The sequence below is a fragment of the Callospermophilus lateralis genome, unplaced genomic scaffold (genome assembly GCF_048772815.1).
Source record: "Callospermophilus lateralis isolate mCalLat2 unplaced genomic scaffold, mCalLat2.hap1 Scaffold_148, whole genome shotgun sequence".
NCBI classification, from domain to species: Eukaryota; Metazoa; Chordata; class Mammalia; order Rodentia; family Sciuridae; genus Callospermophilus; species Callospermophilus lateralis.
This window is the reverse complement of record NW_027512614.1, coordinates 635,073-779,251: the sequence shown is the minus strand read 5'-3', so window position 1 is coordinate 779,251 and position 144,179 is coordinate 635,073. Positions and strand designations below refer to the sequence as shown.

The window sequence follows — 144,179 nt, the reverse complement described above, 5'->3', positions numbered from 1 at the left end:
CAGTTTCTCAGTATTAAAAAAAAGGAGAAGAAGAAGGTATATAATACTGACTGCTTTCTGCTGAATTTGTGGAAGGACTGAGATAAAGTATATGAATGTGCTGTAAATTTTAGAATGATATTCATAAGAAAAGGTTTGTTATATTTTTATGCTTCTCAAAAGTTCCCAGGTTTCCTAGGCTATCTGGAAAATCCCAGCCAAAACAGCAATGATGCTTACATGCTAGAGCTTTCTCTGGCAGACAGAGCTTACTTGGTCACATGACTGTCATGAGTTTAGGAAAAGCTTGGCCTCTAAAAAAAAGTCTATAAAGCACATCTTGTTTTTGCTTAAATTTTATCACCTGAAAGTAAATTTTCATACTGCTATAGGTATTATGCAATCTGCTACATTACCCCTGTGGAGTGTCTCCTTGCTCGATTCAGTTTAAATAGAATGAGAGTCAAAGGTTTTTTCCTTTTTCATTCATAGACTGCTCACCTGGAAATTAAATTAAAGTAAGCATCAATGAACCAGCTGATTTCAATGCCAAAGGGATATTTTAAAGACAGTGGATTCAAAGCAATAGTGCACAATAGGCATTTGAACTGTACTTAGGATCAAATCAAGAAAACTGGCTGGTAGGTAGTTATCAGTGAATTAAAAAAATTGTCACCAATGAAAGCACCACTTCTGGTGATATCCTTGATTTATTTATTGCCTCTTTGTTCCCGGTAAAAGGAAAAAATACTCTTCAGTTTGCTATCATTTCCTTTAGCTACCACCACTTATAATGTACCTTCTTCATACAGGGCACTCTTTTTAGTGTTGGGGTTTAAAAATGACAAGAATCATTCCCTGTCCTGGAAGGACTTCAGTATAGTTGCAGAGACAGGATATGTGCATAAACATATATCAATAATAATTAAGGTAGTGCAAACTAAATAATTGATAAAGAGTGTGTTTGGCTGGAATTTAAGGACATTCTGAGCTAGAGAAAGCTGGGAAAGAGTCATGGAAGAGATATGATTTGAGTTGGACTCAAAAGATGTTGGAAATTATTTAAGTGGAAATGATTGAGGGGGATAGGATTCTAAGCAGCTAGAAGAGTATGAGCATAGTCTCGCAATGGGAGTCCATGTGATGCAAAAACAAAAAACAAAAACAAACACCTCGACAAAACCAAAGCACAAGAACATAAGCTCCAAGGCAGTTAAGGCCTTTATCTATTTTGTTAATTGCTAGATCAGATCCTGACATGTAGCATATGTTTTTAAGTATTGGTGGATTGAACATGTGTGACTCAGCTTTTTCAAGGATCAGCTCTCTCCTTTATAACAACTTGCTGCTGCAAGAACTAACTAGGGTCCCACAAGAATTATCTTAATTTCTTCTGAGGACAGTGGTTTCCAATGACCTAACCAATTCCCTGAAGACCTTTCTCTAAAGGTTCCACCACCTCCCAACATGGCCACATAGGGAACCAAATTTCCAACACGGGAAACTGGGGATGGGGAACACATTCCAACCATAGAAGGGCACCTGTAGGAGACAAGACCAAGACACCCCAAAGGAGACTGTTATGGGGAACTTTAATATGAAAACTGATGATCCACAGAGAATGGCAGTGCATGCTAAGAGATGCAGAAAAAGGTGAGTCCAAGCCATGGAACAGGAGGAAATTGGGTCAGCAGAGAGGAGACTAGAGAGAAGAGGAGTCCAGAGAAGTAAAGAGAATAAAAAGAAAAGAACCCTTGGGGGAGAGGTGAGATACAGATTGGGTTTGCTGTTGGACATGAAAGGTGCCCTTGTGTCCTGAACAACCTTCCTGTTCCTATCCGGGCTGTGTCTTTTATGTGCTATTTCCCCCTGTTCCTTAAGTAAGACATGCTTTATCTGACATAATCCAAATATTCCTTGAAAATCTGAAAAAATAAAAACAAACAAACAAAAAACCAACTGAAACTTCAAATCTGATGTGGGTTTGTCCAGTGACCATTCTGGGTTTTAGAGACAGTTTCTCTTAGTTTCTATGAAGTGTGTATCAAAACCCTAAGCAAAGGAATCTGGACGAGATTTGTCCTTTTGGTGAAATAACATATCTAATATCTTTTCAGGAAAGATGCCCATCTATTTCAAAAAGCATTTACATTTCTCTCTGTATTTTATCCAAGTTTTCCATTTATTTCGATAGATTTAGCACTCACACGCTATTGACATATCTAAAGTTGACTTTGAATTCAGGTTACCACTTAAGAACCCTTAGTGATCACAAAAAGTTTTTAGACCCAGAATCTATGTTGTGATTTTTATGGGTTTTAGAGAAACTTCAGGGGGAGAGTTATATGTTCCTGTGATGATGGCAGTTTGCAGCACTGTTAGGGATGAGGCATCTCATCTTTTTAGGGCACTGCTGGCTTTGCATCTATTCCCTTAAGCTTCACAAAAGATAATGGCATCATGACGGGAACCAGGAGTTTAAAGGAAGAGCCTCTTTTCTTTAGTCATTCTTTTCATTAAGGCTAAAGGTTATCTATACCTCCCTTCTCTTGACTGCATAAAAAGAAAAGAATGAGGTTCAATCCTCTTTTTCTTATTTGTTCCTTCTAATTTTTCCTTTCTTCCTTCATGGGCTCTCACATGTTGAGCAATGGGAGAGAGGAAATATGAAGCAAAAGGAAGGATGTTGGATTAGAAATATCAGCAGTTACCATTGGTATGCCATCAGGGCCTAGAACCACAGGAGGAGAGCTAGTCAAGGAAATCAGCCTAGTAGTGGGAAGAACTCAATATGATCACTCAGGAAGGCATGAAGGTCTTGGGATATATCCAGATACTCAATGCCTAAACAAAGTCCTGGGTCAAATCCAGGCATGATGTTCAGAATCAAAAGGCATCATCATAGAGACAGACAGGTGAGACATTCACCTGTTTTAAGACACACATCAAGGTTGCTTTTCCAAGGTCATCAGTTATTACAGGCTGGTGCAATAAGGAACAAAGATGCACAATGAAGTTAGCATGAGATTTTTGATTACTGACATTAAACAGAACCATTTGTCCTGGAGCACACTAATCTGACAAGGGTTTAAAAAACTAAGCTTCTATTGTCAAGTATGTTTCCTTGTTAATGATTATTTCTTGTTGATTTCATGGTGCTGGTTATTGCTACAGGGGAACTCTTTGATAGCATCACTTCCCATGAATGTTCATGAGTCTTTAGAGCTTTCCTCTAAGTAGACAGTCGGCTGCTGAAGGATATCCTGGTCCCTGCTGAGGAGATGGAGTCCAAAATCCCCTTGCTGGTTAATAACAATGTTTTATAAAAGATGGCATCTTTACAGCAAATTGTCCACCTGTATCTGTCTCTGTCTCTAGGAAATTGTAGCCCAAAGTGTATAAGTTGCTTACTGGATTTCAATTTTAGGTAGTGACCAAATAAATCTAGCAATGAGGGACTGAAAGATACATTATGGTTGGGGAAATTTGCTAAGAAGGTAGCTCATGTCAGGTAAGTAGCCTAAGGTCTCAGGAGATTGAATTCTGGAGAGTGAGAAAAGAGGGTAACTCAGAGTATGGACAAAGAAGTAGGAAATAAGCAAGTTTAAGGAAGGACAAGGTATTTCATTCCCTGCCTAGAGACAGTACAGAGCAGGTCCAGGGATCCAGGTAGGCTGCACACTCACTATTAGCTCATTCACTCATTTAATATTTGTTATGTGACTTTTATTTTAGGTCCCATGATAGGCAGATAATGATGGCAATATATAATAATGCACATAACAGAGATGGCCTCTTATATTATGACACTGATGGTCAAGTGCAAGAGAGAACATGGACATTGCTCCCAGGGGAATAATTTCTTACCCAACAGGGAAGTCTGATGTGCCCTCTGCAGGGGGAGGAGCAGAGAGCACAGGCCAGGAGTGGGAGGAGCTTGATGAGATCATAGCCTCTGGGCTCCAGTGAAACCCTAGCCTCTGTTTTTCAATGTTGTTTAAAGTTGCCCAAGGCTTTTGTGTATTTGTGTTAGGTAGTTTGTAGTTAGGTAGTTTTAAAATGAATTCTTAGGTAGTCAGTGGATACAAAATTTTAGTTAGGAAGAATAAGTTCAAGAGGTTCATATTTTTAATTAGGAGTCTTTAATTTTGTCTTAGATTGAAAGAAGAAACCATCCTTCATATCTACTGTAACTTTCACTTAGGTGTTATTTCCACAGTTGCTTTTTTTTTTGTTTGTGAAAATATCTAAATTTAGGTCATAATGTTCTGTGTTGAAATAATAACTATTTCAGTAAATTTTTGAACACATCAGACTTATAATTAAATAATTAATTGCTTAATCAGCTGTATACTATTTCAACCTTCAGAATATAAGCCCCATGTGGGGAAGGTATGACTGTTCACAGAGGTGTCTCCCACAATAACTACAATGCCTGCGTTTGAAAAACTCAATAAACTGTGAACATGTAACCTCCAAAATAAAATTAGTGGTTAGTTTGTTCAAGTTGCATATTCAAAAATCTATTTTTCTTCAGGCATAAGTTCAACTTATAATACTTGTTATTGTACATATAAATTTATTAAATATTTATATAAGAATAATTGCTTTTCCATGTACATTAGTAAAGACAATAACTTAATACCTTTAACAGATTGATTTCTCCTAAGCAATTAACCTCATTTACAAACCTAATTAACTTATACTTCTTAAACATCTTTGTGTACATTAAAATGCAATTTGCCTGGTATTCTTAAATACATCAAATGCTTGAGAGGGCAAACTCCCATATCCAGCAAACAAGCTCTATAGTTTTGGTGCAGTTTTTGCAAATTAAATAGTGGATGTTTATAAATGTCATAAATCAAATTTCATGAGCTGTTCAAATTGTTTATTAACAATTAAGCTTTTTTACATTTTTTACATGAAAAGCACAAATAACTTCAATTTGAAATTATACATTGTCTTAATAAGAAAAATGATTATTCCTATAATTTTAAAATATTTCCAAATTTGCAACAGTAATTATATACACACACATATATTTTAAATAAGATCTTACTATATTGCTCAGGTTAGTTGTACATTCATGATCCTTCTTTTTTTAATTACTGCATTATATTTATAATAGTGGGTTCATTTTTAGAATCACATATGCATGGAATATAATTTGCTCTATTTCAGTTCCCAGTAAGTCTTTCCTTCCTTCCCCACCCCCATCCCTATTTCTCCTCCTCTATTCCATGGGTCTTTCTCACATCTATTTATTATTTTTATGAATTGGTGCTTTACAGGTATACATAAAAGTGAAATTTACCATGGCACCTTCTTCACACATACACACAGGATAATTTGGTCAGCCCCATTCCCCAGTTTCTCCCCTTTCCTGTCCCTCCTACACTCCACAGATCTCCCTTTTCATGGTGTCCCTACCCACTTTTCCTTGCTTTAGCTTCCCCATATAAGAGAAAACATCTGACCCTTGACTTTTCTGTGTCTGGCTTATTTCACTTATCATGATGTTCTACAGACCTATCCATTTACCAGAAAATGCCATAATGACTGGTTTTTGGGTATTGATCTTGTGTCCTGCTACTCTGCTGAATTTGGTTATCAGCTCTAGAAATCTTCTGGTGGAGTGTTTTTGGGTGTTCTAGATATAGGATCAAGCCATCAGCAATCATAATTTGAATTCTCCTTTTCTTCTTTCTATCCCTTTGATTTCCTTTTGCCTGATTGCTTGAGCTAGATTTTCAAAGCCTACATTGGATGAGAGTGGTGAGAGTGGACACCTTATCTTATTCTTGCTTTTAGAGGAAATGTTTCAGTTTTTCTCAATTCAGGGTAATGTTGGCTTTGGGGTTGTTAAATATGGCCTTTATAATGTTAAGGTGAGTTCCTTATATCCTTGATTTCTCCAGTAATTTTAACATGAATAGTTGCTGATGTGGTCAAAGGCCTTTTTTGCAGCTATTGAAATGATCATGTGATTCTCATTCTTAATTTTATTTATGTAGTGAATTATATTTATTTATTTATATTCATTCCAACTTTGCATCTTTGGAATGAAATTTACTTGAATATGTTGTACTATCTTTTTAATGTGTTTTTGAATGTTATTTGATAATATTTAATTAAGGATTTTTGTTCATTGGGGATATTAGTCTGTAGTTTTTCTTTATGTATTTATTTTGATATCAGACAGATATTGGCTCCCTAGAATGAATTTGCTTTTGCTCTCTATTTGCATGGTATTCCCTTGCATCCTTTTAGATTGAACTTGTCCATGTCTTTGCCTGTAAGATGAGTATGACTGGGTCTTGTTTTTTTAATTCATTCTGCCAATCAATGTCTTTTGATTGTAGATTTTGAAGAACATTTATATTTAGTGATATTTTAGAGAGGTGATTTTTATTTCCTGTCATTTTTATTTCTTTCTGATGCTTAATTGAGACCTGATTTTCTTTTAATTGGCTATTCTTCTGGTAAGATTCATCCATATGATGGCTTTAGTATTTATTTTTCACTTCTTCTGCAAGAAATACATTTTATAGTCCTGGCTTAGTGGTTACAAATTCATTAAATTTCTGATTACCATGAAAAGTTTTTCTTTCATCTTCAATTCTGAAGGATAGTTTTGCTGGCTATAGAAGTCTTGTTGGCATCCTTTATCTTTCAGGGTCTGGCCTGAGAAACAAGTAAAAATTCTAATTGGCTTTACTCTCAATATGATCTGTTTTTCTCTTGTGGCTTTTAGAATTGTATCTTTGTTCTGTATAGCATGCATTTTAATTTTAATATTTCTTGAAGATGATGCTTTTTGATCTGTCTATTTGAGGTTCTATATGCTTTTTGTATTTGGATTTCCATCTCATTGGGAATTTTTTGAAATTATTTTATTTAAAAGGTTGTTCATTTTTTTAGTTTGTATTCCAGTGTCTTCACATATGCCAATGATTCTTAGATTTGGTTTCTTTATGTTATGCTAGGTTTCTTGAATACTCTGGTCTTGGTCTTTTTTTTTTTTTTTTTTTTTGCATTTTTGCCAGACTATTTCTCTGAAGCTGGTTTTGCTGGGGATGGAGCCAAAACCCTCTCTTATCCCTTTCCAGGAAATGAAAGTCTTTTATTACCACCTGGGAGGAAAAAGGGGTTCAACGGCCCAGCAGAAACAAACTCATATCACAAATGTGGTACTATACTCAGTCCTTTTTTTCCTATTTTTTTTTTGCATTACAATTCTTAATATACCTTTATACCACAATTTATTAAATCTCTGTATATATGGTATTTCGACACCAAATTCACATCTTCATACATGAATTTTGTATAATGATGACCATCTCCTTTCACTATCCTTGCTATTCCCCTTCTCCCTTCCTTTCCCTCCCACCCCTGTTCCCTATCTAGAGGTAATTTTCATCCATGCTCTCCCTCCCTACCCCATTTTGAGTCACCTTGCTTATGTCAGAGAAAACATTCGGCATTTATACACAATGGAATATTACTCTGCATTAATATCTTTTCTAAAGAAATTGTTGATTTTATCTTCAAGATTACATGTTTTGTCTTTGAAGCCTAAGAAACTGTCGTCAAAGTGACCTCACCTGTTGGTGATGCTTTTGAATGAATTTTTGATTTGATTTGTTGAGCCTTTCAATTCCAGAATTTCGGTTTGTTTCTTTTTAAGAATCTCTATATTTTGCTGAAATATTCTTTCACTTCCTGTATATTCCGTCTTACTTTATTCCTTTGATCGTCTTTCTATTCACTGAAAATTTTAATGATCAACCTCCTACATTCTTTTGCTGGCATTGTCTCTGCTGTGGTACAAATGGGCTCAGTTGTGTTGTGTGCTATTTGAGATGGCTTGATCACTTGATTTTTCATATCATTATTATCGATGCCCATCTTCTAGGATAATTTTCTCTTATAATTTTATATGAGGGACTTTTTGATGAGCTGCCCTTTCTTTAATGTGTGTCCTGAGTTAGGCAAATATGTTGGTGTCAATATTTTCTCTCAATTTGAATTTGCTACTATGTCCAGCCTCTGATACCTCCTTGAGAGGAGATACTAATTTCCAGTAGACACAGCAACTTCTATACTAAAACCTTAAAAAATCTTATTAACAACGTTCTTTAGCAGTCCACTACAAATCTCTTGTTCTTGGTCAGGGTTTTTAAATAGGATGTTTTCTTTCTGGGTTTCAGTTGTTTCGCAGTTTGTTTATTCTCAGCTCTAAACTAAAGTGATCAAATTCATTAGGGGAGTCTGTTTGCATAGTTTCAGTACACGGTTTTAGACCCCTTCTTAGTTGGATAGCTTTGCTGATTCCCTCATTCTTGGAGTCTCAAACCTTGTGCTGGGGGTGCATCTATCCTTCAGCCTCTTTCTAGCTTTGGTCTCAGTTCCTCCTCTACCCCCCCCCCAGAGTAAGCCAGGCTCCTTGTCCCAGAGGTCAGATCACCTTTTCCACATGAAAGAGTTCTTCATTCTTCTCAGCTTTGTAGACTCAACTTGTTGGTGCTGAATTGCTGTTTTGATTTACTCTTGGGGAGCTGCTATGATAGTATGGCTTCCTCTGAAGACCTTATTTCACTTCTCAAAGTAACAGACTACATGAATTAAAGGATGTTAAAAAAAACATCATTTTATTATGAGCAAAGAAGCTGGGATATGAAGGCAAATGAAGTTTAGAATATTCAAACCTTGAGAGGAGACAAAGTGGAATAAAGGGCATACCTGAAGATTCTAAGGAGAGAGGAAGTAAAAAAGTAGAGGAGGGAGAACAAGAAAATTTGGTATTAGAGAGGTAAAGAGAATAAGAGTAATAAAACAAGCAAACAAATAAAGCAGAATAATATAACTGCCCTAATACCACCAAAACTAAAAGCCAAAAAATAAGAAAATAAAAAACAACAAAATGCAAATAAACAAAAAATTCCCAAATAAAAATAACAACAAAAAGGAATAAAAGTCATTACCTCTTAGAAAATGAGAACAAAATAGTTAAAGGTTAATAAAAGAAAGAGAAATGATAAAATTAGGAAAAAACCCTCAGATTCATACATATATATACTTATGTGCTGGGGGTGCATCTATTCTCGAGCCCCTTTCTAGGTAGAAAATTTTTAAAAGTTTTATAATTTTATTAAAATTATATGACAATTTCTATTTTATATATATTTATATTCATATATATTCATAAATACATGAATCAGCCAGAAAATATAGCCAGAATTACTAATAAAATTATTAATAAAAAGAAAAAGTAAAAATGAGACATTCTTAATTTAAAAATGCTATAATTCTTCCACTGAGGTAGTTGAAGTTGAGTATTTACATCTATCCCAGGGTGTCCTGTACCCTACTTCTTGAGCTATGTATCTCTTAGAGGGAGACAGGACTGTGTGACATTAAACCCAACCTCCATTTGTGAATTTCTTCTCTTCATCTTCTGGAAAGGATTGAAAGTGTAACTGGTTAAAATGGCTCTCAGCTTCTGTACCAATACAGGGGAGATGGAACTGGAAGTACCTTCTATTAGGATTTTGCCCAAACATCTTCCATGTCTCTATTTCCTTGTTAGAAGTCATGCAGAAATCTGTTTGGGAAGTTCTGGTTGCTGGAGATGAGTTCTAATTAGAATTTAAACCTTCTTCTGAGGTATGTACTCAAAGCATTTAAATCCTTACACCTTTAAACCTGTGTATACATCAGTCTCAGTTGGGCATCTGAGATTCTAACATCTCCAGAGAGTTCTACTAACTCTACAGGTTGATGATGTACTGCAAGTTTCTGGTAGTCCACCCACCACCCTGTATGAGTTTTCAAGACTGTGTCCCTGAATGTAAGCATGCCCATCTGGTTGATTTCCTCTGATTCTTTTTATCTGATTTTGTGCAATAGAGTTCAAAAGGAAATTAGTTTGCACTCTCTTGTCCCCAGTGTAATCACCCCTGCCTGGTTAACTTCCCTGATTCTTTTTTACTGGTTGTTTAGACCACAGGGCTCAAAGGGAGAGCAGGTTGCACTTTCCTGTGTACCTCTGTCTTGAATCCACTTGGTCCCACTATTCTCCAAAACTACTTTGGGATCATGATTTGCCAGGTGCACTTTTGGTCACACAGTAATTAGCACGGGCTGAGACTAAATGGAAGCATTTTCCAAAGACTCCTGGGTTCCCCTAGGAATAAAATTCAGTGTAAACTCCTCTAGCTCAGTGTCCTCCTCAGTTCTTCACTTGAAAGTTCAGAAACATGGAGTAGGGCCCTCTGGAGGTATAAGGTCATGAGTGTGGCGCTCTCATGAATGGGATTAATGCCCTACAGGGAGGCTCAAGACAATACTCTCTTTCCCAATAAATGATGACACAGTGAAAAGGTGTCATCAATGAATCAGAAAGTGATCCCTCAGCAGACACTAAACCATTTAGAACCTTGATTTTGGGCTTCTCAGACCCAGAACTATGAGAAATAAATATCCTTTACCCATAAGTCACTCAACCAATGATATTTTGTTATAGCAGCCCCAATAGTCTAAGACAGGTGTCTTTTAAGTTTCACTTTTATCAAATTTTTATCCTTTCCTTCAATATTTTATTGCCAGTTTTGGACAGGAGAAAATTTTGAAAAATTTAAAAAAGTTTTTAGTTTTGTTAAAATCATATGACAATTTTTGTTAATATTTTAAATTTAAAAGTCAAACAACTAGCTATGTTTCAAAGTCATTTCTTCAACAGTTATTGATGATTGAACTGCTCTTTACCTTTCCTCTATGAAGTTTGGATAGGAGAAATTCTTGAACTCTTCATATTGATATTTGGGTGGCTTGTAATCTTTTTGCAGATGATTTGAAGAACTTATTGAACTATATACTTCCTTATTCAAGTTGTCACATTGTTTTAGTCTGATTAGATTTTATATTCTGGAAAAAATGCTCTTTTCTGGCATTTGGTCACAATTTTGTAGTCATTTGTTTAGATCTAATCTGGCCAAAATGTGGGGTGGCATAGAGAAGAGCAAAAGTCAGGGCTCCTTCTGAAGGAGAAGGAAGCACAGAGAATTCTGGAGAATAATTTTCAACTATTCTGAAATAAAAATTCAGCCCTCAGGAGGAAAGTTGTAATGCTGCTCCAATCTGGTCCTTGGCCTGACCAAATTGCATGGGCCATAAAGAAGAGCGTCCCGGTGAGACACAGCACAAAGTGACTCTGGGTAATCCTCACAGGGAATACTTAAAGCCCTTTAAGATTCTGGGTAACAAGTACATGCTGCATCGTGGAATTGCAGAGTGAGGAAGAAAGATAAATAAGGCAGACTCATTTAGCAACAGCACTTTAATGACTGCATTGTCAAAAGTTATGAATAATCCATTTGCTCCTTTGATGGACTGGCTTCCTCCTGCCAGAAGACCTGGAAGAAAGGAAAAAAACAGTTTTCCATTGAGTGGAATGATTCTCTAGAGGATAGAAACCTGCTGAGGATAGTTCAATACCCAATCAGGGCAACTGAAAAGCAGTGATTTAATTAATTATCCTAAAGTTCCTTTGAAGAGGTCTGAGCAGTCTCATCTGATTGAGAGCTCCGGAATACACCCACCATCCTAAGAGGACGTTCATTTCTGCTGCCGTACAGCAGGCCCTAAAATGGGCATCAGTACCCACTGGATTTTCGTTCAAGTCCCATTCAGAAATGCCACATGCTACCGAACAGCTGAAGAGGATGACAGTGGGAGCAGCTGACTCTGTGAGTGTAGATAGGGGCTAAGATACTGGCTGCATGGAGATTTTCTTTACCAAGATGTCTGAAGAGTTTTTTTCTTGAACAAATTATATAATCCTAGAGCCTAAAATGGTCAAACAGCTCATCTGCAAATGCAGACCCATGAAATCGTTGTGTCCATTACCAATCCTAAGAGGTACTCTACAACATCATAGAGATTTTAAATACCAGTTTGAGATTACCCTGGCCATGATTCTTAAGGTCATCTTTTCTTTTTCATTCCAAGCACCTTAATCCATACCCACAACATTTCATTCTTGAATTACTACAAAGCTTCATTGTGTCTCATTGTTCCCTGCTATAGTTCATCTTGGGTCCACTGACAAAGTTAGTTTTTGGGAAATACTACTTTTTATTACCTCACTACCAGGCTCTGGAACCTATAATGATTTGCTGTTATTTAGGATATAAAAATGAAACTATCCCATAATACAAGGAGTTCCAGGATCCTGGACCTACCCTCCTGCCCAGCATAACCCTCCATTGCTCCTTTGGAGGACTTGTTCTCTTCAGGGGATGGCTTCCTCACTCGACCTCTTTCACACTGGGCTCCTTTCCAGAGTTTGTCTTAAACATCCTTGACCTCTTTATTTTCCCATGAAACCTCCCCAACTACCGCAGGGCATGCCAATTCATTCATTCATCTGCTCATTCAATTTACTTAGCACTTTTCATATGCCATGCACAGCTAGACTCTGATATAGCTTTAAAGTCTCCTTATCATTCAAGTTGCTGATAGTTACCCCTTTGCTCTTACAAAGGGGTCAGGTGAGGGGGTCAATAAAAGCTGAAGTGTAGCCTGATTATTATTCTTCATTCCCTGAAATCCCTAAAAGAAAAAAAAAATCAATGATACATTTGCAATCAACCTCTGCATTATAGTATTGCTAGGGTTTGGACTTGGAATGTCCCATGATGACCCAAGTGTTAAAGACTTGATACCCAGTTTGTAGTGCGAAGGTGGTGGAATCTTTAAGAGGCGTGGCCTAAAGGGAGGAAGTTAAGTCTTTGAGAGTGTGTTCTTGTGGGAATATGGGACCCAGATCCCTTCCTTTCTGTTTGCTGATTACCATGAGGAGAGCAGATTTCCTCTGTCACTTATACTCACCATGATGCGCTATTGTACCGCAGGCCAAGAAACTATGGACTTAAAAGCAACAGGGCTAAGAAACTATGAACTTAAACCCCTCAAATTGAGAGTCAAAATAAATCTTTCCTCTTTATAATCTGATTGTCTCAGGTATTTTGTCACAGCGATGGAAAGTTATGGTTTGGATCTGAATTTCCCCATACAGTCTCATGTGTTAGAGGTGGACCTTTTGGAAATTGATTGGAATATGAGGGCTTTATCCTCATCAGTGGATAAAGTCATTAATGGATTACTTGGAGGTGGGGCCTAGTTGGAGGGAATAGGTCACAGGAGGTGTTCCACAAATTGTTCATCTTTTCCCTGGTCCCCTCCTAGTTTCCTGAATGCTATAAGTTGAGCACCTTTCTTCTGCCATGGTCTCTGCCAATTCAGACCCAGAGCAATGGAGCTGGCTGATCATGGAATGAAACCTCTGTAACTATGAGACAAAATAAATCTTTCTTCCTCCAAGTAAATTTTCTCTGGAATTGCAGTGATGAAAAGCTGACTAATGTACATGTTGTCTGACACAAGTATATTCCTGAAGGAAAGAGCTTCCATTTGGATCAGAGAATGGAAGGAACTAATTACATATTCACTGATTGGAAGAACTTTTCCACACACTACCTTCTGTCTTAATGCATCTCCTACACTATTTTTAGACATGTTCGTATTGTCCTAAGAGCTCTGGATCTGTCTCTTCATGTCATAATGCCAGGTGAGTTCTTGATGGGGGTGATGTAAGTACTCCTAAGAGTCTTTCTTACAGTTGGATGGCTAGTAGTAACTTTAGTATACTCCAAACTGACTGTGAACTGTATAAACATATCACACTAAAGCCAATTGTATATATTTACAACTCAGCTTTGTTTTAGCTGGATCCTCTAGTGCCCCCTAACACGAATTCAAATATGATAAAAGAAAAGTTGGAGAGGAATTTTTTTCTTTTTGTACTGAAATTAAAGTCAGGGGTGCTTTACTTCTGAGTTATATTCCATGTCCTTTTAATTTTTAAATTTTGAGATAGGGTCTCACTATGTTGCTGAGGCTGGCCTTGAACTTGTGATCCTCATGCTGTTATCTCTCAAGTCACTGGGATTACCAACATGTACCACCACATGTGGTTAATAAAGGAAAGTTGGCATTGTTAATCAATTGCAGTTAAAATATCTTATTTCTGAAAAAATTCTCAACATATATAATTATGTAGGCCAATCACTAGGGCCCCCCTTACATCCTTAGAAAGTGCTACTGCCGGTAAGGAATACTGCCCATTGGCTTCATTAGCTCTCTGGTAAATCTGCCTCTGTGTATACTCAGGGTTAGGAAGGCACTTCTAACCCATGTAGCCTGCCTTGTCCTCTCCTGTGTTGGGGATGGACGCCCTGAGCCTGCTGGTATCCTCATAATCACTTGGACACCCTCTCTCCTTGAAGGCTTCTCATGAGTTTAAAACCCCTGTCTCCTGCCTCCAGACCTTGCCATTTCTACTCTTCCTTAGCAGTGGTCAGTGAACATTTGCCAGGAAAATCCTTGTACTATTTTTTTTCTTATGACTCATCCTGTGTGTACCAGTTAGAGTCTAGGAAGACATCAAAAAACTCATTTGGCAGAGGTTTCTGGAGATGATTTAATATTGGTGCTAGTTTCAAGGGTGAATTAAAGAAAACTATGTGGGGGAATTGAGGCCCAGAGGGAGGGAATAACAGCAGGAATATGTTGTTCCTTGAGGAGGGCCTTGTGGGGAGGGCTTCCTGTGAAGCTGCTGTTATAGAATGAATTTTCTTAACCTTGGCACTGAAGTTCATTTTGAGTATTCCAAAATGAATATGTATGTCAAGAAAATGAATATTTCTGAAAAATATCTCCTGAAAAGTTCATTATAAATCCACACAGATGCACATGAAAGAATCAAGGTAGTATAAGTATATGACACATATAGTTCATGTTTGCAAATTCATACTGTATATATATATATATATATATATATATATATATATATATTTAATACATTAAAACGTAATAGTATGTATGCCAATCGAAATTCATAAGGGGATATATATCCTTCACATATGTACCCAAAATATTCATTTTCTTCTACATTGTTTCATGTCTAAACTTGTTGAAGTATAAAGCTCACCACAGCTTGAATTTTCAGTTACCTCAGTGTATTGGGGGGCAGTGATCTCTTCATGAAATTCGTATTTACCAAAGTGAGAGTACTCTCATGAATATACCTGTGATGGCAGTAGGATTATATATATATATATATATACATTGTGACCCAGGCGACAGAGAAAGGGAGTCAGGAAGTTACATATTTGTTGATTTTGAAAATTCTTGGAGAAGTAAAATGAGAAAAATGTGTCACAGGTTTTATAATATGTATCTCTGATGAAGCAAAAGGCAAGTCCAAGTATACACCATGCCTCCTATCAAATGCCTCTACTTGTATTGCTTTAGGATTATTTTTATCGATGTTAGGGTAAGTAGTCAGAGCCTGGAAGGTTATGGGTTAGTGTCAGAGATTCAATATTTCAAATGGAAAAACGGAAAATAAGTTTAATACATATAGGAACACGTGGCACATAAAAAGCTTCCACTGTCATCCACCAGAATGCCTGGACATTACTATCACCTTAAAGAAGACACAATGAGAGGAAAAGAGGAAAAAAATCTGTGAATACATATCTGGAATTGGAAATTCTGAGGAGCTCACAAATTGGGTGTGGCAGAAGAGATCCAAAAAGTAGAGGACAGGGTAAACTTTCCACAAACATGGAACTTTGCTGGCCTAATGACTTCTTGACTATCTGCCTCTGACATTCGTCCACTAGAAATATAGCTTTGTGTTTTAGCTTCCTTTGTTGTGAGATCATGAAAGCTTGGTCTGAGTCTATGTGAACAGGAGGACATGGGTTCATATTTTCCAATAGGAACAGGAGGCAGCAGAGCTGAATCCTCTCTTTACAGGTAACTGTGGCCGTTGGGGTATGAATCTCTCCCTGAGTGGAATGTGAAACCTTTGGCTCACTGCCCAGTTTTAATGGCATTTCTTACAGCTTCCCTGGAAAATTGGTGTTTGTTTTTGAAATACAAAAAGGTCAACCAGGACACAGTGCTGGAGGGAGATCTGTCACATGTGGTGAGTCAGGGTCTGAAGGCAAAAACACAAACTGGGCTGCTACCCAATATATCTTTCCCACTTGAGCATAGCAACTTGTTTCTGAGCATTGCACCAAATCCTCTCCTCACAACAACATGCCTTTATATTTTCAGGTCTCCTGGCTGCACCTTGTCAGGCTCATGTCATTTGGAAGCCAGTGACATAACCATAGGAGCCCACCACAGATGTTGGATCACACACCTGCACTCCTTTGCTCCAGGCCCAGTTCCCTGCTGACTGCTACTCACTGGCATGACAGTTCTTCACCATGGTCATGAATTCCTCTCAGTCAAAAATGGCACTCGCTGGTTCAGTCATGATGAGAAACAGGAGATCTAAAGGTTCTCCAGGGATTTCTGGTCATGGGATTCTCAAAAACTTCATGGTATTGGCCTAGCCATATTTCAAGAATGAAGAAGTTGACACTGTGCATTTTGATTCATTCAGGAGCCATTAAGTGTTGAGGAATCTCCTTTCAGTAAAAGCTCTGGAGATCGCATGCAGGCAAGGTTCCCAAGGAGTGGCGAAAGGTCACAGGAATCCAGGCCCTTTGGGGTCTAAAATATGAGGTTCCTGTGAGTTTCGGCTCTCAACTATAGCTGAAAAGGCTTTCACAGCAAAATCATGTGAAATCCTGGCTGAGATTCACAATGCTGTGAAGAAACCCACCCTCATCCTGGATCCCAGGTTCCAAAGGCTCCTCTAATGCCTGGCCTTCTAAAATCCCAACACAATTCATGGCAATAGTTCTCTGCGATCAGTTCCAGAACTCAGCCTCTAATGGCATCACACCAGAGTTCAAGCTGAGGTGGACCCAGTCATCTTTTCCTACCACCACACAAAAGACCACAATTCTAACAAAAACACTCCCACATGGCCCTCATCTTCTTGCATACAGACACTCATCATAACATTCTGGCTGGGGGTTTCTATAGGGTGAGCAGTCTTAGATGGTGTGCAAAGTAAGCTCTCATGCCTGTCATATGCCAAATGTCGTGGTGGCCTGGACACCCTTCCTGAGAAACAGGATAGATAAAATGGGCCTGTAGTTCATACTGCTCTGCTTCTCAAATTAGAGGACTCCTGCCTGCCAGGGGGAGATTCTTTATGTGTACTGGACTCATGAAAAAACCCAAACACCTGTGTGCTAGTTACTGGAGGGCTTGCAACAACTCATTTGACCCAGAGGATCACTGTTCTGACTTCATAGGGGTCAGGAGCCTGACCAGAGGAAGGCAAGAGACTTAATCCAATAGTACACTTCTTTTTCATCCTTTTAGATTGGAAGGGACACATGGGATTTTTCTTGAGTTTCCTGAGAATGTAATTCACAGCCACACACAGGGCCAAGAGTCTGATTCAGACACAGCTTTTACAAAGCACTTTACTTCAAAGGCACAGATTAGGCCTCTTCATTTCCATTTGAAACTGTTTTCTTGAGGAGTCCCAAAGGAGTGCCCTAAGGCAAACACCTCCCTGACATTCAGGAGAACAGAACAATAGGGAAGAAAGAAGCCCGGAGAAAAACTTTTCTTTAATTGAACACTGTGGCACTGACAGCTCCTAATCATGCAACTTGGGTTACTATCTATCCAAGGAGGGATTCTCCAGAGAGATCCTTACCAGTCATGCTAATTTTTGAGTTTTCTGAGATGCTTGGCATGCCCTTCAGCAATCCAGTCCATGTCCATATCACAGAGCTTGAATGTGGTACACATCTTGGACACAAAACCACGAACCACTTCAGAGAGTGGCCACAATTCAGGAAGAATACAGGAACTTAGGATCTTGGTAGGTGTTGCCCATCTGCAAGGCAAGCAGCAGTCCATTTATATTTTGGCCATGATGAGTCCTGCAAAGATTTCCACTAGAAAGGACACATTCATGGCTGCATTCTTCTCTCTACTCTCTTTAACCACAAACCCAGTGGGATCCACTGACATAAAAAGGCTCACTAGTTAACAGTCCATTTCAAACCAATAACAACAACAAAAAAAAACAACATCAAGAAAAAAACGTTTTTCCTTCATATTCTCAGAACATGAGACAAAACGACAAATTGAAACCCACACCCCCTGAGACACACAAACCACCCCTGTATTTGGTCTGCATCTATCCACTCTGTACTCTGACTGGTGGGTGAAAATATGTTCCTCAGCAGTGGCCTGTCCTGTCTCAGCCTTGGTCTCCTTGGCCATCTCTGTGTAGTTGTCAGAAACCAGCAATGAGTCAACACTTCTTTCTCAGGAAAGGCCCCTGTTGAGACCATTCAAGGCATTTGGCTATCCACACATCTCTAGGTACCAACAAAGAATGACTCTGGCCTTGGTACAGACAATCAAGTGAGCCCACTGGGAGTGGAACTGCCTCTGGATGCCTCGCCTCCTGGATCCCAAGTTCAGAGAGTTCCATCACCAAGGAAGTGAGGTGAGGTCACTTCCTTCAGGGAAGTGAATGAGGTCACTGCCTTGGCAACCACTTTGTCCTAATAATAGTTTCCATGGGTCCCATGAGATGGAGGCTGCCCCACCTTCCTGTGACATTTTCACAAGACCTAAAGGTCTATATACCCTAGGAGCCCGGGATCAGCAATCCACACAGACCTGATTGTGTCCATCTTCCCTGCATTGAGAAGAGAGAGGCTGATTCAGCCTCATCCCTTCATCCTGACTGGGTTCTTGGCCATGGAAGATGACTTTAGACCTCACAGTTCCTACCTAGCTGCCTACATTTGCTCCTGGGATCATTTCTGCATCTACCTTTGAGCTTCTCAGCAGCTGTAGGATTCCCTACATACCTGTATGGCAAGATCAACTCAGGACCTGCTGTTATGTGAAAATAGATTGAGGGAAGAGAATATGGTTAAGGGTCATATCATGTATGATTTGGGTTAAAAGTCATTCTGCTGGATGAATACGGGTATTCTGCAAATGGGATATTTATAGGAATGTAAGGTGAAATGTAAGTATGAAAATAGAAAACTAGGTAAGATCTGAAGCACACAAGTTCCTTGGGCCCTTGATTTGGATACATAGTTTTGAATTATGTTCTGCAGAGATGAATCCTCTAAATCCATAGACAATGGCCTAAGATCTTGTACCTAGGACAACTGAATGTAAAAGAGAACTTGCAGTGAAATAGAGAGAGTAGGCAGGATCCCAGTTAACGGTAAGGAAGAATAGTGAGTTTAGAATTTGGACCAAAGGCTCTTTTTGAAATCCAATGAAATTCTATTAAAGTGTAAATGGGAATGTCAGCACACATGAAGAGTCAGTCACCACAAGGCACTTGTGGAAATAGATATCAATGAGGATGTTAGGAGATCAGACAAAGTACAAAATGAGTGATAAGATCAGGGATGATTACAATAAGGGGGTAGTTGAACACACTATCCTTGAAAGAATCAAGTGTATACTCACCATAGGATTGAAATTTGAAAACAATAGGCAATGCAGACTTAGATGATTTTTGCAATCCATGCTCTCTTTAAAATGAGGCTTTGGGAGAAGAATAAGATAAGTGTGAGTTTTGCATTTTGTGTCCAGAGCATGATGTGATGAAAAGAATATATGGAGCAGGTGACATGCGTATTTCTTCCACCATTTCTGGGAGCATGTTTTGAAACCCTATAATTTAGAGTTTGGGGATAAAAATAGGTGTACCCTGGGTTTATGTATATAGAGATGATGCATGAATAGACCATATGGTGAATAAAAAATGTAACAGGTTACTATATTTAATAATGAATTGAATTGATATTTTATAAATACATGAAATATTTGTATTCACATACAAATATTCAATCCAAGTAGTTATACATGTAGTGGTAATATTAGGGTTACTAATTATAACAAACTGTGTTTGAGTTTTGCTTCTAAAATGATGATGGAATTCAAAAATTATGTGATATAACAGAAATCTCATTAAAAAGCAAGTAAAGCAACATGGAGAAATACATGGGATCTGATACAGGGAGTGAATGAAAGTGAATCATATGCATATCAATTTGTGAATTGTGGATGAAATGATACATCCTATGATGTATATATACTGAAGAAATGGGATTATAACAATTTTGAATAAAAATTTAATTCAAAGTACACATCATGTCCCATATGAATATAATTTCATTGATGTTAAACTGTGTCACTTACCGTAGAAATATTAGGGTTAGTACTCAATATTCACTGAAGTTCATTTTGAGTATTCTGAAATGAATATGTATGTCAAGACAATAAAATTTTTCGAAAAATATCTCCTGAGAAGTTGATTATAAATCCACACAGATGGACATGAAAGAATCAAGGTTGTATAAGTATATGACATATATAGTTCATGTTTGCAAATTCATTCTATATATATATATGTATATATATATTTAATATATTAAATTGTAATAGTATGTAAGCCAATCGAAATTCATAAGGGGATATGTATCCTTCACATATGTACCCAAAATATTCATTTTCCTCTACATTTTTTTATGTCTAAAATTGTTGAAGTATAAAGCTCACCACAGCTTGAATTTTCAGTTACCTCGGTGTATTGGGGGGCAGTGATCTCTTCATGAAATTTGTATTTACCAAAGTGAGAGTACTCTCAAAAATATACCTGTGATGGCAGTAGGATTATATACATGTATATAAAAATATACATTGTGACCCAGGCGACAGAGACAGAAAGTCAGGAAGTTACAAATTTGTTACTTTTGAAAATTCTTGGAGAAGTAAAATGAGAAAAATGTGTCACAGATTTTATAATATGTATCTCTGATGAAGCAAAAGGCAAGTCCAAGTATACACCATGCCTCCTATCAAATGCCTCTACTTCTATTCCTTTAGGATTATTTTTATCGATGTTAGGATAAGTAGTCAGAGCCTAGAAGGTTATGGGTTAGTGTCAGAGATTCAATATTTCAAATGGCAAAACGGAAAATGAGTCTAATACATATGGGAACACGTGACACAAAAAATCTTCCACTGTCATCCACCACAATGCCTGGACATTACTATCACCCTAAAGAAGACACAATGAGAGGAGAAGAGGAAAAAATCTGTGAATACATATCTGGAATTGTAAATTCGGAGGAGCTCACAATCTTGGGTGTGGCAGAAATGATCTCAAAAGTAGAGGACAGGGTAAACATTCCACAAACATGGAACTTTGCTGGCCTAATGACTTCTTGACTATCTGCCTCTGACATTCATACACTCAAAATATACCTTTGTGTTTTAGCTTCCTTTGTTGTGAGATCATGAAAGCTTGGTCTGAGTCTTTGGGAACGGGAGGACATGTGTTCATATTTTCCAATAGGAACAGGAGGCAGCAGAGCTGAATCCTCTCTTTACAGGTAACTGTGGCCTTTGGGGTATGAATCTCTCGCTGAGTGGAATGTGAAACCTTTGGCTCACTGCCCAGTTTTAATGGCATTTCTTACAGCTTCCCTGGAAAATTGGTGTTTGTTTTTGAAATACAAAAAGGTCAACCAGTACACAGTGCTGGAGAAAGCTCTGTCAAGTGGGGTGAGTCAGGGTCTGAAGGCAAAAACACAAACTGGGCTGCTACCCCATATATCTTTCCCACTTGAGCATAACAACTTTTTCTGAGCATGGCACCAAATCCTCTCCCCACAACAACATGCCTTTATATTTTCGGGTCTCCTGGCTTCACCTTGTCAGTCACAGGTCATTTGGAAGCCAGTGACAGAACCACAGGGGCCCACCACAGATGTTGGATCAACACCTGCACTCCATTGCTCCAGGCCCAGTTCCCTGGTGGCTCCTACTCACTGGCATCTCTGTTCTTCACCATGGTCATGAATTCCACTCAGTCAAAAATGGCACTCGGTGGTTCAGTCATGATGAGAAACAGGAGATTTAAAGGTTCTCCAGGGATATCGGGTCATGGGATTCTCAAAAAGTTCATGGTATTGGCCTAGCCATATTTCAAGAATGAAGAAGTTGACACTGTGGGTTTTGATTCATTCAGGGGCCATTAAGTGTTGAGGAATCTCCTTTCAGTAAAAGCTCTGGAGATTGTATGCAGGCAAACTTCCCAAGGAATGGCAAAAGGTCACGGGAATCCAGGCCCATTGGGGTCTAAAATATGAGGTTACTGTGAGTTTGGCTCTCAACTATAGCTGAAAATGCTTTCACAGCAAAATCATGTAAAATCCTGGTGAGATTCACAGAGCTGTGGAGAAAGCCACCCTCGGCCTAGATCTGAGTTTACAAAGGCCCCTCTAATGCCTGGCCTTCTAAAATCCCAACACAATTCATGGCAATAGTTCTCTGAGATCAGTTCCAGAACTCAGTCTCTAATGGCATCACACCAGAGTTCAAGCTGAGGTGGACCTAGTCACCTTTTCCTACCACCACACAAAAGACCACTATTCTAACAAAAACACTCCCACATGGCCCTCATCTTCTTCCATACAGACACTCATCATAACATTCTGGCTGTGGATTTCTATACGGTGAGCAGTCTTAGATGGTGTGCAAAGTAAGCTCTCATGCCCGTCATATGCCAAATGTCTTGGTGGCCTGGACACCCTTCCTGAGAAACAGGATAGATAAAATGGGCCTGTAGTTCATACTGCTCTGCTTCTCAAATTAGAGGACTCCTGCCTGCCCGGGGGAGATTCTTTATGTGTACTGGACTCATGAAAAAACCCAAACACCTGTGTGCTAGTTACTGGAGGGCTTGCAACAACTCATTTGACCCTGAGGATCCCTGTTCTGACTTCATAGGGGTCAGGAGCCTGACCAGAGGACGGCCAGAGACTTCATGCAATAGTACACTTCTTTTTCATCCTTTTAGATTGGAAGGGACACATGGGATTTTTCTTGAGTTTCATAGGGTGCTGAGAATGTAATTCACAGCCACACACAGGGCCAAGAGTCTGATTCAGACACAGCTTTTACAAAGCACTTTACTTCAAAGGCACAGATTAGGCCTCTTCATTTCCATTTGAAACTGTTTTCTTGAGGAGTCCCAAAGGAATGCCCTAAGGCAAACACCTCCCTGACATTCAGGAGAACAGAACAATAGGGAAGAAGGAAGCCTGGAGAAAAACTTTTCTTTAATTGAACACTGTGGCACTGACAGCTCCTAATCATGCAACTTGGGTTACTATCTATCCAAGCAGGGATTCTCCAGAGAGATCCTTACCAGTCATGCTAATTTTTGAGTTTTCTGAGATGCTTGGCATGCCCTTCAGCAATCCAGTCCATGGCCATATCACAGAGCTTGAATGTGGTACTCATCTTGGACACAAAACCACGAACCCCTTCAGAGAGTGGCCACAATTCAGGAAGAATACAGAAACTTAGGATCTTGGTAGGTGTTGCCCATCTGCAAGGCAAGCAGCAGTTTATTCAAAAATTGGCCATGAGGAGTCCTGCAAAGATTTCCACTAGACAGGACACATTCACGGCTGCATTCTTCTCTCTACTCTCTTTAACCACAAACTCAGTGGGAGCCACTGACATAAAAAGACTCACTAGTTAACAGTCCATTTCAAACCAACAACAACAACAACAAAAAAACCTTTTTTCCTTCATGTTCTCCAAACATGAGACAAAACGACAAATTGAAACACACACCCACTGAGACACACAAACCACCCCTGTATTTGGTCTGCATCTATCCACTCTGTCTGCTGACTGGTGGGTGAAAATATGTTCCTAAGCAGTGGCCTGTCCTGTCTCAGCTCTGGTCTCCTTGGCCATCTTTGTGTAGTTGTGAGGAGCCAGTCATGAGTCAACACTTCTTTCTCAGGAAAGACCCCTGTTGAGACCATTCAAGGCATTTGGCTATCCAGACATCACTAGATACCAACAAAAAATGACTCTGGCCTTGGTACAGACAATCAAGTGAGCCCACTAAAAGTGGAACTGCCCCTGGATGCCTCGCCTCCTGGATCCCAAGTTCAGAGAGTTCCATCACCAAGGAAGTGAGGTGAGGTCACTTCCTTCAGGGAAGTGAATGAGGTCACTGCCTTGGCAACCACTTTGTCCTAACAGTTGTGCCAAAGGGTCCCATGAGATAGAGGATGCCCCACCTTCCTGTGACATTTTCACAAGACATAGAGGTCTGTATACCCTAGGAGCCCTAAATCAGCAATCCACACACACCTGATTGTGTCCATCTTCCCTGCATTGAGAAGAGAGAGGCTGATTCAGCCTCATCCCTTCATCCTGACTGGGTTCTTGGCATTGAAGATGACTTTTGACCTCACAGTTCCTACAGAGCTGCCTACATTTGCTCCAGGGATCATTGGTGCATCTACCTTTGAGCTTCTCAGCAGCTGTAGGATTCCCTACATACCTGTATGGCAAGATCAACTCAGGACCTGCTGTTATGTGAAAATAGATTGAAGGAACAGAGTATGGTTAAGGGTCATATCATGTTCGATTTGGGTTAGGAGTCATTCTGCTGGATGAATACGGGTATTGGGCAACTGGGATATTTATACGAATGTAAGGTGAAATGTAAGTATGAAAATAGAAAACTAGGTAAGATCTGAAGCACACAAGTTTCTTGGACCCTTGATTTGGATACATAGTTTTGAATTATGTTCTGCAGAGATGAATCCTCTAAATCCATAGACAATGGCCTAAGATCTTGTACCTGGGACATCTGAAAGTAAAAGAGAACTTGCAGTGAAATACAGAGAGTAGGCAGCATTCCAGTGTAGGGTAAGAAAGAATAGTGAGTTTAGGATTTGGACCAAAGGCCCTGTTTGAAATCCAATGAAATTCTATTGAAGTGTAAATAGGAATGTCAGGACACATGAAGAGTCAGTCACAACAAGGCACTTGGGGAAATAGATATCAATAAGGATGTTAGGAGATCAGGCAAAGTACAAAATGAGTGACAAGATCAACAGGGCGGTAGTTGAACACAATATCCTTGAAAGAAACAAGTGTATACTCACCATAGGATTGAAATTGGAAAAGAATAGGCAATACAGACATAGATGATTTTAGAAATCCATGCTCTCTTTAAAATGAGGATTTGGGAGAAGAATAAGATAAGTGTGAGTTTTGCATTTTGTGTCCAGAACATGATGTGATGAAAGGAATACATGGAGCAGGTGACATGTGTATTTCTTCCACCATTTCTGGGAGCATGTTTTGAAACCCTATCATTTAGAGTTTGGGGATAAAAATAGGTGTACCTGGGTTTATGTATATATAGATGATGCATGAATAGACCATATGGTGAATAAAAAATATAACAGGTTACTATTTTAAATAATGGATGGAATTGATATTTTAAAAAATACATGACATCTGGTATTCACATACAAACATTCAATCCAAGTAGTTATACCTGTAGTGGTAATATTAGGGTTAATAATTATAACAAACTGTGTTTGAGTTTTGCTTCTAAAATGATGATGGAATTCAAAAGTTATGTGATATAAGAGAAATCTCATGAAAAAGCAACTAAAGCAACATGGAGAAATACATGAAGTGAATGAAAGTGAATCATATGCATATCAATTCGTGAATTGTGCATGAAATGATACATCCTATGATGTATATATACTGAAGAAATAGGAATATAACAATTTTGAATAAAAATTTAACTCAAAATACACATCATGTCCCATATGAATATACTTTCATTGATGTTAAACTGGGTCACTTACTTTAGAAATAGTAGGGTTAGTACTCAATATTCACTGAAGTTAATTTTGAGTATTCTGAAATGAATATGTATGTCAAGACAATGAAATTTTTCGAAAAATATCTCCTGAGAAGTTGATTATAAATCCACACAGATGGACATGAAAGAATCAAAGTAGTATAAGTATATGACACATATAGTTAATGTTTGCAAATTCATACTATATATATATATATGCATATATTTAATACATTAAAATATAATAGTATATATGGCAATCGAAATTCATAAGGGGATATATATCCTTCACATATGTACCCAAAATATTCATTTTCCTCTACATTGTTTCATGTCTAAACTTGTTGAAGTATAAAGCTCACCACTGCTTGAATTTTCAGTTACCTCAGTGTATTGGGAGGCAGTGATCTCTTCATGAAATTCGTGTTTACCAAAGTGAGAGTACTCTCAAGAATATACCTGTGATGGCAGTAGGATTATATATATGTATATAAAAATATACATTGTGACCCAGGCGACAGAGACAGGGAGTCAGAAAATTACATATTTGTTGATTATGTAAATTCTTGGAGAAGTAAAATGAGAAAAAAATGTGTCAAAGGTTTTATAATATGTATCTCTGATGAAGCAAAAGGCAAGTCCAAGTATACACCATGCCTCCTATCAAATGCCTCTACTTCTATTCCTTTAGGATTATTTTTATTGATGTTAGGATAAGTAGTCAGAGCCTAGAAGGTTATGGGTTAGTATCAGAGATTCAATATTTCAAATGGCAAAACGGAAAATGAGTCTAATACATATGGGAACACGTGACATATAAAAATCTTCCACTGTCATCCACAACAATGCCTGGACATTACTATCACCCCAAAGAAGACACAATGAGAGGAGAAGAGAAAAAAATCTGTGAATACATATCTGGAATTGGAAATTCTGAGGAGCTCACAAATTTGGGTGTGGCAGAAGAGATCCCAAAAGTAGAGGACAGGGTAAACATTCCACAAACATGGAACATTGCTGGCCTAATGACTTCTTGACTATCTGCCTCTGACATTCGTCCACTAGAAATATAGCTTTGTGTTTTAGCTTCCTTTGTAGTTAGATCATGAAAGCTTGGTCTGAGTCTATGTGAATAGGAGGACATGGGTTCATATTTTCCAATAGGAACAGGAGGCAGCAGAGCTGAATCCTCTCTATGCAGGAACTGTGGCCATTGGGGTATGAATATCTTCCTGGGTGGATTGTGAATCCTTTGGCTCACTGCCTAGTTTTAATGGCATTTCTTTCAGCTTCCCTGAAAATTGGTGTTTGTTTTTGAAATACAAAAAGGTCAACTAGGACACAGTGCTGGAGGGAGATCTGCCACGTGGGGTGAGTCAGAGTCTGAAGGCAAAAACACAAACTGGGCTGCTACCCCATATATCTTTCCCACTTGAGCATAGCAACTTTTTTCTGAGCATTGCACCATATCCTCTCCCCACAACAACATGCCTTTATATTTTGGGGTCTCCTGGCTTCACCTTGTCAGTCTCATGTCATTTGGAAGCAATGACAGAACCACAGGGGCCCACCACAGATGTTGGATCACACACCTGCACTCCATTGCTCCCAGTTCCCTGGTGGCTCCTACTCACTGGCATCTCTGTTCTTCACAGAGATGGTCATGAATTCCACTCAGTCAAAAATGGCACTCGGTGGTTCAGTCATGATGAGCAACAGGAGATCTAAAGGTTCTCCAGGGATTTTGGGTCATGGTATTCTCAAAAACTTCATGGTATTGGCCTAGCCATATTTCAAGAATGAAGAAGTTGACACTGTGGGTTTTGATTCATTCAGGAGCCATTAAGTGTTGAGGAATCTCCTTTTAGTAAAAGCTCTGGAGATCGCATGCAGGCAACGTTCCCAAGGAGTGGGGAAAGGTCACAGGAATCCAAGCCCTGTGGATTTAAAATTCAAACCATTTTAAAATGATAATGACTATGTTAATATGTTAAAAGATAAGCAATATAGAAAACATGACATCAGAATATTTAAGTGTGGGGAAGAATATAACACAAGTGCACAGTATTTGTTCAGTATATTTCCCCTCTCTCTTTTTCATTGCCTTAAAAATCATGCTAAGTTACTATCATTTCAAAATAGTTATTATAACAAAAAGATTTTTTTGAAACTCTCATAGTAGTCACAAAACGAATACGTTATAGGCAAACCAAAAATCATTAGCAATGAATCAAAATATACTACAAGAGTAAATCAAAAGAAGGACTAAAGTGGCTGGGAGAAGAACCCCCCCCCCAATTTTTTTCCAATAATACAAAACAAGTTACAAAATGTCTATAATAAGACCTCACCCATTATTAAATACCTTAAATATAAACTGATGAAATTATCCAGATAAAAGATATAACATGACAGAGTGGATAACAAGACACAACAGTATGTTGCTTATGAGAAACTCACTTCACCTCTTAGGATACACATAGACTAAGGTGAAGGGATAGAAATGAGGCAGTTACCTCATTCACAAACAAACAGAATCCAAAGGAAAGCCCAAGTAACCATATTTACATCAGATAAAATGGACTGTAAGTCAAATGAAATAAGGTGACAATGAAGGTCATTATATAATGATAACGGGATCCAATAAGCAAGAAGAAATAAAAATTCTAAATATATATTCACCTAGTACTAGGGTACCCAAATATATATAGAAAATAATAATTAACCAAAAGGAAAAGAAAAATTCCATTATAATAATATTAGGGGATTCTTAACACCCTGCATTTAGCAATAGATAGACCATCCAGATAGAAATTGAACAAGGGAATGGCAGTGAAATTGTACCCTAGATCAAACAGACCTAACACATCTACAGAATAATCCATCCAACAACTGCAGAATACTTATTCTCACATGAAACATTCTCCAGGATGAATCATGAGATAAACTATTAACTTGTCCTCACACTTTTTTTTAAAATCAAGATCTTTTCATGCATCTTTTCTGAACATGATGAAATACAACTAGAAATTAAAAACAAGATATACTGTAGAACTATACAATACATTAAAATTAGACCACTTACTCATGAATAATCAATGGATAAAGGAAGAAATAAGGAAAATCAAGGATTTCTTGAAATAAATGAAAATGAAAAATAATAACTGAAAGTTATGAGATACAGCAAAAGCAGTACAGAGAGGAATAGTTGTAATCAACATCCACCTTGAAGAAAACCAAAAGAATTCCAATAAAAAATCTACTGGTGCATCTTATTAAGATTAAAAAAAAAATAAGAATGAACCAAATCCCCAAAAGAGTAGAATGAAAGAAATAATAAAGATTACAGCATAAATAAGAGTTAAAAAAATATAAAAGATCAACAAAACAAAAGACCTGGCTTTTCCAAGAAAATAAAATTGATATATCTTTATCTAGATTAACTAAGAAAACAAATGAGAAGATACAAATTAATAAATTCAGAAATGAAAAGGAAAACATTTCAAATGACAACAGAGAAATACAAAGGTTCATTAGAGATTATTTTGAACAACTTTGCACAAGGCAATTAAAAACCTAGTAGAAACTAGCTAATTCCTGGACACATTCATCTTACCAATATTGAATTGGGTAGAAGTAGCATATTTGAACCTAAAAGTAACAAGCAATGAGATTGAATCAGTAATAAAATGTAGCCCATGAAAATAAAGCTCAGGACCAGAAGGCATCACTACTGCAATCTATCAAACAATAAAGAAGAACTTATGCCAATTCCTCTTATATTATTCCAAAAATTGAGAAAAAAGGAAATTCTTCCAAAATTCATTCTATGAGGACATCATTACCCTGATACCAAAACCAGACAATAACACAACAAAAAAGAAAATGACAGGATACTATCCCTGATGGGATAGAACAATACTCACCAAAGTACTAGCAAACTGAATCAAAGAACATATTAAAAATATTATTCACTATGATCAAGTGGGATGCACTCCATGTGGATAAGGATCCTTCAATACATGCCAATAAATAACCATGATATTTATTCAACAGATGAAGGACACACACTATGTGATCATATCAACAGATGCAAAGTTTTCCCTTCACAATAAAAATGACAAACAATGAGTCATTGCAGGAATGTACTCCAACATAATAAAGGGTATATTTAATAAGCCAACAGCTAGTATAATACTTATTATGGAACAGCTCTAAGCTTTCTCTTAAAATTTGGAAAAAAATAAGGATGCCCACTGTCATCATTTTATTCAACATCGTCTCAGAAGTGCTAGAAAAAGCAATAAGACAGCTGGGTAAAATGGTACACACCTGTAATCCCAGAGGCTCTGGAGGCTGAGACAGGAGGATCCTAAGTATAAAGACAGTCTCAGCAAAAGTGAGATGCTAAGCAACTCAGTGAGACCCTGTCTCTAAATAAAATGCAAAATAGGGCTGGGGATGTAGTTCAGTGGTCAAGTGCCTGGAGTTCAATTCGCAGTACCCCTCCAAAAAAGCAAGCAGGAAAGAAAAAGAGCAATAAGACAAGAAAAAGGAAGTAAAGGCATCCAAATTGGAAAAAAGGAAGTCAAATTGTCACTGTTTATAAATAACCTGATCTTATATGTAGAAAACCACAGATTCCACAGAAACTATTAGTATGCATCAATAAATTCAGAAAAGTTGCAGGATACAAAATCAACATACAAAAACCAGTAGCATTGCTACATTTGAACAGCAAATTATCTGCAATAGAAACCTAAAAAGCAGTACCATTTACAATAGTTACAAAAAGTAAAATAAAACATGAAGAGTAAATTTAACAAACTGGTGAAAATTCTCTAAAATAAAAACTACAAATCACTGATTTAAAAGACTGAAAAGAACACAAAAGTATGGAAAAACATTTTATATTCATGAATTAGAATAATCAAATCTGTTACAGTGTGCTTATCACCCCAAAAAAACTATGTATTCATATTCAATGCAATTCTTATCAAAATATTAATTATATTTTTCATAAAAGCAGAAAAACACAATGTTAACTTTATATGGAACCACAAACCATTCAACCATCTTGAATGAAAATAAATAAATAACAGAATAAGAGATATTGTATTTCCTGACTTCAGAGTATACTACAAAACTGTGGTAATCAAACAACAAAGTATGAATATAAAAACAAACACATACATCAACAGAACAAAATAGAGAGCCTGGAAGTCAACCCACACACCTAAGTCAACTGATATTTACAAAGGTGCTACAAACATGTATTAGAGAAAAGACAATCTTTTCAGAAAATGATGGTAGTAAAATTGCATGTTCATATGCAGAAAAATGATATTAGACCCCATCTTTAACCAATTATGGAAATCTCCTCAAAATGTTATTAAAGACTTAAACATAAGACCTGATGCTATGAAACTACTAGAAGAAAATGGGAAATGTTTCAGGACATTGCAATCAGCAAACATTTCTTTGAACAAGACCACAAAAAACATAGGAAATAAAAGCCAAAATAGACAAATGGGAGTATATCAAACTAAGAGATTACTGCACAGTAAAGAAAAGAGTCCACTAGGTAAAGTTACAACATACACAACAGGAGGAAATATTTGCAAACTATAAATCTGATGAGAACTTAATATCCAGAATATATAAAGAACTCCAAAAACTCATTTAAAAAGTCATAATAATATCCCACTTAAAAACTGGAAAATAGAACTAAGCAGATATTGCTCAAAAGAAGGCATTCAAATGTCAATAGGAATATGAAAAAATGCTCCACATCACCAGTCATATGGGAAAGTTGAGTCAAATCCACAATGAGACACCATCTCACTTCAGTAAGAGTGGCTCTATACAAAAAACCAAAAGATAACAAGTGCTACACAGTATGAGAGAAAAGGAAACCCCTGCACAGTGATAGAAATGTAAATTAGTACAACTATTCTGGAAAACAGCTTGGAGGTTCCTCACAAAATTAAAAATAGAAGCAGCTTGTGAACTAGCAACCCCACAATTAGGTATGTACCAAAGGCAATAAAATCAGTATGTCAGAGTCATCTGCACTGTGTTTATTGTAGCTTTATTCACAATCACCCAGAAATGGAATCAACCTAAGTGTCTGTCAACTGATGAGTGATTAAAGAAAATATGGCATATAAACCAAGAAGTCCCTATCATGTGACAACATGGATAGAACTAGAGATTATTATATTAAGAGAGATAAGACAAGTACAAAAAGACATGTAAGTACTGCATGATCTCACTCATGTGGAATGTAAAATATTTGGTCTCATAAAAATTGGAGTTCAATGGTGGTCACCAGAGGTTGGGGACAGTAGGGGGAAAGGGCAGATGTGGAAAATTTATCAATGAGAGCCACGTTACAGTTAAATAGGAGTAAGAAGTTCTGGTTGCTGATGTACAGTAGGGTGACCACAGACTAGAAAAAAGCATTTTATAAGTTTTCACCATAAAGAAATGATGAAGGGGCTGGGAATGTGGCTCAAGCGGTAGCGCGCTCACCTGGCATGCGTGTGTCCTGGGGTTCGATCCTCAGCACCACATACAAACAAAGATGTTGTATCAGCCAAATACTTAAAAAAATATTAAAATTCTCTCTCTCTCTCTCTCTCTCTCTCTCTCTCTCCTCTCTCTCCCACTCTCTCTCTCTCTCACTCTCTCTTTAGAAAAATAAAGAAATGATGAAATTTTGAGGAGACATATACATTTAACATGGTTTAATCACTACCCAGTGTATTCATGTATGGAAACATCACATGGTACCGATAAATGCAATTTTTACATTTTTATGTATCCATGAAAGTAAATTTAGTTTTAAAAGACAGAAGAGTCTCAAAAAGAGCATCTTAAGTACTATAGATTGCTTTATTTCAAACAGAGATTTTTTAATCCCTAATTTTTGCAATAATGTTGTAGGCATCATGTGTGTTCACATTCATGTGCAGGTTTTGCCAGAAGAAAATGATGGAGGAAGGAGTTAACATCCCATTGTCTCCACTTCAATTATTTTGCATTTATCTGGTGGCTTGATATAAATTTTATTTAAATAAATGCATTCTGGCTCTTAAACTATGAAAACTAGATTTTTGCTACTATTAGTCGGGACCTGTATCTTTCATATTTACCATTCTATCCCCAGTACACACTTTCACGATGCTTGGTCAATGTCTGTCATGTAAATGAAATAACTAACTCCTCTGGTTCTTAAATCCCCTCTACAATATTCACGTGGTAAAGTGGTAAAACTTCTTTTTACCCATTTCTAATGACAGCAAATATATTATTTCTTAAATGAATCAATTCTACCTTGGGTATTTGATTTGAAATTTCCACATAACAAATGACTATCTTTTTATTCTGATTTTTCTGTTTCCCCTGACCCTACCACTTCATGTCATGAGTCAAACCCTTTTCTAAAAAACAGAATTTTCCAAACAAAATGTTTGAAGGAAATATCTAAACAGAATGTTTCCTGCTTTAGCTGAATTTAAAATTTCTTCCACGGGGAGAAAGCATTGATCAAAGCGCCAGCACCCAGAGCTCAGTGAAAGATGCCATAAGCATTGGAGGATCTGACCATCACATCAGGTACCTGGAACCCTTTTTTTAACACCTTTAATACTCACTTCACACCTTTGGTTTATTTCAGTTTTAAATATTAAAAAAGTAATAATTTGCATATACTTTCATTATCCTCTTCTTTAAAAGAACAACAATATGGTATAAATTTAAAATTTAAGCTTATATATTAAAAAAACAAATGAAATGCACTTTCTGATAATCAATCTCTCCCTTCACTCAGTTAAATGCAGTAGTGACTTTCTGCAAATTACTCCCTTACCTTTACAGTTTTTCCACAAATGCAAATCTATGGGTGATGGATGTGTATACATTCATACATAGGTGGTGACTTGCTTTCTTACCTTTTATCAAACTTCTAAAGCATTGTTTATAGTTTATAATTTTCAGCTTATATCTTTTAGTTTGTAGTAGATATTATGGATCACTACCTAGTCTCCTCTTCAGAAATGATGTACCAACTCTTGCAGCTACCAGATGCTACCTAGCTCAGACCCTCAAATATGGTTCCAAGACCATAGTGTCTCAAATCTCAGATTCTCCTGAATGGTATGAGCCTGATAAGCAGCTCACTCATCCTTGTTGGAGGCAAGTACTCCATTGTTTCTCAATGTCTTACTGATTCTCCTACTTCCCAAGCATATATACTCCCTACAAAATACTCTTCTCCCTCCTGATTACCAGACCATTATTTAGGGTTAAATCATGACATGATCCATCCATATAATGGCTCAGTCTGCTATGAAAGGAAAAGGACCTTACACTCAAAGGGCTTCTAAGACCTGGTTGACATGTCCCAGTATGAGTTGGGAGAGTAGGAAGGGATCCTTTAGGTCCTGAAATAAGAGAGATGGGACAAAGGGCTGGAATTCATTGAAATGGAAGCACTCTCCCATTATGTGGGATTAAATGCTCTAGTAAAGGAACATCACAGAACAGAGCGTTACTATGTTTTCAGATGGGAACAAAAAGTTTAAACATTGATTAAAATTAAGAGCAGGCATCCAGAACTTCCATGGCCAACAGTAGAGAAAGAGATTAAAAAAGAAAAAAGAAAGAAAGAAACCTCAGGAATTTGGAAATTCTAACACAAGAAAACTCATCATAAAACCTAGAGGACTTTCTATTCACCCTGTAGGTCAGGGCTAATGGTAAAATATGCTATTACAGAATTTACAGAACTTGGTTATGCTAGCAAAAGGGATAAAGAGATTCTTAAACAAAGGAGGTCAGGTGGGATTCTGGAAGCAACTTGATTATATAATGACCATATTGAGTGACAGGGTCAGGGTTTGACCAAGGCTATCTGACTGTTAAACAGCCACAGTGGATTGGCTGAGGCCCCTGGTACAAATCCACCATGGTCAACTTCTTTATTTCTAAATCTCCTTCCCTTGTTGCTCACAGATATTGTTTCCAAGCACACTGTCAAATAAATCTAAGCACAGATCTCAGAAATGCATTCTATTTTCTGAGGATTCTAAACTAGGATATATTTAACACTTCATTTTCAAAATTATTTTGTGTTGATATATATGCCTATTGTACATATGTATCAATATGGATTTACTTTGATGAATCAGTGTATTCTAAAGGTTTTCAAGAAAATTTTAATGTCATTGTCAAAGAAATATAAGCTACAATATTATAAATCTTAACTCATATGTATATACATGTTTAATGTAATACAAAAATAACAACTTGTGTGCCAAAGTAGTTGTGCCATTGAGCTATATATTCACACTTGATATTTTCAGACTTTTAAACTTGAATGTTCTTCTACGGTTAATAATATGGCTCTTGTTAGTGTGATTTTTAGTTGGTGATCACTATGAAGTTGAGTTTCTTGTTTCCATTTTTAAATTTCATTTTTTTGCTTTGGTACATCAATCTAGCAACTTGTATTCATAAGTTATTGATTTGTTTCAAATGTATTCTTTACCTTTTACTACTCATGTGTATTGCTAATGCCCTCACTAAATGTGTGGCCTATATTTATAATTTTCTTTATGATGATTTGAGTGTAAATAAAATATTCAGTTTGTTCTATTTACAGATTCTATTTGCTAGAATTTTTAATCTATTCTATTTACTTGAATACCACCTTAACAAATGTTTACTTAATCAAAAGTCATAAGGAGATTCATATTTTCTTCTGAAAGCTTTATGGCTTTTTGTCTGTACTTGAGTTACCTATCTGGAATTGACTTTGATGTATAGTTGGATACAGGGAAGCTTTCTATTTTCTCTTCTGTAGACAGACACCCACCTCAGGAGCCCACTTACTGACCTGTCCTAACACTACTGATCTGCCTTGGTTCAACATTTCATAGATGTAGAGATCTGTTTGGGTTCTGAGTAATACATGACCTGGATAGTGTCTTTATGTATCTATGTACCAAATGTCACATTCAATTACCATGCTCTAAGACACACTTTGATATCTGGTACAGAAAGTACCTAGTTTTTATTCATGAATAACTTGATCTCTACTCTTCATCCTGAATTGTAGAACCCACTTATCAAATACTCATAACATGCTGGAGTTTACTTGCAAGTTCCTGATTTGGATAGTTGGACTTTTTTCCTATCTAGAAATATGGTACACAACATCATTTATGGATATCTTCAATGTATTTCAATGAAGATACATTGTTTTCTGTTAGATTCTCCCTCTGTCCTGTTTTTTCTGCCTTGTTCTCACTTTCTGTAATTTTGAGACAGGGTCTCACTTAGTTGCTAAGGCTTTAAATTCACAATCCTCCTGCCTCAGCCTCCCAGGTCACTGGGATTACAGATGTGTACAACCACACTCAGCAGAAACTTATTTTTAAAAAGACTGATATTTTGAATATCCAACAACTATATCTTAAATTTTATTGTAGGTGTAAGAATCCATTTTGGCAGTCTTAAAAGAGAAATTTTTCCAGTAAGATACCATAAACTCATAATTCTTTGAAATATACTTTCCAAGCACTCATGTACTCTGAAGCCCACATATAGATCTTGAATTTCAAGTCCTAAGTGCAAGCTGTAATAAATGTGAATATCTATATTTCTGTATTAGTGTTTCAGTGAACTACAAAATACAAATGATTCTGGGAAGGAAAGTAAAGGTTTTCTCCCTAACAATGCACAGTAATTGTGCAATATTGGTATAATCATAACAAACCAAATGAAATATAAATTCTTCTCCTAAACTGAACATAATAAATTCCCTTTCAAATGATGAAGTGGAACATTCCAATAACTATTTGTTTTCTGATTTACAGCTCCTTATATGCCAAACTGTAGGGTCAGGAATGCTCAGCCAGTTGAGCAATTGGGTTGGCTGAACATCTTCAAGTACTGCATAATTTAGGCCAAGGAGGTTAATTAGCATATTATTGTTTGACAAAATGAACAGCATGGAGTTGCCAAACTTAAATTCCTTAAATAGTAACACATAAATCTTAGTACAGTGGCACTTCCACAGATGGCAGCATGCTATCTGATAGATGAAAAGGGCTGCTTGAGCATAACATTAAGATTCTAAACAGCAAAAGAACTCTACACTGAACAAATTTCACAGGGCAGCAGAAATTTATCATGTTTGTTTTGTCACTGTAACTCACATCTTGCCAACTCAACCCCATAAAGAGATAAGGGACACATCCAGAGGTAGCAAAAGTGGGAATTAACAAAAAACAATTTATGCAAATGTAGTGTGCAATAAACTGCTTTCTGAGAAACTGTATAAACTATCGATTGTCTCTTTGTGTTTTATGAACAATGTCAAATTCCAAGTCACTTTGCTCTCTTGTGTGTCTTGGTTCTCATATTATTACACAATGTTCTGGAAGCATTTGGTCAAGTACTAGTTCTACATTCCATTATTTGTCTTATAGCCAGCGAACACTATATGAAAATAGAACATAATAGCACATAACATATTAAAATAGCAATTCTTGAGAGAAACATTGATAACTAGAAAGAAGAGCTTAGCTCTTTAACTCAGGATTTTACAAAAATCTCATTAAGTCTTGTTTTCCAATGTGAGGGTCCCCAAGTCCACCCTCTGTTTTGATGATTCACAGGAAAGGTTTATAGGACTCTGAAAGCTGTTGTACGCATGATGACAGGTTATTATAGCAAGAGTATATTAATCAAAGTCAGCAAAGGAAACAGGTTTCTAGGGAGGAATGCAGAAGAAACCAGCCATGAGGTCCCAGTTGTGTTGTCAGGGAAGACACAAGTTAGAACTGAGCTCTCCACTGACAGTCTGTGATAACAGAGGAAGCTCATCCCAGCCCTGAGTCGCAGGCTTTATCTCAGGGCAGGTACCCTACGTATGCAATCCCTGTGTGACTCACCTCAACTGCTCAACTTGCCTCCCTAAGGAGGCAAACTGATAGAGAATGGCTCATGGTACATGGCCTCCATTGTACCCATGCTTGAGACACCCCAAAACTCCAGGCATATGTACAAAAATGGACAATTACAATAAACCACATAGTTAGCATGACCTATCTATCATGGCCCAAGATCTGGTACACAAAGACATTCTTATGAGCCATGATATTCCAAAGATTCACAAGTGATCGCCCAGAAGCCAGTTCTTAGGCCAGTCCTGAGAATATTTGGATTTTGCAGCTTTTAAGAATCTGCTATATAATCTAGTACCTACATGTTATGGTTTGGATGTGAGGTGTCACCCAAAAGCTCACATGTGAGACAATGGAAGAAGGTTCAGAAGACAAATGATTGGATTGTGAGAATCCTAACCCAGTCAGTGATTAATCCCTTGACAGGGATTAACTGAGTGGTAACTAAACTGGTAGGTGTGGCTGGAAGAGGTGGGAATCCAAAGTGTGTATTTGGGCTATATATTTGATTCTGGCAAGTGGAGAATTCTCTTTGTGTTTTCTGATTATCATGTGAGACAATTTCCTCTGCCACACTCTTCCTCCATGATGTTCTGCCTCACCTCGAGCCCTGAGGAGTGGAACCAGTCTTCTATGGATTAAGACCTCTAAAACTATGAGCTCTCAAATGAACTTTTCCTCCCCTAAAATTGTTCTGGTCAGATCTTTCAGTCCCAGCAGTAAAACAGCTGACTAAAACACTATTCTTAACGATACTGTGTTATGCTATTAAAACTCTTCTTAAGAGCTTAGATTGCATGTTAAGTAATCTAATCACACAGGAAAAAAATTAAAAATGAGGCACAAAAAAATTTATGGATGTGATGAAAATGCTTATAACCTTGATTATGATGTTTCTATGGATTTATGTGTATGTACAAACTCATAATTGTGTACATTATGTGTGTGCAGATTTGTGTATCAATTATAGCTCAATAAAGCTGTTTAAAAAGAGTTTTTAAAAATGGAAAAATAAAACATTAAAAAACCAAATTGAATGTTATTTTTCCTTTCTCAGTTAAAAAAAGAGACATCATTAGTACAAATTCACCTTCTCCCTTCAGGTGACAATGATAATCTGAATTTGAAAAAGTAAAAAAAAAAAAATAAAATGGAAAGAAATCATTATACCTACTCTGAAGCACTGACTTGGTTTACATGCAAAATATAAATTCTTAATAAACTCTAATACTGGACCAGACTTAGGCTGAGGAAGAGTCTTAGTTCCTGCCTTGATCTGTGAATTTGAGGCATCTTGGCTCTAACTTGAATCCTCTCCTGGCAATTTCCCTTAAAGCAGGGTAAGGTATTTGTGAGTCAATGTGATTACACTTACCTGGTCTTTTCTAGACCATATGGGAACTTCCCAGACTTCCCAGACACCCCAGATCTGCAACGGGACTTGCATATCCTGCACCCAAGGTCTCTAAAGGAGAATCACAGATGTATTCACATCTGGATGCAACATGCTATGGCACAGGATAGGAGAGAACATGGACCCATGAGTTTTGTGTCCACACAGGGTATAAAGAAGGTCTTCTACAATGTATCACAGAACAATATTCAGAGAAAAAACAGGTAGGCCAGGGTAAAGAGTCAGGATGAGGTCCACATGTTCCTGCATGTTAGTACAAGAAATAAAACAATAAATTTGAGTTGGCCCTTCCACATAATTGTGGGAGAATAGATTGCTAGTTTTATTTCAATCTTTAGATATTTGTGTATATGATGCATGGCCTCCATTGTACCCATGCTTGAGGCAAGTTGGCCGATTCTAGTAAATGATCAATTTCCTCTTGGGTCAGGTCTTCAAATCAATACAATTTTTGTGGAATATGTATTATTTTAGAAACTGATATATATTCTACAGAGATTATACAGATATATCTTCACCTGAGGGAATGATTTCATACCAGTTCAAAACTGTTATCTAGTTAATCACAGAGAAAATTTCCTAAACCTAATTCTAACACTCAAAGATTAGCATCATGCAGAATTTATCTTTTGTTTCACCATTCCCCCCCAACTTTCATAGGTTTCATCTATATGGACTTGTTGACTTTTTACATACAATATCAGATAAGACAGACTGCTGTGTCATTGGTGTGAACACTTAACTTTTTCAAGCAGGAGACTTGGGGTTCTAATCCAGGACTCTGATGTGGCTAGCATTTGGAGAGAACAAATTGGGTACCAAGGAACAAACACAGTTAATCTAAGATTTGGGAGTAAAAAGTTAAAGAAAGCTCTAAAATACAGTCAAATGGAAAGGGAGATAGAGATCAAATCTGACCACCAAACATAGAAGCAATCATAGAAGCCAGCCCACATCGGGGAATTATGTCTAGAACAGGGAATAAAAAATAAATCTTGCATAATTTCCCTAAGTCTTCAGTGCACAGAAGATAATAGGACACTCTTACCTGCGTTTGTTAGAGGAAAGGTGGTCCTTAGGGAGAAAAGGCAATTTAGATTTTGTGGGCATGAGTTTATACACATTCCAATTAACAGGAAATACTTCCAAGTTGTGTAATTATGAAAGAGTTGCCCAGTTTATTAAGCAAGAAATGAAGCTGGGTGGGTACAGCAGGGATGGTGATGCACAAAGTCTCCAAATTAAACACAAGAAAAAGAATAAACAAAGAAACAAAACAAAAAAGAAAAAGACCAAGGAATAGAGGTGAGGAGAAAAGATGGAAGGAAGAAAGGAGGGAGGAAAGAAGCAAGTATGCTCAATAGGCAAATCTGAGCAGAATTCATTTTACAAATATCAGAAAATGAGTGACAGGGCAAAAACACAAATTGCTGAGAGATTTGAATAATATATACATCTAAGTCCAGAATCATAAAGCAAACCTGAGAAACTCACAGAGAAAGTGTACACATGGCAGAACACAGATGAGAATAAATACAGTGTAGGGATGTGGCTCAGTGGTCAAGTGCTCCTGAGTTCAATCCCCTTACCAAAAAAAATAAAAAAAAGTATCTGGCCCCCAAGTAAAGAAGCTGTCACAGAAGCCAGCCCTCATAGGGAATTTTGTCTAAAACAGGTAAAAAAAATATTCAGTACCCCAAATTGGAGTCCAAGAAGCCCTGAAGATTTGAGGAAAGGAAGAAAGGGAGAAAAGGAATTGGATGAAGATTCATTAAACAAATTAAAATGCTCTAGGCATTCCAAAAAATCCAAAACATTTTACCTTCCATAATAACAGAATTAGTTGATGAGCAAAATTCATTCAGTCTCTCAGAGATTTCTTATAGTGTCTCCTAAGTGCTGAACCTGATCCTGTGCTCAGTGCCACCCTGACATGATGAACCAAAGGAATGTGATCCTGGTCCCATGGGGCTCCCTGTCCAGGGGAGCTAAGGAGGAGAAGAAGATTACATGAATGCATAAGTTAGTTAATTTGAGACACTAAAGTGACTGCTAAATATTAATTGTGGTGTTATAAAGAGATATTTCAATATTTAAATCCACAATTTAATGGAAATGATCTCTAGACAATAATGCTTAAAATTTGATCAAAATGTCAAGGGGAAATTAGTCAAGGAAGGTGAATAGTTGTTCATCACATGAAAGAAGATCTTATTTGGGTTGCTAAGGAAAAGCCAATATAGAGAAAGCACAGAAACCTACATTAAGTTTGGTAAGAGAAGATAGTATAGTTGAATAATGTCTACTACTTGACATAAGGATTGGGATTTCATTGTACAGAATAAATACCTATTTTCAATATAAGGCAATATGATATGAATATTTTGATGTAGATGAATCAAGGAAAGAAATCAAAATAGATTGCATTTTAAAAAATTGAGTTGGGTTGTGTTAAATTAAGGGAATAAAAAAAATACACCAAGGTTATAGTGGCCCAAGATTCATGTACATCTTAAGGAATGTGAATCTTAAGGGCTAGAAATAACAAAGAATATTAATAAGTAAAGAGCATATGTACCAAACACAAATCCAAGCTGTCCTACTCAGGCTGAAGAAAAGGAACATCAGAGCAACAGGAGCCCTGACAAAAATGGTTGAAAGTATGTTGCTGACATGGAATATTGAAACACAATGCACACTGCAGGAGAACCTCATAGATGCTGTAGCTCTGGACAGCTGTGTGGCAGTGCTACCTCTGACTCTCTGAGGAAAGCAAGAAGAGGTATAGACTCCTTACCATATCAGTGACGTGAGGGCCACTGCTCAGCACAGGGAATCTGGAGCAATTCCAAGAGGAGATCTGCTGTTGACACCTGATAGCATTTATCTAAGTGGAGTGAATTTGATTATTTTTTGTGTGTACATTAAATAGAAACCCAAATATGTGTATTTATGCTTTTGTGTGTCACATCTTTATTTGATACACATATAAACACATGTATGCATCAGCTCTAACAGGAACTTGAAATGTGACTACATCATGGCTACCATAGCAAAAATGGTCTGAACTTACAAATCATTTTCTTTTTGCTAAATTCTTTACCCTAAAGAATTCAAAGAATTTAACATTCTCTTCCCAAATCCTTTGTTTCTTTTTTTCTTATGAAAAATAGCTATTGATACACTTAAGCTTTCCATTTTAATTGCACATGTCAAAAACATCACATGGGTTGGTTTTGAGGGTAGATCCTGTCTTTAAATCCAAGTTCTACTCTTTGGCAACTTAGATAACCTCACTGTGTCTTATTTTCTTATCTATAAGATACACCATCTTACTAAGGTAATTGGAATTAATTTCTTCAGAAGAGCATCCAGAATATAGCATGGGACAGATGGCTACGATTTATTGGTTTTTTAGTGTCTTCTAAATGAGACCACATATGCAAAAGCACTTAGAACCATAAAGCATAATGCAAGTAGAAGGCCTTATTGTTTTTATGAAATGATATTTTCATTTTATCTCAACTTCAAAGTGTATCAAAATGAAATTCAGCATTTAATGACACCCTCATGCTTCTAATTGTGACATTTGACACTAAAATTAAGAGAGAAGTATCTAATTCATCAACGTATGACAGACATGAATTAGGAGCTAAACTTAAAAGGGCCTAAAATTTCCATTATCTACCCTAGACTCGTTCTGTACCCTTTTTCATCCTGTTTTGTGTCTCTGGGGCTCACCTGCATGGGTTGTATCATCAGATCAACGATGTCCTGTCACTTCCATGGGGGCCAGTGGATGAAGACCCCTAAAACAATCAGAGAAGAGAGGTGTGAGGTCTTCAGTTATCCCCATCTCTTGTTTCTCCATTCTGGAATCATCACTTTTTGCCCCACTGGTTCCCTCCCTGAGAGCCTTCCTCATGTTACCTATAACTACCAAAGCCACTGCTCCATTCAAGGCTCTCTGCCCAATGTGGTTCTCTTCATCCTCTTGTCTCTCTGACCCTCAGGGTGGAAAGAGCCTGCTGGTCCTCACTCCTGCACTATTGTCACTCCCGTGAAGCCGGCTCATACCTCTGTCGGAAGTTCCATCATAAGTGAGCCATCATTATGTGATCTTAATTAAATTCCTTACCAATTGGATTTGACTAATATGGAAACCTTACATTGTTCTTCATTTCACTCTATCAGACTTTTCATCTCAGGCAATATATAAATGATAACACCACAAAAACAAGTGACCCATCTATAGTATCATTCTCGCAGTCCATTCTGGAGAAAGGAGCTTGACCCTCAATTGCAGAGGGCAATGCTTGGCAACAGTCCTGATCACAGGCTGAAACATTCTCAGGAAGATGTCCATGGTGCTGACTGTGTTCATAGTTAGGGAGAATCCTAGTGGGGAGAGAAAACAACTGGAATAACAGGGTGGAGACTCTCCAGTAAGGAGTATAAATTCACTCACTTATGTTTGGGCACATGTATTGAGGTGTTTTGATTTCAATTTACAATCTGCTGATATTTATGTTATGTGGAGTTACTCTAATAAAATCTGGCAATTAATACATAAAGATGAACCTAGAGTTACATCTGAGAGTAAGAAAATCCTACATAGGGAAAATGCCCAAACAAAAGCACAGAAATAGGAATGGGTGTTTCACTTGTGAGATGCTACAAAAAAAGGCAGATCAAAAAGCAGGTAGAGTGTTTAAAAAGATAGGAAGTCATATTCAGAAAGCATAGCAGAACTAAGTAATGCATACTCTTGAATGCATGTGGAAAAATCTAGCACTGTTCATAAATGCAATGTGTGTTATTTCATATATAAAATACTCAGGGGAATGTTTAAAAATATCATGCAATATTCTAGTAGCTTTCAGCAAAAAACTATCAAAGTTAGCATATAGTATATATTGGACTATGAGCATTGATATTGCTATGGAAGGAATAAATCCAAGAGATATTTTCAAAAATGATTGATAATTGTATGAACTTGACTTCCAATACCCCTCTAGGAAGGAAAGAAGGAAATGGGGGAAAGAAGAGAAGGGAAGAAGAAAATAAAGAAAAAGAAAAACAATTGAGATTCTTAGAGAAATGTTTCATTCTAGGATTGAGGCAGAAAATATATAAAATAGTCCTGGAGTACTATAGTTCCAGAAATTTTTAAAAAATGGAAGAAAAAAATCTGCAAATTAAATGACATATGTCAAAAGGACCTAAGAACTCTAGCAACAAAATCAAGTAGTATCAGTTTATTACTCAAGGTATTAAAAAATTCATGATCAACATTGATATAAAGATTAAATAATTTAACAAATAGGGAGTAGACACATCCCTTGTGTAGAATGAGTACAAATTATCCATGTAAATACAACCCATTCCTTATGTATAAATACTATTAGAGACATCTTTCCATTGAATACATAAAAGGAAGTAGGAACATAACTTTACAATGTATAAACCTGAAAACTACTACCCCAGTCATGTGATTGAGATCAATTCACAATAGCTAAGCAATGGAACCAGCCTAGGTGCCCTTCAACAGATAAATGGATAAAAAAATGTGGTATATATACACAATGGAATACTACTCAACCCTAAAGAGAAATGAAATTATGGCATTTGCTAGTAAATGAATGGAACTGGAGACTCTCATGCTAAGTGAAATCAGCCAACCCTCCAAAACTGAAGGCCAAATGCTCTTTCAATATATGAATGCTAACTCACAATTAGGGGAACAGTAGGGAAGAATAGAAGTACTTTGAATTAGACAAAGTGGAATTAAGGGAAGGGGGGATGGGAGATAGGAGAGATAGTAGAATAAATCCAACATTACTTTGCTATGTGCATATATGATTGCAGACCATTGTAATTCTACACCATGTACAACCAGATGTCAAAATGCATTCTACTGTCATGTATAACAAATAAGAACAAATTTTTTAAAAAACTAAAAATAATTGAAAGTGGTGCTATAGTGTGTGCATTTGATAGGATGTAGTTAAAATTGCACTTTATTCCTATTGTCTTTATCTCCATTATAATCATGAGATAAAGCATGAAATACCAAAATAAAGGATATTGCACAAAATAACTGTCTGGTACTCTTCAAAACCGCCAAGATCATCCCAAAGAGGGAAAGTCCAAGAAAGTGTCACAACGAAGAGGGGACCAGGAGATGCAGTGACTGACCCTAAGATGGTAACAAGACAGTGATTTGTGAAATAAAAAAGATTCTTAGGTCAAAGCTAAGGTCACATGAATCAAGCACAAAATTCACCAATGTTTCCTTCACTGTAACTAACATAGCATTCTAATGAAAGATGTTCACACCAGAGGAACTAGCTGTGAAGTGCATGGGAACTCTGCACTCCTCACAGTCTCTTCTGTAGCCCTAAAACTGTTCTGAAACAGTGACTTTCATGAGTGAATAAACAGTTACAGTGGAGCACAGAGGAGCAGAGCTGGGCTGCAAGAGTTCAGAAGAAGCATGTTGAGGAAAATGTGATAATAAAGTAAAGGATGCTGAAATTGAGAGACAATAGAGAGTCAACTGAAGGAAGAGAGAAAGCAGAGAGAGAGGTAGAGAAAAGAAAATGAGGAGACATTCAAGAAAATGAATACATGTGGTGTGCTGGATTAAATCCTGGGAAGAAAGAGGATAGTCAAAAACCTAGTGGAAGCAAACAAATTCTGTGGTCTTATTAGTGGCAAAATACCAAAGCTAGGTTCTTTGTTTTGACCAATGGACAGAGTAATACAAGAGGATGGCTGTGTGATGCATGATGAGGACATGTGAGAACACTGCAGTAATGTGCTTTCAACTCTCTGCAAGTATAAAATCATTCCAAAATTGAAAGTTTAAAATATTTTTAAAAGTAGGGAAAAAAGAATAAAAATTCATGATGAGAAATAAGGAGGAGAGAAATAGATACTGTTTTTGAGTTTTTGTCCACTGACTCCTGGTTCCCCATGGTGGCTTGTGCTAGTGAAATGCTTCCTTTGAGTGAGTTAGGCCAGTGAGTACTGACTCAGGGTTCCAACTTGTCATTTAATATGAGAAGAAAAAGGAGGAAGTATTTGGACTCCCAAGCTCCCAATGGACCTCCAGAAAGCACTCCTCTATCTACCCTTGAAAAATTTCAAAAGAAATATAGCATAAATCCTGTTCCATGTCTCCTCAGACCATCCTGCATGTTCTCTCTTTTTCACCTTCTGATGATTATTGAGCTATCTTCAAGTGACGTGGATATTGATGGAGAAGACATCTATTTCTGGCAAATTAGATTTATTGAACAACCTACAATAAAATGTCATACATTTTAGGACTCTTTCAGTAGCTTTAAATAATATTCTATATAGACTGAATTTCATTCCTCTGTAAAAGAGAATCAATAGTCCTTAAAATATTTTTTTATTCTCCAAAACCTATAAATGTGATCCTCCTATGTCCAAGACTGGGTTAGATAGTAGAGTTAAAAACTAGGATTATAACTACCATGTTAAAAAAAAAAACTCCTAAAGAAAAGTACTATAAATAATTCAAATCCTGAATTAAAATTTCCAAGAAATCTCTATGTTGGCAGATTTACAAATTGTATTGGCTCTGAGTCAAAAGCCTGAGGCAGAAGAAAGAGTAAATAGCAAATCTCTAGGTGATAAATGTGGGTAAACTTAGCCAGCCTTTATGATTTAAACTGCTGAGAAAACAATATTGAGGATGTGGTCATAATTTAGCTCCTTCTAATATATCTTTTAGTAGTCTCACCTTGTCTTAAACCGAGACACATACTCCTGCACCCTGACGACATTAAGACAATAGATGGAGTTGTCCTTCATGCCCAGAACAATGAGCTCAGAGATGGGCATACAATCCAGTTAGCATTGGTGAAACTAGAAACACTATTTTATTGCATTTCTGGGAAAGAACAACTCTCTCATCCATTAAAGTTACCTAGGAAAGTGTTCTCTTTTTCCTTGACAATTTGCAGGTGTCACATTTTTAACAAAATGTGGAGTCTTGATCCCAAAAGAGCCAGAGAAGGAGCTACATATCTTCCTAAAGTCTGAGTTAGGCATTCTTACACATCACTCATGCAGAATCTTATTAGTCTAGGAGAGTATAAGGCCATGCCAGACTGAAAATGGAGAAAAAGAGTCCACCTCTGGACAGGAGGAGTTGACTGTCTATTCAGAAATGGAATAATTACTGTGACCATATTTGGAAATAATCAACCACATTGAAGGGCATGGAGATATCATGAGTGAAATTTAACCATCTATTCAAATAGTTGGAGAAAAGGAATTCAAAGCGGAGAAACATTCAAGTTCAAAAAACTTGCAGGATCTAGATTATTTGTGATTACTGAAATGGAGGAAACCAATATGATCTGCCATCACCATAGAGGAAGAGAATTTATAGTGGAGGACGTTGCCATAGACAAGGTCCAAGTTGCATAGAAAGAGAAAGGACTTGGTTTATTATATATCGGAATTACACAGACTTAGTTCTTCCCTCTGCTCCTTGGTATTTTGACAATGTTTATCTTTAATACATCTCAACAATTCTAATAAGGAGAAGAAAATTCTATTTTCCATTGGAGATGTTAATGAAAATAGAATTCATTTTATTTTAGGAAAATGTTATTTTTAGACAATAATTCATTCTATTGAGACCCTGCTCTACTTTTATTTCTCCTATGTAAGTACTTTGATTTATGATCTTTCAGTAATGGCACAGTCCTTTAACATTGATAACCATTAAGTATTAGGAAAGTGTGAATACTTATTTAAAATGATTTTTTTTAAGTTCTGAGTATTTTCTCATTAAGGTTTAAGTCTTTGAATTCTTAGAGCCATATTACTTTAAGCTATGTTGGGAAATATTTTTCAGAGATGCAAAAAAATTGCAAGAGACAAATAGATGAAAATCCTCTTAAGCAATTAATAAGAGAGAACCACATTTACAAACAACAATAGTTCTGTTTTAATAAAATAATATTGTTCGGCTAGGTCTGACAAGACAAGACTCACAATCAAAAGATCATTATAGGGGCTGGGGCTGCAGTCCAGTTGCAGGGCACTTGCCTAGCATGCATGAGGCACTGGGTTTGATCCTCAGCACCACATAAAAATAAACAAATAAAATGAAGTCATTCTGTCTATCTACAACTACAAAAATAATTTTTTTTATAAAAGATCATTGTATTGAGATATATAGAGCAGGATCATGACTATAATACTTATAATGAATTATCAAGTCAGGATTTGTATGTGGGAAAATTGTTGTCAATTATATTCTATGACCCAGAATAGAATAGTCAACAAATTAACTTTCAGATAAGAATTCCATAGTCATTTGTTCAGCAAGAATTATTCTGCGCCTGCCTTCTTTTTTTAGGATTAATGGTCAAGAGATGTTTTAAAATATGCAATAAAAAGTCTTTGTCCTTCTAAACTGCTTCTTGTGTGATAAGACACTTGACATTTTAAGGCTGTTTTAAATTTCTTCACCTTATTAAAGCTAAAATTTACTAGGCTTTACTTGGATACTAAAGCACTCTGTACTTGGGGTCCATGAGTTGAGAAAGCTTAATGTTTTTACTCCCTAATGAAAGCCTGCCATTTCTTCTTTAGTGAAATCTCATCAGAAGAAAAAAGCCAAGAAAGCCCCATTTCACATAGAATGTCTTCCTGTAGTAAACATTGACATAACGAGGTTTCTGTGCTTTAAAAAATTGATTCTACTTCCCAAAGTATTTGACTCAGAATCAGGGCATGATATGAGTACAAAGCATCTGTGACACATTACTCCAAGTCAACTCCCTATTGCAATCCTCAAAAACACTGCCTTCCTTTGGCTTAATGATTTCTCATTAGGAGTCTCTCTAGAATGTTCTACATTTAAGTTATGCTCTTCATAATGTGTTATTTTTTCACTCTTAACATTTGTATTAGTTTTAAGGTATTTGCACTTTATCTAACCTGAATTATATTCATCCTTTTGCTGTTTCTATATCTTACTCTTACTTTATACTCTGAGTGTTTTATGACTGCCTATTTAGGGTTACTTTTATCTGTGTGCTTAAAACAAACCTATAAGTTTGATGAATTGATGTTAGAGTAAGAGAAAATTTATTGTGAAGCACATTGTGAATATCCCATCCTGGAATCCCTTTCCCTGGTGAATAAAGCACATAAGTTGACATGACTTTTCTTAAGAGGTTGGACAAATGCGTCATGAATGACATTTAAGAATAACACTGCCAACAACTTCCAGAAATAAAGGAAGGCAAACAAAGAAGTAAGGACAGCTGAGAACACCTGGGCAAACAGACATGCTGCACATTCAATAAAGCGCTGTTCACATTTGCTAGAATTAAAGGAAAAAACAGACAAAGATAATTTTTTTTCTTTTCTTATACCTGCTAGATAAAAAAGTACATGTGCTTTTAGTTGTTTCAGTGATAGATAATTTGATGTGTTTTGAAATCAAGGAAGCAAGAAAAAGCAACAGGAGGCAATGGTAAGGAAAAAGTACCTGGCCCAGTTTTCTGTCTCACAAAAAACAGGGACAGAAGATCGGAAAGGCAAAGGGTGCATTTGTCACTTTTCTATGGGGTGTACTTTCGTATGCATTAAAGGATACTGGGTATTAAGTTTACTTGTATAAAAGTTTTGACTAAGATTGCTTGAGCAAGATAATTCCTAGTAAAATGTGACGCTGTCCTGAAAGACCCAGACATCTAAATAAAGCTGCAGAGGAGATACTGCATCCAGCAGGAGACAAATTCAGTTTAGTTTGATCTAATGTAGAGTTTCTCAGGAGTAAGCTAACAAGGAAAATTTTGTCAGAAAGCATTTATTCTCATAAAAGCTATTGTCAGGATAGCTGTTAACTGCATTAGCAACACCAATAAAATTAAGATGCTCTCCTCCTTATGTTTAAAAGCTAAAAATCTGCCTACCTGAGCTGGATTCCTAAGTATAAAAAATAAATTCAGCAAGCTACTTTTGTACAATAAGCAAAAATGATATGATACAAATCACTTTCAGAGGCTGTAGTGGTAAGTACCCATTATAGCTGGACATCAGGCATTAAGAAGCAATGGTCCATCTTGCACTGGCCCATTTGTATTCTACACGCACTGTGTGTATACTCACTGTAGGTATAAGGACTAATCCAGTTGAATGCATCCAGCCTGAACTGTCACATAAAAGAATGGATAGTTTGCAGGGATTTTAGAGCATGAATGGAGATAGTCATAGAGCCATAAATGCAGACATGAGACCAGAAATCAAAGTAAAACAGTATCTTCCTCTCTTTCCAAAACCCATTAAAGCAATTCCTACCAAATAGAAAAATACCTCATCAGAGAAGCAGTCCCGTGAGACTTCCCAACTCCACAGCAGCCTCCCTAACTGGCCATCCATCAGCTCTGTCTAATTCTGGCAGAGGCCAGAGGGGTCAGGGTCAACTACGTCACTTTGGTGATTTTAATATCCTTTCTTTTTTATTTCTTGTTCCAATTTGGAAGAACACCAAAGAAAATGAGATGAAGGAAAAGTCTGACAATAGTTCTTAGACAACTTCTCAGTTCTCCTCAGCTTCTCTTCTTTTTAAATATTAAATATTGTTTGGTCAAGCACCAGAGCATGACCTACACTTGGCCATGTCCTCTCAGTTGTAAATTGCCTGCTATAACATTCCCTTCTGGAGTTAAGAATTCTAGATGGACGTCAACTTAGGAAGATGTCATTGGAGGAAGCCTAAAGGAGTCTCCTCTACGAATGTCTTTTCTGCATCTAACTTTGACTCATGGATCTAAAACAAAATTAAATTAAATTAAAAATAAATACTACTAATATAGAGTAGTCCATATCCCAAATGTGCTATCATGTGGTTGCAAGGTAACAGTGAGCATCGCTCTTATCTGTTATAATGTTTATAATGTTGTTAGGAGAACGAAAAGCTAGATTTTTATGTACTCTACCAAGGTGAAATGAGACCCCCAGCTTCTGGCTAGGATAGAATATTGGAATATTACTCCAAGCAAAGGAAGCTGGAATGGATGAGAACTGTCAAGGTCCCAGCCAAGTAGAACTTCATTTCCCAGAACTAGAAATATAATGTGCAGAAAACCATACAGCAGTCCATATGGGAGAAAGACTGGTAATTGCTTGGTTAAAGTCAGGGCACAGAGATAACCAAAGGTTTTCCTCAAGCAAATTTCCTAGGGAAGCAAGACCAATCTTTTACTGCTCATAAAGTGAGTTAGGATCATAACATTTTGCTATCAGGTGTGTGTCAGGCAAACTCAGAGGTGATGCACTATGATGGACATCTATCTTCCACACCTGCCAGTGGGCTAGGGATAGCCATGACATGGAAAATGTTTCCTCCTTCATCAAAAATGCTTATTTACTTAAACTGACCTTTATAGCTTTGCCATGACTCTTATACTGTCCACTTTTTCTATTGTAAAAACTTTTTTATTAACAAAATCTGTCTCAAATAATTCATTTTAATTAAAGAACAAAGTTTTTTTTTAATTGGATAAAACTAAAAGCATTCAAAAATAATTTTAACAATGACAACTAGCACAATTTTTGCCCCTTCTCAAATAATTCAAGAGTTCATATTTGATTTTATTTTTGCACTAAAAATGATATAGCTATATACATCCAAATGCTGCTAAGTGACACTTCCTATGGAGCCACATTAGGAAAACCACTGAGGAATCACCTCAGCACCTCAACATCCCCTGCTCTGGTCTTCACCAAGGGATCCACCCCACATCATTCATGGAATTCAAGAGCAAAATGTTCCCTGTGTGAAAGTTCCCACCTGCAAAATGTTTTACTGCTAATTTGTATATAAACATAGATTTTTAAATTACTCATTAAAAACAAAAGAAATAATACCTTATGAAAATGAGCAATTATATTTCTTACTAGAGCAGCTATTTACTCTTAAAAAATTACATTTAGCAACTATTGGAGTTGATTTTTAAGTAAATGAAGGAAAACACAAAGTTCATTTAATTGAGAGGTTGGTTGAAATATTTTTTATTAAGAAAAGTTGGTTAAAAATTAAATAAGGAGAGCTGGATTCAATTTATTGTAAACCTAGTAAATGGTTTGGGTACTGTCACAGGCAAAATGAGGCTACATCACTTTTACTGGACACATCAGTCCAAATGTCAGTGTTTTGTTAGAATCCATGTCTCTGAGGTCCTCTACAGTTCAATATGTAAACCAGGAAAAAACATTGTAATTGTAGCTAGTCTCTTGGAACGAACAATTGAGGGTCAGATTATAAAAAGATATTTTACTAATACAGCTTAAAACTATATATAATTACTAATACACTACAGTGAATCTCCCTTTGATGTATATATCAACAATGTCCCAATTAAAAAATAAAACTATAAGTCAATAGCAGAAAGATCAGCAGAGTTGAGGGAAGGGAATGGGGGAGAGAGAAGGAGAGGTAAAGGGGCATTCTAGGGACTGAATTAAAGCACATTATATTTCATGCTTTTGTAATTATGTCAAAATGAATTCTGATGTTATGTATAACTGAAAAGAATAAAAACTAAAAATAATTCCTGAAAGTACAATGTTAAAATACTAGTAGATTTCAAAAGATGGCAACTTAGTTTTCCCAAGTGTCTAAAAAGTTTGCAGTTCTCTTATTCTTCTGCAGTTAGAATGTTTAAAATTCACTATGGAATTACTTCTACAAAATATGAGTACATTTGCCAAATATATCCTGTCATAGATGACCAAGCATTTGGAAATGCAAGACAGTGACCCTAGTTTTAAACAAAAGTCATATAGGGGTCTTACTGAGATAAAATATTACTTAACAGAGCTCATTGCAATTTTCACAGTGCTCTCATTTATTGGTGGGAATAAAAATATATTCTATGCAAGAAAAAATACTTAAATGCTATTTAAGGAAACTATGAGATGTACTGTGCATTCTCCACAATCATTACTATTTTTCTTTCTTGCCATGACACTGGTCATTAATCTTTGCAAGCAGCCAAGTAGAAATCTAAGGTGTCACCCATGCATAGCATCATATTCATAGACTACTAGAAGCACATTTTAAAGTTCAGCTTGGTGAATTACTGAGCAACTTACTGTCTCTATAGGAAGTTTACTTTGATCCATATCTGTCAAACTGGCAATGATCAGGGATCTTTACTGAATTACTTTTAATGACATCATCATTTTTCAAAGCAAGTAAACACCCATACATATTTTGATTGTAGTTGATAACCCCTCCAGGAACATCAAATGTGCACAGAAATGGCATTCTAAGTGTGATCAGTTTGGCAAGTCAAGATTCAACTGTGTATGTGTTTGTGTGTATCAGTTTCACTTCCTATTTAGGGTGTTCACTTGACACCTTCAGTCTATGAAGGTCTCAAAGAATCACATCAAATCAATGATGCCCAGGGTAGGCAAACAAAACTCACTCCAGGTTAGAGATGAAAATTGCAGAAGAATTCCCTCAGGAACATATAGCTTTATGGGTCTCAATTACCATGAAAAATAAAAAGAAAAAGATTTGGAAAGCCTAGACATAAACTCGATTTCACTTCTAACTAGCTGCGTGACCTTGGACTAAGAACATGACCTCTTACAATGTAATTTTATTCAACTAGAAAATAATAACACGGCTTGCCCTCCCTAACACACCAAATTCCTATAAAAGTTCAAATGAAATTATGCACATGAATGTGACATTCAGATTTTAAATGCTATGCAAGAGTAGACTTGATTATCAGGCTGCTCTGTTTTGGCCTCTTCACCTCCCCAGTGTCACCTTCCTTTAATCATTCAGGATAAGACAGACTATTTCAAACTCACTTCTAAACTAGTCCACCTCCTCCTCCAGACTCTGGAGATTGACTCTCTGTCATGGATGCACTTCACAGTTGGTCTTGCCCTGGGGATTGCCCTGGGATCTGCAAGGTGATAATCTTTCAAAGGGGGTCCACAGTCTCTGTGGAGGGGGTAACTTTCTCTCCATTCCCAAGCTATAGCTATACATACAACTAACTCAGGCTGTTGCAGAAGCTGATCAAGAAGGATGGGCACAATGGAGATGAAGTACAGCCCGGTGGCAGAGGGAATGAGAGAAATTTTGAAACTACACTGGGTTCCTCAGTACTCCTGGGTAAATCACACAAATACCTACTCAGAAGTTTCTTTCATGTCTGGACATCCACAGACTCATTAGATTCTAACCTCCTCTCCTTCCCCTTCCCTTCCTCTAACCTACAAATCTCAAATCCTCTGTAGCTCCTTATGATGTTTTGATTGTTTGTTATGCTATAATTATTAAGTCTTATGTGCGGATCTCATCTGCAAAAGTAAGTGGCAAACTCATCCTACTCAAAAATATTGATGCAAAAACACTTGAGTAAAATCTTACCAAGCAAAAATTCTCAGTATGTTGGAAACATGACACCTGATTTCAAGATATACTATAGAGATACAGAAACTAAAACCACATGGTCCTATAACAAAAACAGATACAGAAAACAATGGAACAGAAGAGATCCCCAAAATAAACCCACACATCTACAAGCCAACTGTTTCTCAAGGAAGCCACAAAAATAACACATCAGGAAAGCACTGTATCTTCAATAAATGGTGCTGGCACCCTGCATATCTACATGTAGAAGACTGAGATTTACTCCATTTCTCAACCAACAACAACAACAACAAAAATCAACCCAAAATGGATCAAAGACCTAAGTAAGACCTGAAACTGTGAAATACTAGATGAAAACATGGAAAACACTGTAAGACATTGGTATAGGCAATGATATTTGGGGCTATGAAAAGCCCTAAAATGAAAAACTATAAAAAGATAAATTATATTTTATCAAACTCAAAAGCATCTATACAATAAAGGAAAAAATGAACAACAAAAAGAAAACATATAGAATGGGAGAAAATATTTACAAACTATCCACCTAACAGAGGATTAATATTCATAACATAAAATGAGTTAAAAACTTAACAAAAACATGAAATCCAATTTTTTAAAATAAACAAATTCATTAATTAGCTAATTCTCAAAAGAATAAATCTAAATGGTCAACAAATACATAAAAAATGATTAATTTTTATTGATCATAGGGGGAATGAAAATTAAAACCACAATGTGATACAATCTTACTTTCATAAGAATGTTTATTACCAAAATATAAAAAAATGAAAAAAAAGAACAAGAAAATGCTAGTGAGGATGTAGAGAAGAAGGATTTCTCATACACTTATTGAGAATGTAAATTATTATAAATATTGTGGAGAAGAGTGTGGAGGTACCCCCAAAACTCAAACTAGATCTGTCATATAATGCAGCTATCATGCTTCTGGTATATGTGCAAAGGTAATGAAATCAGCGTACCACAGTGATAACTGCATGTCCCTGCTTACTGTGGCATTGTTCACGGTAGCCAAGATACATAACTAACCTAGGTGCCCATCAACAGAAGAATAGACAAAATGTGGTGTGTATACACTATGGCTATTTTTCAGCTATAAGAATAAAATCCTGTCATTTGCAGAAAAATATTTGGAACTACAGAATATTATGTTAATTGAAATAAGCCATATGCAGAAATGCCTCATATTCTCTCCTATGTGGAGGCTAAAAATTGTGAACTTGAATGTAGAAGTTGGGAAGGGGATAAGGGAGAATAGAATTGATCAGTGCACACTGCATTCATGTACTGAAATATCACATAAACTCCATTGATGTTTATAATTAATACAAGTAATCAGAAGTAAACATTTTTAAAAATCAGCATCATGTTAGGAATAAATCTTCTGGTTTATTCCTAAAAATCAAGGATTAGTCAATATTAGGAAATATAAGAGTATCATTCTTGTGCTAATAGAGCTAATGAAAATGTTATGTTATTGTCTTCACAGATGATGGAAAGTAAAAAAATTTGAAAATTTGAAAATTTCAGACTCATTCTTCATTTGAATCTCTTAATGATATAGAAAAAAGACAATTTAAAATTATTCATATATTGTCATATAATTTTATATACAAGTATAATTACATATTAAATATGAATATATTAAAAAAATACCAGATGAGTTTCCATCAAAAATAGAAAAATATATCAAAAGCACCCACTACGCATTTTCACTGTTTAACATTGTACTGCAGGTACAAGCCAAAATCATCAAAAATGGAAAATCAGTTAGAAATATCTAGCTTCAGAAGCCATACCTATAACCTAGCAAAGATAAGAATACATTGAGAATTCATTCTAGAAAACAAAATAACATAGTATGGAAATTATAAAATTAATATCTAAAATCCCATATACTTCATCAAATATTTAGGAGTAAACTTAATAAGAAATATGTAAATCTTAGAATAAGGGAAAAAATTAAACACAGTTAAAACTCAAAAGAGTAATTGAACAAATGTGAACATGAAATTCTCTTGGACAGAAAGCTGAAGCCACATCCTTTATACAAAGAAAATTAATAAATCTCACTTAAATCTAATAAAAATACTAATAGATCTTTATATTGATAGTGATGCTTATTCTAAACCTTATTTGTAAAAAAAAAAGCAAGACTATTTTTTAAATGAAGAATAAAGAATAAGAAAACTAACCTAATCAGATCTTAAAACACATTATACAGACTCAAACAATGAGAAGTAGACACTGGCATGTCACTAAACTTACCAAAAAATAGAAGACAATTTTAAAAAATCAGAAGTAGAAACAAGTATATACGAAATTATCATATAATGATATGGTCATTGCAGATCACTTGGGTTAGATTTAATTTTCCCTCTTCCCCACCAAAAATGAGAATAAATGAGTACAAAGAGGATACAATTATATTCACACTTCTCATTTACATGAAGAAAGAATCCTATAGAACAAAGATTTAAATACAAAACTTATGTTTATAAGAACACATAGTGAGTGGCATGATAGCTTTAGGAGTTCTGCAGACCTGCTTCCCAGTGAACTGGTGAAAATTGCTTTGAAGAAAGTTAAAACTCTCGCAATGATCCTAAGAACATACAGCATATGGCAAATATTTATTCAGCATAACCAACTCTGCAATACCTGGAGAACAACACCAGACACTTTGCACTTCAATAAGGAAATCACTTTTCTAAATATGAAAATAATCCAGCTGACCACCAAATAATCAAACAAAAAATAACAGTAGTCTGGAGAGAGGGAGGGAGAAGACTTATTTCCAACGTAAAAGTTAAGGGACATGCAAAGACTCAGGAAAGTATGCCTCTTTTACTGTAAAATGAACGACAAATTGACAACAGGAACTAAAGTCATCAGAGGTTGGAATTAACAGGCAAAAACTCCAAAGAAGCTATTACAAATCTTGTCCAAAAAACTATAGGAAATCACAATTTGAAAAAGTAAAAGGATGCATCATATTGCGTCAATACCGAAAATCAATACAGACAGATTATGCAAAAAAAAAAAAAAAAAAAAACCAAAGAAAATTCCAGAGTAAAAAAGTGCAACGATCGAAATGATTAAATTCACTAGAAGGGCTCAACAGCAGATGTGAACTGGAATAAGAATAGCAAACGTGAAGATAGATTGATACAGGCTACACATTCCAAACAACAAAAAAATAATGGAAGAAAATAATCAGAATCTCAGGGAACTGAGAGACACAAGGGGACATACCCAAACACGTATAACGGGAGGAAAAGAGCGAGAATAAAGCAAGAAAAAGATGCAAAGGAATAGTGGCTGAACTTCCTGATAAATTGATAAACATGACTCTACATACCTAGAATCTTAGTAAATTGAGGCAAGGTAAATTCAGAGATTCCCAAAGAATATGCTTCAATAAAACCAATAAAGGCCAGAGACAAGGAAAAGAAAATCCCGAAAACATCAAAAAGCAAATGAATCGTTACCTTCCTATAAGGGAACCCCAAGAAGAGCATCAGCTGACTTATCAGAAACAACAGAAACCAGAAGGCAGTGAGAATACATATTTGGAGACTAAAACAATAACAATAGCAACAACAACAATGAAACCTTGGCAATCAAGTATAAATGTCTTCCATTAGTGACAGCAAAATAAAATAAAAGTATTCCCAGATTAATGCACTAAGAAAATTTGTTAGTAGATCCAATTTCCAAGAAACACCAAAGGAGGTTCTTTTTGAAAGAAATTCAAACAATAGCTCAAATCTACTTTAACAAAAATAAATTAAAAATATAAACAGTGCAGAAATGTAGTTGTGTGATTATAAAAACCAGTAAGAAGAAATATTTCTTTTTCATTTTTCTCTTAATATAAAAAATATGTCTAATTTATTCTTAGACCTACACCATATGGAAATGTAATATATTTGCCAGGAGAACTACAAAGGAGATGAGCAGAAAAAAAGGAATTCAAATCCATAAAAACCAATGATGAGATCCAGAAATAATAAATAAAAAGTTAAATGTAACAAAAGCTATAAATATAAACTTACTCTCTTTTCTTCTATGAGCTTCTTTTAAAGGTATAAAATTACATAAGTAATCATGATCTCACAGGAACTTAACTCCAATGAGATATAAAAAGATGAATGGTTATTAAATAGCTCTGTTCTTTTTATCCTGTTATAGTTTTGATGTTACAATTATTACCTCTACAAATGTTACAATCCCAACAATATGCTGCTGTAATCACTAACAAAATTAACATATCATAATAAAAATATTCACTTTATTCAAAAGACAGATGTAAAGAATAATATGAACCAGATAGAAAGTCAACACGAAAATGGAAGACATAAATCCAACTTTGTAATTTATGGCATTAAATATGAATGGATTAAACAATCCAGTAAACAGGGAGAAATGTTCATATTGGATATAAACACAAGATCAAACTATAGATTGCTCACCAGAGATGACCATCAGATTCAAAGATTCCAATAGGTTGGAAGTAAAAGGATAAAATTTTTTTTGTGTGTGTGTGTGTGTGTGTGTATGAACATGTATACAAATGTGTGTATCTCGAAAAACTTGATCACAAGAAAGAGTGGCTACACTAATGTCAAACCAAAAATGTTCCTAGAGATAAAGGGGCATTTAATGATTAAAAAAATGGATCAGTTCATCAAAAATTATAAATTAATGTGCCTAAAATCAGAACACCATAACATCGGAAGCAAAACTGCAAGAAATGGAGAAATACTTCATTACAATAATCTCAGACTTGTTTTCCAAACTTTAACAGTGCTTAGCAACAACTAGGCAGAAGGTCAACAAGGCAGTAAAAGGAGTAAACACTGCAGACCACCTAGATGTAGTAGAGGTGTAGAATGCTTCACCCAACAACAGAATAAAATGTGTTTCACGTATACTAGGAATAGTCACCAAGACACTCAAGCAAATCTTAGTCAAATTAAAGTAATGAATATAACACAAGGCCTTGTTCTGTAATCATTATAGAAATGTTAGAAAACAATAACAGAAAAAAAATTCACAAATATGTGAAAACTAAGCCACACATTTCTTATTTATTTATTTATTATTCTAATTTGTTATATATGAAAGCAGAATGCATTATAGTTCACATTACACATATAGAGCACAATTTTTCATATCTCTGGTTATATACATTATTTGTGTCTTATTCACGTACTTAGGGTAATGATGTCCACTTCAGTCCACTGTGTTTCATATCCCTATACTCCCTCCTTTCCCCTCCCACACCTTTGTTCTATCTAAAGTTTGTCCAATCATCCCTTGATCTCCCTCCCAACCCCACCATGAATCAGCCTCCTATATCAGAGAAAAAATTCGGCATTTGATTTTTGGTGATTGGCTAACTTCACTTAGCATTATATTCACCAACTCCATCCATTTACCTGCAAATGCCATGACTTTATTCTCTTTTATTGCTGAGTAATATTCCAGTGTGTGTGTGTATAAAACACATTTTCTTTATTCATTCATTTACTGAAGGGCATCTAGGTTAGCTCCACAGTTTAGCTATTGTGAATGGTGCTGCTGTAAACATTGATGTGGCTGTGTCCCTGTAGTATGCTAAGTTCTTTGGGTATACACTGAGGAGTAGGATAGCTGGATCAAATGGTGGTTCCATTCCCAGACTTCCAAGGAATCTCCATACTGCTTTCCATATTGGCTACACCAATTTGCAGTCCCACTAGCAACGTATGAGTGTACCTTTTTCTCCACATCCTTGCCAAAACTTTATTATTTGTCTTCATAATAGCTGCCATTCTGACTGGAGTGAGATGAAATCTTAATTAGTTTTGATTTGCATTTCTCTTATTGCTACAGATGTTGAACATTTTTTCATATATTTGTTGATTAATTATATATCCTATTCTGAGAAGTGTCTGTTCAGTTCCTTGACCCATTTATTGATTGGATTATTTGAGTGTTTTGTTTTGTTCCGTTTTGGTGTTTAGTTCTTTGAGTTCTTTATATACATTAGAGATCAGTGCTTTATCTGATGTGCAAGTGGTTAAAATTCATTTCCAAGACGTAGACTTTCTATTCTGCCTCACTGATTGTTTTTTTTTTTTTTTTTTTGCTGAAAAGAAGATTTTATTTTAAATCCATTCCATTTATTAATCCTTAATCTTAATTCTTGCACTACGGGAGTCTTATTAAGGAAGTAAGGGCCTAATCCGATATGATGGAGATTAGGGCCTTCTTTTTATTCTATTAGATGCAGGGTCTCTGGTTGAATTCCTAGGTTCTTAATGCACTTTGAGTTGAGTTTTGTACTAGAGATAGGGGTTTAATCTCATTTTGTTGCATATGGATTTCCAGTTTACCTAGCATCATTTGTTGAAGCAGATATCTTTTCTCCAATGTATGTTTTTGGCACCTTTGTCTAATATAAGATAATTGCAATTATATGGATTAGTCTCTGTGTCTTCTATTCTGTACCACTAGTCTACCACTCTGTTTTGGTGCCAATACCATGCTGTTTTTGTTACTATTGCTCCATAGTATAGTTAGAGGTCTCGTATAGTGATACCATGCACTTTACTCTTCTTCCTAAGGATTGCTCTAGCTATTTGGGGTCTTTTATTTTTTCAGATGAATTTCATGATTGATTTTTCTATTTCTATGAGGAATGTCATTGGGTTTTTGATCAGAATTGCATTAAACTTGTGTAATCATTTAGGTAGTATGGTCATTTTAACAATATTAATTTTGCCTACCCAAGTACAAGGTAGATCTTTCCATCTTCTAAGGTCTTCTTTAATTTCTTTCTTTAGGGTTCTGTGGTGTTTATTGTAGAGTTCTTACAAGTTGATTCCAAAATCATTTATTTATTTATTTATTTATTTATTTTTGATGCTATTGTAAATGGGATAGTTTTCCTCATTTCCCTTTCAGAGGATTTGTCACTGATATACAGAAATGCCTTTGATTTTTAGGTGTTGATTTTATATGTTGCTACTTTGTTGAATTCATTTACTAGTTCTAAAAGATTTATGGTAGAAATTTTTGGGTCTTCTAGGTATAGAATCATATCATCTGCAAGTAGTGCTAATCTGAGTTGTTCTTATCCTATCTGTATCTCATTAATTTATTTCATCTGTGTAATTGCTCTGGCCAGTGTTTAACAAAAACTGTGTTAAATAGAAGTGATGAAAGAGGGCATCCCTGTCTTGTTCCAGTTTCTACAAGGGATGCTTTCAATTTTTTCTCCATTTAGAATAATGTTGGCCTAGGGCTTAGCATAGATAGCTTTTACAATGTTGAGATATGTTCCTGTCTTCCCTGGTTTTTCTAATGCTTTGAACATGAAGCAGTGCTGTATTTTGTCAAGTGCTTTTTCTGCATTTATTGAGATGATCATATGATTCTCATCTTTAAGTCTATTGATGTGATGAATTACATTTATTGATTTCCAATGTTGAACCAAACTTGCATCAGTGGAATGAACCCCATTTGATCATGGTGCACTATCTGTTTGATATGTTTTTCTTTCAATTTGCCAGAATTTTATTGAGAATTTTTGCATCCAAGTTAATTACAGATATTGGTCTGAAATTTTCTTTCTTTGATGTGTCTTTGCCTGGTTTTGGATTCAGGGTGATATTGGCCTCATAGAATGAGTTTGAAAGAGCTCCCTCTTTTTATATTTCCTGAAATAAATTGGAGAGTATTGGTATTAGTTCTTCTTTATAGGCCTTGTAGAACTCAGCTGTGTATCCATCCTATCCTGGGCTTCTCTTGGTTGGTAGGCTTCTGATGGTGTCTTCTAATTCATGGCTTGAAATTGATTTGTTTAAATTGTGTATATCATCCTGATTCAATTTGGGCAAATCATATGACTCTAGAAATTTGTCAGTGCCTTTAATATTTTCTATTTTATTGGAGTACAAGGTTTTAAATAATTTCTAATTATCTTCTGTATATCTGTAGTGTCCTTTGTGATATTTCCTTTTTCATCACATATGTTAGTATTGTGAGTTTTTTCTGACCTTCTATTTGTTAGCATTGCTAAGAGTTTGTTAATTTTATCTATTTTTTCACAGAACCAATTTTTTGCTCTGTCAATTTTTTCAATTGTTTTGTTTCAATTTAATTGATTTCAGCTCTGATTTTAACTATTCTCTGTCTTTACTGCTATTGGTGTTGATTTGTTCTTCTTTTTCTATGGCTTTGAGATGTAATGTTAAGTCATTTATTTGTTGGCTTTTTCTTCTTTTTAGCAATAAACTCCTTGCAGTAGACTTTCCTGTTAGTATTGCCTTAATAGTGTCCCAGAGATTTTGATATATTGTATCTGTGTTCTCATTCACCTCTAAGAATTTTTTAATCTCCTCCTTGATGTATTTGCAACCCATTTTTCATTTAGTAGCATATTATTTAGCCTCCAGATCTTGGAATAGCTTTTATTTTTTATTTTATCATTGATTTCTAATTTCATTCCATTATGATCTGATAGAATGCAGGGTAGTATCTCTACTTTTTTATGTTTGCTAAGAGTTGCTTTGTGGCATAATATATGGTCTATTTTAGAGAAGGATCCATGTGCTGCTGAGAAAAAAGTAATATTCATCCATTGAATGTTGAAATATTCTATATATGTCAGTTAAGTCTAAGTTATTGATTGTATTATTAAGTTCTACAGTTTCTTATTTCAGCTTTTGTTTGGAAGATCTATCCACTGGTGAAAGAGATGTGTTAAAGTCACCCAGAATTATTGTGTTGTGGTCTATTTGACTCTTGAATTTCAGAAGAGTTTGTTTGATGAATGTAGATGCTCTATTGTTTAGATTATATAAATTTATTATTGTTATGTATTATTGATGAATGGTTCCCTTAAACAGTATGAAATGTCCTTATTTATTTTTTTTTTTGATTAACTTTGTCTTGAAGTCTATTTTGATACAAGGATGGAGACCCCTGTTTGTTTCCTCAAGTCCATGTGAATGGTATGATTTCACTTTCAGTCTGTGGATGTCTTTTTCTATGAGATGAGTTTCTTAGAGGCAGCATATTGTTGGATTTTTTTAAAATCCAATCTGCCAGTCAATGTCTTTTGATTGGTGCATTTAGACCATTAACATACAGGGTTATTATTGAGACATGATTTGTATTCACAGCCATTTTTTAATTTTTTTGGTATTTATGGTGTCTTAGTTTCTCCTCTGAATAGGTTTTCCTTTAGTGTAATCCCTCCCTCTGCTGATTTTCATTATTGTTCTTCATTTCCTCTTCATGGAATATTTTGCTGAGATGTTCTATAGTGCAGGCTTTCTAGGTGTAAATTCTTTTAACTTTTGTTTATCATGAAAGATTTTTATTTCATTACCAAATCTAAAGCTTCATTTTTCTGGATATAAGATTCTTGGTTGGCATCCGTTTTCTTTCAGAGCTTGATATGTTGTTCCAGGATCTTCTAGCTTTCAGGGTCTGGGTTGAAAAATCCACACATAATCTAATTGGTTTCTCCCATATGCAATCTGATTCCCTTCTTTTGTGGCTTTTAATATTCTCTCCTTACTCTGTATATTGAGCATTTTCATTATAATGTGACTTAGTGTGGATCTGTTGTGATATTGTACATTTGGTGTCCTGTAAGCCACCTGGATTTGATTTTCTAATTCATTCTTCATGTTGGAAAATTTTCAGGTATTATTTCACTGAATAAATTGCTCATTCCTTTGGTTTCAAACTCAATGCCTTCCTCTATCCCAATATCTCTTAAATTTATTCTTTTCATGGGTATCCCATATTTTTTGAATGTTCTGCTCATGGTTTCTTACCATTTTCCCTGTGCGCTCTACATTCTTTTCAAGATTATATATTTTGTCTTCATTGTCAGAGGTCCTATCTTCCAAGTGGTCTATTCTATTGGTGATGCTTTCAATTGAACTTTTGTTTTAGATTTTCTTTCACTTCAAGGATTTCTGTTTGTTTGTTTAGAACCTCTATCTGCCTATTAAATTATTTTTTTCTTCCGTATTTTTTTATGTTGCTCTTTGTCAAAATGATCTTTTGCTGCCTGTATTTGCCCTCTTTATTTCATCCTTTGATTCACAGAACATTTTAATTATGTACATCCTAAACTCCTTCTTTGTCATTTCTTCTGCTGAGCTGTCCATGGATTCTAATAATGTGGTATCTTGATTTGTTTGTGGCACTTTCTTCACTTGTCTTTTCATATTGCTTGTGTGTCTTCCCTTCAAGCACTGTGGGTCTGAAGTGTTACTGTTTTAGCCTGTAGGCTTATAGTGCCCCTTTAGGGATCCAATACCTCTCATTTGAGGTGAAGGACAATGTTAACAGATCCCAATATAAACAATATGTATACTAAAAACAAATGTTTGCTATTAAGACATTTACAGTTTGATCACAATGTACAGAAATGGTGAATTCAATTATTATCTACAATATACTCAGTAGGTTTGTGAAAGGGTTTGCAGTTTCTGATGGTGGACAAAGAACCAGGGATGGGGAGTAGGATAATATGCTGAGGAGGCAGGAGGTGAAGATATAGAGTTATTAAATCTTAGGAAGTGTGAAAGAGAAATCTAAAGAGGAAGATAAGTATCAAGAGAAGGGAGCAGAAGTAATCTTGGGTAGACAAGTAAGTGGGACGACAGTAGAGTACATAAAACAAACACACATGTATATTAAGGAAAATAAAAATTTTAAAATAGTAGAAATTGGAATAAAAGAAAAAAGGATATACAACATAATGGTAATATACAATTCAGATGTCCCAGTTCTCAAAATCCCAATTCATGCAAAATACTTGGTTTCACATATTTTGGGGATGTGAGGGCAGAAGAATAGAGAGGGAGAGGAAACATATTGAAAAAAGAAACAAGGATTGTTTTGGTTGGAGATCAGTATCCTTCCTGTTTCCCTTCTCATTCCAATAGGTGGGGTCATCTCTTGTTGGCGGTATCTCCACCCTCAGGATGATGAAGTTAACCAGGGTGTCACTATGCCAGGGTAGTGGCTGCCGGGGAATTAGTGGGGAGGTGGAAACTGGATACCTGGCCAGCCGGAATTCAAACTGGAATTTGCCTCCACTGAAGATGGTGATGAAGGTAGCCCAAGATAGAGGTGCCTGCTCTCAGTGGTGGGGTCTCAGGTCAGGTGGGGGGAGCAAGTGTTGGTGTTGGATGATGAGTTCAGAGATGAGTTCTGTGGTGTTCAGTGTGTGGCTGTGGCTGACTTCAGAGCCTGTGTGAGGTTCCCAGGTGCAGGCAGGACACTGCACACAGGGGACTATCTCCCCTGCTGCAGAGTCCCAAGGTGGCGGCAACCAAGGGAGGCCCACATTGGAAGATGGGGGTCCACACGGCAGTGGCAGTCAGAGTTCCTACTTGTGGGAAGCAGCCACGTGTCCTGTGTGGGAGTGGCATCTGTGATTTCTGCTCAGGTGGGCGGCCAAAAGTTCTGTGTGGGTACTGCTGCCACAGATGGTCCCACGTGGGTGAGTAGTTGGGAGACCCACCCTGACCCTGAGGCCTGGAGCCCTGGATGGGCATGGTGCTTCCTAAGTGGGGGCAGAAATATGGCTCTCAGAGAAGCAGTATTCTCACTCCTTGAATCCCAGGTCACAGAGCAGCACAGAATGCTGCTTCCCTCTGGGCTGCCATCTTGGATTAAAGCCACAGATTTCTAAATAAGGAATACATAAAAGAGCATCAAAAGAGAAATACTTTTTAGAGAATACTTTGAGATGAGTCAAAATGAAGGTATAACATAACCAAACTTATAGAATTCAGTCAAAGTGGTGTTTAAAGAAAATTTTATACCTGCAAATGCCTAGATTTAAAGAAAAATAGGCCAGGGATATAACTCCCTGGGAGAGCATGTGCTCAGAGTGCATAAAGCCCTCAGTCTAATGGCAGGCATCAGAGAAATGAGCACAATAAAATACTGAAGGGAGATCTCAGGCCAAGTGTAGTCCTCCCCCTTAAAACATTGCAAAGTAAGAGGAGAATACCTAAAGTAAGCAGGAAGAATGAAATAATACTTGCTAGACCTCAAATTAATGAAACATCATAGAAATCATAGAAATAAAGAAAATCAATAAAACCCAAAGCCGGTTCTTTGAAAAATCAGAAAAAAAGGGCAAATCTTTAGCTAGACTAATTTTTTTAAAAGGAGATAATATTCAAATAAAAGAAAGTACATAACTACCAACTTTATGGGGGAAAAGGATTATAAAGGAATACTATAAATAAATATATGTGAAAAGTTAGAACATCTAGATGAAAGGACCCATTGAAGGACCCATTAAATGGACACTTTTCTAGAAAAATATAAACTACAAAAATTAACTGAAAAGAAATAGAAAATCCAAGTAGACTTATAAAAATAAACTGATTTAGTAATTTAAATAAACTATCCCCAAATAAAAAACCAGACTAGATGACTTCACTATCTACTTAATAATTAAAAAAGATTTAATACAATTCTTTGTGAATGCTTCCACAAAATAGAAGAGGGGAGAATACTTTAACTCATCCTATAAATCCAGTATCACTTGGATGCCAAAACTGGACAAAAACATTACAAGGAAAAAAACATCACAGCTCAATATCGATTATAAATCTGAATGCAGCATTTCCTCAAATCCTAGAAAACGTAATCCAGCTACATATAAGAAAAGATAGATACACACTTTGACAGGGCCTATGCCAGGAATGCAAGTTTCATTTAACATTCCAAAACTCAATGGGTGCAGTACATCAATATTAATAAAATATGAAACCATGTGTGTTTCAATAGATGCAGAAAAGCATTTGATAAAATCCAAAAACTTTTAATAAAAGCACTCAATAAACTAGGTATAGAAAGGATTTCTTCAACCTACTAGCAGGCATTTACAAAAATACTACACAGCTAATATTATACATAACAGTGAAAGACTGGTATGCTCTCTTCTAATGTCAGGAACAAGACCAAGTCTCTGCTTTGCTTATCTGGATTCAACACGGTACTAGAACTTGTAGCCAGGGCATTTAGACAAGATCCAAGGCATTCCACAAGGAAGGAAGTAAAACTGTAATTGCAAATAACATGTTCTTGCGTGCAGAAAAGCTGTGACCCACACTGGAATAAAAGACAATTCTGACTTTGGAGAACCTGCAATGTTTGACCTATTCCTATTCCCCTCCATGGCTCTTTTAGCTCTCTTTTTCTCTCCCTCTATATGAATAACCCTTTCCTGCCTAACCTTTGAGGTATCTGCATAACTTCAGTTGGAGACTTCTCCCTATTATAAGAAACTATGCTCATATTGTAAAAGTCTCTCTCTGCTTACTGCTATAATCCTTTTGAATAAAGTCTCTTCTTACCCAAATCAAAGATTTTTGATACCTTACAATTACTTTTAAGGAAATATCTATTCTATCTTATAGGTGGTTTAATTGAAGAAGTTTATAATAGCAAAATACTGGGAACAGACTACCAATAGGGCAGGAGTTAACAAAATGATAGTATGTTAGCCCAATGAAATGCTATGATCTGCAGAAAAATGATAAATGTGTAACTATGGAAAGTTCTTTAAAATGAATTATGAAGAAAGAAAACAAAGAACAGAACTACATACATAACACACAACATTTTTCATAAAAAAGGAGAGAGTAGCTAGGCGTGGAGGTGCACACTATAATCCCAGAAGCTCCAGAAGCTGAAGGAGAGCAATGGTGAGTTCAAAGTCAGCCTCAGCAACTTTGTGAGGACTAAGCAATTCAGTGATACCCTGTTTAAAATTTTTTAAAAAAGTACAAAAAAGGGGGTGGAGATGTGGCTTCTGATATGTCATTGAAAAGATTGCTCATTGTTTTGGTTTGTATCTCTATGCAGCTCAATTCACAATAACTAAACTCTGGAGCCAACCTAGATGCCCTTCAACAGATGAATGGATAAAGAAACCGTGGTACATATACACAATGGAATATAACTCAGCTTTGAAGAAGAATAAAATTATGGCATTTAAAAGTAAATGGATGGAGTTGGAGAATATCATGCTAAGCAAAGCAAGCCAACCCCAAAAATCCAAAGGCCAAACGTTTTCTCTGATAAGTCGATCCATAATGGTTGGAGGGGTAGCAACGGAAAAATAGAAGAAATTTGCATTGGGCAGAGGGGAGCAAGGGGAGTGGAGGGACATGGGTGTGAGAAAGATGATGAAATGAGACAGACATTATTACTCTGTATGTGTATGATTGCACAAATGGTGTGACTGTATCATGTACAGAGAATTCAGAAGTTGTGCACAATGAGTTGAAATGTATTCTGCTGTCATGTATAACTAATTAGAATAAATTTAAAAAAATTAAAAATGGAGGGGAAGTGATAATAATATGTAATTATATTTTCTTATATTTGAAGAGAAGAAACCATAGTCAGTTTGAGAATATGATGCATGGATGGAAACAGTACATCCCTTTTTCATGCTGTATTGACTTTTGAACTATGTGAATGTATTGTTTATGTAAATAAACTCATACACACTCTAAGACACGTTGGTGGAGGGCTAACATAATAGTGCTCATGAGCTGGAGAGTACGCATTCTGCAGTGCTACTTGCTGGAGGGTTGTCCTTGCTTTCATTTGTCCAGGATTAGCAGAATGGGCTGTTTATTTTTTCTTCGTATCCCTTATTTTCATAGTATGAACTGTGCTCCATGGTTCTTTTATTGTTGTTTTCTTTTGACAAGTGTTAGGGATTGAACCCAGGACCTTGCACATGCTGGGCAAGGGCTCTACCACTGAGCTACAACCCAGCTCTCCCCTTCTTCTCAAAGTAATACTGGAAAGACATCAGTAGGAATACATGGCTCTCCCTTCTAACTGTGCAAAAGCTGACTCCAAAATTTAAACAGTCACATTCAGAATCATAGAGCCTCAGACATTTTTGACCGGGGATGGGTCCTACAATTTTCCACTCTCATTTAAGGCAACATCACTTAACTTAGATATCCATGCCTGTGAAAGCCGAAGTATGTCACTGCTCACAGGACATGACATTAATCAAGTATGTGCCACTCTTTGCTCTTGAAATTGTTTGGAGATTCTGGGAGGTGGAAAGAGGAAGTCATCTGACACTTAAAATGTTGTTTCTTTTTTATATTTTATCTAAAGCAAAACAAATTTTAAACTCACATAACAATTAAATACTTCTTGATAGAAATCCTGTCATGTTTATCTGTATGTCTTCCATTCTTAGCATGATACCTGGAATATCATGTTTATGGAATGATTGATGAATGAATAAGTTGATGAATGACAAATTGTATCATGTTTCATAACTTTGCAAAAATAAATTCTATCTTCTAGGAAAAAAACATACTTTCATTCTTATAAACTTGAGGCTGTGATATTAAAGTATACATATTTAAAAATATTTTATGTTCCAACTGAATAGAAATTTTTAATCTCTAAATTCATAACAAAATCTCATTTTGTCCTATATTAATATAGCTACATCAGCATTTTGTATTAATGTTTTCTTCATATCTCTTTATAACCTTCACTCTGAACTTCTCATTATTTATATAAGGTAAATTGAAGCAAAGCCAGAACTACTTTCATCCCTGTGATGATCTCACAGAGATGGAACATATGTCCATGGAGCTTCCTCCTGAGTTTCCAATTCAGTAGGTCTGACCTGGGGCCAGAAAATTTGCATTTCAAATAAGGTTTTGAGTAGTGCTGCTTCACCTGGTTTGAGACAATTTTAGAAGCATTGTTTTATGCAAGCTTTCTGATGGAGATGGCAGACGTGCAAGAAAGTAAGACCTACTGAGATGTGCATCTAATGTTCCTGCTTTTGTCTATTCACCCAACATCCCATTGACCAAAACAACTCATGTATTTAGGCCTCAAGAGACAGGAATCTGTATTTTAGCAAGCACTCAGGACATGCTGAACTCACAACTACCACTGTGCTTTGTCTTCTGAATTTCCATCTTTTTGCCTAAGACTAATCTGGATAATTTTTTTATTCTTCTTTTCATTCTAGTTATTTCTTTTGTGCATTCAATCTATTGCCAATTTTTAATTTGGGTTATTTCAATAATCATTTAAGGAAATTCTTTTTGCTTGTTTTTCAAACTGGCTATGCCACATTTATAAAACTTTATTATCTTCAGGTGTTTTGATGAGTGACATTTATACATTTAAAAGAGCAGATATGTTTACAGCATGTACTAGGTATCTTTGATTAAGTAAGAGTCAATGGTTTTGAAAAGTTACTTGTAAGCATTCCCAGGTTCCTAGGAAGGACAAGCCATTTTTCAGGAGTGCTTTTGCCTGATGCAAGGAGTCGCCTCAAGTCAGATTTCCTCAAATAAAGTTCATGTCTGGAGGTTCCTTGAACACTTCAGGCTAGAGAGCAAATCCATGCAAAGGCTGGTTCTCAGCAGTAAATCCTCATTTTCCCCTTTCATTTTATTCTTTGCCTACTCAGAGCTAAGACAGCCTCTATGATGTCTCAAAAGATTCAGAGTGGCAAGAGAAGAGAGTTGGGTTAAACCTTCTCAATGGACACAATTCTTCGAGTTCCCATTTTTTAAAATTTTATTTATTTATGTATTTATTTTGGTACTAGGGATTTAGCTCAAGGGCACTCAGCTACTGAGCAATATCCCCAGCCCTATTTTGTATTTTATTTAGAGACAGGGTCTTACTGAGTTGCTTTGCGCCTCTCTTTTAGTTGAGGCTGGCTTTGAACTCACGATCCTCCTGCCTCAGCCTCCCAAGCCATCTGAGGTTCCATTTGTAATGGGAAAAAGGAAACCTATGGAACTCCACGCCTTCACTTTGACCCAATCCTAGAACTTCACTTCTGCCTGTGTAATGTTGTCAAATCAAAGCCCAAGAGAACTTTATCAGCACATGCCCCAAAATAAAGGAAGATTAGAGCTCACCTCTCTGCCAGTGTGATTTTATTCCAATATTGAGAACTGGAGTCTCCTACTGTTTTTCTGATTCCTTAGTGGTTTCAAAAACACATTCTTCTAAAACAATTTTTTATTGCTTTTAGTGGAAAGCTTGATCCAAGTAACCTCAACTTTCATTACCAAAAACTGGAACCACCCTTGATCATAAAATCTGTATTTTGACAAGACTGTAGCTATTGTTGATATATGTTTGAAGACATTCTGACCTACATCTAAGTATCTTTTTCATTCTACTTTAAATATACTTTTTTTCACTTGAATGATAATAACCCCACTGTGAAGCAATTTAGGATAGCAGTTACATTACTTTTAAATCAGCATTCTTAATCATAGAGCTAGTATAAGGTTTTTTGTTCTACATTGTAACTAATGTTTCACCAAAAGATTATATTTTTTCTGGTATGATACTCAACAGCAACTACTGAAAAATTTGCTGTAAAACAGAATCATAACTTCTAGGTACCATAAGGGGAAATAAAAATTTTAAAATAATAAATTTAACATTAATTTAATTATTTCTATTAAAAATAGGGGAAGAGTCCCTCTCCTTTTTCCCTTTTTCCTGGATTATTTTCTTTTTTATGTAATTTTTTATTTATATATGACAGAAGAATGCATTACAATTCTTATTACATATATAGGGCACAATTTTTCATATCTCTGGTTGTATACATAGTATATTCACACCAATTTGTGTCTTCATACATGTACTTTGGACAGTAATGACCATCACATTCCACCATCATTAGACTGAAGAAAGGGGTAGCTGGGTCAATGGTGGTTCCATTTACAATTTTCCAAGGAATCTCCATACTGCTTTTCATATGGGCTGTACCAATTTGCAGTCCTATCAGCTATGTATATATCTTTTTCCCCATATCCATAACTTTCTCATCTCAAATATATAGAAACCATTTTAAAGATATATATATATTATAGGCTATGTTACAGAATAGGAATGTCTTGTTCAACATCCAGAGACATTTCTTGAAATGTACTCATCAAGGAAGAAAGTGCCCATACATCACTGCATGCATTTTCTCAAGATAAATATTTCTCAAATAAGAAAACTTGATGGTATCATTATAAATCTATCTGGCAGTCAGAATATCCACCTGTGTTAGTTGACTTTATCTAAGGTAAAATCAACTTTTCATATCTTTATGATGGGAGATGGTTTTGCAGTTTGGAGAGAGGCTACCACTTGGCTTCCCACACTTCCATGTATGTGCATGGCTATATAAAAGAGTCTAATTTAACTCTACATGTGCAATCCCTTTAGTGAATTACATGAGATACTCATCATATTTTTTAATGCTTATTTAATAATTAAAAGTATTTCATTTTTCTACTCATGTGGAGAGGTTTCTGGATTCGGATAGGTTTGTTTACTACATTTCCCTAATAGTATCAAACTAGACCTTCATTGAACGACTATTAAGTATATAGCAAAGTAGGGAGAATTTCTTAAAGAAGTCATAACATTATAAAAAAATTCAATGACAATCAGCTAATTGATCACAGATTGAACTAAATATTTGTAATGCAACTAGAAATACTGTTGACTATTATTCATTAAAAATAGGTGTATTTGTTGAAATATTTAGAATAGCTATCACACCACTATTACTTATACTATATATTTTTGAAATATTGCCATTCATGATCATGCTTTACTTTTGAAAACTTCTAACAGATTTCAACACATAAAAGCACTCGAGTGTTATATTTAAAAATTGAATAATGCTATTAGGATTATACACATTCCATCAAACATTAAATTGAGATAAAATATTAAAAAGGCAATTGATTAATATCACAATGGAAATTGATAACATTCAAAATGATTGTAATATCCATCCCAGCTCCTGATTCCTCACTTCCGAAATCCTAATTCAAACTCACATCAATATCTACCTAGCCTGAAGATACAACAAAAGTGTTAGTATCTTCACAAACTATGTGGATAAACTTCAACTCCACCCATTTGATTATTACATTGTCATTGAGCTGTGTCCTGCTGTTTAAGCCAACATTTCACCCTCCCCATTCCCTGGACCATACAGTCATTGCTGCTGCTCGTTTTAACAGTGTCAGTGTGTGTGTGGGTGTGTGGGTGCGATCAAATCTTTACTGGTTCAGCCATGGTGCCTTGGTTCATTTAGGTTGCTGTAATAAAAATACAATAAGCTTGGTGTCACATAAAATAATCCCTTATTTCACATCCTCCAGGGTGAAGGCTCTGATTCTACATCTTGTGAGGACTACTTCCTGGTTCATACACAGCTGTGATTTCCTGTGACAGAGAGGGGAGGGAGCTCTCTGGGGTCTTCTTCAAGACAGCACTAATCCCATTCATGAGGTTCCACTCTCTCGGCCAAATTAGTTCCCAAGGGCCAGCTCCCAACATCAATGCATTGGAGGTAAATCTTTCAACATGTGGATTTGGGGAGGACGCTGACATCATATCTCTAACACTGGTGAAATGGGAGCTATGTAATGGGTGGAGAGTTTTAGTTTCAAATTTGCAAGATGAAAAAGTTCTGGTGATGTGTTTCACCACTATATGCATGTACTTAATACTACTGAAATACAGTGTCGTTTTATGTGTTTTTTACCATAATGATTAAAAACTCCCTTTGTCGGTGATCTCTAATCCAGTTTGTCCTTTTCATCTTGCCACATCCCGTCCTGTGTTCAATCCTCCTACTACACTAACTGGTCACTTGAAAGCATTAACTCCTGGGTTTCCATATGCTCTTTTATTTTCAGCTTGGAGTGCTCTGATGTGTTTTCTCCTCATTCTGTGTTAAGTCACCAGAGAACCAATTCAGAAGTAGAATAAGGGCCATGGAGGGAAAACAAGAGGGTTCAGATACAGCTATTATCAAGTTCCAAGGCCTCCTCTTCGTTGTAAAAGCTGAAACTCTAATTTGGCTGAATTGGCTTTCATAATTTGGTTCGTGGTGAAAAATTAGGCCCAGCTTTTGAACTAAACTCAGGAAAGGGATGGATCCTCCAGTAAAACTGGGACATACAAGCATTTTATCTTTTGGGGAACTGGCAGAGGAGAATATAGTCACTGTAAAAAGTGGAAGAAGCAGTGGCAGATGGAAGAGGTAGACAAGTGTGTAATACATCTTTAGAGGTCAGTGGTCAGCTTGTCCGGCAGTTAAAAAGCCTAAGAAATCCTAGACAGGCAGGATCCTCCATCCTGTATCCATTCTTTTCTCCAGACTCTTATGAGAAAAATAGGAAAGAAATTAGATAATGACCCTAATAGTGCCACCTGGAAGATGTGAAATTCATTCACTGTAAAATTGACCCACATCTTTCTCCCTCATGATGTAAAAGTCTTGGTCTTTAGGGCAAAGGATAGCTACCAAGGACATGGGTAAAATTCCATCTCAGTGAGTGCGAAGGGTGTTTACCAGCCCCAATCTCCCTGCCTCACCAAAGAGAATGAAAATCCTTAACCTCCAGAGGAGAGAATCTCTAGTGCGAAGACTGGGAACACTGTAGGGGACCCATTCCACCAGAGCAAGGAATAGGTGGCAAAGAGGAAAATCCTCCACTTCTGGCAAAAGAATTGACGTGCTTGTACAGGCAAACCCCCAAGGCTCGGGCCCAGTGAGCACTCTGAAGATGGTGATTTCATCAACAGACACAGGCAAGGTGTTAATATCCAGCTGTTGGAGCTGCACAAAGAGAGAATCAGAAGCCAAAGAAGACCAAGTTCACTGGAGGAGTTTGCCCACAGCAATAATCCAATTCAAACAAAGCACGACTTGACGAGAAGATAAATGTGAATTATATGCTAAATGCTTATTGACCTCAGTGTCTCTCTCCACATATAGATCCAACAAAATTGCAAGGCATATATATATATAACAGGCCAGAAAATGCAATCTGAGACAGAGAATCATCAGAAAAAGACTCAGATATGATGTAGATGTTGTAATTTGAAACAGGAAAATTGACTATGACAAATATGTCAAAGACTATAATAGAAAAGGTAGACTACATGCAAGATTAGATAGGTAATTCCAGCAGATATTTGGAAATTATAAAAAGAATCAGACAGAAATGACAGAATTACAGCCAAAATGTGCCATTTGATATCCTGTGCTCGATTCTTTCTCCCCCTCTTATTCACCATCCACACCACTGAAAAAAGCAATCTTTCTTAACGATCAATGTATCATAGCTCTTCTCTGCTTAATACTCTTGAAAGAGTAGCCATATGATGAAAAATGAAGAGGATCGGAGCTAGACAAATTGAGAATCAAATGCCAACTTCATTACTTCTTGTCTGTGAGATCCAGAAAAACTGAGGGCAAACACTTTCTGGGCCTGTGTTTCCATCTGAAAAGCAGGAATGATAATCAGCCTGTTATGAGGATTGAAAGAAATCATAAAACACCATTATTCATAGCACATGGAAAGGAATTAATAAGAGGCTGAAGCTCTTGTCAACTCTATTAGATCCTAACCTTTAGACAATGGAGGCTTTCTTTGCTCATGCCATTATTTTGTAACCCAAGTAGCATATTAATATTTTATGTTGTATCTAATCAAATCTGAAATCCTTAAGATATTAAACTTTCCTGACACCCCCAGAAGGTCCCAGCCCTCTGATGTCTTCTTCCTGACTTTCATTAGCATTTGTGGTTTGTACCAAGGATGCTGCATTTATTGTGTTTCTCTTTTGTCTTCTCCAGTTAGCTCAGAAGAGCTCAAGAACAACATGGTCCCCACCACTCTGTTTCACTCTGCCTGGTAGAATTTCAATGAACTTTATGTTTTACTCTTAGTAAATATCACATTGCAATCAAGATGTGAAAAGGAAGTAGGTTTTTTTGTGATGCTCTGAGAAAGTTCTCTTTGGAATTTTCATATTTCACACAATTTCAAAATTCACCCAACATAAACCCAGAAATTTGGGAGGCTGAGGCAGAAAGATCACAGGTTCAAGGCCAGCCTAGAAACTTAGTGAGACCCTGTCTCAAAATAAAATAAAAAGTGTTGGGTATGTAGCTCAGTGGTAGAGAACTTGTATAGTATGTGTGAGGCCCTGGATTCAAGCTCCAGTACCTCCAAAAGAAACTCACACACACACCCATGATGAAAAATAAGTCATATTACTACCACATAAATTAAAGGACACAGATGTGTACTTCATTGTTCCCTAAGCAGTTTTCTCTTGAATTCCTGGGTGTGAGCATAAGTTAAAGAAAACTTTCTGTATCACTTCTTTTATTGTCTCCAAATGCTCAATTTTTTATTCCATTTCTATTTAAGTTACCTTGTTTTCAACAGAACTCCTATTTATTTAAAAAAAAATTCTACCAAAATAATTTGACCCAGCCCTTGAATAAAAATGAAGGTTTTTCTGTGTGCAATAAATAGAATATATTCTTCCAAAAAGACAAACACACAAAAGTCTAAAACTGTGTTTTATGATAAATATTTGTGAATTTTGTGTAAATCATCAAAAAATTCAAAATGACAACTTTGACACAATAGCAAGTGAACACTTGTATGTTATGTTCACAATAAGTAGAGTAGATTGACAGTAGATTCTATGTTACGTTCACAGTAAGTAGTCCTCATTGTTGTGATGAGGCCTTTGTAGCTGAAAGCAAAAGGTCAATCTACTAATGTTTGATGGTAATAAATAAAAACTGGTGATGATACTGTAGGACTATGCAACCTCATCCAGCCTTTAATGGCATCTCTCCATTATTATTCTGAGTACAGTTTGTGTTGTACTTAAAGATGTATTTGCGTTTTTTCAGGACTTTAGGTAAAGAGTAGTCTCTTGCTATTTTCTCTATTTCTTTATCACCTAAGGTGCCTAAAATAGATTTATAACACCCTTCACCACACTTTAACTGGTCTCTTCTGAAAATTCAAGTCTTTGCTTTTGAGTCATAGTGTCTTTCAAGAGGTGAACTTCTAGAGAGCAAAGATCTAGCACTACTCCCCAAATGCTCATGCAGAACAAGCCTTTTATATTCAACAAACTAATGATTAAAATCCAGAAGGAACTAGCATATCTTCTTGATCAAATTAAAAAAAAAGTAATGACATTGAACACTAGATAACTTTCTCAAGCTCACAGCTAGTTGATGACAAAACTAGGGATAAAAAAATATGATTTCAGGACTCCTGTTCTAATATGCTTTGGAAAATTCCATGCTGCAATATATAATCTTATGCAAAAGTGTTCTTAACTATCTATACATAGAAATATGAGAATACTGACCTTACCTGGACAAAATTAAAAAAAATGGAAGGGGAGTGCCATTAATACCAATCAAGACAGAACCCTTTTTTCCCTTCCAAAATGGTAGGGTGAGGGAAAAGGGAATAGGGAGCATCAGGATATATCCTTAAAGAAATGTTACTTGCTTTGAATGGAATCTATTGGAATATTTAAGAAACTCAATCCAATGGAGGAACTATGTTAATTCAGTCATCAAATTATGTAATATATTAGACCAAAAAAGGAAGAAAGTCAAGAATTGATGCTGATTTTTCTTGTGTTTTGGTAACTGGTCTACTTAACTCTTGAATGTTTTTAAATATACTTACAATATCAAGCTACAAATATACATCTTCATTTTTCCTGGAGTAAGAAACAGCCTATAAATCTACTGGAGACAGCTGAGATTGTCATGTCCCAAAGTATGCCCTTGTACTCCTGGGGTAGACAGAAGTGATGAAGGTACAGAGTCTTAAGGAACTGGAAGTAATCTATAGAGCAAATTTCACTGATGTGAGAGAGTTTCTGATTTTAGTTTTAGTTAGGTAAGTTTTAGTCCTCTTACCTAATAGTACTGCCCTTGGATTTCACACTTTCCTTCCCAGCCTAGAGCTCATGGTCAGTAATTTCAGCCACATCCTCTCTGGAACAATCAGGCTTGTATTTTATACTGTCAACCTACAGCTGTTTTCTTGGGACTGCCAAGGACAGCTGTAAAAGTAAAATCAAACCAACAAAAATCCAACAACCATCACAAGACTCTGACAAATTCCACCAAGAATTAGCTCTGACTGACTTTAATCATTTCATCTTTGCAGTCCCCTGATTCCTTTATACATCTTTGTCTCCCAAAGCTGAGCCTGTGATGAGATTATTCTAGTGATTTATTAAATTTAATACCCTTAGGAAAAAATAGTGAGGGAGCAGGATAAGGCACAGAAAAGAAATACAACAAGAATGTGTTTCTCTTGCAGGTAGACTGGCTTCACCCTGCTGGCACAGCTGACTTTGGATCACTTGTTGTACCCAGTTTTTCCCAAGGAACATCACAACCTGATTTTATCATTCAGGCCTATGCTGATCTTATCCTATCAAACATTGACTATCTAATCACCAAACTCAAGGGTGTTTGCTCAGCTCAAACCTCATCTATGGCATTGGCCACCATTGGACAATCGTTAACTCCTTCTCAAACTTCTCCTACTGGGACAAAAAAACAAAAATGATATTAAGAAAATCATATGTCCCTGTTGCTTAGAGAATAATCATAGATGAAATATCATCATTTCCATTTAAAGGTGGTACTGTGATAAACCACAGTCAACAACAAAAGAAGTTGTTCAAATTCAAGAAGAACTGATTTTAGGATAACTTGCGGAACAGAACCCTTAGTGTGGTATTCATGTTTCAGTCTAGACAATGGTTCTGCATAAGAAACAAGAGGAAACCCCACCCTGTTAACACTGTGTGAAGTCAAAAGAGAAAGAATGATTAAAAGATGAAATTCATAAAATAAAAACACTTATGTATTTTGGGGGTTTTTTAGTAAAATATTATGTTATTGGACCCGGTTCTTTCTTTTAACCTCAATAAATCATCATTTGAAATTACAAAATTCATTAGATACCTGGCAGTACTCAAATAATGGTAGAAACTGGAACTATCTGACTGATTTAGGATGGAAAACAGCCAGCACATATGAGTGAAAAGTGGACCTCTGAGTTATTCTTAGCTCCCTCACCTTTGTACAAATACTCTTCTCTGTGAATCTACTCTCCAATTACATTTGCAGGTAGTAGCAGTGGTAGTGGTGGTGGTAGCAAACTGGCAAACAGGGAACTTTCACTTAGTACTTACAACAGAACAGGTACAATGATGAACACTTTGCATGAATCATTTCATATTCAAAACCAATATGGAAATTGATAAAACTCACTCTATCTTTTTAAATTAGTACAATTTCTCTAAAAAGAAAAAAAGAAGGATTAGAACCACCATATCCCACTCCTCAGTATTTACCCAAAAGAACTAAAATCATCAGGCTATAGAAATAGAACCCTAACAAGGTTTATAACAACACAATTCAAAATAGTCATCCACAACATGCGTACCAGCCCACAGGACTGTTAATGGATGACTAAATGAAGAAAACGTGGTATATATACACAATGGAGCTTTATTGAGTCATAAAAAAAATAGAAATTATGGTATTTTCTACTGAAAGCATGGAAATGGAGAACATCATGCTAAGTGAAATAAGCCAGACTCATAAAATCAAGAGTTTAAATATTTTCTATCATGTGGGGAAGCTATAGCCAAATAAGGGGGGGAAAAAGAAAATATTTTGATATAACAAAGATAAAGAAGAGATTAGTGAAATAGAAAATGATTGGTGGAGAGAAGGAAGAAATGGGAATGGGAAAGGGTTAAAATGCTGAATGGATTTTACAACATTATACTATGTGCACATATAAATATGTCACAGTGAATTTCATCTATGTATATCCATAAAGCACCATCTGCAAATAAATTTTAAAAAATTATATAATAAAATTATTTTTTAAAGTTTAGTTTTCTTATAAACACCATTTCATCCATACCTAAGGTGTGTGGCTAGGTTGTTCCTACTTTAAAATTAAAAAAAAAATTGTTCACTCCTAGAAATGAAGGCTTAGGAGAATAGGTTTTGAAAATTCAGCATTAGACACTTTTAATCCTTTATTTGTACTTGATTGTCTACTAATTCCTCATATCTGATAATAATGTTTAAGGTAGATAGCTTTACTTAGAGCAGTGTCATTTTTAAAGCTCCTTATAAGAGAATCACATGCTCTATGGCTAGAAACTTAACAAATCATCTTTAGAAGTCACCAAGAGGGACAAATGGACTTCCATAATTCCATTTTTACCCACTCCTTTTTATGGTAACTGCATTTAAAAGTCAATGTGGCTGTCACTGATCCATCTTGGCATTCTGGCTGATCCTCCATATAGTCAATCTTGCCGCTTTAAACCATCAGTATCTTCAGAGCAAGTGTGTCAAGCAATGGGAACAGGGAGTTCAGCATTTCATTGGCTGTCTAGATCAATCATTTTTTGAGCATGAATAAGTCATGCTTAAATGGATGACTTCAGCCGACATTAGGAAGCACTTGCGTGAGGAGAAGGTTGAAAAATAGAATAAATTCAGGTTTGAAGAAGCCACATTGAATTCTCCTTTAGCCAGTCTCATTTTTCCTCCTCTAGCAAGTAATAGATACACAATCATTTTAATACAAATTCTGCTTAACTCTCCTGAAACCGATTTAATGGATCAGCTTGTGATATTCTAGCAGAGAACTCATTAAGGAAATTCAAGATTCTGGAATCAGAATAGTGTTGCTGCCTTTCAGAACATGAGATGATAGATGGAAATGCTTTGCTATGCATGTTTACCAGCAGGCAGGTATATTTTATACCCTTGATCCCTAAAGAAGAACAGAAGGATTTTTTGTAACCATTAGCTTATTTCTTTGCAGTTCCATCATCAATCTGTAATTCACTTCAGGAAGTGTTTTACCTGGACATCTGTCTGAGTATTTCACTGGTATCTTTTGAAGATCACATCTTCCTATTTTTCTTACAACAGAATAATATTTTACCAAGAGCAATGGGTTATATGCTGAGGGATCTATCTACATATCTCAGTTTCGTATGTTCCATGGCATCTGATACATGCCTGCTCATACCCACCCCACATACAAAAAAAAAAAAAAAAAGAAAACTTTAACAGTTAGGAGTATAGCTGGAGATCAAGAATGAAGAAAACAAGGCATCCATGCTGCATACAGACCCCAAACTAACACAGGTAATGCTTCGGGGCATTTCCAAAATCCTGATTCAGTGTTATCTTCCTCCTAGTTTAAAATCAGTGTTGACAAGCCTGATTGAGACTTTTCCCACTTGCTATGTTTTGGAACTGAAATGTCCCTCAAAGCCTCATCTGTTGGAGATTCGAACCCCAATGCACCAATGTTCAAAGGTGGGGTTTTAGAGAAGTGACAGAATCATGAGGGCTCCTCCCCAGCGGATTAATAATCCATCGATAGCTGAGAGGACTCCCCCCAGGAGGTAATGGAAACTACAGGCAGTGAAGCTAGCCAAAGAAAGAAGCCACTGGGGGTGTACCATGGAAGAGGATTTCTGGACCAAGGCCCCTTTTTCTTTCTTAGGTTTTCTTTCTCTCTTTCCTCTCTCTCTTTTTCTCTTTCTCCTTCTCAGTTGCCATGAATTAAGGAGCTTTCTTCTGCTACATCCATCTTCCATGATGTTCTGTCTTGTCTCATATTTGAAGCAATGGATCCAGCCAAACACGGGATGAAACCTCTCACTCTGTGAGCCAAGATACCTCTTTCCTCCTTCAAGTTGTTTCCTTTCGGTGTTTGTCTTAGCAACAAAAAGGGAACTGACACACCATTCTATATCAGATTAGAAGCCCCTAACAGCAGAAGAAAACCAGGAACTGCAGTGGAAGAAAGTCTGGACTCTATTAAAGTAGACAAATTACCTAGCAGTAGGAGGAAAACTAAATGAAGTTCACAGATTATATTATATTCATATAATATCATGCTATCACAGCAAATGAACTTAATGATCCAGAGCAGGACCCAGGGAACTTTAATACCAGTAAAAGACCAGATAGTAAATGTTCAGCATTGTGAGCTGTATGGTTACTACCCCCACTCCTCAAGTCAGCTCAGATGTCACACAGGCAGCCACAGCAGACCAGGCCATGCTTCATGATAAAGATTCCAATAAAAATTATGCACAAAATCAGGCAGCACATAGTAATAAAAATAGCATACTATTGCAAAAAACAGACATGAAGACCAATGGTACAGAATAGAGGACACAGAGACAGAATGAGGACACAGAGACAAACCCACATAAATACAGTTATCTAATATTAGACAAAGGCATCAAAAACATTCATTGGAGAAAAGATAGCCCCTTCAGCAAATGATGCTGGGAAACTGGAAATCCATATGCAACAAAATAAAAATCAAACCCCTATCTCTCACCCTGCATAAAACTCAATTCAAAGTGGATCAAAGACTTAGGCATTATCACAGAGACTCTGCCCCTAATAGAAGAAAAATAGCCCCAAATTTTTACCATGTTGGCCTAGGATCTGACTTTCTTAACAGGACCTCTAAAGCACAAGAAATAAAATCAAGAATTAATTATTTTGATGGATTCAAGCTAAAAACCTTCTTTTCAGGAAAGGAAAAAATCAATAGCATGGCGTGAGAGCCTACAGGATGGGAGAAAAATCTTTACCACATGCACCTTAGAGCATTAATCTCCAGGATATATAAAAAACTCAACATCAAACAACAAATAGCCCAATCAATAAATGGGCTAAGGAACTGAACAGACACTTCACAGAAGAAATAAAATCGATCAGCAAACATATGAAAAAATGTCCAATATATCTAGAATTAGAGAAATTCAAATCAAAACTACTCTAAGATTTCTTCTCAGTCCAGTCAGAATGACAATTATCAAGAATACAAGCAACAATAAATGTTGACAAAGATTTTGGGGAAAAGGTACACTCATACACTGCTGGTAGGACTGAAAATTCGTGCAACCATTATGGAAATCAGTCTGGAAATTCCTCAGAAAACTTGGAATGGAATTACCATTTGACCCAGCTATTCCACTCTTTGGTTAATACCATAAGGACTTAAAATCAGCATACTACTATGATGCAGCCACATCACAGCAGCTGAATTCACAAGAGCCAAACTATGGAACCAACCTAGATGCCCTTCATTAGATGAAGTAGATAAAGAAAATGTGGTATATATACACAATAAAATTTTGTTCAGCCTTAAGGAAGAATGAAATTATGGCATTTGCCTGTGCATGAATGGAGCAGGAGAATATCATGCTAAATGAAATAAGCCAATCCCTAAAAACCAAAATCCAAATGTTTTCTCTGATAAGCAGATGCTAATTCACAATAAGGGGGCAGGAGCAATAGGGAACTACAGAGTTACTTTAGGCAGAGGAGAGTGAAGGAAGGATAAGGGTATGAGGAAGGACAGTAGAAGGAGTCTGGCATTATTACCCTGTGTACCCTATGATTACATGACCAGTGTGATTCTACATCATGTACAACCAGAAGAGGGAGAAGTTGTACTCCACTTATGATTGAAGTGTCAAAATGCATTATTTCGTCATGTATAACTAACAAGGACTAATAAAAACGTAAGTACAAAAAAAGAAAAACTTTTAAAAAATCAGGTGGCAGTCCACATTGAGGCCACAAGCTTTAGTATTCTGACCTCTGATGTAGATTTAGGTGAAAAATATACAGAAGTCTCAAAACAGAATTTGAAATAAAAAATGTTCCTGAGTGGAATATATAGATTGACATCACATATTTATTAAATTACAAAAAGTTACAATGCTTCAGTATATATAGTTTACAGATCCACAACACATTCTAAAAATATCAGAACATGCTTGAAACTAATAAACATACTATTCAAAATTGATTTTAAATCTGGAGGGAGAGCTTATGGGATGGAGGGGTCCAGAACATCTGTAATGATTTTTCTTACACTCTTTATTGGCTACAGAGATATTCATTTTTTCTTTCTATGCATTTTTGTACCTCAAATATGTGCATTCATTAAAGATGGGCATTTTTACTCATGTCACATGATATGCTCAGTCATTTTAATAAGAATAAAAATAAATTATGCAACTTAGTATCCGATTTTATCAATATTTTGCATGCATCAAAAAACTCATGCACATAACAATAACCATAAACTTTAAGTGAAAAATGGAAAAATTAAGTTAACTAAATACTTATTGAAAAATCTAAAAATACTTTAAATACATTCCCAGAAGGGAAAAATTAATACTTTGAGCCAAAATGCATTGATGCTTACAGTATCTTCTGTTGTAGATAATTACATGTGTGGAATATCACATCTGACTTAGGTAATAAAGTTTCTATTACATTGCAGTTTTTTTAATGTAGTCAACATTATTTACAAAATGTGTGTGTGTGTGTGTGTGTGTGTGTGTGTGTGTGTTCACATCAACTTTTCCAGAGATCCTTCCTTGACTACTCTGAATAAAGTAACTCTATAGACAATGGAATGTTCCAGGCTGACTTACCTGTGGTAAGTGCAACTATCTTCCTTAGCAGACATTTTTAGGAGTTAATCTAAAAGGCATGTGGTTTCTTAAATCATGGAATTTGCACAAGTTGTTCCAGTATTAGTTGTCCCAAGAGCCTCTTAAATACCATTACTAAGAAATACAATCAGCAGCCAAGCACTTACAAAGATATGGGGAAGAGTTCTTTTTTTCTAAATATTCAGTTCTAAGGATCATTTCTTAAAGGTATAAAATTTTATTCCCATTACTAGGAATCAGGATAACAAACTGACAGGAGTTATATCCTTGTAGGAAAAGAATAAATAAACACTTTTCATATAAGCATACGTTAAAGCAATCAATAATAGATATTTTAATTCTGAAAAAGGCTATTATGTTCACACACATATTCCCTTAGTCTTCAACTATAGATTCTACAAGCAAACAGCACCCTATTAACAATAAGCACAACAAGTACCTAAAACTTGTTTGCAATATCTTTCCCCTGTAAAAGGAAACAGGAGTTTTCTCCTTAGAGAAACATCTGCAGAATTAGAATCAGGGCAGGAACTATACCAGCTTATCTCAGAATATCTTCCAGTGCCACAAAGGAAGAAAGTATCACACACAGAGTGATAAGCCAGATAAATGACAAGAATTACAGAATATAAATGAAAGAGCTCCCAATAGCCAAAGTAGAACAATTTGAGCTAGAAAATTCAAAAAAAATAGTATTGAATTATGACCTAAAACATAAAATAAATATTCATGAGCTCATATTAATATAAAGATTGAATGAATTCATTGGGAAAACATAATAAATCACTCATAGAAAAATTCCAGATAATTTATGAAGATACTCTGCCCTCCATGAGATGAAACATCACTTCTCACTCCTTAATTCTGGACAGCTCTTAGTAACTCCATTACAAAAATATGATACAAACAGGAGATAAAAAGAGTAATTTACAGTAGAAAAACCTGACAAACACTACCTCAACTGGGTGATGGAGGTCAACATCAACTGTGAAAAGACATGTTGGTAGTCTGCACTGTTGAACTGATGTACTTAATGCTACTTGAGCTGTTTTTTTCCCCCAGGAACACATAACCCCAGTGCCTTTAAGAGAAAGATGTCAGACATGATGAAAATTGAGTGCAAAATAGTAGAGCAGCTCTCTTCAAAGCCAGGAGAGCCATTAACATCCAGGAAAGCTGAGGAACCGTTAGAACAAAGAAGATGCCAGGGAAATAGGAGAACTAAGTCTAATGAGATATCCGGGATGAGATTCTAGAAACTAAGGAATCTGAGTGAAGTGTGGACCAAACAATGTTTGATTAATAACAATTTATTTTTCTTTTGTGTGGAGGGTACTGGGGATTGAACTAAGGGGCACACGGCCACTGAGCCACTTCCCCAGCCAATTTCATATTTTATTTAGAGACAGGGTCTCACTGAGTTGCTTAGTGCCTCACTTTTTTGCTGAGGCTGGCTTTGAACTCACAATCTTCCTGACTCAGCCTCCTGAACTGCTGGGATTACAGGTGTGTACCACTGGACCTGGCACAACTTATTAATTTTAACAAATGTACCATACTAACATAAAATATTAATAATAGAAGAAACTGGGTGTGGAATACATGAGAATTTTTTGTGATATCTTTTCAATTTTTCTACTTAAGCTGTGATCAACATCAACTTTGCAGAAGATGTATTTATACAACAGTTTTAAATAAAAAGGCAGTTGAAGCCCTTAGCCTACAACCATGGAGAACAATGCTGGCCCTTCCGTACACACTCAGTAAATCTTTGTTGAATAAAAGAATGAAACTCAACCTTCACATAAAAGCATAAATTATCAACTACATGCATAACAAGTCTATGTTTGGTGCTACAAAATTTCCTTTGTGAAATTTAGATTCCTACAACCCATATGCAAATATAAATTTTAATAAACCATGTTCATCAGCAGTTGTCTTTAATGCCGGTGTTTGTGAATGTGTGCATGCACATGTGTGAATGTGGGCTGATTTCACTCTAATAGTCAGTTTGTCTGTCTTTATGTAATTCCCACATATTTTGATCACCACAGCTTTACAACAGAGCTCAGTACCTTGTGGTTCAAGGTTGCCAACATCATCTTCTGTAGTTACCTTGATTGTACTTTGCTGTTTGCCTTTCCAGACACATTTCAGAATTAGTTTAGCCTCCCCAGAAAGTGGTTTGATTGATGTTGTATTGATCCCATTGATTTGGGTTGGGGGGAACCAATGAATTTACAATGACCATCTATGACCATTAAATATCACTTCCTTATCTAATTCCTTTTCAGTAAATTTGGTTTTTATTTTTCTGTGTAGAGGCTTTGTACAACTTTCATTTGGTTATTTTCTCAGCATGTGGTATTTGTTTTCACTTTTGTTTATTTAATCCTTCTTAAATTTTACTTCCTGTAGCTGCTAGCTGGCATATGTTCTTAAACTATTTCTTACATATTGACTTTTATATCCAGCACACTGGCTAAATTCACTCTTTAATTCTGGTTGTTTGCTTATAGATTCTTTTGAAATTTTGGGTACATAGCTATGTCATCTGTGAATAATGATATTTTTTCCATATATATATATATATATATATATATATATATATATATATATATATAAATAAATAAAACATAAAACAGAGACTCAATTTTGTCTTTTTTTTCCCTCCCAATGGCAGTAATAGCTGCCTTGAAATCTTTCATTCTCATCCTTTTTCAATTCCTAATTAGACAGCAATTCCCCCCTGTTACTGTGTCTTTTGTGTTTTTTCCTTTCCCTTTCCATGGTCAATGTTGCCATGTTCTCCATCCACTCCTGTGCGGACTAGTTTGAAAGTTCTTTAATCATTCCTCCTATATCATATCTTTCTCCTACATTCATAATTGATTCTCTCATTAAGTTCTTTTTTGATGTCACATCAACTGCTTCTTCTCTGCCCCAGTATTTCACAGATTTTTACTTAGTGGAAAGTCTAATTCCTCAACCCGTATCTAAAGCTCAAAAAAAAAAAAAAAAAAAGCCTAATCCTAAATTTGCAGCTCTTTCACCTCTGAGTTGCATCAGTCCAACTGGTACTTATTTCATTTCGTCAAACTCTTTCATTTCCCTCCTATAAAACTGGGCTGTCTACTTAACTGCATATCTGTATTTTCTTTTCCCTTAAAAATATTTTATACTTTTCAAAAATGCTTATAGAGCTTCCTGTGGATCCATTGGCATTATTCCACTTGATGTTTCTCTTGTGCTAATACTGACATTTCTATGCATCATGGTTCCAAAAATCAATTGTAAGTTCCTATGACTCAGGATGAACAATATTCCATGCGTACAATGTTCCAGGCATCATAGAGACAAAGGATCTGCCTATCCTGATCGTAAATACTAACAAGTCAAATAATAACTATTTAAATAAGATGGTTTTAAATCCTGAAAAATACTTTAAGGTAAATAAACACTGTAATATGATAGAAAGGAGAAGTAACTCTGTGGTTATTAGAAAGAAAATTTCTTAGAAGGTATTTGTACCAATAACAAATGATAAGACTCACCCATGACATGAGCTTAGAGCAGAGCATTCCAAGTGAGAAGGTTCTGAGAGATGAAATGGGTTCATGTGCTGAAGGACCAGAAAGTAGAGCAGAAAATGATATTCTAGGAAGTTCATTTTCATATTGCTATGGACACATATAGTGAATGAGATGAAGTTGGAGAAGCATGCAGATCATTAAAGGGCTTGAAAGACAATGAAAGTGCTTGGATTTTTCCATAAAAGAAATGGAAGGACAATGGATGAATAAATAACATGGCAGTAACATGGTGTGTGAAACCACTATGGCTGATGTGTGAAGAAGTAACTATTCAAGAGCAAAAGTAGAGGCAGGAAGGCAAGATTTCACGTGAAATTCAGTTTTTCTGGGTGAGAGAGAATGATAGCTGGATTGGAGTGTAGGCAATGAAGATGGAGACAAGGAGATACATTTGACAGATGTTATGGAAGTGCAATATCTGGACTTGCTGATGAAATGAGTACAGGTGGATGTAGGAGCTATTTTACTGAAATGACAGGAGACTTGGAGAGGAAAGTTTGTGATGGTTATGGTTTATTTATTACAAGACTAGAAAAAAATAGATATATATATATATACACATACATATATATTTCAAATTTGCAACTGAATATAAACTAGAGTAAAAGAATTTGAATTATCCATAATAGAGGCTATTTATAATCATAAGGTGATATATCCAAATGAGAAGAGGGGCTAAAACCAGCCCCCTGAAGCATTTCAAATTTTAACACCCTGATAGGAGAGCCGTCAAGAAAAGATACCAACCAGGCGCAGCCAAAGCTGCATTAGGGAAACCAAGAGTGTGGCACACAGACAGCAATGGACGAGTGTTTGAAGCAAGAAGGAAGGGCAGACAGGTCAAAAACTACTGATAAATTAGACCAAACAAGGAGGCATTCCCACAGATTTGGGCAACATAGAGACAAATAACTTTTTTAAAGTATTTGAGATGGATGAGGTGGTACCTGTAATCTCAGTAACTCAGGAGGCCCAGGCAGGAGGATTATAAGTTCAAAGCCAGCCTCAGCAACTTAGTGAGGCCCTAAGCAACTTAGCAAGACCCTGTCTCAAAATAAAAAGTAAAGAAAAATAAAGGATTTAGTGTGTGGCTCAGTGATTCAGCACCCCTGACTTCTATTCCCCAGTACCAAAAATTACACGTATAAAAAAGGAGTTTTGAATACTTGAGATGGAAGTCAGTTTGGAATAGACTTAAAAAGGAAAGAGGTGACAAATTGGACAAGTCACAATTTTAAATTTTTTTATAAAAGGGGGAAAATATGTGGAATTAGCTGGAGCATTATGCGGAGTTAAAGGACTTTTGAGGTTTTGTGTTTTTTTGGGGGGTAGGTTACATTTCATTCATTTTAAGATGGATGTTTCTAGAATATGTCTGCATGCAGATGGGAATGACATGGTTGAATGAGAAAGACCCATGGTCTATGAGAGAAAAATATATAAGTGGGAAAATGATGTTTTAAAATACTGCTGAACTGATTTGACCTCAGCCCTTCAGGGTGATAAATAGAGCACATTCCTTATTGTCCATATTAGCAAAGAACTGGGTCAGCATGAGAGATAAAACTTGGCACAGCACCAATCCCCATGCCAATCATGACTCTCAATCTTCTCTTTTCCTTTGCCTACTAATTTATTTTACATTCATAGCTGCTAACAAGTTATGAAATATGTGTAATGTCATCCTTCTTACAGTTCCCTTATGAAATGAAACCAGTGTCTTCAAAGAGAAAATGTCCAAAATTATATAATGAAAAGAATGGAGAAACAATAAATAGTGTTAATCCACAGACTTGCAAAACAGTTTTCAAAAATATTGAAAAACATATTACACACAAAAAAATTGAAAATAAGGGCTGTTTACTGAAGAATGGACTAATTACCACTCATAGAAATTTTACAACAGACATTACTAAGGGATTGGAGAGGAAGGGAGCCTCAACCAGAAAGGTAGGACCAAGCTAGTGAAAAGATTTGATCTGGAATATCTCCCAAAGGATCGTGTACAGAAGACGCAGTCCCCAGCTGGTGGCAATAATGGGAAGTGACAGAAACTTGTAAGTGGGATTAATCAGAGAAAGTAGGCATTTGGAGTTGTCCCCTATGAGCCTGTATCTTGTCCCTGGCTCCTTCCTGCACACACCTGAATGCTGTCTCTCCACCCACCCACACACGCCAAGCTCTGTCTCCCTGCTTCCCAATCACCTTGAGGGGAGCAGTTTTGCTCCCCAACACACTCCTTGCTGTGATGCCCTGTATCCCTATAAGCCCACAGTGTTGAAGCTAAGAGATAATGGACTGAAACCTCTGAGAATCATGAGCCAAAATAAATCTTTCCTGCTTTAAGTTGCTTTCTTGATTATTTTGTCACAATGATGGAAAGGTGACTCACACAGGTGGGGAACAATGGATAAGAAGGGGACACGTGGTATAGGAAGAAAGTCGAGGGGTAGTTCATTCGGGCAGGGCATGCACATTTCTGCCAAAAGTCCCGCTACACAATTTTCAAAGCAGGACTGGGCCAGGTGAGATCAGATGGCCAGAGGGAGGCAGAGCAGCCCCAGTCTAAGCAAGGGAAGCTCCTACCAGACCATGCCGCAAACCTGGACCAAGTGTTTGAGGACAAAGAAGGCCAGGCTAGCATTCTTTCACACTTCAGGTTTCTCAGTCGTGGTCGGGGTGAACTTGAGAGCCTGTTAGAATTGGGGGCTGGCCTTGGTTTTGATGCTGACAAGGTATATGAGCCCAAATGCCTCATGTCACGTCTTTGAAATTCAGGAACATAGAGAACTGGTTTCTGAGATTGTGAGTACAGTACTCCACTCCACCTTCACCTCCCCCCAAAGAATAAAAACTTCTGCAACAAATTCTCATCATTCAATCACTCTTCTGATCAATAAATCTAACTGTTAACATTTCCTATTAACTTAACCAAAAAAAGTATTCTTTTAAATACACTGAACATTACAAATTTGGTCCTTATATACTAGAAATTATTAAATAATCACACGTTTTGCACAACAGAAGCTGAGTAGCCTTTTAGATGACTTCTTTAAAAAAACATTTATTTTTAGTTGTAGGTAGACACAATATCTTTATTTCATTCTTATGTGGTGCTGAGGTTTGAACCCAATGCCTAATGTGTACATTCTTGACATAAACAATTTTTTTAATAAAAGACATATCGTTACAATTACTATTTACTTTTTACACATCCAACTCTATTGAAGGAAGTTTTATGTTACATTTTCTAAGCACACAGATATGTGAGATCACCCTAAATTTAAAAGTAGCTTTGTATAATTAATTTAAACCCTATTTTCAACCCAAACTAAATTAAATGTATTGCATAATTATTAATTACAAGCCTTTTATTTCTGTAAAGTTTTCCTTCAAAAATTCACTTTCTGATCTGAAATTCAATGAATTAATTACATGTATTATTGTTTTAATTTTTAAAATAGACCAAAATAGACCATGTCCTGGGTCACAATATTAAGTCTTAGTAAATTCAAAAAAAAAAATCCATATGATCCCGTACTTCCTATCAGATCAAATGGAATGAAAGCAGAAATCAACAGAAACAGAAATAGTAGAAACTACATAAACACATGGAGATTGGACAATGCTCTTTTAAATGAAGAATGAATCAAAGAAGAAATGAGAGAAAAAATTCTTAGAAATAAATTATAACAGAGATACAACATCAAAATATCTGGGTCAACATGAAAGCAGTTCAAAGATGAAAAGTTGAGGCATAAGGACCTGCATTTAAAAAAAAGAGAGATCCCAAATAAATAAGCTTATGTTCCACCTCAAGGCATGATACAAGGAAGAACAAACTAATCGCCAAATCAGGAGAAGACAGGAAATAATTAAGATCAGAGCTACAATGAATAAAATTAGAATAAAAACAATATTCAGGATGAATTCAATGAAGAATTGGTTATTTTTAAAGATAAATAAAATTTACCAACCCTTATCCCAACTACCCCAAAGAAAGAGAAGACCCAAATAAACAAAGTTAGAGATGAAAAAGGACACATACCACAGATACTTCTGATATCCAGAGGATCATTAGAAACTCTTTTGAAAATTGTACTTCAACAAACTAGAAAATCTAGAAGACATTGACAAATTTCCAGACACATATGGCCTGCCCAAATTGAATCAGAAAGATATAGAAAATTTAAACAAACAAATATCAAATAATGAAATTGAGACAGCAATTGAAAACCTTTCAAAAAAGAAAAGCCCAGGACCAGATGGGTTGTCAGCTGAGTTCTATGAGAACTTTAAAGAAGAACTAATATTAGTATTTTCAAATTATTCCATGAAATTAAAATGGAAGGAACACTGTGAAATATATTCTATGATGCCAGTATAACCCTGATACCAAAACCATACAAAGATACATCAATCAAAGAAAACTAGATGCCCTTGACAAACATAGATGCAAAATTTCTCAATAAAATATTAGAAAACTATATTCAAAAACATATCAAGAAGATAATACACTATCATCAATTGAGTTTCATCCCAGGGATGCAGGGTTGATTCAACACATGCAAATCAATAAATATAATTCATTACATTATTAGAATTAAGGACAAGAATTACATAATCATCTTCATAGATGCAAAAAAAGCTTTTAATAGAATCTAGCATCCATTCATGTTAAAAATTCTGGAGAAGCTAGAGATAAAAGAAACTTACCTCAACATTATAAAAACTATAAATGACAAACCCAAATCCAACATCAGTGTGAATGGAGAATAGTTGAGAGCATTTCCTCTAAAATTGGGAACAAGTCATGTTCCACTAGACTCTCGCCACTTCTATTCAATATGATTCTCAAAACACTAACTAGAGGAATCAAACAAGAGAAGGGAATTAGAAGGATACTTCAAATAGGAAAAGAAGTCAAACTATCTTTGTTGACTGATGAATGATCCTGTGTCTAGAAGACCTAAAGAACTTCACCAGCAGACTTCTAGAGCTGATAAATAAATTCAGAAATGTTGCTACTTCTAGAAGAAAATTTAGGGTCAACACTCCATCATGTAGGTGTAGGCATTGACTTCCTCAAGAGCCTTGAAGCTCAAGGGGAGGGATGGAAAAGGAGAGAAAATGTAGAATGAAATTTTAGTATTTTGCTATGTGCATAATAAATGCACCACAATGAATTTCATCTTTATTTATATGTAGAAAGAATGAATCAAAAATTTTAAAAAATAGAAAGGATGATCAGTAGAATAGAGGAAGGTGAATGAGGGCAGAGGGGAGGAATAGAGGGCTGGGATGAACATAAACTGAAATTGAACTCCAGTCATTATTAATTTGTTGAGATGAACCCAACTACTGCATTATAATTATAATGCTCTAATAAAATATATATATAAATAAATTAAAAATAAATAAATAATAAAAAGTCTATAACATTTGATTATATTATATGTATTTTTAGGCTATAGTTTTATATTGTGTGTATGTGTGTATTTACCTAAATACTTCTATACTTTTGTGTTTTCTTATTTTGGAAATATAAATTATTAAACTGAAAAATAGTTGAAGGAAATTAATAATAATTAAACTATGTAAGTACTGTGAAAGTAGTTCTAAGAAATTTTTTAAAACCCTAAAGTTTGAAAAATGTCAACATAATTAAGGAAAATGAAAAGTTGACCATCTTTTATCAAAAACATGTTTCTTTTCATGCATCAGTGATTAAAAAGGACCAAATTCATTTTTAAAACTTATTCTGGAGTTAAGATACATTTTTATAAATGTGTTACTACTATTTAAATACCCGGAAAAAAAATTATAAAGCTAAGTAAAAAGATAATGTTGTTTTATTATGATTAATTCTTAATATATCAGGGTGACTTAAAATTATTCATCACGCTGCCACATAACACTTCAGCAGTAGACATACCTATTTAAAAAAAAAAAACTTCATATTACTGCTGTCCAATACTAAGGCTTGGGCAAAATGCTCATAAAAGCTTTCTCCAGAGAGATCAGTCAGCTGAGGTTGTGGATTGCAGTTATAGACACTCTAATATTGTCCCAATGGTTAGCCTGAAACAAAGTCAGAGTGAAAATTCAACGGACTTTGAATTTTATTTTGAAAATATAGCTTTTGCCTTCCCCCCCAAAATTGCTTATTTTACACAGAGGATTGTATTCTCAAAGAGTTGAAGGCTGAGAATTACAAATTCTCTTAATTATTTTTGGTACTGACTCAGTGGCAAGTTCAAGGACAGATGATTAACACGGGTGATAGTAACTTAGAAAATGTTAACAATAGTTCAGCCCAAACTATTTATTTTCCTGTGTCTGGTGGCTATTTATCACAAAAGATGAGGGAATCAGAATTAGACAAGATATACATCATTTAAAATTTTAGAAATTTGAGGGCTGAAGAGGACCTATAGCAAAGATTATATAACACATCCATTGTTTATAGAAACAAACAAATTAAAGCCCCAAAGTTGAAGTGCCTTACATACCCACGCACTCACACTCCTGAGGAAAATTCCAATACCTGCCTTGAAAGATAATATTTTTTCCAAATGATTCAAAGGTTCCCAAAATCTAAATTTATGTGAAATCTTTTCTTTTAAAAGAAAGTGACATTGTTCCCTATGTTTTTTTAATCCAGGTCTTCTGCTTTTCATCTGCATTTCTTTCCTAAAATGTATCCAAGAAATACAGTTTTTCTGCAAACCACTGAGGAAGAGCAGCAGGACTAAGGGGGACACTTCACAACGGTATTGGAGACTCTCAGGCTGCTCTCTTAATAGCCTTCTGCTGGACACCTTTGTGGCTGCAGTGTTTTGGTCTTCATTACACCTGAGAGAAAAGTGCTCCTATTTCTGCAGATGTTCTTTCAGCCATCTCATAAGCTGTAGAGTTTATTTTTAAAAAATAATACATACCTATAGAATATAATTCTGATCATAAAAGCAATAATTCATGATTATTATAGAAAACCTAGAAAGAAAAACAGGAAAGATAATAAAAATCAATTACAATCTCATTTCTCCAAGAAATGACTGATTACATTGTCATAATCCATTCCCACTCCCTCTAACCTTTAGCTGTAGTTTTGAATCCACATGTTTCTGGGATATCAGATAATCCTTCAGTTCCTAAAGTGGTGGCCATTCAGTGCACATCCCATGCCCATGGCTAGAGTGATTGTTTGGAGTAAAACTGCACCTTCCAGATCCACTGAACAAATACTTTAAACATAAAGGGTGTAGCTTATTATCATGTTTATTCCTAATATTTCCCAATCTAATTTTTTTATTTGTTTTTGGTATTTTAACAAAGAACTTTCCATACATATAAATGTTCTCTTTAGAATTTTGACATTTCTTTTATGCTTAAGAGGCCATTGCCTTTTAGAAAGGACCATATCACTTTTTTTGTTTGTTTTCCTAGGTTTTATGCCATCATTGTTTGTATGTAAAAAAAATTAATGTTAATTCTGAAAGTAGGTAAGAGACTGACTGTAAGAAGTACTCTTACGTCTATAGTCACTAAGGTCATTCTTCTTCTCTTTGTTAATTCCTAATTTATTTAACATTCACCCTAAACGTGTTCATTGTGTTCATTCTGTGTGATGAACACCACAGTGGATACAAAGAGTGTCCTGTGAGAATAAAATCAGGGTTTTAGTAAGACTTCTCAAAAATATCTTGTGGAGAATACTGGGAGAAAATTTTTTTCCCCTGTGGATGGAGATATTAGGAAAGACAGAAGGAGCCAGTGTCTATGCAGAAGGGCAGTAAGGTGTTGAAAGAAGACATTGAAGAGAGTGACTCAGAGGTTCAAGGAGGGAGCAATGCAAACAAAATGATGTGCCTTTCCTGGGACTTCAGACACAGGAGAAGGAGCAGATCAGACTAGAGAGATGGAAGTCACCCAATACAAAGACCTTGAAATATGCATACATAAGATGCTCACAATTTGTGCCAGAATGAGCCCCTCCAATGTGGTTAAGGAATTATGCCATCAAGTTCTTTTGTTTGGTTTTTGCTTTTTTAAGACTGAGAATTGACAATATTTTTAAGTTTAGTGGAAGAAAATAAGGTACTCTGGCCTCTATTAGCTGTCAAAGAAACTTCCTATGATAGATAAATGGGACCACACCTACAATTTTCTAATCTCAAAAATAACAAAAAATCTAAACATCACTCTAGAGACAATCACTACATTGTCCATCCTTCCAATTTGACAGAATACAAAAGAGCCAAAAATTCTGGACCTTCCTACTCAGAGACAGAAAAAGTTCTTCTAAGTGTAAGGAGGGATTAGTCAACTATAAGCAGGAAGCAAGAAGAGTGATGGACAGGGTTTGCTCCTCCTCCATCTAGGTCCCAAAAGAGTCCCAAATGCTATATTTAAATTTTAGCTCAAAGACTAGTCTTCCTTTATATTTTTAACTGGTTCTTAGGCTTTTAGTTTTATCTTTGGATGTCTACTTTGTATTCTCAAAATGGGCTTTTGGATGCTGTGAAACTAAATTTGAGCTTAAAGTGAACTATTTTCTCTGTTGCATTAATTTTCTCTACCCATTCCTTCCATAGTTTAAATCATGTTGTTCTTTGTGGCTCCTCCTGGGGACAAAGTAAACTTCATACAGTCAGTTTACAGCCCCTGATAATAATTTCTGGAAGTATGGATCCATCCCCTTGTGATTTTCATATATGTAGGAAAATCAGATCCAGACATAATAATAATGATCTCTGTATTATTTTTACATGAAATGTTGATATTCTGCTGTCATAGTGGCTTGAAATGCCTGGAAATAATTCATTTTATAATATCAAATATTGGGTTGGGGATATAGCTCAGTGGTAGAGTGCTTGCCTCGCATGCACAAGGCCCTGGTTTCAATCCCCAGCACCACAAATTATATATATATATATATATATATAAAAAATATTGGAAATAAGAGAGTATTACATTAACTATGGCAGGTGGAGCAAGATGTCCAGATATAACTAAAGTCTTTATTTGAACTAAATCCAAATATAGAATCCCATTGAATATGTGACCCCTAGCTTTTTATGGTCAGCCTATTGTTTGAATGAAAAATTACCTCATTTAAACATAGTTCCAGGTAATGTTTTTCTTGACTTTTATACAATGAAGTGTTTTACTGCTGCTGCTGGTGGATCAGGTACAAATTCTCAAATCAATGTGCTCAGCATTTTTGGAGGAACTAATTCACTTTTCATAGAGCTACAATCATATAAATTTATACTCAAGCATTAAATACCTAGAAATATCTATTCTGTGATACTTATCTAATATGGTAAATTAATATTTTTATCTAGCTCAATCATTTGAACACTCTTGTTATAACAAAAACAAACTGTTCAAAAATATTAATTGTTAGAAGTATTTTAATAAGTAGATATAGTTCATACTGAACATTATGATAGATTAATAAATAAGTATAGACAGAATTTGATTAGACATTAGTTTATAATCAAACTTAAGTAATTTTCTGATAAAATAAGGAAACATTTATTAAACTGCATAAAAAAGTAAATCTAGGGTAAACTTCAGAAGAACAAGATGCATATCTTGAAACAAACATCCACATAAATAATATTTGAGCAAGTAAATCTGAAAATGATTTCACTGTTTAAAAAATAATAATGCCTTGTGGTTATTTCAAAATATTTAAGTCAAATATCTGAAAACAATAGTAAAATAAATGAGATGAGAAATGGAAGCTATATTTTGTGCAAATTTCTTACCCTACTGTGGAGTTGTGCAACACTGTTTGGAAACAGACTTATAAGTTAAGATGTATACTAACGTGTTTACAAAACCATTGTAACAAATGAAAAATAACAAGGTATAGTTAGTTATGACAGGAAGCAGAAATAAATCATGAGAAAATAAATATAGAAGAAGACAAGAAAAGTTGGAACAAAGAATATGGGACATATACAAAACCAGTAAAAACTATAGGATTAAATCAAATCATATTAATGATTACATTAAATATAAATGGTCTAAGCCCTGAATAAAAATATGAAAATGTCAATTTGAATTAAAAAGCTAACAACACCTATATGTTACCTAATAGAAACAGCGATTAAATATAAGGACAGAACTAGGATGTGAGTATAAAGATGTGGCAAAATTAATATAAGGGTAGTAATTTTAAAGAGGAACCATGACCAGGGACAGAGGGCATTTCATAGACATAAAACAATGAATTACCAAAAGAACATGCAAATCTCATGTTTAAGTGCATTTAGAAAAAGAGCTTTAGCTGGGGATGGTGGCCCACATCTCTAACCCCAGTGACTCAGGAGGCTGAGGCAGGGGGAACACGTGTTTGAGGTCAGCCTGAACAACTTAGCTACACCCTATCTCAAAATAATTTTTTAAAGGACCCTCAGTGGGAGGGTTCTTGTCTACCAGGTGTAAGATACTTGAAATTAAATTTTTAATAAAGTAACACATCATTACTAATTTAAGTACATAAGAATGCAGTTAGTTTAATGTTTGAAAATTAAACAATATAATTCACCAAATAAAGATTTTTAAGTTTTAAATTGCTTTCTAAAAATAATAGAAAATAGAAACCATTGGAAAAAATTCTAAAATTATCACAGTAAAAATATTGTAGTAAACCAGAATTAGAAATAACTTCCTGAAACTGAAAAATGAGATCAACAGAAAGCCCACAGCTATTATTATATGCAATAATGAAAGAACACATGATTTTTGCTTAGAAACTGGAGCAAACCACAGGTACCAGCTCCCACTACTCTTGGGCAACATAGTATGGGAGAGTCCAGTTATTGTCATAAAGTAAGAAAAACTAAATCAAGTTAATTGTCTTCATTCACAGATGAATTATTATGTAGAAAATCCTTAAGATTCTAGTCCAAAAAGGACAAACTAATCAATAACTTAAAAGGTTATATAGATCTACATATTAATGATGAGCAAACAGGAAATGCTTTTTCTTTAAAGTATCATTATAATAACATCAATAAATTGAAAACATTTTGTTTAATAAAACACCTCAAGTCTAGACACTGAAAACTACAATAATTTGCAAAACTGATGCCATTCAAAAATTAGATCTCCATAGAAAAGTAAGTGAAGCTAGATTCTCACTTGCCACATACACAAATCTATTCTAGACCTAAATATAAAACCTATGACCAGAAAATTTACAGATGAAAATGGGACAAACAACTATGGAATCTTTGATTATACAAAACTTTATTAAATGGATCACTAAGCATAAATCATAAAAAGTGATAATTGACATTGAAATGAAAAATTCTCACTCCTCAAAATACTTTTAAGAAAATGACCTGCAAACCACACATCAGAAGAATAAGTTTGTAAATCACATCTGATAAAAGACTTATATCCAAAATATAGAAACTCTTACAACTCAATAATCAAAAGGCAATTTCAATTTTTTTTAACTTTTAAAGAGTTTCAATTATCGTTTTTACCAAGAAAATATATGAAATACCTATTAGAGAATAAAAAGATGATCTACTTCATTTGTCATTAGGAATTGCAAATTCAAAGCTCAATAAAATATTATTGCCCATTAGAATGGTTTTTAAAAAGAAAAAAAATTATAACAGTAAGTGGTGGAGAAGATGTGAAGAAGAGACATCCATTCATTGAAACTAAGATGTCATTACTGCAAGATGAATAGTAAATCTGACATAAACAAGAAAATAAGTAGAGAAGCATGATAGAGTAGTAATAGGGATGTAAGCCACACATTCCGAGAACCCTGGGAGTGAAGACAGACATCCAGGGTCCTGGATCTTTAAACCATACCAATCAATACTGTGACTTAGCTACCAGTATGCTCACCTTGGCATCCCCTGGAAGCTTGTGGATTCCTGTTAGGTACTCTTGGATTTAAGTGTGGCTTACCTTGTATGCCAATCTTTTAATTGCACACATGATGCTTTGAGTGAAGACTGACCTAATTTGGAATCTTTCTTCATATTTATTCCTCATTTTGCTATCACTGTTCTCATTTGTAGGATACAAGTAATTTTTAATAACTGCATCACTTATTCCCCCTACTCAAAACATCTGGTTAAAAGTAGAAATTGCCAATGAGAAATGAAGTAAAACTTTATCAGTAATGTTTGAAGTTTTCCAGGTCTGGACAGCACCTGACCTAACTCTTTGGATATGGTGAACTTGTTGGTAATATAGTCTTAATTCTGGGAAAGTTTTGATTAATTGCACTTCATTCTCTACTCTTTCCCATCATGAAAAAAACAAATACACATTAGCTGTTTCTTTTATCATTTCTTTGCCTTATGAGAGATTAAAGTTTTACTTGGGCCACCAAATAATGAAGAAGGTTTTACTGAGTGAGAATAATTCTTTAAGTGCCAAGGAGGGTTCTAACATCTATGCTTTCAAACCTCAACTAGTATCTCATACTGGTTCCTCTTTCCCTAATCTGATTTGCTACTGAATTATTCAGAGTTTTCCAAAGAAGCAGAACCAATAGAAAATGAATGTATAGACTTATGAGAGATTTATCATGAGAACTGGCCCTCACACAGTGATGGAGGCTGAGAAATCCCAGGATTTGCCTTCAGCAACCCTTAGTACAAAAGTTGGTTGTGAAGCTCCACCTAAGTTCCCCAGCTCAACACCCTGATACAACTCAGTTCACAGCTGCAGACCTGAAAACAGGGAGTGTGAGGAGGGCACTGGTTATGTCCTGGAGTCTGAAGGCCCGAGGACCAGGAGTTCTGATATCCCAGCACATATGAAGAAGGTAACCTAGCTCAAGAGAGAGAATAAACTGCCCTGTAATTTCTAACCAAAGTGCCAGTGAACAGTATGATGTCACCCATATTGGTGAGGGGGTAATCTTCTCTACTGAGTCTTCTGAATAAACTACTAATCTCTTCCAGGAATATCCTCACAGACACACCCTGACATAATGCTCTAACAGTGACGTGGGTGAGCATTCCTGAGCCCAGTCAAATTGACACAAAATTACCCATGGTAGGCAGCGTTTGAGACATTCAGAACGACCTTTAACAAATGAGTTAATAAGTGATCTAATTTTCCATTCCATGACATTTTTCACTCCTGTTGTAGGATCTGCTTTGCTTTTCAAAACCTGTGTTCAGTTGTGTTCATCATGTGTCTTCTTGAAGTCACACTCAGAAATAGCACCGAGAAATCCCGATATGGAAGTGGTACCCTAAAGCATACATATGGCCTGATGAGGGTGTATTCCTATGCATTCCTTCTCAGTAAACACAGTACATAAGCATAGACATGATCATATGTCACTGAAGATTTCTCATTTCTCAAATACATAATTCAATTCCTTGTATCTAAAATCCTAGTTATTAAAGCTATATATTCTTATGTAATGAGTTTCTCACATTTGGCTGAAAATTTCTTGTTATTTCTAAAATTACACATGGGAAGTATGTTTCTATCTTTATTGTCACCTTGCTCCACATAAGTATATGTCCAAGATGATGCATTAAGGGATTATGCTAATTAAAAATTAAATGAAGACTTTAAGTTCACATAGAAATTGCCCAGATTGGTGGCGACATAACCTGAATCTGCAGGCAGCGTCAATTCCTGTTGTTAGGAGTCCCTGTTTTGGTAACCATTGAAATTATAACTAGGCATCTTTGGATTTCATGATAATTCTGTGTAGGGGAGACCCTTGTTGCCCACAGTTCTGTCATTCTCAATAAAAGAAATTCTCAAATTCTTTGAAGAAACCCAAACAGGTGGGGTAATTGGCATGGGAGTCAAGAAGGAGCCTGGGAAGAGAGCAAAAGGGAAAAGAAGGTCTTGCCTGCCTCCATCCCCAGACTTCGCTAAGGTCCTGCTCATGTGGTGCTTCTGACATGGGGTAGAGGTGGAAAGCAGAGGAGTTTGGGGAGCTTTGGGAGTCATTCCATCTGGCTCAGGGAAGACAGAGTGGGAGTGAGACGGGATTCCACGTGAACATCCCCCTCCCGCTCCTCCTGTTCTCCTCCTTCTGTCACCTGTCCATCACTGGCCTGTCCTGAGCGCCTCTCTCCTTATTCTGGTAGACATTTGTGTCGATAAGGTATACAGCAGAATGCTGGGGAGACTGTGTCTCAGAAGTCATCATGAAGCAGAGCTTTAAAAGGGAAAATGGCAGATAATTCACTTAGCTAGGATATGTGATTTCAACCAGAAAATGAGTGCAATTAACTGATCAAAAGAGGAAGGCCAAATGGGAGCAAGTCGGAGGGAAAGAAAGGATGCAGATGTCATTTCTCTCTCTCCTAAGGCATGCTTCCTAAGTGCACCCGGGAGCCTTGCTCAAGGAAGTTCTCATTACTATAAGAAACTCCACCTACGTAAACTGAGTTCGTGCATACCTACACACACATACATCTTTCCAAGATTTCTAATGTGCTTATGAATATCAGATGCCACAGGAAGGTAGTGAAGTAATATCTGAAGACATTTCCAATTCCATTTGAAAAGGATATACATTGTGAGAATCATAAAAATAAAACACAAAGGAAACTATGCTTATCAGAATCTCTCTATTTGCTCACTTGAGTCCTGAATACACATGCAGTCCTTCCACAGGGCAAGCTGGGGAAATCAATACTGTAAATGAAATCCCATTGGCATCCTTTTTCTCATCTCAGCTGCCGTGTGAGCGAAGACTGGTAATACCTCGATAAATAATGCCAAGCTTCAGTCACTTTTACCCTCGTCCCAAACAGATGAGCAATTTCTGAAAAGCAACTGTAGAAGATGCACTTTTACCTCTTCATCAAAAACGTATAAAAATGAAATATACTGTGATATTTATTACCATGTGGATTATAAACCACCATGTTGATCCAGTACAAATGGCTTTTTTCTCGGTGGTTTCGACCTTCAAAAGTGATGATGTGAAAAGCCCTAGACTTTATGACAGCTTAACTAGAAATACATTACAACTGCTATATTAATATGTAGTTGTGGCTTTGCTAAAAAGTTTGAATATGAAAAGAAACTCTGAACCTGTGCTCTGCTATAAACTTTAAATATGCACAAAGATATGTTCACAAAGCAGCAGGAGGAGGCTGAGATAATGTTTATATGAAATGATGCTGCCCCTTCTTCTCAGCCTTAAACCTTCAAGGTAGTTTTTACATTACATAAATTCAATATTAGCAATTGAATGACTTGTATCATTTTTCACACAGCAAATTAAAAAAGCTGGCCAGGAGTATGCAATTGTACATAGGTGCATCATGCATGGTACGGATACCTTTACATTCCTGTATTTGTCAACTCATGAATCCCTAAGCATAGATATATTGAGGATCTGTAATAAATCAATCAGTGAGCAAATGCTGAGTAGCAAAAAACTGATGGGTATTGACATATTATTTTGAAAGTAGAAAATTTATTTCCCCTATGCTCCTTCATATGCATAAATATTGTGGTGCTACATTTTTAATAACTGATTTAATACCTAAAAGTCAGTTTGGTCAATGTTTTGGCTTTAAGTGGACACAATTTTTCCCTGTCATGTAACTGCTGCTGTGGTACATACCAAAATAATATTGTACTGGCTCTTAAATTAATTTTTTTTGCAAATATTCTAAGACAGAAACATAACCTATTCTTTTCTGAGGGTGGAGGTGGGCATGCATTCTGTGTGGAGCATGCACTCCGGAGCACAGCACACATTTAAGGACCCAATATCTTTATCCATTCTAGCAGCTTCATTAGTTTTGTAAATCATCTAAATAACAGAAACTAGAAGGGAACAAATTAGGTTAATTGTTGTATCATTGCATATTTTTAATGTTTTTTTTAACACAGTCTGCAATTGGTGGTTAGGAGTGCTAATTAAAAATTAAAAAAAGATAATATCAATGACTTATCCTTAAAGGAAGATCAGCAACCAAAAGGGCAAGGAATATCCAGGTTGTTCATTTGGTTGGGGAAGGTGGTCTACAACAGCATGAAACAAAATTAGCATGCCATGAATTCCGGGTGAAGGGAAGAAAGCAATTGGATGAGCATTTGGAAGTTACCTACCATGTCATATAATTAATGCTGGGGTTTTTTAATATATTATTTCAATTAATTCCCTCCAAAATTTTCAAATAAAGATAAAAGTAATAGTCACCTGGTTTTAGATGAAAATAACTTGCCCAAAGGTAACACAGCTGGTACTTTTGGAGATTTCAACCCTGTCCATCTGAAGAGCTTCAAAGAGAAGGAGGCCAGTTGCTTCTCCTGGCTCTAGATAGGCTCAGACAGGAAGAGAGAGGGAACCTCATTTTTTAATGCATGTGCTATGTATGACAGAACAAATTAAGAAAGGAAAATTATAGTAACCCAATGATAATGTTTGAGAAGAAAGAGGCTAAGATAATAATTCTTCCAAATTTAAATTATTTTATTCTGATTTGTCTTTAATACTCTATGCTTTATAATTATTTTTTTCTTTGAAGTCATTCGTTAAACAGGGTTTCAGCTGAATCATTGCTAATCTATTCTGTGATGACTAGAACTACTTAATATGCTAAGATCTATAACGAATCTGTCCAGTGTTATAGCCCCTAGGTAGATGTGGCTATTTAAATTGATACATAAATTAATTAATGGAAGGCCAAATTGAAAATTCAGTTCCTACTTCACAAAAGCCACATTCAGGGGTCCCATAGTCACCTGTGGCTAATAGGTACAATGGCAGCATTGCAAATATAGAACATTTCCATCAATTCTGAAGATTCTACCAGACAATGCTGCTATGGAGCAAGGATCATGGGCCATGGCCAGCAACCAGCACCAAACTGCCATGTCCTTTTGTATGTAAACCTTGCCTGGAACATAGGCACGACCCTATCTTATGTGTTGTCCTTGGCTAAGTCTCTGCCCTGCCATATGGAATCCTTTACAGAAACCATTTTGCCAACCCCTGGTCTAGCAGATGGATATCATGGAGGCATGATAGTTTAAATCCTGACAGAAATTAGATTTAATGTGTCTAAGCATTCTTCTTGTTTGCCAAACTGAAACTATAATAATACTAGTCCTACATATAATTATCCATAATACTGACTTTACATGGTTTTGTTAGGATGATGTGAGAGAATGTATACAAACCACTCAGCACAAAGATTGGTATATTGTAAGTTCTCAAAAAAAAGTTTCACTAATATTTTCATTATCATTCTTGCAACTGGTAAAAGATACACAAAGTTTCCCTCCCTTTCCAATCCAAAATCAGATTCAAAGCTTAAAAGCCAACACATCTACCAAAGGCATCAAGGCTCTGTACTTTTTAGGCATTATGGTACCCATGGTATATTATTTGTTTGAGATGATTTTTTAATTATGTATTTTTAGAAATTTTATACATATTTTTCTACCTCAGACGTCAGATGCATGAGAACATCTGAAATCTATCTATAAGCCTGGAAGTCAAACCTTATCTAATATTCCTTTGGTTCCTTCATTCTGTGAAAAGATGTGGATAAGCTACATCTGTCTTCCACGGTTGATAAGATCCTAGTTCCCAATTATTTCACACTTAGGGAAAGTAGACTCAACTTCTGAGTTTGATCACAAGCAACATGTGCAGTTACTAAGATTTTTCTTTGTGGAAAAGTTTCTGCTTTCTGAAATAGCTCATTCTTTTAAAAGGCTAGGGGTAGTCCACTAAGTATGTACCTGATTAACAGGTCATTTACAGATGGTGGGAAGCACCCTCTGACCACTGCGAAGAGTTGTTGTACTATTCCACCTTTTCCTGTCACCTCTAGAAGTGGCCACTTCTCGCACTCTGACCTGCCCACTTCCAGCCCACTTAGACCAATGAACCTCCTGTGCCCCCCTAGTAAAGCCCTCCCTCCCAGACACTAATCTGCCAGCCCAGCGCCCTGATGTAGGCGGGAAAATGAGGTTGGCTGAAATAGGGTATAAAAAGATTAGATCCCATGCAAACCTGCACAAGAAACAGGCTTTTCTCAGTTTTCCCTCATGCCCTTCTCTCCATCCACAGACACGTGTGACTTTAGCAATACTTATCATTACTTGCATGAATTAAAACTCTACCTCAAATATTAAACAGCAAAATTATTTCCAACTGAGGCTTGGAATAAAAAGTAAGGGTACAGGGTTCAGTGTTGTAGTAGATGGGTACAAAATAAGGACAGAAGGAAAAGGACATGGAGACAAACCTACCTTGAGAATTGGCTGTCTTTGGCATTATGTTAAGCCTTAGCCAATGGTGATTTGGTAACTAATTCTGTCACCATACTTCCAAGGTGGTTGTTAAAATTCCCTTTCATTTCTGGAAAAGCTCCTATTCAAAGAAGTTAGTAATTTGCTACAGAGCAGAGTTAATAAGTGATAGATCTGGGATTCATGTTGAATCCCTCTTATTGCAGCATTCATTCCCTTTCCCCCAGGCTGCATTATGTTATTATTTTAAAATAATCTGTGGTGCTTGCTGTATCATGAGGCAAATTTTTTAATTGCTCTCTTTTAAAATGTGGATTATAGCACAGATTTGATACATGTGTGACTAGTCAAAATCCTGGCCCTGGATTTGAGTTACGAAAGACACATGAGGAACTTAACTGGCTCTTTCGCTCACGTTTCCATTTCAAAGCCACATCTGACAGCAGCTGGTACAGCTTCTGAGCTTACTCACTAGCCAGGTACTGTAACTGTTCACTACAATCTGCATGATCTTTCTAGACAACACACTTCCTGGCACCCCAGAAGCATTCTTCTCAATCTGGAACACCTAGACATAACGAGGACCTATGCTCTCCACTAGCTGAAACCTGGCCTTGTTCATTATTTCAGATGACTTCAGAGATTGCATCTCACCCAGTTAATCATCTTGGCCAATGACTCCAGACTTCTGCCATTCATACCCAGGAGAAAAGCACTATGGCATTTTGAATTTTTTGTTTGTTTGTGAAGAGACCCAACTTTAAAATTCCGCTTTTTCAGAGTTTAATGAAGCTTGAAATTGGTGACCTACAGAACGTTTTATATCCTAGTGTGTTTTCTGGGTAATAATAATGGTTGGACATTTTGTCTAACTTGCAAAGACTAACTCTTCGTCTCAAATGCTGTCTCAGAGGAACACAAAGTCGAGTGTGGCTGGTAAATATCACTGCTGCCATTGCTGTTTCTAATACATAGTGGCAACTCCCACCCAGGCTTTTTCTGACTAAGCATGTTACTAAGGATTTCAAACACAAACCTCATTTATTTGAACAGCAAAAGAATCCCGAGATATAGGTTTCATTGGTTTCATTTTGCCAACTAGCAAATAGATTCAGCTAGGTTAGTTAATTTAACCAAAGTTACCTCTAGAAAATGTTGTCAGTACATTTAGGCTGCCGTATTCAAAACACCATAAACTTGTAGCTTATAAACAATAGAAATTTGTTTCTCGCTGTACTGGAGGCTGAGAAATCCAAGATAAAGGTGCTAGCAGGTTTGGCGTCTGATGAGGGCTTTTCCTCACAGGTGGTGCCTTTGTGCTTTGGTGTCCTCATATGCAAGGGGCAGCAAACAGGTTCCCTGGGGCTTATTTTATAATGGCACAATTCCCATGCATCCCTCTTGACCTCATTACTTCCTAAAGGCCACAACTCTTAGTACTCTGCCTTCAGAATTAGGTTTCAGTATATAAAATAAAGAGGGACACAAATATTCAGATCATAGATGACATTCACAGAAGATGATAGATATAGAATTTGAACTGTGATTGAAGGTCCTAAAGATGCTCCAAACAGTGGGTGACAAAAAATGAATACGCAAAGATGAGAATTCAGGTCTGAGTCCATCATATTTCACAAAACACAGACCAAGTGAATATCGAAAAGTGAGTCATTGCTTCCTAGGAATCTTCTCAGGATCCACTGGAGCATAGCAACCATCTTTTGGGATTCCTGGTTTTCAACCCCACGCTCACTTTACAATCTCCTGGGGAGTTTTAAGAAAGAATCTAATATCTGAGCCCCATGAACTAGATCAGAATAAGTACTGGGTCATGGTCTTATAGTGACTATTTCTAATAGGTCAGCCAGAGCCCAAAGATAGTACAATGGTGACTGGAGTAGAAGCAATGCTGATATTTGACTGAGAATGAAGATATGGAAGAACCAGTGGATAGAGAAAAATCCTAAATAAATTCTCCCAGAGAATTTATTGATGTACTGTAAGCTACATCAACACTTGTTGGTAGCTCATAGAACCTGTCTGAGGAGCTAAAGTCCCTATAGACTCCCTGTGCAGACAACTAAAGTAGCCAAGAAGGTCAGCAAGTTTATTAGAGTTAAAAAATATTTGATCAAGTTTATTAGAGTTAAAAATATTTGATAGGAAAATAAATGGATGAAATTATTTCAGTGTTCACTGGTTTTGCATGGGCTCATCAGAGCATTTCAAAAAAGCACTTGCACTTCATAAAAGCAGATTTCATTACCAATACTCTTCATCCAATATATGATTCTTCTCCATGGGGGTTAATTGAATAAAACAACAAGAAGCAAAGTACAATAAACAGAACAAATCTGGGTCTTATCTCATTGGGTCAAGGCAGCAACAATGGTACCATTAGAAATTTCTGCTGTTTTGCAAAGCGAATCAGATAGATATGGTTAAGCTGAAATAAAAACAGTAGAAAATCACTTAAAGTTAAATGGAACTAACTTAATAGGTCCATAGTAAATACCAAAATAGATAACATATTGAAGACCACAGAACAGCAGCAAATCAAAAGGAAAATGTTTTACCACTTACATGCCACTGTGCATATCTTCTGGAAGATTCCTTCGCAAGGCTTGAGAAGGAAAATATGCTTAAGGAAGTCAGTGGTTCCCTGCATGAATGTGTGCTTTGTCAACTTCATCTCAGAGGTGGAGGAGGACTATCAGATAAATCCCCATTATGGGAAAAGCATCAAAATGTCCCCAAAATAGATGACCACAAAACAGTTAGGGAAAACCACAAACCCCTCATGTGAAATCACTAGAAGCTATACATGGAGCCACATTACACCAAAAGCACAAAATTCTGTATGTGAGCCAGAAACATCCACTTTTCTGCCCATTTCTATAGCACCCTCAAGCCAGACTGAAATGTTTTAGAAATCTAGGTTAAAAAAGAAAAGAAAGAAACCTACAAGTCCTTTCCCAGACTTTAAGTGGGAACAAATGTGCAGGAGCTATTGATGTCTGATTAAAGGTACAGAAATATTTTTAAGGTCTCGGTGCTCCAAATTCTTTGTGTGAAATATGAATGCCCCTGATGGACAATGAGTTTGCACAATAGATCTCTTGTAGACTTGCCCCTGGGGCTTCTAATTTCAGTCCAGGCAGTAAATAAAAGTTCCTCCAAATTGTATTTGGACCTGGGTTAGAACTCTATGCACAAATGTATTGACAGCCTTGAGGAGGGCTCATGCCCTTATTTTTTCCTTAAATGAAACACTAAATACCTTGCTCCTATCACCAGATATTCTGATGTAATTGGTTTGGGGTGTGACCTGGCATCTGTAGTTTTCAAAGCTTCCAGGTGTTTCTAATTTGTAGCAAAGAATGGGAACCACTGTGATAGACTGATTGCTTTCCAATCCCTGCATGTTTGTGTCCTTAAAATGTCACATGCCTGGTTTTCATAAAACAGTACAATCATGTCAACACATATCTAACCATCTTTTTTTTTCCCGTAAGAATCTTTAAATTAGACAATCTGTACTCACTTCAGCCTCACCTCTCAATTCCCTCCTTCCTACTTAATATCCACCACACTTCACCGACCTCTTAGTCCTTGAACTTCACAAGCCCCTAAACAATGTAAGAAAGACGAAGATTAATTTGGCCCACAATAACTTAGAGGATTCTATTTATCACCCATTAGCAAGTCCAATTCTGAGAAGTAGATGTTGGCAAAGGTTTTTTAGTTGAGCACAAGAAATATTATTTCCTACTTGTCTATAGAACTCCCCTAACCCTAGCCACATTCCATAATAAATGCATTATTATCAAGAATGGCACATGAAAAGCTTGGATTTCCTTTAAAGGGCAGCTCACAATCCCAGGATCATCATGGGGTGCCCTTTACACCTTTGGATCCACAGCCCATCAATCAGGTTGCACACTCCCTGGTGGCCCATGCCACCCCTCCATGCAGGCATCCATACACTTACTTTAAGTCCCTGCATGTCCTCACTCCATATTCTGGCTTCTTGCAACACAGATTCAGAGTTGCATAAATTATATACAGTACATAGGAAAAGAGAATTGTCTCCCATAAATCATCAAAATGATTTGCAAATAAACTTCCTCAACATCAGAAAGAAAAAAATGCAGATGTGCAGAGTTTCATTCCATCATAAAAGATCCTTACCAGAAAAACAAGCTGAAATTCTACGGCTACTTAGTCCTTGGGGGAAGTTTTTAATCCTTCACATTTTTTAGTCATGACACAAGGATTCAAAAGAAGAAGAAGAAGAAAAAGGAGAAGGAGAAGGAGAAGGAGAAGAAGTAGGAGAAGGAGGAAGAGGAGGAAGAAGAAGAAGTGAAAGTCCTTCAGTTGTCATCTGGATTTACCTGGTTGAAACAGGGACTTAAATTCTTTCAAATATTAAATTTCCCTTCTTTCTTTCACTCTTCCACATTTTTCCTGTTCCCTCAGTGTGCTCAAATCACCCAGGGCAGAATGCTGCACTCACCATGCGCATGGTTTTCAGGGATTTTCAAGCTTATGCTTAGATATAGTCTCTCCTACGAAGCCTGGCACCTCCTGAATTCAAGGCTCTCCATGTGCATCCTGCACACCCTGTCTAGGTGTCTAGAACAATCCCTCTTACTGCATGGAAGGGTCTATTCACTTCTCTGCTCTGAGATCTTTCACAACAGGGATGCTGTGCTATATGATTCTCACTCCATCAATGCATGAAGTTTAGTGACTTATTGAATGCATGAAAGATTGAACCTTTGACATCAAGCTCTCTCAGGCTGTTCTCCCACTCTAAAACATAATTGCCTATCACAAGGGTGATATGAATATTAAGAAATATTTCGTATAAAATATCAGGAATAATCAGACCTTGGTAAAAGTTTATTCTCTTTTCCTCTCCATCTGCATCTCTTTTTTTTTAAAAAAAAAGGAATTGTCTTCATGTGAGTGGTCCTAGTTACAGAGCAATAAAGCAATAAAGATCAGAAAGTTAATATCATTCACCAACTGAAGCATGAGTAAAAATGGAATGCTTACTTCACACTTTGAAAAGATATAGATTTTACATAATAACACTATGTTCCCCATTTATGATAAAAATATTGAAGGCAGAGGAATGATTATGAGAGTACACAGAAGGTCAATTCTGAAATCTTGTAGAAGCAGTGTGGTATGATAATTAAGATCATGGGTCCAGAGAAACTTGCAGATAAGGGACTTGGGTCTCAAACTTCAGCTACTTAATAGGCAGAAATTTGTCCTTGGATGAGTTACTTAGTCTCAGTAAACTTCAGATTTCTCATCTTCAAAATGGGAAGGATGTTGTATTCAATGAAAACGTGTATATAATGTACATAGTCAATGGTTAACAAAGTTGCTATTAATAACTATAGCAAACTGGGTTTTAAAAATAATCTGTGGGACTGGAATGCACACCTAAGAGTATAAAATTTCTCCTTTACCTAGGAAATGCATGTCGGCTTCTTTGGAGAAATTTTTGGTGTTATTCTAGCATTATAAGAGGACATGTTGAGAAGTTTTTTAGACTTTTTCCTCCAGCACAGGGTAGACAAATATTGAGTCAAATGGAGCTCTCCCACAGAATCTCACACATTGGTCCTAGGAGAAGAATGGGCTCATCACTAGGGTGACCTGGATGACCTACACTTGCGGAACCAGTGTCCAAGAGGGAATTAGTGTGAAGTCATTAAACCATGCTGCCCAAGAAACAGGAGAATTGGGGAAAATCTGAAGGGTTTGAGTCTATTTATGCTTCTCCCTGGGATATAACCCCTCCCTTCACAAGAGAAAAATGTCCCTTCTTAAGTCATATCATTAGATTGAGGTTCAATCACCTAGAACTGATATGGTTGTTTAGCCTGGTATATACACAGGAGGACCTCAGAGTGCTCGAGTTCAGGAATAGGCTCAGTGCATGATTAAATTGTCCAGCACATCAGAAGGAAATGGATTTCAAATTTCATGGGCAACACCAAAGGGATGACAATATTGGAAAGGTACAAAAATAAATAAATAAAGGAAACCAAATCATCTAGTAAGATGGGGAAGATTAGAATATTTCTGGAGTAAGAGGCCAGTGAAATTTCTTCCTATTATCAGAGTTTCCCCAAAATTCATCAGAAATAAAAATGTGTGATTTTTTCAATGTTCCACAAATATCAGTGTATAAAACTAACAAATGCTGTATAGGTTTAAGAGAGAGAAAGAGAGAGAGAGAGAGAGAGAGAGAGAGAGAGAGAGAGAGAGAGAGAAAGAGAGAGAGAGGGGGGGGAGAGGGAGAGAACACACACACAACCTATAGGACAATTAGAATTGCTTGTCACAGTTATAATCAAATAAAACAGAGAAAGTGAGGAGTATGGAGAAGTAAGAGACTAGAGCCAGAGATGATTTGAAAATGCATCTAACTCCCAGAATCCTCGGACATAGTGATTGAGGGCTTGTTATGGTTAAATATAAGGTGTTCCCCAAAAGTTCATGTGTGAGACAATGCAAAAATATTCAGAGGTGAAATCGTTAGATGTGAGAGGTATAAACTAATCAGTAGATTAATTCACTTATATGGATTGAACTGGGTAGTAACTGCAGACATGAGGGATATGCTACAGGAAGTAAGTCACTGACATGTCCTTGGGCTTTATATTTTGTCCCTGGTGAGTGGAGTTCTCTCAGCATCCCTCTGCCACACCCTTCTACCTTGAAGTTCTGCCTTACCTCAGGCTCAGAGCTATGGAGTTGGCCAATCATGGACTGAACTTCCAAAAGTGTGAGCCAAAATAAACTTTTCCTCCTCTATATTGTTCTTGGCAGGTGATCCCAACAACCAAAAGCTAACAAAAACAGGGTTCTTTGAAATTCTTTGTCCCAAGTATAGGATCTCAGCTTATTTTCTTCTAGATCACTGAGAGACTGGAAGATACAACTTAATATCTGATAATGTTTAACAATAGCAAGCAACTGTAATAAAAAAAGGGGGAGGAAAAAAAAAACTTTGTAACCTGGAAGAAATGTCAGAGACATTGCTTGAATAAAATTGAGGTGATGCGTTTTCTAGCTATGATTCAGTAGCAGGGATGAGATTTATCCATTCTGCTAAAGTAACTGAAAAACTGAACAATATCTATAACACAATGGTTTTCAGACACTGGAAGAAAAGCATCTCTTGTCAGTGACACCAGAGAGAAGAAAAACACATTTCATGGGTCTATGAAAGCCCCAATGTACTGTGCACTGCCTGGACTGCTTCCAGACCACAGTGCAGGGAGAGCAGTCAGCACAATCTGAAGGTCACCCTGAGTGGAGGGGACAGAGTGTGATGATTAGAGAGACCAAAATGACCAGACTTTACAGGGTACAACGGTGGAAAGGAGAGGGAGAGAAAGCCCCAGAGACATGTATACACCCCCCTCCAACCTTCAGCAGAGCCCTGATCAACACGAACAGATGAGGAGTCTTATGAGGAAGCATGAAGCCAGGAAGAATGCTTGGGGGTCCAAAAGGCCAGGGAGTGGGGAAGGGAAGTCACTGCTAAGAAGTTTTTATACTAAATGTACAGTGATCACAATACCACTTGAAGATCTCTCTCTCTCTCTCTCTCTCTCTCTCTCTCTCTCTCTCTCTCTCTCACACACACACACACACACACACACACACACACACACACACACTAAACCTCTGGAATAACACTATGAATACTAAATGAATACATCTAATGAGCCACTAGAATAACAAATACAGAATTATAAAAATTACTCAATCTAAAAAAGTCAAAGATAGAGATGAAAGAATGAATGAAACAAAAACAATAAGATGGTAGATTTAAATTCAAATATGCCAGTAAAACATGTAAACAGCGGTTCTCAACACAGAGGTGATTTGGGTCATCCCAGTGAGCATGTGGCAATGGCTAGAGGTGCTTTTCACTGTTGTGACAAGAGATGGGCAAGTTTTGGCAACCAGCTAGCATAAGCCACAAATGCAGCTAAACATCCAAAAATGCAGAGGACTGTACCCCAAAACCAAGAGTTATCTCACCCAAACTGTCAATAAAGGTAGGTTGGGGAAACTACTCTAAGCAAACACAAAACAAAGGCAAAGCCACAATGTCTGCCATCCAATAAAAATTTGCCAGGAATGTACAATTATTCCCATTGTCAAACAAAATCCACTTCATTGTAAAGATATGAACAAGTTATAATTAAAAGACAGAAAAATATGTTATGATAATACAAATTAAAATAAAGTTAAAATGCCTATATTAATAACATACAAAGTGGATACAGAATGAGGAATGCTTCTAGGACAAACAAGATGTTTTATAATAGTAAGTATGTCAACCCATCAAGGGATCAATAAAACCCTAAGTGTGTTTAGAGTTACCAAAGAACTTCAAAATACCTAAAACAAAGATGACAGAAGCAAGGCAGAAATTGACAAGGCCTAAATTATGATTTTGGGAGATTGCAATACTCCTTTCTTACTATTTGAAAGAATAAGTAGGCAAAAGATCAAAAAAGGTATAAAGTACTTGAGAAACACTATTAAGTATCTTCATCTATCTGATTTTTACAGAAAAAGTACCTAAATAAGCAAAACAAAAATTCTTCTCAATACACACAGGATATTTATCCCCAAAATTATTTTTTGGACTATAAAACAAGCCTCAGTAGACTTTAAAATGAATAAAGCTTTACAAAATATGTCCTCCCATCACAATGGAATTGCATTAGAATTACAGAAAGACACCTGAACAATCTGCAAATACAACACACCTCCAAGTGAACTACAAGTAAAAGATCAAAATTGAAAAGTCAACATGTATGGGATACACCTAAAATAGTCCTTAAAATATATAACACTGAAAACCTATGTTAGCAGAGAAGAAAGGCCTCCAGTTAGTGACCTTGGCTTCTACTTTCAAAAACCAGAAAATTAGAAAAGCAAACCAAACCCAAAATAAGCTAAACAAAGGATAAAAAGAAATCAGGGCTAATGTTGTGGCTCAATGGCAAAGCGCTTGCCTCACCTGTGTGAGGCACTGGGTTTGATCCTCAGCACGACATAAAAATAAATAAATAAAATAAAAAAAGAAATCAGTAACACTTGAAACAAAACCAAGATGAATATGTGGGGGTGATGAGAAGGGTATATGAGAATTTCTTGTATTCGGTGCTTCATTTTTCTTTAAATCTAAAACTGTTCTCAAAACAGTTTAATAACTAGCAGGGGTGGGTGGGGGGTAGACAAAGACATTGAATCAGCTTTAGGGCAAATCATATTAGTAGGAACTATATCTATCTTCCCCTCTAAAAAGAAATAAGAAAAAAGAAAGAACATATTAAAGGGCAGCGTTCAAGACCCTGAACACAGGGCAATGAAGGAGAGTGATCAGTGAGAGCTGAGGAGAAGAATAAATGAACTCAAAGACAGCACAAGCCGTTGGCCAGAGGTGCAAGACAGAACAGAGTGGGGGCTGTGCAGACAGAGCTGGTGGTTGGGGAGGCCAAGGAGCTGAAGTTCTTCAGACAGGGGAAGGGAAAAAGTCCCCAGGGTTTACACAGACCAAGAATAGTTCTGTTCAAAACAGACTAAATGGGAAAAAAATCTCCTAATTCAGGGGACAACGAGAGGACTCAGAATAGCTCAGCCTCAGAAGAAGAAAAACTTACCTTCAACAAACAAGCATTGCCCTGACATTATCTAGCAACTCTTATGAGCAAGCCTAAAAGCAGCAGCCTGTTTTGAACTACCTTAACTACAATCAAGACAAGAATATTTAAAGAAACAAAAAGAAAAAAATTGTCAAATCCACAATGTCTGCCATCCAATAAAAATTTGCCAGGAATGTTAAAATGTAGAAAAATACAAATGACATAAAGATAAAAATATATTGATCAAAGCCAATTCTGGAGCCAGGTATGGTAGTGCGTGTCTGTAATCCCAGTGGCTGGGAGGCTGAGGATGGAGGATCGCAAGTTCAAAACCATCCTCAGGAAAAGCAAGGTGCTAAGCAACTCAGGAATACTCTGTCTCTAAATAAAATACAGAATAGGGCTGGGGATGTGACTCAGTGATCAAGAGCCCCTAAATTCAATCCCCAGTACCAAAACAGAAGAAAAAATCTAATTCTGGAAAATATCATAGAATTAGTAGACAAATTAATAAAACATACTCTATGTGTTGAAGGAACTGAAAGAAATACTAAGCATTATAAGTAAGAACAAAGATCTAAAAACCATCAAAATCAAGCATTTTGTTATTAAAACAGTAACTGGAAAATACATGGGTGGGAGAGTCCACAGGTGAGTCATTGTGGAAGAGTCCACCAGTGAACCTGAATAAAGAGCCAAAGAATTACTCAAAATGAAGCAGAGAGATAAAACTTAGATACTGAGTCTTCAAAGGAGAGGAAAGGCGGAGGGACAGAAAAATATTTGAGGGAATATTAAACATACAAAGAATGCAATGAATATATTTAGAGACTCTAAAAGTGCAATGAACTTCAAGAAAAACAAGTAGAAGATGAAAAGTACACCAAGACACCACATAACCAATTGCTTAAAACCAGTGAGAAGGAGAAAATCCTATCTACATTAAAAGAAAAAAAAAGGGTAAAAATAGTCCACACATAAGGCAGAAGACAGTAGGGGACCAAGAGCACGGAAAGAAAAAAAAAAGGAGAAAAAAAATAGCAATTTCATTACCAGAAAAAAAAATAGTTTTCAAGGATGAAGTCAAAATAAAAATGTATTTAAATATAGAAGTTCCAAAAGGACTTAGGAGCAGCAGACTTGTATTATAAGAAAGAGTAAAGCAAATCAGTGGGAAAATAACACCAGATGTAAATATTTATCCACACAGAAATGAAGGGCACTGAAAATGGTCACTGGAGATTTTAAAAAAAAATCTCTTAATAAAGATTTTTTAAAGATATTTTCAAAATAGAGATCTTTTCAGTTGAACATGTAGGATCTAAGTGCAAGACAATAGGACCATGGAGATGACTGCATGCAGAGTGGCACACTTGAAAGTAGACTCTGATAGCTTTAAGGTGTGTTCTACACACTTTCAAGCACTCACTGACGTAACAAAGAGTTTGTCTAATAAGATGCCAAAGGAGATAAACTTTTTAAAGTTGATTTATTCCAAAGGAGGCAGAAAAGAAGAACAAAGTTAAAAACACATAGGACAAATAGAGAACAAATATGTTAGATTTGAAACTACAATATTAATATTTACATGAGAGGTCAGTCACCTAAATACACAGAAAAAAAACACAAACATATCTGGGAAAATGGGGCAAAAAAGCAAAAATAAATTATATGCTGCTTAAAAGAATTACACACAAATTATAAAAACAAAGTAATATTATAGAAAAGAATGTATAATGCTTACAATAACAAAATAAGCTTGAGTGGCTATGTATTTGTTGTATATCAATACAACAAATATATTTAAGAAAAAAAGAATGTTGACAAGAATAAAGAGAGTAGTTTTACAACAAACTTATCTTTATGTCATTTGTATTTTTCTATCCTCGTGGATAGGTGACAGACAGGCTCTGGAGTCAGACAGTCTGGCATAAGAAAAATAAAAAACTTGGTATGTATTCATAATTAGACATATTCATTTTTATACACAGACATACATAGAGTGAGAAATATTGGATTCATAAATTGTGAAATATTGTGAGTGTATAAATGGAAAATATTGAGAAGACTATGCATAGATAAATTGCATTATGAGGCTTCAAAGTACTAAAGGAGGATTTCATTGGAAAATTAAAAACTAAACTTCTATAGGAAGGCTAGGAACTAATAAAGAAGCGGAATGACAAACAAGAGGAGCTGTGCTGAGTAATAACAGTGGTGAGATATTCCAGAGCAAAGCTTCAGGATCCATGGTTTGTAGTTTATTTATTTATTTTACTTTCTCTTTAGATAAAATAGAAATTTCTTAAACATGAAGGACACAGAATACCATTACAAGAATTTCAGACATTGTTTTATGCTTTCGGGAATAAAATATTTTTTAAAAAAAATAAGGAAATGTGTTTTAGAAAGCATACCGCTCAAAAATACATAGAAATAGAATCTCAAGGAAAATACCAGCCACCTAAACCCAACTACTGCACAGATCCTCTGGAATCTACACAGAAGAGCAAAATGATCTGTTCTGACAATGCAGAAACAATGTGAGTTTAAAAATTGGAGGAAGGTCAGGCTGGACCTTGTGCTGCAGAGTCTTCTGGTACTCTAGACCTCATTCAAAACTGGAAACTCAATAGCAATTCCTGGTAAGTGGGTCCACAGCAGCAGACCCCAGCACAGTAGGTGGTGCCTCAGGAGGAATTAGCAGCTGTTGGAGCTGAGTCAACATTCACAGAATCAAAAGACCACATTGGTTCATCCAAGTGGGGAATTTGGGAGGCAGATATATCTGGAGTCTTGCAAGTAGTCCACCTGACAGTGTGCCCAGTGTACCTGAAGGACCATTTTGAGCTTCTATTATTTAGAAAAGCACAGCATGCTACTGTGAAAATCTCTGTACTATGTATGGTAGAAATAGCCAAGTGCAACTTCTTCTCCCAGAATAAAAAGAAAAAATACATTTGTGAAGGAATCCCAAATATTAATAATAAAAATTAAAAACAGTATAATTCCTATCATATCACTGTATAACTCAATTTTGACTGATACAGGGCCTTAGTGAATCTTGCAGAGTGACAGTAGATTATTATAAATTTTCTTCAAGAGTGATGTCAATCATAGCCCCCGTTGCAAATATGGTATCTTGACTGGTATAATCTATTAGAGCCCCTTGAGTCCCTTTTGCACTTATCCATCTATTGAGCTGTGGATGCTTTTTTTTTTCTAAATCCCAATTAATAAATACAATCACAAGAAGATGACTGATGACCTTCATCTGGCAGGAACAGTAGTACTCGCTTTGTCTGATCTCAGGGTTATTTATATTCTCCTCATTTCTATCAAAATGCAATCTGCAGAGATGTTTTGTATCCTGGAAAATACATCATGATAGCATTTAACATCATTGCATTATGTTAATTAGACCTGGTGAAGTAGTATTGTGTTAGTAAGTTTAATAAGATGTGCATGTCAATGGGTGATAGACAAATTCTATGAAAAGTCATACAGGACCATTAAGTGTTCAGTTTTCTGAAATGTGTCAAAATGTCCCCTGTGAAAGACAAGCATTGATACCTTTTTCAGTGTGGCTAAGCGTGTTGAACATAAAAAATTACCTTCAAAATTCACATTTTACTAAATTTTTTAATATCTTTTTTATGGCAGAATAGCAAGCTTTCTGTAAAAGGTCAGATAGTAAATATTTTCTATTTGGGCCCCATAATCTCTCCTCTATAACTATTCTGCTCTGCCACTGTAGCATGAAGCAGCCACTGGCAAAGAGGAGTAAATGGCATGGTTAAGTTTCAGTGAGACCTGGATGGGCAGCTGGCCATCTTTAGGCCAGGGACTGTGTATTGTTGAACATTGTTTTATGGTATAGCAGAAAGTTCCAACAAACCAAGCCTATGCACTGTAGCATCTATGTTTAAATGAATCAGTTCTTCCCCGGGAGAAATGGGAGCAACTGAATCGCAGGTTAGGAGACACAATCCTTTATGAGCAGCCTCCCTGGTCTCAACAGTGGGGTATACTACAGAATAATTAAGAGACAACATTTAAATAATTGCTTTGGAAAAGCAATATGTTCTTTTTCAATTTCACAAATCTAAAATATAATTTATATAATTTTTCTGGAAATTTCCATGCTCCAAAGATATTTTCCTCACATTTAATGTTAACAATTAATAATCAGCTTCAGTGTGCATATAGTTAATTATGTTTCCTTCATTTTTTTCCTTCTCAGTGTTGTGCCATTTTAATCCTAAACAGATCATACTCAAAGTCCACGTCTGTTTACATCACATTGAATACAGTTGAAGCTTAGAGCAATGCTCAGAAAGACTATCAGCAGGGGCTTTGATGACTGATTTTCCAGGTCAGAGACTGTCACCATGACCAAAGAGGAATATAAGGTCATCACTCGACCTCTGGGCAGACCTAACAATACTCAATCATTCCCAGATAGGTGACAAATACTTTCCCTATTTCTGATGGGGATATTGTGAGTTGCTTATCACTTCTCTTTCAAAGGTAAGCCATCTTTCTTATGTACTTCTTGTCATCATTACTGAGCAATGTTAATGAACCCTCATTATTATAAACTATTTATTTTTGCTTTAATGATTTTTTTTCCAAACAAGTATTGAGAATCAAGGATCCTTAACCCTTCCCCCTGAAAGTCCCTTTACTGTTTGCGTGACTTTAGGCAGGTGACTTCCCCTTCCCAGGCCCTCACCTTCTATCTAGAAAATCAATAGATTGATGATGTAAGTGTTCCAAGTCATGACACTTTTTAAATTCATGAAGCACACTCACCAGTACTAAAACACTTAATCTTTCCTGCAGATTTTAATATGTCTATCTATGAAGTGAGAACAAGTGTGTAAAGTTGAGGTTAACTTCATCCCTATTTAACTTATTTGCTTTTTTACTCAAAGATAGTTTATTTAGACCTGCATTGTATTCTACTTTTTAAAATAACATAAGGAAATACTGGGCACGGTTGACCACTTCGTCCTTTTGTGCTTGTTTGATTTCTGTAACCTTATACTGCATCCCTTAACCACTCTTTTTAAGTCCCCTTACTGGCTCCTGTGAGAATGGCCTTGGGCCTGAGCCTAAGCAACTAAATTTTTAAAATGAGCTGTGGATGTTTCCAATTTGAAACCACCAGTCTCACCAGGCGTGCCTACGGGAGCCCTCCAGTATGTCCCTCAGGCACAAACAAGTGACTTTCCCCCTCCATGATAAACTCTGAGAAAAGCCTCTTGCAGGCTCCTCCCTGGTTAATAGGGAAAGGCTAAAAGATCAGGGTGAGGACCACCAGACCATATGTCTTAACCCCAGGGTAAATGATGTCAAAGAGAAATCCTGTGGTAGCTGCTAAGGATTGAAGGGGGGAAGCCCCAAAACTTAACATAAATAATAGAGCAAATGAACAGACATTCTGCCGGGCAATACTGATGCACACAAGCCTGAGAGCCTCATGAGGACCTGGACTGACATTCCAACTCTTGTCATTTGCCTGAACCTCTGCATTATTCTCGTGGCTAACAAACTCTAAGCCACTTCTGGACCCTGGTGAGAGGTGCAACTTCTCCCTATGACTGCCTCCTCAGCCAGCCGTAAGCTCCACCCCAGGAGAAGCCTGCCTTGGTTCCTGACTCGATTACCATGGTCCAAGTGAGTGTGCATCTGCTGGACTTCAAGCCTAAGACTTTTGATCTGATACTTGAACTTAGCATGCAGAGGGAATGTCTGTCATTAGCTGTCATGATTACATGTGTTTGCAGTGCTTAGAATTAATTAATCTAGAATTGTTTGCTGTGAATTGATTATACCTATTGCAGTAACCAGCATTAAGGATTGTCATTCTCTTGATGAAGAACCTATAGAGTGAAATTGTATTGAGTGACTTGAGTGAATAAAGCATTGGACAGGGCAGAAGCACATAGATATTCTTTATATCTCCCCCTGGGACAGCATAAGTCACACCTTTTGCCCATTGCGACACTCCTTATCCAGACTTCCCCTATGTACTCATCTTCCTCAGGGCTCTGGCCTACATTTCATTTCCCAGTCACCCTGTACAGTCCTCTTGGACAGGATTATCCACTCACATTATGTTGAATGCCAGCTGTGCCTTGATAGCTGCTAATCTACGCCTCCGACTGTGTTAATCAGCTCTCCATTACTGTGACACAATAACTGAGTGAAATCAACTTAAAGTAAGAAAGGGTTAATTTGGTTCACAGTTTCAGAGATTTCAGTCCCTGGCTGCTTGACCTAGTTGCTGTTAGGCCTGCAGAGGAAGGGCACAGTGGAAGAAAGCTGCTTACCTCATGGTACCCAGAAAGCAGAGGGTGGAGATGGCCAGGGACAAAATACACCCTTCAAGAACATGTGCCAGTCACCCATTTCCTCCAACTAAGTCCCACCTCCTAAAGTTTCCAATTTAAAATATGAATCCTCATGATTCTGTCTCCTCTGAGGACCCCACCTCAGAGAACTGCTGCATGGGGCCCTAGCCTTTAACACAGGAGCCTTGGGGGACATTTCAGATGCAAACCACAACAATGGTCCATGCATCCAAAGTTGCCCCCTCCAGCTGAGGTGCCCCACTCACTGTCTCCACCTGGGTGTCCTCAGCAGCTGGGCTGCTATTCACCTGCCGCTGAACACAGTGCTATTAGTCCCCAATATCCTGGTTCTTCTCTATGTTGCCTACGATCAGATGTCGCCATGATTCATCCAGTTGCTCAAGTCAAAAACCTGGATGTCATTTTTAAATCTTCCCCTTCTCAGTTCCTGGTTCCAGTGAATACCTCTGAAGAATCTGACCAGTGTGAGAAGTTCAACAGCTTTGTTTAGACTACAATAGGCTCCTGTGGACAGAATCACCCTAAATAGAACACAAGGTGAGGTCGGCATGAGAGGAGGTCAAGAATTCATCTTATACAAGTAGAATCAACATTTAAACAGTGCGTTCTTCTCTGGATTTCAAATTTACCTCAAAGTTAGAATTAGTGAGATGATCTACATGAATTCTCATCCGGCTTCTTTCTCCTAAACCATTTTACTGTGTGTATAATTCTCCAAGATTCTATTTTCTAAATGCCAGGGTTGTTGGACTTAGGTATATGTTAATGTCCCTGATACTTTCATGCCAGCATGCATCTAAGATCACTTCTACAAACAGCTCTCCATGAACTAATTTAATTAATTTAATCAGCATTTCAATAATTCAATGGCCAGAAATAAACTAGGTCCAAGTTTTTTTCATTGTGTAAATATTCACTAAACATGTCTGATAACTGCAATAAGTTTTTTCTTAAGGATACAAATTAATATATATCTGTTAATATGGTCTATGAAGAGCTTATTTAAAGCAGGTAAACAGACATTTAGTCATATTATCTGTATGACTATATGTGCCTATATTAGACATTCCTATAAGAACACAATAAGTGCTAAAATATATGCAGAATTGAAAGGCTATGAATTCTAGTATGAATGGTATCAATAGAAGAAAACATTATTAAATGCCAAAGAGGGCTTAGAAATGCCTTTTTGTGCAGGCCACAGGAAATACTAAGTTAGGATTCTTTGACTTAATGGTCTGATTTAAGAAGAGTAAAAGGTCATTAAACTGCTAACATAAACCAGAGATTTTTTAAAAATGGATAATTTGATACCAGATTGAATAAGCTGATCAAAGTAAAAAGTCTGTTTATAAAAAGAGATTTATTCCTAAGGAAAATTATTCTAGGTAAGAGGAAAGAAAAAAAGAAAAATGTTTGCTATATATGTGCTTAAAATTACTAACAAATAGAAGTACTGGATCAAAGATTCATTAAATATAGAGATATAAAATTCTAAAAAAACAAAGGATTAGGAGGTTAGTCTGCTGAGTTAGGGTCTATAACCACATGAAAAAAACCTGGTAGTAGTTTTAGGTGGAATTATATTGGATTCAGTAATTTTAAAACACTATATTACTGTTTCAAAAAAATTACCTGCATCACATATAGCATATACTCTAATATTTCCTCCAATGATAAAACAGCCTATACTGAGATTACATAAAGTCATTATGCAATACAGCAGTGATTGAAGTACAGACTCTGCAACTAGTACTTCGGACAAGTTTCTTGATTTCCTTGTGCTTCAGTTTCTTCATCTGTGAAATAGTGATAAATATTTCTGGTTCCCTATGACTTGTGAAGCTTAAATAGACCATGTGTTTTTTAAAAAAAATCAGGACTGTGCTACAGAAGAAGGACTGCACCATTGTTTGTTGCTTCTGTTGCTTGCAGCAAACTATCAACAGAATAAAAAAAGAGAAAGCTACAGTCTCAAAGTCACTGCATAAAAGAAAAACCTTTAGAGGGGGCATGTCCTGTCTCTACTGGGGAAGGGTTACTTTTCATTTCCCTGAAATCTTAAATCACTTTAGGAAAAATAGAGGCAGAATAATAACAATAAGCTCTGCTATTAGAACTGAGCAGAGGCCATCACTACTGGCTGTACTTCCCTGTCTGATGGAAAATAGAGAAGAAAAAAGAGAAGAGGGAGGAGGGCAACTAGCTTGGAGATCTACCAGGATGAGCATTAAGATCTAAATTTCGGCACTTCACTCTGGAGAGTTAAAGTACAAGTTACTAAGGTTATCTTGTGGGAAATGGCCATTAAAAGATGCCACAAGCAGTCCACAGATACCACCAGAAGCAATTCTACTAACACACAGGAAGCATGATGGGAAACACTAGCAACCCCTCTCATGGTGATTTTTTTAAATTTGTGGGGCATTCCATATGAAGCTAAATTACTCTTCAGTGTTCTAAAATTTATTGTGGCTGCACATGGTGGCTCACACCTGTAATCCCAGTGACTCGGGAGGCTGAGGTAGGAGGATAACAAGTTAAAAGCCAACCTCAGCAACTTAGGAAGGCCCTACATAATTTAGAGAGACCCTGTCCCAAAAATAAAAAATAAAAAGGGCTGGGATGTGGCTAAGTATTAAAGCACCCAGATCCAATCCCTGGTACTAACTAATTAATTAATTTTTAAAATGTGTTGTGCTCAGAACAATCAATGTAATGCCTCTAAAGCAAATCCAAATAGCAACAGACCAGGTCAAGATCACTATTTTACCAAAGCTGGCTATATCAAATTATATTTGAACAACTCATACTGTTTCAAACTACTAACTAAAACTTAATAATAACTATCTCTAAAGATACTTATAACCTAAGTTACTCAGGAAAAATGAGAGAAATTAAAACTTCCCTATTTAAATAATGAATAAGAGAAGCATACCAAATACCTTAACACAAAGAGTAAAGAGCATTTCAATCTTTGGATAAATCAAGCCTACCCTGAACCTATTTTCTATTTGATCAAGCATCATCAAAAGAAAAAAGTAATGTTCTGAGAAACCTTTTACCAAGAATATTTTAATTGGTTTCCCAACACCTTCTCCTTGCCAACTATTCAGTAAATGAATCATGGTTGTCATGCCACAGCCTTCCACCTACTCTGCCAATGGTACACTGGAAATGGTGATGGCCAAGATAACTCAGGACACTGAGATACAACAAGAGGTTTTCTGGGGTATTTTAGAAAAGAAACTTGTGAATCTAAAGAGAGAGCCATAAAAAGCCATATATAAAAGCCATAAAAAGCCCTACAGACATAAACAGGAGAGGAGACTTCCAACATCTACTGATGGTCATCTTATAGTCACAAGAATCTAAGCCTTCTGTGGGTGGAAGAGCTAGGAATTAGAAAGAACCTGGATCACTCCCGACCTATTGGGTTTCCTCTTATATGAACTTTCAAGTTTCTTTAGTATTCAAACCAGTTTTATGTTGGTAGCCCAAAGCATCCAAATTCACACATTTTGTTTTCCACTTCAACCACCATGTAAAAATTTCACCCATGCTTGTCTACATGTTAGCAAAAAAAAAAAAAAAAGTATTCCACTTCAAATAAGTTAGTATACATTTCAGAGTCATATTTTTTTAGAGAGAGTGAGAGAGGAGAGAGAGAGGGAGAGGGGGAGAGAGAGAGAGAGAGAGAGAGAGAGAGAGAGAGAGAGAGAGAGAGAGAGAATTTTTCAATATTTATTTTCTAGTTTTCGGCGGACACAACATCTTTGTTTGTACGTGGTGCTGAGAATCGAACCAGGGCTACACGCATGCCAGGCGAGCGCACTACCACTTGAGCCACATCCCCAGCCCTCAGAGTCATATTTAAAAGAGTTTATGGACAGTTAAATAGTCCAATAATTTAAAAAATAATTTCAATACATTTTCCCTTCTTATTTATCAATAAAGGAAAAAATTGATCAACTATTATAGAACATCAAACTTTCAACTTGACATAAAATTTAACTTTTATAGCCCTCTTAGTTAGAGATATCATTACATTATAGGGCACAAAATTTATAACTTTTTAGACCCTACGGTATTCATTTTGTTCATACTATTTAGATCAAAATCATAAAAGAAAGACTAATGCTTTTTACAATTAGTTTAGCTTTTCAAAAAAAATCTTCAGAATTTTTTGCTCCAAACAGCCATATAAAATGCATTAACCTACAGAAAAAAACAAATTGTTTACTTTATCCATCATGACATTTCAATTTCACCAAATTGGATAGACTATTCAAATACATATGAAGGTATTTTTAGGAAGTAGTGATTTAGATAATAACAACAGCAAAAAAAGAAAAAAAGAAGAAGACGACGATGACGACAACGGCAGCGTCGGTAATTTAAAAAGGTTGGAAGTACAAGATACATATTGGAATAACTAGCTCGTGCTAAGTGACAAAGAGCAAAGTGAAGAAGGAGGGAGCAAACCACTCAAAATCTTTACAGCAGGTCACAATCTCTGTGACACATGAATAGATCAGTTGTAATATAAGGCAGATTCATCCTTTCATCAAGACCACTTTAGAATTTTTAAATCATGCATTCAAAATCACAGACATTCCATGTTTTCCAAATGAATTTAGGCTATTTTACAAACACTTCAGGTAAGCATTACTTCATACACTGAGGTAATAGTATGGTAGGTATTTGCAAGATTAATACCATAAATACAGTATAAATTTAAATCAGAGCTGAAAAAAATATTTATCTATTCCACATAACATGTCTATTCTGTAAAGAGGATTTGGTTGGGCCTGAAAGATGCAAACTGACAAACTACAATATGCAGGATAAAAAAAAAGATAACCTTTTTAATCAAAAAAAGGCTCTTTAAAACCTTAGAATCACCCCTTACCAGTAGACACACCTGATCACAGCTGTAATTCAAACAGACCAGAAGAACAACAGGCAGAGCTGGTAGAGTCAGGAATGTGTGTGACTTACTACCTAAAATTAGCCATGCCCATTTCACCACAATTGGGTTGGGCTCCTCTATTTTAAGGTGTGCAGTTCCAAATTACTTAAAAGTATGTAATTTCTGGCTAGTCTCTAAAACTAAGAATGTCAGCAGACTTTACACCAAGGCTTTAGATGGCCAACTAGTCTCCACAAAACCCCAGAGCATGCTATCTAGGGTCTAAGAACACAGCAAATAAAGTTAAATGCTGAATATATCCATGAAGATGTACCATGTATGGACACACTAGAAAGAATTAAATGAGAAAAGATACTTCTTATCCTTTTCTGCTTCTCTTTCCCCCACAAACACATACATTATAACAAAAGTGATGGAAAAACTGACAAAAGTCATAGTACTAAAATATCCTGTATTTTCAGGAAACTGTACAGACTGTTAGCTGAAACCCTTCCAAATAATGTTACACGATTGTTACCTCCCTCTGAAAATGCCATGTTACTGGAGTAAATCAATAGTAGGGGCTACTCAGTCTGTATTTCACATTCTAGAAACATTACCAGGAAACTGGTGAAGGTCCCATCAGTACTAGCAAGAGAATATGCACTAAACATTTTTCAAATGGAGCTACATTTTCAAACAAAAGAAAATGAAAAGACATCCTCTTTTACCATTATGAAAAATTATTTTTATCAACAAAGGATAAAAATACATTGTAAGTTATACAGGCTTAACACATGCTTGAAATTCAAGCTGCATGGATAAAACTCCTGATTTCTTCGAACCCACCATAAAGACCTAGTATCTATTTTATTACTAGCAACTTGAGACATTTGATGCAGAACCCACATGTAGTATTATTTACTTTCCTGATACTATCATGCTCCAGCAGTCCATGATGTTAACCCTTGTTTTGACAAATGTAATCAAATATTTTAAGAATTAGAACACACATACCTTCATTTTCTGAGGCAGCATTTCACCTTCAATACCAAGTCAAAGGTTCTTTCTGGATTTTCCCTAAAAGAAAAAGAACTTTGTTATATTTATTTCCTAAAACAAACATCTGTATAAAGGTGTGTGTGTGTGTGTGTGTGCGTGTGTGTGTGTGTTGCTTTTTATCTTTTTAGGGGTTAGGCATGAAGTGCTGTGGCTCAAATCCAGGGCCTTATGCATGCAATGCATGCACTTACCACTGAGATATACCCACATCCCCTATATTTTCTTAATTCTAAAACTAATCTTGTTCTTGTCTCAATATACTTTTTCTAAGTACATAACTATAACTAGCACAGCAAAAATAACACTATCAGTTAGCAACTTAAGAGAGACTTGAGGCAAAGAGTTTAACCTCAAAGACTGTTTTCTTACCTATAAAGAGTCTTGTCCACATCACAGAATTGTGAGAACTATAAATCAGATAATATATGTGCAAGTACCTTATAAAGGTATACTGCTGTATAAATGCAAAGCATTGCTTTTATCCTACTGAATCAAAATTGGAAAGCCACTGCATTCCTCAGTGCCTTTAAACCCTGCCACACCTTAACATAGGTTCTCAGGCCTTTTTCAAAGGACTTGCTACGACTACCTGGTTCCACTTGCCATTGCCATGTAATATTTATAATGTTCTATAAATGTGGTACTTTGCATATGCTCTTCTTGAGATGTACTTACTGTACTTAAACATGTTTATGGTAGCAAACTATTCACACACTCCAAGGCTAAGAAAAAAGATCTGCTTTGTATGTATTTTCTTTGGGGAAAATGGATATTGACCTCCAAATTAGATTTTTCCCTACAGGAACAGTAAGGTTGCTTTGATTCATTCAGAATTTACTGACATTTTTACTAACTTCTCACACATTTAACCTATTGGTTAAATTTCAAAAACAGTGGAGTGAAATTTATTAAGCCACTTTTTTCTCCCAAAAGACTGGTTTTAATCTCTCTTTCCATCACAATCACAAGATTGTGACACCACAATGCCAAAATGCTAATACACATAATTCAGGTACCCCTGCCAAGACCTTAGTGTCTTTGTATATTTGCAATTTTTAATATGTATTTCCTTCAAGAAATTAATGCCAGCTCTCACTTTTAAATAAATGTTCATTTAAAAAATCTTTACATGTATCTAGAATCATAGGAAGTGACAAACTCTATAAATCAATTTGCAAATATGAATTTTCTTGGCTTCCCCACTATTAGCTTGTTTCAATGAAAATAATGCACACTCAGGTAATTTCCTTCTTATAATAGGTCAAAAAGTATCCTCCTTTTTTTTACTCACCCTACTCACTATGTTGTCAAACACTGAAGAAAATAATTTTAATTACATAGTTTCCCTATTTTTCTAGTATTATTTAGAATCTCTCGTAGGTGTAAAAGTTAAATATTGATTCAGTTACACTCTGTGACATTTAAAAGGCCTTCTGCAATTATACAAATATATGTGATATTTATTATTGTAATTTGAGGGAAGAGTTTGAAGGGAGGGAAGTAAAAGGCGGAATGCTTTCCAAAGTTAGTTTCAGGAGAAAAATAAAGAACTCATGCCTCTAAGATACCTAAAAGAAAAATCACCATCGTTATTCAAATTGCTTTTTACTTAACCTGCTGAAGTAAGACAGGCACTGATGAATACTTTGACACAGGCATACCCTTTGCCAGCACCACACACCACACAATGCCTCCAATAAACAAGCCTCAGGGACCCGTTTAATTTTCTAAGAAACAGCAAAAGGAAACATCCAAGTCAGAACCGAAAAAATAAAAACAGCTTACAAAAATGGTTATCTTAATGCTAGGAGAGCACTTTAAATAATAACCGCTTAACCTCAAGGCTGCTCCCTCCCGGCCACCTCGCACCACCCAGACGCGTCGAGTCTGACACCCGCAGGAGGAGAAGCCCACGGCGGGGGGTGTCGCTGCGCCCAGGCTATCTGGCCACCCCGGGGTGCAGGCATAGGCGCGGCCCCGGCAGCCAGGGGCAGCCGCGGACCCGCCCAACCCAACTCGGCCGGCAGGCTTTGCGGCCTAGCGCCGTCCCGCCTGCAGCTGGGTCTCGGCCCGGCCGCGCCCCCGCCTGCGCCACCCCCTCCGATCCCGGGGGAGCTGGCCGGGCGGGGCTGAGGCAGCCGCGGGGCCAGGATTCGAGCCAGGAGGGGCCTCAGAGGGACGCCCACCCCGCGCGCCCCGGGTCCCCACTCACTTGGACCTGCACTCCACGGTTACATGTCTCTACGGGGCTTTCCGACCCGGCCTGGAAGCCAGCTGCCCTCCCCTCGAGGGTCGTGCCGGTCCCGCCTCCGCCGGCGGCCCCACCGCCAAAGAGGCTACTCACAGCGGCGGTGGCCGAGGGCCCATGTCTCGGCGCCCCCGGAGGAGCTACCCCGCCTCCCACCCCACCCCTAGAGCCTTTCTGTGACAGCAGCAGCGGCGTGTCCACCGCCCCCTTCTCCGCAGGCCGCAGCCCCCGCCGCCACCAAAGCAGGGGCCTCTTAGTTCCTGCACCCAAGGCCGCCCACAGCGACTCCTGCACCTTCTACAAACCAGGAAGTCGCCAGGAGGGGGGGGGAAGGGGCGCACAGGGACGCGCCGGGCAGCTTCACTGGGCCACAGGGCCCCAGGGCGGGAGCCTGCAGAGGACGCATGAGCAGGATCCCGGCGCCCCAGGCGGCCAGCGGGGAGAGAGGGGGTGCAGGCGCCTGCTCACATACGGTTCTGCAACCGAGCCAGAATAGTAATATTGGGCAAGCCTTACATTTTCTACCGTGGGAAAATCACAGCGTTTCTCTGAAATGAAGAAAAACTCAAGCTGAGACCATGGAATTCGCAATCAAGCAATAACACATTTTTAAATCCAGCACTTATTTTTATTACCTAAAATTTTAAGGTGATTTTTTTGGACAATCCAAGCATTTGTTTTCTTTTTCCACCATAATTAATATACTAGTAGTTCTGAGCAACTCTAATAGATGCATAATGAAAATAATATGTAATTGTAAAATTCCTAAAATTCTCATATTACTAAAAGTAAAAAAGAAGCATTGAAGTTCATTTTAATAATATGCTGTATTTGGTCCAATACCTTAAAATATGTTGCATTCTTATTACCCCCTTTAAAATCCTGTCTGTATTTACACTGATAGCACCTTTTAACTAGAAATATCCACATTTCAAGTACTCAACAGTCATAGGATTGTCCCTCAAAATTCGCAAGAGATTGTTTCCAGGGCTGTCCAGCAGATATCCAAACCCATGGATGCTCAAATCCCTTTGTGTTGGTCTTGGAGTAAAGAACAGTAAAACATGATGTTATTTATCTAGTCTTCAGATGATGGACATGCTACTTCCTTCCTAACCTCAAATAATTCTGACATTGATACTGTCATATAGTCATCTTTAGCTCTGTGAGATTTCTTCAGCCTGTATTCACTCACAGGTGGGATTATTAGGTCAATTATCCTGGGGAAACAGAATGACAAATTACTTTGTGAAATGGCTGTTTCAATATATGTAATCTTCAAAAGGTGATGGGCATGAGCTGTTGCTTCCCTTCAGCCGCAGCAGCATTTCCTGTTCTCTACTTTTGTGCTCTTTGCCACACTGTTGTTCATAAAGTGCCATCTCATTTATGTTCATTTGATAGTCTTTTTTATTTTTGGTAAGTTTGTACATCTCTTCATATACTTTTTTAAATGTTCAGATTTCTGGGATTTCCTAAATTGTTTCTGATTAGCATTTCTCTTTGCTTTATGGCTCTTTGGAGCTGATTTGTAAGAAGTCTTTATAAACTACAAGTTGTAACTTCTTATCAGTTTTAGACATTGCAAGTTCCTTCTTCTAAAGTAGTATGTATGTGTTTTGTGGAAAATGACTTTCAAAGAAATTCTCAAATTTTTAAATAATCAAACCCATTACATTTTACCCTTTAGTTTCTTTTTTCTTTTTTCTTTTTTGTACTTTTTAACTATCATACAGTGTGATTGGTACTTCCTGAACTGTGCAATATGGGGCCTTGATGTTATGAGTTAGAAATGATAAAATCTTATATTTTGTTGTACAAATTAATTCTTTGTCTTAAACCATTTTCTGCTATTTTCCATGCTTAACAGGTTGTTTATATTTTCATACTCAGTGGATCTCATTGTTGCTTCTTTTTTAAAAAAAATAATTTTTTTGAAATTTGTACTTTTTCATTCTAATTTGTTATGTATGACAGCAGAATGCTTTACAATTCATATTACACATAAAGATCACAATTTTTCATATCCTGGTTGTACACAAAGTAGCAATGTCATCTTTGCTAGGTTCATTATGGGACCCAGACATTCAGGACAAACAGGAGTGAGAATTAGTTACCAAGGGGAGGCATTTTAGTGAAAATAAGTACGACATGAGCTGACCTTGAAAAAAGTTGGAATTTTCAATAAGTGAAAAGCGAGAGGGAAAGCTTTGAATATGTTTTAATTTTTATTCTAGTAAAATATGTTTTAAAATAGGCTGCTTATGTAGTGGGCAGTGGAAAGTAATACTGAGGGATAAATAAAAGCCAGATTGTGGAGGGCCTTGAATGTCAGGCAGGCCTTTACCAGACCACTAATTTACTTGGGCTTTGACATTATTTTTGTAGCTGTGCAGACGAAAATATTAATAAATTTGTGAGAAATGACAAACAGCACCACTAAAGAATGTAAAGCCGATTCTTACTAAGGCAGAGAGAAAGCAAACATTACTTGGAATAGCAACACATCCAACCCAATACAAAGCAGGTTTTTGTAATTCACCATAACTTGAGTGTTTAATCATTCACTTTTGACAAGAAGAAGGAAAAAAGGACTAAGCAAGAGCAGAGCCGTTTCTGATGATTTACTGATCAAAGCCAATTAGGATGGTTCTGGTTGAACTCAGTTGAGTTTCTCTGAAATTATTTTTCAAAGCAAAGTCAACAAGAGTCAGCATGTGCAATGCTGTGCTTTCTATGTGTTAGTCCATAAAATAACTAAAAATCACTTACCTATACCTACTGAGCTTCAGGATGACTTTTGAAGTTTAAAATCAAGGGAAATGTAGAACTAAATGCAAAGCATTTTGCTATTTTGTCTTTCATATGAGGATGTCAGAATATTTTTCACATAATATACTGGGTAAAATTTTTCTCTAGTTTCAGTGTTTATTTTATCCAAGCTAGAATTTGCTTATGAACAAATACCAAATCTAGAGAGTGTGTTTCTATCATATTTTCAAAGTAGTATTATAATAGAGTGAAAAAGTGGGCACTGAAGAAACAACCCATTCTTTATTTTATACAAAAACATAATCTTTTTAATACAAAACAAATCACCAGTTTTTATGGTATCGTTAAGTTTGGGGGTAGTGCATGTAAAAGACATTTGACAGAACACATTTTTATAATTTTATGAAAAAATTTGTTTTCCCCTAACTATTTTATTCATATATATATATAAAACATTACTGGCTAAAAATTATTGATGAGTCATACTTTTGATTATTATTTTATAATGTCTCAATATTGATTTTTCTCTTTTTCTGAATATCTCTAAATGATTATATATATATATATATATATATATATATATATATATATATATATATATATATATATATATATTTTTTTTTTTTTTTACTTTACTGGTGATTAAACCCTGGGGTCTTCTACCACTGACCTACATCTTCAGTCCCCTGTGTCTGTCTGTCTCTCTTTTAAGTTTTTATTTTGAGATAGAGTCTGGCTGTTGCTGAGATTGGTCTCCAAGTAGCCCAACTTGGGATCCTCCTCTCTCAGCCTCCCAAGTAGCTGCAGTTGTAGGCAAGCACCTCTTCTCCCAGCAATGACTATATATTTTATTTTATTTTAGGCCAGCTCATCATATTATTTTACTTGGAGGCACCACATTGTAGAGAAAAAAAAGTCTCATCTTAAGAGTCAGGCAGTCTGGGTACCAGCCACAACCTTGCTCAGTTTCATTACCTAAGAAATGACACTGGTAGTGCACTCTTCATCATTTATTGAAATTACTCAGGGGCCACTTAAATAAAACTCTTATTGCACTGCCTGGTTCAGATTTGGGTCTTAGTAAGTGCTAGCATCCTTCACTCATATTCACTGTTTACCTCTCAGCTATCATTTCTTGTAGCTGAAAGATACATGAAAGTTTTCCCTTTTCCTTTGTTTGCTCTTTGCACTGAAAGTTGAAATATTTGATAATCAAGCTTATTTTAGTTGTATCTAGAATACCAATAAATGACAAACAAGAACCAGAAGCAATAGTTAAATTTCCAATCCTTATTTTTCAACATAGGGTTTTTTAACACATATCTTGGTTCTTGAGTATGTCCAGATAGATGAGGTCACTTATTGTGAATGACCTCTGGAAAAGTGAAATGTAACTATAATCAACACAGAGTACATTGTGGACACTATGAAACCTAGTTATCTTCATGCAGGTAGGGAATTATGGCAAAGACAAGCAGTATTTATGAGCACTTGAGATGACCTGGAACCACATGCTTTGAGCAATTGCCTCATTTAAATCCTCATAACAGCCTTCTGAGAAAATTAGCTTTTTATAGATTTTAAAAATTATTATACGATTATTGAGTTGGAAGATCTTATATTCAGTAAGTTCTCCACTTAACAAAGTTTTCTACTGTTATCTATTGATAAATTATTCATTTATGTATAATAATTACTTAAAAATTATGACAGCATCTCAGGATTGAAAAAATCAGTAGAAACTATTTAATGCCATAAGCTACCCTTTCTTAAATTTCTACTGTAACATCCATGCTAAGGTATTCCTTTCTGAATTTATTCATTTTCAATGTCAGGAAAAAGGCTATCTCCCAAGACATCTTATTAATTATTTGGTCAGCCCACCATATTTATGGTAGGCATACATATGATATTGTATGGCATCTTACTATTAGTACCAGTTTTCAAAGATGGAACCAAACTAACCACAAAATTTGATGGGATGGATTTTCAGCCATATTAAGACCCTTCTGATGTGCAGGAGTATTTGCTTTTCTTCATGTTCAGTATCCCATTTCCTTCAATTTCTCTTTGAAATGATTTAAAGTAAACTATTTTTTAGATTCTTTTTATCAACATCTGTATTTTTATCTCTTCCTATTAAAATAAAAATATTTGCACATAAGATATGAAGTGAGAGACTGAAGTTTCCTTTTTCATAGATATTATCATTCTCCATGACAGCCCCATTACCACAAAAAAGTTTTGGAAATCACATTACATTAGTATGGCTCTGTATTCCAATGATAGGTTGAGATAATATACACAAAAGTAAGCGAGCCATGTACACTGGTGCATGCCTCTAATTCTGGCTACTCGGGAGGCTGAGGAAGGAGGATCACAAGTTGAAGAAATGCCTGGGTAACTAGTAAGACCATCTAAAAAATAAATTTTAAAAAAGGTTGGGGATGTAGCTCAGTGGTAGAGCACTTCTGGGTTCAAACCCCAGTACTGAAAAATTAAAAAATAAAGAAGACAATATAAGTAAACCATAAACTACAGAATAATGTTAATAAATATTTCCCTTGGTTGTTATGTTTATTAGCAATTGAAATCCATATATCTCCATGTGATAAACTATGTCTCCTTCATCCAGTTTCATATTTGCTTAATCTCAGATAGAAAGTGATAGCCATTCTCTTCACCTCTCCACCAAAATGGTGTGTGCACTTGACTCCATTCCTTATCAGATCTTCTCACAAGACGTTCATGATCAAGAAATTCCATTCTAAGAAACAAAAGTGAAATCATTCCATTCCGCAAAAGATTTAGATGACAACTCATGATAAAATCAGTACAATTAACCCAGGTAATACAACCAGGTCCAAGAGGAGAGATTGGAGAACCAAGCTTGGTTTATAGGGAATTACATACTATGTGGCTCATATTTTTCTGGTCTGTTAAGGTCACTATCATTTTAATCATTTCTTTGTTTCTAGCTGATTGGTTCAGTGATAAATATGTGAAACCTCTGTTGGAGAAAGAGAGTCAACTTTTCTCCTCAATTCATGAAAAACTGTCTCCTTTAGCCAACACAAGAAACTTGATTTGCCTGCACAATATTAATCCTGTTCTGTTATTCTTTATATGTGGTGTGTGTGTGTGTGTGTGTGTGTGTGTGTGTGTGTGTGTGTATTTTAGTTGTAGACAAAAACAATATCTTTATTTTATTAATTTATTTTTATGTGGTGCTGAGGATCGAACCCAGTGCCTCATGCATGCAAGGCAAGCACTCTACCACTGAGCTGCAGCCCCAGGCCCATATTCTGTTATTCTTATTCTATTCTGCTCTTTTGCTCCCATCTCCATTTTTCTCTTCTCCTTTTGTAAATCATTGTAATCAGATATATAGACTAATTTACATATATTTGTGTAGTTTATTAAGGTTTGTGTATATGTACACATTGTGCTAACACCTTCAGTTTTTTTCTCTTTCTATTTGTCACCATGCTGTTCAGCTTTCATGGCCTATCACCTGGTTTCCATCACAACTTACCTGACTTCAGTTACAGGGACAATTTGAAACTCAAATGCTACCTCAGGGTAAATTTACAAAGGATTATCTTTTAGTATGGATATTACAGTAGAAATACAACATAAATGACTACCTTCAGGGTAACATTATTATCCCTCTCAGGTAACATATTTATATTTTCTAAGGATTCCAAGATACAAAAAATCTCAATCTAAAGTAATTGCTTTAGTGATAAGAATTGGAGGCCACTCCATCATTCTGGGTATAACTTCTCACTTGGCACTGACTAAATAAAATTTCCATAAGTCTTCAGGTCTCCCCTCTCAGAAAATATAAATAAATAAGTAATCAAATAAAAATTCAAGCACCAATTACTCTAAGTATTTCTCAAACACTACATATATGCAAATTACTTCATTTTAAAGAATGAAATGGCACCAGATTTCAGAGGAGTATAGTTATTCTTTCATAGAGGGTGAAATTTAAGTCAAGCACCACATAAATACAGCCACCCCTTTATATCCATGAGAGCTCAGTTTCAGGACTTCTGGGTACACACACTCCATGGATGAGCATGTAAAATCGTGTAGTATTTGCCTATATCCTACATATATCCTCCTGTAGACTTTAAGTCATTTGTAGATTACTCATAATACCTAATACCATCGAAATGTTACCTAAATAGTGGTAAGCCATATTGACTAGGGAATAATGACAAGAATATAGTCTGTACATGTTAAGTACATGCACAATTTGTTAAATGTTTTTGATTAAATATGCAGATGTGAAACTTGCAGAGAACCAACTCTAACTCTTGCCACAGTCTGAGTTGATGAAAGCCCCTGCTATTTTTCCATAAGTTTTTCTTCTCTCCATTTCCTGCATAGATCAATAGATTTGAAGTTACCATGAATTTCTTAACCACTAATCAAAAGCAAAACAAAAAAAGCAAAAAACCCAAAAACAGCATTTCTATTGTTGTGAAGAAAAGCAAATCTAGCCCTAATTTTCCATCATAGAATTTGCTTGAAATAGTAGTCTGTGTTTAGAAGGATATGGATAATCAAGGAATTAAGTGACCCAGACAAGATAGAACATCATTTTCTATCCCCTTTCTTTTTATATAAAGCTTATACTCATATATTAAGAATCAATTCTTTTTTTCCCATCTCCCAGGAAAAGTTCTCTTTTGTCCAGTATGGATGATGAAATCTTAGGTGTTTTCATAGTGTCTTTGCATAAATCACACCATTTATCATATAGAGAGCATGCTAAAGAAAGGGACTCTGCCTTTTCAATTTTATATTCTTAGTGCCAAACACCTATTTTGTTTCTTTGTTTGCTTAGTAATTGTGCTCCCAGAACTAAAAATATACTTATCATATCAATATGTAATCTAGATATATAGTTTCCATTTTGGTTGTATATATGTCCAAAAAAGTTTTACCTATTAATTTGCAGAGATATATGATATTAATAGATTTTATTGTCATGGTGCCTGTAAATAATTCAAGATTTAGTGAAAGAAAAGTTCTTGTCACTATTGATCAAGACAACAATACAGGAATCTTTTGTATAAATGTGTGTTTATTCTTTCAATAAAATAGTCCCTGAACATTGACTTTAAGGTAATAATGGTGTTTTTTGCCCTCATGTTTCAAGCTTTATATTTATTCAAATACAATTGTAAGAAATGTGTGATGTTTATTAGAGCAAAATGAAACATGAAAATCCATTTCTAAAGGGAATGGACTCATAGATAAAACAGAAAATAAAAAAGAATAAAGTAGCTGGGCTCCTTTTTTTTATGCCACCCTAGATTTTATATGAATGTAGGTGGAGAAAAGACTCAGGAGTACATATTATATTAATATTACTAAGTTTTACATCATAGTAGAGGCTATATGGGAAATGAAAGTCAAAACACAGGGAAGTAATGTAATGTGCAGTTATTAGCATATGATATCAAAATGGAGAGTACAAGATGCTTTCCTCCTTGTCAAAGAAGGAAGAAATTTAACAATACTATTATAAGTAAAAGATGATAGTGTGTCTACATCTTTGCCCCAAGAGACTCAGCAGGCCAATATTCACTTTTCAAATAGTGCAGGGATAAGTAATTTTCTTATGTAACTATTCCTTGTTTGTCTTAATTGTACCAAGTATTTTAAAATGTCTACTATGACATGAAAAGAATGTCCCACTGTTGGCACTTCTAATGGAAGTCCAAAACAAGCGATTCAAGGGAGTGTAAACAGAACTCTGACTACAGAGTCAAAAATCATAAACATTTTGAGGAAAGTCAATGATATAAAATGTAGCAAATAATATAAAATATAAAGTAGAGGCATAATTCAAGAAATGGAATTAACATCTGAGGAATCTAATGCTTTAGATTATAATTATTTTAGATATCAGCAATAGTGACTTGAAATTTTATCATGAAAAGAAAAAACTCAGGATCTATGCTTAATGTCATAATTGACTACAATAATGAGATAAATTATTAAGTAGAGAAAAAATACAGAAGAAAACAGAGAAATAAAAAATAAATATAACATTTAAATATTCTTCAGAAGTCTCAAAAGGTAAAATGATGAACCAAATGAAATTCTAAAAATATTTTTAAATTAGCTAGAGCTACAGAAGAGTGGGATCACTAAATTAAAAAGCCTCATTAAGTGTTGAATGGCAAAAAATTTAAACATATATATACACAATCATCCCTAGACATATCCTGGAACTCTTAACATTTCTGAACTCTAAAATATTAAAAAGAAGTACTTTATAAGGTACAATATATTTTAAAAATTAAATTACATTTAAAACAAACTTCTTATTTACAGTATTTGGTAGAAGATGATTATAGAAATTCATCTTCAGAATGGTACAAGTGACATTAAATATGAAATCTGCTGGGTGCAATGCCACATGCCTGTAATCTCAGCAGCTTGGGAAGCTGAGGCAGGAGGATCTAGCCTTCAAAGCAAGCTTCAGCAGAAAGCCAGGCACTATGCAACTAAATAAAATACAAAATAGGACTGAGGATGTGGCTCAGTGATTGAATGCCTCTGAGTTCAATCCCCAGTACCAAAACAAAACAAACAAAACAAAACAAAAACAAAATCAATAAAATCAAATTTTCTTAAGGAAGAAGACAAGCAACTCTTTTTTTTAATTGGAAAAGACATGCACAATCTGCAAGAGTTATAAATAACATACTAGGGCTAAAGGTATAACTCAATGGCAGATTACTTGCCTAGCGTGCCTCACAACACAAGGAGGAAAAAAAAATATAATAACAACTAAAAAGAGAAATAAAGCCAGAATGAATAAATTAATAAAATTTACATTAAATATGAATAACTGTAGTCTGTTTATGTGTGTGTGTGTGCGTGTGTGTCTGTGTGTGTGTGTGTAAAATTCATAACTTAATACCAAAATTTATTAATTAAATAAAAGATGAGGGTTTGAGGAATGGGAAAAGACAGTGAGGAGATGATATTATTTCTGCCTCTACTAACTATAGTTGTTATTAAAACTTTAAAGTTTCATGAACACACCATAATTTATTTATAAATCCCATTCGGGTCAAAGTTGTATCTCACATCATGCTTTCTGTTATCATTTGCTGGATGATTTTCCTGGTGGGGTATTTTTGTTGTTTGATTTTGGGGGATTTTTAATTTTTTTCTTTCTTTCCTTTTTTTATGTTTTACAACAAAGATTAAACAAAATGAAATATACTTGTTATGGCATGGGAGTTAGATTTAGATAAGTTTTCTTGATTAAAAGATTTATAGTCCTTTAAATAAATAGGTAAATTGAATGTGTAGATTAGAAAAGTTGTCAATTTCGTCCTATTATAAATAAACCACTCTCATTTTTGACTTAATTCTGCTGCATTTCTAGGGTGGTTAGATTGATAGAAATTTCTTACATTCTGATATTTCAGTCAAGCATTTCTAGGCATGGAGAAAGAAAACAAATATCATCACCTCCTATTTCTACCACTTTGTTGCTTGCAAAGAACTAAGACGTATCAAACACAGCCCCAGTTTGCTTGTGACCTCACATACATAATTTTTGAAGAAAGAAAACAATTTTTTTTAAAAAATTTTTGTGTATCTAGTACCTTAAAGATTATTTTAACATTGTGAATTTTGGGTTAGTTTATATGTGGAATGTTGTATGAAGAGAAGTGGTTGAGCCAGGAATGGGTGAGATAGTTTTAAAAGAAAAAAACACTACTTTGCCACCTTTTTTTCCCAAACTCATCTATACCTACTAAAACACATAGCCCCCAACACTTAAAATACACTGGCTTCATTTCATCAGACAATTGTTAAATCTTCATTTCAGTAAGTGAGAATGTCAGTGTCAATATCACCATGGGAGTGGGTCAATTTGTATGTTAATTGCTAACACAGAGACCAAGCGATGTTAACTCAAAAAAAGATGAAATGCCTATTTGGAATAATTCTTCCTGTCTGTTTTATTCCAAATCTATGCACAGTTGCTTTCTAATGTGATGTTGTACCTCCTAACACAGTGCTGACATTTTCTTTCTTGTCAACAACTAGCTTTCTCCCATATGTGGTAAAATATTAAAGAATTTAAATATTCACATTGATAATTCATTAAGCTGACCTCTAGCAAAATGTGAATTTCTGGAGTTTAGTCTGCTTTCTCGTACTTCCATGCACAGACTTGACCATGATTTATTTGTCCTGCGATGAGTTCTACTTTCCAATCTTCCTACCACCAATTTTACTCTCTCTGATCAGTCTCTTCTGACGCTCTCTCTGGAGTCTCATTTCAGTCTGCCTCATAAAAAATATATTAGTTATCACCCTAAAAGACTCTCAGCTTGTTTCTGTGCCGATCTACATGCGGATGGCTCTAACAGGCATCACTGGCTCTGCTTGCTAGGTTTTACAGAGGTTCAGGATTATTATTCAAGGTAGCTTCTCTGGGCCCCAATGATCCCCTGGCCTTGTGTTAATGGGTTTTTCTCCTAAAGATGTAAATAATGGCTGCCTAAATTTCTGTTTTAATTGTCTCAAAATGAGGCAATCTGGCATCCTTGCAGAGCCATAAATAATCTTCTGAAACCACTTACAGAAATTCTCTATGAAGATGTCTTTTCGGAGTTTGATGTTGAAAAATGTGCAATGCCAAGTGACTTCCATAAAACTGATCACATCGGTGGGTGGGGTTGCAGAAGCAAGTTTCTCCCCACTTCTGTCCCTAAACATAGATGTAAAACCATCCTACATCAGATCACTTTTTCCTAGCAGTCTTATTAGGACTCAAATATTTTGTCCAAAGAAACTTCTTAGACATAAAGTTGGAGTAACCTGTCAAAATGAAAGTGAGGCTGCACCTCTGCTGCTGTAGTTGGGTTAATCTTGCTTATTATCTCTTTTTTGTATTCTATAAAATTGGGGAAAGTTTACATTTCAACCAATACTTTTATTTATTTTTCAGCACTATCCAAATCTTCATTTTAAGCACTTTGATAAATTCTACTTGGGATTAGAGAGTGGTAAAGTGTTCTTGACTAAACATTCAATTTTACAATCACATATTAAACATAATATAGTTGACCCATTATAGAAAATAATATCCAACTATGATATCAAGGGAAGGAATGTAAACCATCCCTCAGTATTTATAACTGGAATTTATATTTACCATATCTACTTAGATGTACAGTCTGTGAAGATAGTAAATACTAATATTTATCAAACACATGAATTAATGCATGTGACTTTTAAATCCATCTTCAATTCTCCTTGTGAAACCATTGTGTGTTGTTTTCTAGATACTCACCTAGAAAAAAAAATTAACATTCATCCAGAAATAAGTAACTGCAGTCTTAGCTATTTGGAATGGAGTCCAAATATCACCATTGCCTCGGAGAATATTATGCAAAGTTTGAGGCTCACAAATGGATAACTCTGACATGGAAATATTAATATTATCCAATTTAAGAAGGTTAAAAAAACTATAAAGCACATGTGATGAAGATTTAGAATATAGGCAAACAGATAAAAGGTTTTAGTCACAGAATATTTATTTTCACTGAAATTTTATATTGGGATATACATTGGCAAGTAATGTTTTCATTAATAGATTTGATGAGTAGAAGACTCTTGAGCAGAAGAAAGTAGGTAGAATATGTGTCAAGATTCATAATTATCAAAGTGCAGGTGGTGACTGGATTATTCAATGTGCTAGGCATGGGGAGAACTAATAAAAATGGAAATTAAATGAGTTAGATTCTTAGGTGATTTTTAAAAAGTACATTATAAAATATAGAATATTACAAAAATATAGAGCTTGGGAAAAAGTAGTTACTTCATTTAGACTTATTCTTCCAGAGAGCTTCATTTAAAATATTTATAGAAGATTTTTTTTAAAAAAAAATAATTATTTTAAGTGAAAAAGTAACATTGGAACAATTTACCTTGGTCATTTACTTTATTTCTAAACTATCTTTAGTATCAAAATGTACTTCTTTGTATTTCCAAAATGTTGCTAAGTGACAAATAAATTATTCACATAAATGTATATTTACTAGCATATATTCAACTCCTTATTTATCCATGTTCACTACTCAAGGTTTACAAAAATTTTTAGTACACAATTTTTGTTCCATATTTGCTTCAGTTAATTAGAATTGTTGAATCTCTT

General features: G+C 36.0%; 1 long non-coding RNA gene across 1 annotated transcript; it reads right to left on the bottom strand.

Moving 5' to 3' along the window:
• Positions 1–27,458: 27,458 nt before the first annotated feature.
• LOC143387592 (uncharacterized) lies at positions 27,459–131,226 on the bottom strand. Its single transcript, XR_013089859.2, has 4 exons — positions 131,159–131,226; positions 128,902–128,964; positions 42,845–42,912; positions 27,459–27,651 (listed from the first exon to the last, which is right to left on the bottom strand). It is a non-coding gene; the product is annotated as an uncharacterized LOC143387592 (long non-coding RNA).
• Between the last annotated feature and the right edge of the window lie 12,953 nt (positions 131,227–144,179).